At 37.6% G+C, this 129,558-nt stretch overlaps 2 protein-coding genes across 6 annotated transcripts; one reads left to right on the forward strand and one right to left on the reverse strand.

The window, feature by feature from the left end:
- The first annotated feature begins 32,504 nt into the window (after nt 1–32,504).
- On the forward strand, nt 32,505–112,829 carry CLNK (cytokine dependent hematopoietic cell linker). 5 transcript variants are annotated; one of them, XM_067298226.1, is made up of 20 exons: nt 32,689–32,766; nt 49,281–49,330; nt 64,818–64,988; nt 70,989–71,060; nt 72,080–72,129; nt 75,889–75,929; nt 78,570–78,732; nt 80,541–80,623; nt 81,068–81,113; nt 84,169–84,197; nt 84,561–84,580; nt 86,085–86,213; nt 89,799–89,826; nt 93,490–93,508; nt 94,652–94,727; nt 95,840–95,880; nt 99,611–99,744; nt 100,116–100,193; nt 102,708–102,863; nt 108,884–112,829. In XM_067298226.1, the coding sequence occupies exons 3-20, from the start codon at nt 64,915–64,917 to the stop codon at nt 109,028–109,030; spliced, it is 1,386 nt and encodes a 461-aa protein (XP_067154327.1). In that variant the 5' UTR covers nt 32,689–32,766; nt 49,281–49,330; nt 64,818–64,914; the 3' UTR covers nt 109,031–112,829. The 5 variants fall into 5 exon arrangements, with proteins under 5 accessions (XP_013815471.1, XP_067154326.1, XP_067154327.1 ...); XM_013960017.2 differs by lacking the exons at nt 49,281–49,330; nt 64,818–64,988 and adding an exon at nt 32,505–32,522; XM_067298227.1 differs by lacking the exon at nt 64,818–64,988.
- Nucleotides 107,924–121,530, reverse strand: ZNF518B (zinc finger protein 518B). Its single transcript, XM_067298224.1, has 3 exons — nt 121,497–121,530; nt 112,836–116,304; nt 107,924–108,441 (listed from the first exon to the last, which is right to left on the reverse strand). The coding sequence occupies exons 2-3, from the start codon at nt 116,093–116,095 to the stop codon at nt 108,429–108,431; spliced, it is 3,273 nt and encodes a 1,090-aa protein (XP_067154325.1). The 5' UTR covers nt 116,096–116,304; nt 121,497–121,530; the 3' UTR covers nt 107,924–108,428.
- Nucleotides 121,531–129,558: the final 8,028 nt, after the last annotated feature.

Genomic DNA, 129,558 nt, shown 5'->3' on the forward strand with positions numbered 1-129,558 from the left:
ATCACACTATATTGATTATATTCTATAATGGGTGACTAGGGCAATTAACTCCTGATATAGACACCAGGATGAAACTGACTTTCTGACCTAAAGAACTTACTATTTAAAGCCTGAGGTGAGATGCAACAAGTGGCTACTGCAGAACCACAGATACTTGAGACAGATTCTCTCATGCATAGTTCAAAAGACAACAGCTAAATGGACAATAATGACACCAATGCTTGAAGCTATTATTGATACGGAGAGTGACAAGTAAGTATTCATTAAGAATACAAGTCAGTGCAAGTTCTCATGCTATTAGGGGTTTTGTTCTTTTTTTTTTTTAACATCAGACAGGTTGAAAGGAAACCAGACGTGCTGGTTTACACCAATATAAAACTAATGGAAAGCAAATTACAACCAAACCCACCTAAATTGGGAGAGAAAGTCTTTTAAAACTGCCATGTAATTCAAAACAAAATAAAAATACTGAAATTAATAAATATTTACAGAATTCTGTAAAATCTGCTTCTTTTCAACATTAGCTCTAGCCTTTATCTCCTCACAGTTCAGACTCAAATAACGGAGAAGGACATCTCCTTTAAGCCATCTTTGTGATCCAGTGATCCTAACCTGCAGCCTAATTTAAAGAAATTTAAGGACAATATTTCTTTTGTTAGAAATCTGATCTGTGTCCTCTTGCCAGCCACCAGAGAGAATTTCTCCCCCTACAGAATTCTTCCAACTCCCGCAGAAAATCTCCTTCTCTTCTCATTCTGTTTTGGAAGGTTTTAAGCCAACACAGAACTGCTGATGGCTCCCAAAAATGACCCGCAGTCCATCTCGAAACCCGCTGATTTTGTCATATGTCCAAGAAGGTACACAAAAAATTGAAGGCAGGAGAGCAAAAGAGAGATCGTACCACTAACGGTTACTCTTGTTATCAAGACCACTCTACACAGTATTATCTGTAGGACTTTCTGGAAAAAAAAAAAGAATTTTGTTTCATGAAAAGTAATAAGATTGACAGTTGTTCTCACTCTCATCAGAGTAAAACTGAAACTTATTTTTATTTTTCTCATAGAGAAGTTGCTAGAGTCGGTTTCAAATCCCTTCTCCCACCAAGCAGAAGAAACAGCAGCCTTGTCTCATGCATTCCAAGAGAGAACATGAAGAGTCCTCTCCTACCTTTGCATACTGAGTCTGGAAAACCTTTCTGAATTTTGTCATAAAAACTATTACTTTTCTACAAAGCATTTTGCTTTCCACAGGCAAATTCTTCATCATTTTTTCTTTCTGTTTTTATTTTTAACCTACTTTGGTTATTACAGGCTGCCAAAGCAGCCGAGAGAGAGGATGATGTGAGGATGATGCTTGACTCTATAGACGTTGTATTAGTACAGAAATTAAAAAATAAAAAATATAATTTCTTCTAAAGCCACATTAAGAGAGTCAGAGAAGTACCAGCAAGAAACAGGAAGCATAATTTGAGTGCTATATTGCACCTTCAAAATCTATTTGGTAGGCAGAAGAAGAAGAGCCAGCACCATCCTTCCATCCACTCCTCCCACAGCCCCTGTCAGTCAAGGAATAGTATCAAGTAAAGCAGAAAGAAAGAAGAATGAGCAGCCGGGGGCCCTGTGGCTGATGTCATGTCCTGACACAGTATTCATCCACAAAGCACAGTGCTCTAATTTGCATTGTCACTTTCCCCGGCTTTCTTTAAAATAAAATGCAGGAAAATACAAGGCAGAAAAGAAGAAGTATTTAGGAGCAGAAATAATACCTTTAGAGGAACACAGGGTCTCCACTGTAGGAATCAAAATCCTCAGAGCTCAATGAATATACAGATGCAGAGTGTCAAATGAAGAGTCTAAACTGAAGAGAGTGATTAAAAAACAAAAACAAACAAAAGAAACCCCCAGACTGCTGTTAAATCAATTTCTTTTTAAAATATGTTTAAGATTTAATCTCTCTTTCATTGTGGTATGAAAACAAAAATGAAAAATAAAGACATTTGGACAGCAGATTAAAAAAAATCAGTACAATCACTGTTTGAAGGCACAATGACAATTTTACTCTCTTCAGTAAATATATAACTGAGCAGTCATTGACAATAACAAATGCTGTATATTTCTATGAGCACATGCTGTAGTGCAGCTCAATTCTGAAAAGGTCCGTTGAGTAATCAAAGTTTCAGTCACTTCACTCTCATGGCACTAGGACTACATTCAGGACAGTAATAAACAAAATGGAGTGAGAAAACAGAAGAGGACAATAAAAGAATGAAGATAAGCAGAGACCTAGTTATAATGAAGGTCAGAAGGACAACATCGCTACAGCACGGAAACCTGTCGATATCTTTTGTGTCTGATGCAATGGTCAGGTACAAGCCACACAAGTGCCCTATCTGAGAGTGGTCTTGGCATCAAATTCTGTGTAACTGAATCTAGGATGGAACTGTGTCACGAATTTGTAGTTATTCTGTGTTTGCTAATCAACTACTGACAGTAATTTTTTAAAACACATGACAGCTTGCATCTCTAAGTCATGCCAATACGTATTTTTATAGAATCAATATATTATGATATACTATTCACAAACTTTCATTTCAGTGAAGATCAAAATCTCCTTTTCCAAACATGGATCCTTTAGATCTTTCTGAAATACAGGATACTTTTATTTAGACAGCAGTCTCTAGACACCCAAGTTTAAAAGCAGATCTGTATCTCAGTTAGAATATATCTTTCTGGATGACATCGGAAAGCCCTGAAAAACATTCCACTAGCTGACAAGTAGTTAGCCTAATTCAGTAAGCCATGAGTCCCATATGCTGAGCCTTAGGACACCAAAATTGAACATCTGTTCTACTGCATCACATTGAACATTAAGATGATTGTGAAAACTCGACTTCTTCTAAATGGTTCATAGCAAGTGGCAAGCTATTTCAGATAGCTCAGTACACACAAAGACTCCAAAACCTTTAAGCTGTTTCTCAGATTAAGCTGTATTTCATCTCCTTGCTCACTGTTCCCAAATTCATATGTTTCTTTTTCTATTTTTTAATACACTCCTCAAACCCCCCCGTTCTCCTTACCCCATCAACGGTCATCACTGCCATTCAGTTTGGTGATGCTTTCCTTAACTTGTCACAACTTGTACTTTAACAACCAGGCACAGGAACTAATTCCATCATTCCTGTTCATTCTGGATAGTGACCTGTGCTGCAAGTAGTCCATTATTCTCATGGAAACAAGAATATCAATGATTTTTTTCCCCTGTTGTTGATAAGAACAAGGGAAAAAGACACTGACAAATAACTTTTCTCCCAAGCTTATGTGGCACGTAACTCAAACAACAAACAGTTTTTGAAGCTAAAGAAAATAATTCTTCATTAGTGTTTCACTTGACATGTCAAGTTATGTTATGTTTGATTTTTCATCTCCCTTATTTTGAACTATCATCATGTCAAAGATCAAAATTCATGTAATAGATGGAAATACTTTTTTTGTGTGCGTGATCATGCACCTGGGTGGGCTAGGGAATGGTACTTCCTAACACGTCTCACTTTTCACCAGCTTGAATGTCCTCCAAAGCTGTAAGCAAATAGTCTTTGGAGATGAAGGAGTATAACGACTAATGTCAAAGCTGTTCTGCTTTGAAGAGCCAAGAGGGCACTCTAGAGAGCAGAATTCTGGAAACATGTGAACTCCCAAAGTTTCCTCATGTTGGACAAAACTGACATTTTGAAAATATTCAGCCATCAGGTCCAGTAAAAATACTAAGATATCCCTCAAGAACAACTCAGGCTTCAGAGATAGAAGGATTATGAGTCTCTGTTTGGAAGTCTCGTAGCTAGTTTTAGGACTTCACAGACATCAGGGAGCACTCCCCGGTCTATCTGCCCGGTAGTTAGCAAGGTTAGGTTTTGACTTACTAGTAAGGGAATGTATCAAATTCTCATTACATATTAATGCTTCCAAAAGCCTGAACAGTTTCTAAAATTTCAATTTCACTTCAAATATTGTATTCCTTCTCCAACTCATGAACTGCTATTTTGGTATTAGAGACAATATAACAAGTATGAAGTAAGTATCTCTTTTTCTCATAGCATAAGCTCAATTGTTCATGAAAACCCAGAATCTGTGTAAAACTTAACAAAGAAATTACCATAATGATGTAGAATAAAAAGTACACCCCCAAAAAAAACAGAGTCATCCAGTTTTGCTTCAAGTCAGGAGATACAGTTTCAAATTCTTTACAAAGCAGAGGTATCCTGGGTTCTTGGTCTAATGAGGGTACAAAAGCAGTCTAACTCAACCACCCAGAAATGCTGTGAAGGGCACAGACATTGTGGTACTGGGAAATGTGTGAATCCCTAAAATAATCAGTGAGTCCTGTCTATTGGTAATCTGCACCATGCCTTGACTGGCAGCTGTACACAGTCTTCTGTGATACACAGATTGCAATTAAGGACATTATTTGAGCACTTAAGGGACTTTTTTCAAAGTTTCATTTCTGTGGTCCTATTTTCATGCCTTACTCGGAACATGGGTAGATGTAATTTATCAATGTGAATTTCTCAGACTGTACCATAAAAAGTGCATTGATAACAATATTGATGATGAAATCCCTTAAAAATGGAATATAACTGAACAACTGCATTAGAACCTAGTAACAACTTTCTGCACCTTTCAGAAAGGCAAAAGTGGTAGCCAACATCGTGTGTATAACTATTTCTCTTCAATGCACCTAATTCTCAACAGATAAACATGTAAGTTATTGCTCGTATGGTACCATATAGAAACTTTTGTTAGTAAAACAGGTGCATGAAAATACTGTGGGAAAACTCCCAACTGATGTATAGTTCTGATCCTGAAGAGCAAGTAAAGCAATAACAGAGAGATTATAAGGCTAAACCAAGAATTGGGAGGGGGAAGTACCATACAGACACTGGACTGTTTGAACATCTTACCATAGAAATCACAAACCTCTACTGACGGTTGTTTACTTCAGAAAGGACTAGAACAGCCAGTTTAATACAGGACTATTAAATACTTTTGCTGAATACAAATAAATCAGGCACTTGACTTTGTGACATTTGATTTGTATATTTAGAGGATTATGAGCATTATTAACATCCATTCCCTAAATAAAAGATAAATTCACAAAGATTATATGGAATCCTTCTGAAAAAGATTATCAAGGAACAGTAAATATGAAGTATGCAGCTGAGATGCAAAGAAAGACTTAGAACTTCAAGACTACTAGGTGACAAAGACTATTTACTAACAGATAAATACAGAATAATGATGTAACCTTTGCTTGTCTTTCAGGGAAGCATTAATCATATAACATAGGGAAAAGAACTGCAAGGAGTAAGTAAGTTTGTGCATTGCATTCCAGAATGTTCTAGAACAAAGAAACGATACAAAACCTATTGTAAATGAGAAGAAAATCTACAGGAGGATTTTGCATGTCACAGAAGTTCATTTTGTATATTCATATTTGATTCTCTTTCAAATCAGTGAAAGCATTAGTAGAGATAAAAAGTAGAGGAAATCTTGCTAGGACATGCAAAAAGGGGCACATGGGTAAGGAAAAAGGAAACCAAAGAAATCACCTAATTCATGCCTGGTTTGTTTCCTACAAATATAAGGCTGCTTTCACGCAAAGGAAAGCAATGCTTCAGTGCTCAACGTGAGGCAATGCTACAAGAACAGTGGTTGACAGCTAACAAAAACCACAATCTTGGGCACCCTTCTAAAGAAGAGGAAGTCAAAGAAGCAAGCATAATTTGTACATACAACTCTCTGTGGGAATATGCATCAAAGCAAGCTGTGTGGATATATTGGAGTATGTACAAGTATGTACAAAGAGAGAGAAGCTGGAAAGCTGTGCAAACCTTTCCTAACTATTCCTTTTACTGTATCCTCACATAATACTTATTTTCTCATTGTTTTTCTCTGGGTTCCTTCCATGATTGAAATGATCTATATTTTGAATCTACCCATAAGAGCCCTGGCTCTTTTTGGTGACTACATCAGACACTCTTCCACATGCAGGCTAATACAGACTAATTTTGGGAAGCACCTGAGATGCCCTCAAGCCCAGATCCTCTCTCTTTAGCAACACCCCACATGTGTCCAGAAGCTGCCTTCTGGATCACACAGTTCCTCAGTACACCTCCACCTTATTTTGGCATTCATACTCCATCAGGGTGTGCTGCCAGTCATACCCAGATATTTTAGGCACAGGCTGTCCCTGAGGCCACCATTCATTGGAGACAACCTGCCACAAGCCCAGCCATTCCTGAGACTATTTTTTTTAAGAGTAGCATTAATATAGCCTAAAGGTCTCAAACTCTCTCTCTTCTGACTGCATACGTATGTAAGTAAGCATTCAGCAGAATTGTTGAGATCTCAGCCACAATTTCTTTCCAATACCACTTCTCTTACTCTAACACAAACTTCAGAGGCACTGCTATGCTGAACCTTGCACATTTTGCAGTACACGAGGCAAAAGCAATGAAACACATCTTTTTACCTGAGGCAGGTAAAAGCAAAAGCTTAAACTGTCTTCTTTACTATTTTTGATTAATGGATTTCTTTTCCTCCCCACAATTTATGATAGAGTTAATATCATCTTCTTTTTGTGGATGCAGTTCAGCTGTAACAAAAGCTTAACTAAATAGATTGATGTAAATGGTATAAATCAGCCCACTGATTTTTGCATTGATTCTTGCAAAGCTATTAAGGATCAATGCCTTATTTTGAAGAGTCTGCTTTTTCTCTCCCATATGCAACTATGTTAAACTATATCCTTGGTTTCATCTCTGTGCTCCCATTCTTTTCCTGTCATACATTCGCAAGTCTACTCTTTTGATCCTCTCTGCAAAATACAAAAAGCATAATTGTGCTCTCAAGTAGCTCATCCACAAACCACCTCACCCTGATGTTATTACAATTCTCTATCTCATATGTTTGTTTACTTTCTCACTCGAAGGAATTTGAATTTCTCAACCAGACGCACTGGCACAATTATTTTTACCTTATTTTATGCACCCTGCTGGGTATGTCTACAGGCTCACAGTCAAATGTCTGCTTCTTCCGCAGCTGATAATATTCCAAGGCTCTGTGTGACTTATTTACTTGTCTGTGCCAAAGGGGCACAGTGTTCTTTAACTGGCTGTAGCAGAGGGCTGTTGAATTTTTTTTACCATGAGGAAAATTAATGATGGGCAAAAACAAGAATAAATTTGCTTTCACTCAATTAACTCAAAAAAAGTACATTTTCAAAGGAGAGTCCCATTTACTCAAGTCTGGTAGAGTAAGGACATATATCTGCTATCTGTTTGGGCCCTCCTTTTAACTAAAGCATAAATATATGTTCAGTCAGGGCCTGATGTAAATCGCATTAGAATCTCTATTAAAATACCCAGTTTAAAATACCAGGAGATCATGTCACATGTACAGCATTAGTATATAAAACCATGATATAATCTAGGTAAGTGCTTAATCATGCCAGACTTGTAGTCACTCTGTATCCAGTGTGTGTGCTATTGAATCAGACCTTATTATTTTTCAAGCAACCATCTACCCTATGACATAAATAAGACAAAACAAACAGCAATTTTCAGCCTGTGCTCTATTGCACACAGGAGACAGCATGTCTCACTAGACAACAGCAACTAGTTTTAATTCATGCACTTGGGTTTCCCTTCATGATTCAACCTCTGAGTATGTTGGACAAGTCATTTCACTTCCACTTTTCCTTTGAAACAGAACAATAATACTGACCTCCACTACAAATTGCTTTCAGATTTAATGATGGAAGCAATACAGAGAAGAAAGGAATACTCATAATAAGATGATTATCATTTAATTGTTTGCACATCAGTAAAACTAAAATTAAAGGATAATGCAATAAACTTAAGACAGGATAAAAATTCAGCTACTGAAGACTGCTCTGCTGTGCATTTGCTAAACAGTATGCTGACTGTTCCCAACATTCATTCTTCAAGTTACTATTACCTGCGACCTAGAGGTATAGCAATTAGTAACAACTTCACTGATAATAACTTGCTATAGATGACTCAATTATCTCTTCCGTGAAATTTGAGCATTTGTTTTAGTTCATTTGAGTACTTTCAGCATGCTCAAATTTTCCTTTTTTACAAAATGGAATGGCTAATAATTACTTCTGTTAAACTATCAACTGATTAGAAAAACTTCATGTAAAACTTAATGCAATGGAATTTCAGTGTAAGGTTGAGTTGGGACAGCATCCCTCTGAGATGCTTTCCCCTTTGGGGGAAAAATGGAGAAATGACATGCTTCAGCTTTATCCTGAAAATTGAATTTACAAATGTTATGAGGTTGTATTGCAGATTCTTCTGGAGTACTGCTATTAGAGTCTTACTAAACATAATGCCTGGAAAATCCTTTTTTTGGTACCATCCCCTTAACAGGTTGGGTTAATTGAGATAGCAACATTAAAAATGATGTGCACTAAATAGCAGGAAACAGTGTCAGATTCTGCAATTCATACTAGTTTCACAGTAGTTGCATTCATACCATGGTACCAGCATATGTTTTCCCATTTGTTATCCCCCCAAAATAAAAATAAATAAGCAGGCCCTTCACTCACATCCACCTATCCATTGTAAAGCCTTTTTAATGAGAACTATTTCAGGGATAAGCTGTAAGCTAGCTATTCTATTGAAATGTGTACATTTTCTGATTTAGAGAAACATTTTGTGTGCAGTTTCAGGTTTTGTTAATTGCCTTATTAGTCTAATGCTAAAATATGATTAAGTGGTCATGATTATAGTAATTGCATAAAATAAGCAATAGCCATAGCTGTATGTTCATCTTGTTGGTGTTACACCACACAATAAATAGGTACAGCTTGCTAGGAAACAAGTAGAAAGATTTTCTTATATTCTGATCAATGTCTTTTATCCCTGTGGGAGCCCAGAAAAAAAAAAAGTACCAGAGGAAAATCATGTAATTGCTTTTCTCCTATGGCCCTCAAAAGAACCAAGGTACGGATACCAGAGGGCAAACAGTCATCAATCATTTGATAAGAGAAAAACAATCTCAAGAAGGACAAAAGGAATGAAGACTTGATTAACAGGTCAAATTTCAGATTTCTTGCTGAAGTAATTGTTAAATTTCCTCTGTCCTGAGTGATATACTCATTGAATGACACAAATTGTTATATAATAGTTGAAAAACTTTGATAATATTCAATTACGGAAACTTTCTCTTCTTTACGTGACATACAAGTCAAGTATAAGGATGATAAGAATAATATAGGATGCTACAGCAGAATTGATAGATATACTCATTAGATTAGAAACTGAAAAAGTTATCAAAATAAGCAAACAGAAGTAGGCAAGTATCTTCCGCAGATTGCATATCTGACAGTTGATTGCAATATACAAAGTAAAACAAACATCCACAATAGAACAAAGATGGAAAGAGGTAATACGAGGCCATTAATTAATTCTGTAAATATTTATTTGCTCTTTTCTTTCTAACATATTCACCAGTTTTTAAATTTATTGTTACTATTATTGGATAATATTGGTAATGAGCTGTTTACTTTGGTCTGATGTGCAGATATTGCCATCAAGATTTAGCAGCCTTATTAAATATGAATAAATAATATTTTCAATGTCAAAACATCTCCCATACTGAATATTGCTATATTACAATATGTTTTGAAGATGTTTTAAAGCTCTCTATGTATCTACATAAAGTACTATGTTTAAATGGAATGCAGATAAACTCAATAATGAAAATTGCTCATTATTCTGTAACTTCCCAGGTTAGGCCATATGGAAGATAGTCAACTGTCTTCCTTAAGGGAATCTGCATTTCAGAAGCAAGATAAAAACACATTTGAGGGCACAGTCTAATTTAATATACAAAGTTTTTGAAAGCATACTACAGATATTGCTATGCAATCCAGAAACCCCCATGTTAAGCAACCATATATTAAAATTTTGTGTATAAAAATTATGTTTACAAATGAACTTTTAGCTTCCCTGACTCAGATGTGAAGTTCCAGGCAGTGAGAACAGGATCTGTTTGTCCACTGCTCTGTCATTTTCTCTGCAATAGCTAAACCTAAGTTCTTGAAGAAATTCACTGCATTAACAGATCAAATTGTCACTTGTTCACACAGACCTTGATCCTGCAAATATTTAGGGACAGATAAGATTCATTTCCTCACATTTACAAGCAGCCCTACTGGTGTCTGTAAGAATACTAACATAGATAAACTTAAATACAGAATCACAGAACAGTTAGTACGGGAAGGGACCAGCTTGGAAACCATCAGCTCCATAGCTCTCTCAAAGCAGGGTCAAGTAAAGCAGGTTGCCCAGGACCTTGTCCAGTCAGGTTTTGAACATCTCCAAGGATGGAGTCTCCACAACCTCTCTGAGCAACCTCTTCCAGTGGTCAACCACCCTCACAGTAAAAAATTGTACTCAAGCAGAATTTCCTGTGTTTCAGTCTGTGCTCACTGCCTTTTGTCCTGCCACTGGCCACCACTGGGAAGAGTGGCTCCATACTCTCTACACCCTCCCTTCAGATACTTATACGCATTGATAAGATCCCCCCTCAGCCTTCTCTTCTCCGAACTAAACAGTCCCAGCTGTCTCCGCTTCTCCTCGTACAAGAGATGTTCCAGTCCCTTCATCATCTTTGTGGCCCTTCACTGGACTCACTCCACTCCACTAAATCCATGTCTTTCTTGTACTGGGGAACCTAGAACTGGACACAGTACTCCAGACGCATCTCACCAGGGCTGAGTAGAAGGGAAGGATTACCTGCCTCAACCTGCTGGCAATACACTTCCTAATGCAGCCCAGGATATCATTGGCCTTCTTTGCCAAGAGGGTGCATTGCTAGGTCATGGTCAACATCTTGTCCACCAGGACCCCCAGGTCCTTCTCTGTAGAGCTGCTCTTGAACTCTTTGCCCCTCCTCCCCCAGCCTATAACGATGCAAGGTGTTATTCCTCCCTAGCACCTAAATACATAAAGACTTACAAAGCTTGATGCCAAAAATTCCAGTATCACAACCTACAATATTAAGCAGTGGCTCCAGTAAACCTGAACACAGCTCACTGGCCCACAAACCATTTTAGAGATTGGGAAGTTTAGCATGGAGGTGGCAGAGACAGTGCAATGGCCTTTTGATTTCCCAAATGCATGGCAGTGCTCATTACTGATGATTAGAACTCATAGACAGTGATAAGTGAATTTATCAGTGGGCTCTGATGGGCAGGTTGCCTAAATTCTGCAGAGAGGAATTTTTTAAATGGCTAAGCTACTTTTAGCATGATTCTTAAGATTATGCTGAAAATCACCTACACACTTAACATATGAACCTTTAGGAAGGACACACACAGCACGGGAACAATTATTGTTAGAATGCTTATTGGTTTAATATCAGTTTTCCTTTTGTTTGTTCTTCAAGTACACATTAATTTGGGGGAAATAAAGTCTCCAATAACATGATTGAAAACTCTGAGCAAAACAATTATCCATGTAATATTTTCTTAATTAACATTTTCTGTAAAATGTTAGTATATTTTTGTAATTCTACTACAAATAACTCAGCTACAGGAAAAAGCACTAGGCCAAGTTAACTCTACTGTGCAACTCTACTGTTACTTGATGGTATTATTCCCAGGATGCATTTGTCCATTGTTTTGTGCCAAGACAACACATTCGAGTCTCTAAAAAGCTAAATGAGTTTAGGTAAAACCTTTTCATCTCTGAACTGGAACCTCTTCCTACTGTGTTTGAATTAAATGCATTAATGCATCAAGGCCCACAGAACCAACCGTATGTCTATGTCTGAAAACTTCTGTTACAGCCAGTTTAATAGAGTAAAAAATTCTTTGAGTGCGGGTGCCAACTGCAACAGCACTTGACTGTGAAGCAAGGGGTGTAACTTATAAAAAGTTCACTTCCCAATATGAACAAGAGGATTTCACTTCCATCGCCTGTGTGCTTGCAAATGGAGATGGGTGAATCTCCTTGACATTACTAACTTTCTCAGATGATTTCAGATTCAGACAATGTTCCACATCCCTGAAGAATTCAACTGAATTGGAAATAAAGTGCATTGGAAACTTGTCCTAAGGTCAAACAGCTCTGCAAATTACATGTTATGTAATTCAATAATTTCCTTTAACAAGAAAATGAGGTGTAATAAAAAAACATGTTCTACATTTGATGCCATAACCTATGCCTGATTCTCTCTTGATCATCAGGCATGGATAAATCTACACTCACAGTAACAAGTGCTTCCCAGCCAACCAAGGCTGGCAGAATCCAGTCAGCATCCCCAGTCTGACAGCCCAAAAGTACAGTCCAAAACTCTGACCATGAACTGGGATCCTTGCTGAGCTCATGAGACTCTGCAGTACATTCATTTTTGTTACAGGAATCTGTGCCTAGATATTCTAAGACCATAATCACATACATTTGCACACCCTTCCTTGAAGTATCACCTAGTCTTTTATTAGTTACTCTTTGGCCAGCATGGATTTCCAATTAAGCCTTCTTTTAGGCCATTAGAGCAGAAAAACAGGGTGCACAAACTCAGCCATGCTAAGCCTGGCTTAACCAAGGAATATGCTCATTCTTTGCTTTTTAAAACCAACATACATTTGGTGTGATGATCTGTTCCTCTGTTGAGAAAAGCAGCCCTTTATTTCTGCTATGCAGGCAGGCTGACTATTTGCAGTTTTTTTAAGCATGCTGCCACTGCTGAGAAGACAATCCACTGTTATAAGGAGCTGGATCAGCAATTCAGCAGCAGTCAAACCTGATGGTCCTAAACTGCTGTCTGATGCTTTCCCAGTCACAGGCCCTCCAGAATTTATTGCCCATCTTGTCTGGAATACATCAGAATAGATTTGCCTGGATGAGCTTGGGTACACTTTCAGCACTTAACACAGAATGCAGGTCACAGTCTGAAGCAGGTGTATCCCCTGTGTCACCGCCACCTTCTACCTTCTTCAGTTTAGAAATAAAATTGATTTGCTGATTGCTAGCAGTTACTGAGGATACCATGTGATTTTTCTTCAATGTTATTTAATCACTGATGTCCTAGCCAGATTCTAGACAGGTTGTTGTATTCTACTTTCCTCATCCTCCTTGTTATTTTTAAAGTGGATTGGATATTCTTTTTCACTTCCCTTCCTAAAATGATGCGTATTTGTAAACAAGTTTCCATTTTACTACATTAAACTGACTGAAGAAATCCCTCTAGCTCTTTGAACTTCTTGTGATTTTTACAATGAAACTGCTACAGTCAGTGTTGCTGCCTTTACTAATATTCACTGTATCACCAACAATTATAAAAATTCAAAACAGTGTATCACACACTTGCTATGACTAGAAAAATAACTTACTGGTCCAGTTATTTTAAGATCTGCCCCAAATGAAAAAGCATTTAAATTACATAGCAAAGGAATTAGCATGTTGTGATACTAAATAGATAATGTAGTCTTAATCTTACTTAATTCAACACGATATTGATGATTTAGGATAAGGGACATAGTATGATGTAACCTCAGAAAACTGTAATGATTACAATTCAGAATAATCAAAAACAGATAGGAGATTGGAAATAGCCTTGAGATTATCACTCAGAAAGGAAAGGCTTGGCTATTTTTTCTCTTATCACTTATCATAAACAGTAACTACTCTACATTCTCACTACATTCCTCCCTTCATTCCCAACTTGTGACCTCTGTGTTACGGGATTCTGTTTTCAACAAAACACGCTGAACCTAAGCAGTGGATAGATGAAGATTCCTCACGCACCATCAACTGGGATGCTATGAACCAGTCACCAAAAATTTAACAGAGATGCCTGTCCAAGTTCAGTAGCTTCCTCTGCCACCTAGCATGCCCTGGGAGCAAAAGCATTCGATGAGAAGTTCGGAACATATGTGGTTAAAAAAAAAATAATTCTAACACTGACAGATCTCCCCAAACTATTGGATTTTTACCTGAAATAAAGGATAACCAGTGACAGACCATAAACAGTGCTGTTTGCACAGCACTATGGAATCCTACCATAAATGCACCTAAAGCCATCTTTTGAAATGGCTCCCAGTTCCTCAGACCTACAGCTCTCAACAATTCTTGTTTTCCTCTCACAGCTCAGTCTCCTCAAATTCCCACATTACATCCTTCAAAGGTCTCTGCCTTTTCCATGGTTAGTCTTCTAAGGAGAAAGGTCTTCAGTCTGATACAACATTTAACACATGGTCCCTGTTCTAAGGGATGAAGAGCATCCCACAACCTTATCATACTGTTTTAAGGGGCAACACAGAGACCCTCTACATTTGAACTGGCCAGCAGAAGCGTTCTACAAGCTATTTTCTTTGAGAGGCTTAGGAATATCCACAGTTCCTGTACACTCTTTCCATTCTGGAGAAGTCAGCAGGCTTTAATTCCTCAGTCAGTGAATATCATTGTTCAAGTTCTAAGAATAAAATATAATCTAGTGGAAACTTATGATTTATAGATACCTTCAATAAGTGAACATCCTCATGATTTAGAACAGTGTCTGCGAGTCCTTTCTTAAAATGAGATTAAAATGAAGAAATATCTTCCAGCTCCAAGCCTATAATCCCTTTGCTGATGTGACCAATGGGATTCATTGATCTATTAAGCCAACCTTAATTATTACTTCGATTTGACCATATCTTTGATCTATTTGTAATCACTGTAATTGTAAAAACTCAGTAATAAGGTGTTAAGAACAGCAGATCTCTCCCTGGCCTTTACTTTTCATGTGCTGCAATGAAAGCCTGGTTGAAGATACTTCAGACTATCAGCAGTAGATAACATTAGTGACAGAAATCAGGTTCCTCTATTCCAAATACTGATGGCTGCTAGTGGAGCTAAAAAGCTATGCAGCTGTTAGCAGCCTAAGAATTCAGAGCAGCACCACACTAATAGGAATTTGGAGAGAAAGGATAGAAATTTACCTTTGACAATTAGTGTTCCTTTTGAGTAACTGATGACTGACGACTTACGCATGGCTAGTCCCAGACCTCCCATAACAGCATAAATGAGGTCTGCACAGGAATACCTGAAAGTATGATTTTTTAAAGTCCTACTGCAATACTGCATCTATCTGTTCTACCTCACCCTCTTCTCTCTTCAGTTCTCATCTTTGCACTCCTTTTTAAACCAGCTGTTTTTTTCTTTCTTCACACTAAGTCCCTGCCCATATTTCCTAAGAAAACTTTTTTCTAAACTGTAGCAGCTTCTGCCTTGCAGGTTTGCTTAGTTTGGATTATTAACCTTCCCTTAACTGTTTCTGCTTTTCTTTCCCCTTCCTTTGCCTGATTATGTTTTCTTCTCTACCTCTCCCAGAATACCATTCCCTCTGCTATATTAGGTTTTTTCATCTCTTCTTCATCTTCATCCTGCCCCAGTTCTCACCAGCTATTTGGCATTCTTTCTTATTCGGTATTTTATCCACCTTCCTTACCTCTGATTTACATCTGTATCCTTTCCGTTCTTTTAGTAATACCTTTCTGCCTTCCTCCCACCTTATCTCCCCTCTGCTTTCCAGTAATTCATATGAATTCCATTCACTGCTGACAGACTCAACAGATTCTCGACATCTTTGAGACTTCTTGTTCTATCCAAGAGCTAACATAAGCAGAACACCAGGCACCATATGAAGAAGGAACCATACTAATGACTATAATTATATTATTTCCTTATGACATTGCCAAGAGCTATCAACAAATAATTGCTGTGATTCAAATATATCCAGCCATAGCTAAAATAGGAAAATCCTAAAAGATTAGATGGTACCTACAAGGTTTAGTCGGGACTATTTTGTCATTTCATGAGGTCATTTAGAAGATGAGTTTTTATCATATATTTTCACTGATACAACTGCAAGAGTGGATGCAATTATGTCAGTCCAAAGGTTTTAATCTCCATATGGAAAGACGAAAAAACTGTGTTAATTCAGGGCAGTGTTATATTAGATTAACTGTATCCCCCAGGATGTTTTTCAGTGTTATGACTAGAGTTAAAATGTTACAATTTCTGTGTACAGGCAAGACCCTAGATGATTTAGATGATAGCCTGAGCTTGACCATTACAACTGAATACAGTCTTTTAAATGCTGTCATATTTTCCTAATTCATCTTAAGAGGTATGTGGTATATAATTTTCTTTATTGTCGACAAAATGATGAAATTATTCTTCTCTGTGTTTTCAATAGCTTCACTGCTGGCAGCTAATACATTGGTGACAGCGTCTGTTTTTATCTTTAATATTCTAGTAAAAAAAAAAGGTATAATTTTTAGGTCAGGCATTAGAGGGAATATATGACCCTTGTGTACAAGCAGATTGTTTTTCTGCTGTTTGTGGTTGACTTTAAACTTACTTTGCTTTTTGGATTTCTTACTCAGATCACTTTCACCACTGCTACTGTGGCTTCCCAGGTATAATTATGCATGTGTTTGGATATAATTTTTTATTTTATGTGCAGTAAAAGAATTTCAGATATCTTGTTCTAAAACAACATGTCAATACAGAAAAAGAAAAAACTTTTTACATAAAGCAGACATGTTTGTTGTCCATTTCCAGTGGGAGCTCCATGGAAGTCCGGGGGATTGTTTTATCCTCTAAAGTTTATACCTTCAGCTAGAGGCAAGATTTCCTGTCTGATTGGACAAACTAAGGACACAAAGCCAACTCTTATCACAGGCTGAGCTAGAATGATTCACTAACAAGTCTGCTGCTTTGTTTGATGAGAAGGCTGAAGTACCAAGAGATACAACACTTTCCCACACCATTTTTGGTAGACAGCAGAAAATTTCAGAGGCTGAGGCTGTATTATCTGTGATTTTTACTTATGCTTTGCTAAGCTTTTACCTATATAAATTTAACCTTTTTTAAGATTATTTTGGACTTTTAAATGAATTAAGGTTTGATGATAGACCTCAGAAAGACTCTGTAAATAGAGTCAACTGTGAATGTGTTCAGAAATGCTGCTGTGGAGGATGAAGATCTCTTTACATTGACCGGCAGGGTGAAGAGTCACCTCAAAGCTCCTTTACCTGCATGAGCTATTTAACTCAGATACTAATAGAAGCTCCAAAACAAAGGAACTTTCTAGCCCTGTCTCGATGAATACAGAGAAAGACAGCTTCATGGCAGGACTTTTTTTCCAAAGACACTCTGGGAATCACCATAACTTAGCACAAACTCAGCACTAGTTAGTACTTAAATTCACTTGAGCAAGAATAACTCCCATCTTAATGGTATGGGATTCCTAATTCCCAGGAATTTAGCCTTAGCAACAGCAATTTTGCTCAAGAGTCTCACATGTGTTAGTTCCCTGCTCCGGACAGTCATATGGAGTAAGATGGTACAGCCTAGGAACTAATAACAGATGATATGGGGATGATTTTCTGGAAGAGCACAATGCAATGAGAATTTCTGTTGAAGTCACTGAGGAGCAAAAGCACAAATGAGTGAATTCTGCCAGGAGCTTTGCTATTCGGCTGCTATATAATTTTGAAACTACTAAATCAAAATGAGATGACGGGAGTAGGATTGGGCCTGACATCATTTGCTGAAAGAGTAGAAGCAACTTTTCTTGAAGGCATATCAAAACTGTAGAGCTGTACTTGTTGAAACCAAACTTTAAGTGGGATTCATGGGACGAGAGAGAAGAAATAATAATGGAAAGGACAGTTTGCCTCTCAGAGATATATGTGGCTAGGTGAAGAATCACTTAACAGCTTCCTGCCAATCTTGTCATGCTTTCTTTTGTTATAGATGTGTAATACCGTACACTGAATTTGTATGTTACTGCATTTCCTCCCTCCCCACTACCTTGATGCCTCTATTTCAATTTTCAGCTTGCAACAATCCAAGCAGAGAACTTTCACACTGGATCAGATAAAATGTCCTTCCATACTATGTGCTGTCTCTGCCTTTCCCCTGATTTGCAGTACTAACAGAATAGCTTAAACTCTAAACTGTCATGTTGGACATCTTTTCAAAATAATACTTTCTTACAGTGGTGGGTATTCCTTCAGTTTATCAATATGTCCAGCCCGTTAAAAAAAATCACTAGTATCTTGATGTGATTTGAGCCTTACACACATTCTGCAAAGAGGGGCGGGGGGGGGGGGGGGGAGAAAAATTTAATTTTTTTTTTATGAGAATCTTTTGATTTATTTCAGCCTCACTTTGCTCATGCATTGTCCTGTTTGCCTTGTTAGCACAGTATGCCAGATTTAGGAAAGTCCATTAATGCTTCATTGTCATTTTTCTTTAAATATTATTAAAACACTGATATTTAGAAATTCCAATTCAGTTAATGATGAAGGTTTGCTTTTTTTTTTGGGGGGGGGGGAATACAATGCTTAATCAGAAATGTTAAGGTATTAAAGAGTAGCTGAGTGTCAGTTTTTGGATTACTGGTCTTCTTCTGAACTTTTGACATTTGGCATTTTACTTGACTCCCTAAAGAACCTGCTTCCTAAGTGATATTACTGTGAATAACATGACACAAGCTAATCAGCACTAACAGATGAAGTGTTGAGTAAAACATGCTATAGGAGGGAAAAGAAAATTATTAGTGAAAGTAAATAAATGCTGGAAGAATACAGAAGGAGGTTTGCACAGAGAGCCTATATTAAGATGTCTGCACTGATACTAGAGGGAAGGGGGAGGGCGGGGGAGGAAATAGGAGGTAGTAGATGTAGTCACACAGCCTCTTCACCTTCTGTGCTTTCACATAAGATTTTTCTGTCACCAACTCCATAGCCCAAATCAGAGGGCATCGCAGGTAGAGGCTACATAAGAGGTCATAAGAATATATGGATTCCAAATAACTAGAACTCAATACACTTATATAATGGAAGGTATTTGACTGTGGTTTCAGCACACTAGTTGGAATAGCAGCCACAAAAGGAAGCTATATTACAACCAAATGAGCCTTGCTCACGGATGCTGGATTGATGCTGCTAGAGATGCTAACCAGGAAATCCTTCGAGACTTACAAAAAGTAAAAAAACCTTGATTTACTGTAGCCCAGTCCTTACATTACATGTCTAGCTTTTAGAGAGCAAAAGGCAGAGGAAATAAATCCCATTCTCAGCCTAAATTAGCCATCTACCCTCCTCTGTAGTCAATGAAGAGAAATGGAGAATGAAAAAGACAATTTATCTCATCCATCTTAAGACAGAATGAATAGCTCTCTGGAGATAGCTATTTCTCTCCATTGACTACAGAGTGAGCCTAGATGACTACCCTTAGATTAGAGCTGTATCTTTTTGATGGCTGAAATTAAATGAGATGAATCTAGGCCAAAATGACTAGAACTTCTAGAAATCCATTTATTTTTCTTTCATCAGGTTACCTCAACCAGGTTACCTGCAATCACTGGGAACAGTACAGATGAGTACATTTTTTTTTTCTGCTCATTAATTTTAATACAGCATTATGGCAGAAATAGCATTTCTGACTTAGCCTTATATAAATTTCTTCAAAAAGGCCGTATTCTGTTCAAGTCTAATAAATTTCTACTAAACCTTTGACTCCGGTTAATTTTTGAAAGAAATTATTTTAACCCTGCAGCATAAAATACACAGTATTTCAGCTTATTTAAAAAGTCTGAACAGTGATCTGTGAAATGTAAAATCTGTTCATTAGTTCTCTGTCACTTTTCCATTTTGTCTTTTTACTGTTAATAGCTATTTAAAAGACAAATCTATAGGCACTATCATATTGGAGAACTAGCATTAAGTAATTAGTAAAAGTGTTATTTTACTGCAACAGAAAGACTTTCAGCAGCTTGCTTTCCTGCACTGGAATAGCCTTCCTTTAGTTTGCCTAAAGTAATTAGTACATATCCTGCCAGAGCCTATGCTTCTCGCTTCATCATATCAAGATGTAAAACTTCCCCTCTAACATTGCACAGGCTAGATCTTTGGATCCAAAGGCACATGGATAGTAGTATTTGCTCTGCTTACTTATCTCGCTTCTCCTCTCCAGAGCAAACGCAAAGCAGAGGTTAAGAATGAGCTGAGTCTTGGTTCTGCCTTTAGCAGACTGCTCTGCACAACTTAACTGATGCCAGTGGGCGGTAAATAAACACTCCACAGAGCTAGACAGGACTTGGATGAACAGTATTTCAGGAGAATGCCTGTGTAGAAGACCACTTAGAACAGGTAATGGGTGATGAAACTAATATTTTGCTCTGGCCAGTAATCAAAGAGAAACAATCTATCCCTTAGTTGTTAGCAATGAACGTTAAAAAAAAAAAGGTCAATTTTTGCTTCTTCTAATAGTTTTGACTGAATGATAGTGAAAATTATCCCAAGTAAAAGTATTGATTGGATTATGGGTACCATTCTAATTATAGTAACTCAAGAATATTCAGAAGACTTGTTTCTTTATGGCAGTATTTGGAAATTTTAAATTCTTAATGAATGTTAGTACTCCTTGTCCATTTCCAGATTTTTTTCCTTTTTTTTTTTTTAACTGTAAAACATGTTCTGTTCTCAAATTAGGAATTACCAGTAGCCTGTTTCCACTTACAGGAACCACTGTGTCACTTAGGTGGCAGCACAGTGATAATAAATAGAAAAAACAGACAAGTTAAAATAATAGGTATGTCTTCAGACTATTTTTTTTAAAACTACTCTTTGAGAACACAGGAAAAGGTTATTTCTTGGGTGCCTAGTAGTAGTAGTTCATGGTTCTCAGGAATATAATTAGTAGTCAGTAGCTCTTGCAAACCACAGAGAAAGGTTGCGCCTAAGTTACTGCTTGGATGGGATGCTCCCAAAGAAAGCCTTGGCTGTAGACAGCATCATTGATTCACTGACTCATATCAAGTCCTTCATGTTGCTGCTGGGCTAGAGGAGTTCATACAGCATGGAATTGTGTAGTCTGAATGTCACCCTTTCACATAACATAACCATTTCAGAATCTTGTGGCTACTTTTCCTACAGTGGCCTTTTTCATTTAAATTAGCAGCTTGGTGTATCCTAGTTTGCCTGATGACACTCTGACCTTCTTTGCAATTCATTCTTATTTATTCAGGATTATTTTTGTACCTGGTTGGCCGTGAGGGCGGCAGGAGCGGATGGCGGCAGCGGCCCTGCCCAGGAGGTGACCGAGAAGCGGCCACGACGCCTTCTGGCGGGCTCCTAGACTCGCGGGGCCGGGGCGGGCGGGGGAGGCGCGGTCGCCGGCGCCGGGTTCGGCCGCGGCTCCTGGTAGCAACGGAGTTGCTCGGTAGGGGGCACCGCGGCTCGGCCGCCGGCGGCGCAGTGCGGCCAAGGGCCCGGCCGTTGGCGGGGCGGTTCGGACAGGCGCGCGGCCGTTGGCGGGGCGGTTCGAACAGGGGAGGTGCCGTCGTTGACGGGTATAAACGGGCCTGACTATTGCAGGGCAGTTCAAACAAGGTCTTGCCCTTCGGCAGAGCAGTGCAAATAGGGGACCCAGCCGTTGGTGGGGCAGGGTCTCAGGCTGCTGCGTGTTCTGTGGTCAGTGCTTTCAGTATATGCACAGCAGCCCCAGACTTTGCTCCCAGTACACCTGGAGGTGGTTAAATCCTGGAAGAGATGCCCAGAAAGGTTGTGAAATCTTTGTCCTTGTGGCTGTTCAGGACTTGAGCGGACATAGCCCTGAGCAACCTGATCTGATTAGGCCTTTTTGGAGCAGGCGATTGGATTAAGATGACCTCTGGAGGTCCCTTCCAACCTAAGTTATGATTTTACACATTAGGTCATTGAGTGCTGTTAAACAGTTTATGACGCTACTCAGCAGTAAGGCAGAAAAAGTGGAACTACAGTATTAGCTGTTATGATCGTCAGATACCAGTACAGATAAGGTTCATGGCAGGAGATGATGCTCTAGGACGGAGCATAATGATACACAGTTGGAGCACACTTGTAACTAGATGTAAGTCTGAGGGAGCCTAAATCACAGGTTAAGACGCTTGGAAGAGTCTGCTTAAGCTAATACATGAATGTGAACAGCTACAGGTAGCCCAATAGGCTGGAATCATTACATTACTCTTATATTTACAATGCTTTTCAGTACTCAATGACATTTCTACATGAGCAGTGAATTAGACAAGAAAATGTAAAACAGAAGCAAAGCGAATGGGAAAGGCAAAAAGCATGGAAAAGAAAAAGAACAGCAAATACAAAAGACAATACATTTGATACTTTAAAACAGTCATATACTTTGTCATTAGCTTTTGAATATAATATTCAAACTAACCTAATTATTAATAAATATCAGTTGAACTCCTATGCTATAAATATGGATCATTACTTCAACAATTAAATTTGAAAGACAAACTTTATTGAGTTTAAATGGCTTTTTCTTTGAGAATTTGCCAAAAAGAAGAAAGAAGCAGTCTTTGGGTGTAAGGCTTCTGCCTTTCATTGTGTGGGGGATTTTGCTAGAACCTTTCAGAATGGTCATCCTGTTCTTACTGGCCAGCTGACATGTTTGGGGATGTACGTAGCATGTGCATGAACAGTGAGCTGGGAGGCTATTTATACCATGCTTAATTTTCTAATTCAGCCCTGGAAAATTAGGTCAGGCCCCAGAGGTTTTCACTGGGAGCTGTCAGATACAAGTATGTGAGTTGTGTGAGACTGCAGACAAGATTTTTGACTTCCTGTGGGCCACTTCAGTAGCTAAAACATGTTAATAATGGTATCTTAAGTGGTTAACATCTCCCCTGTAAAGCTGGTAAACACTGCATTAAGAATCTCACCAGTTTGTACCCACCTTTCCCATGGTTGTTTGTTTGTTTGTTTGTTTGTTTTCTGATAGAAACAGAGCAAGTGAGCCTAAGTTTTCTGGTCTCACTGCTGGTTCTACAGTAGTGTTAATCTAGGAATCACCCTTCCAGGGCTCAGCTGACATCACTGATGAAACTGGTGCATTTGCACAAGCAAATAGGCTTTGACAAGAAAAAGCTGAATCTGTGATTCTGAAACAAAATCAGCAGTGTTAATTCCAGTTTCGCTGGAGGGAAAAATCAACAAGGATTGTCAAAGTGATAATAATTTACAGTCCCCTTAAAGGAGTGTTGCAGATGAGAAAAATGCCTTACTTTAGTCTGTACTCTGGCTTTATTTAATGAGTGGAATTTTTTCTTTCTTCATAAGGAACTTTAGGACTGAAAAGGCCTTAGCAGTTAGACCTACCATTGTTCTATTGTACTGTATAATTAATGACAACATTTTAAGAAATTAACAGAATACTGCCTGATGAATAAAGTTACTAAATGATTGGCTTGGACTGCCGGCCTCCAGCTCATTTGATCACAGATTTAAAAATGACTTCCATTTAATATGGTCTGGTTTTGGCAATAATAAGGCATTTGAAAAAGCCATTTCTTACTTTTTCCTCATACTTGGAGAAAGAAGGCTCTACATCACTGAACTTTGTTAGGGTTGTGATGGGAGGGTGAAATTTAAAAAATGCAGGGAGATGAATACATACGTGCTTACTATGATTGATTGCATGGGTAGTCCCTTTGCTTTTACAGTGGAAGTACTTGCATTTGTGAGCGTTTCTGTACTTACATTGGTCTTGCAGTTGATAAACTAGGAACTTCTGCTATTATGATGATCATACTAATAATGGTGTTATCTTGTATTTCTGTATTGCTGTGTAGAAATATTATCTCAGAAGTTAGCCTAAAATACCTCTAAGCTCAGAATTCTTAGGCTGTAGCCGTTTGGTAAGTGCAAACACCATTCCAATGAGGATGACAGTCTAGGTACAAATCTAGCAGAACAAATACACATTTTAAGACACTGTTTCAAAGACCACCTGTTGTATTGGTCTAATAAAGTATGTGCTGAAAAGATGCGTTTTTCTAGCTATGCTGACATAAGTCAGCTTTATAACTTGGAAGTAGCATCTAATGGTCCAAGCTTCAAAGCAGTGTAAACAAACTCTGAAAGAACAAGTTGATATAAGAAATATATACAAGAAAGTTATGCTCAATTTCCTGCAATACTTTCATGAAGTGTGTATTCCAGAATATATATATGTATATATGCATATGGACATTCATTTCCTGTCTTTAGCTTAATTTATATGTGAAAACTCTCAGTTCTATGTGTAGATGAATCATAATTCAGAAGATGATACTTCCTTGCAAACTTTGGACCTTGTCCCTTAATGAAGCTTTCCTGCCTGGGCCAGCTTTGGTTGAAACCTGACCGTATACATTTGCATGTATTCACATGAGTATAATGACATATATAATCTTGGAAATCTGTAAAACTTCTATTCCTTGAATGAGAAAAGGCAGGGAGGAGCTTAAAATATTCCTCTTATTCAAGGATAAAGAATATAGAAATAGTTCCAAGCTTCAGTTCTTATTGTGTCCTTCTAGGAGTACAGCTTAAAGCATAGATGTATGTCTGCATACTGTTTGCTATTTTCAGAACACTAGACTACATGTAAAACAAGGGAGCACTTTGTCCAGTTATTTCACTTCATCTGACAGTCTACATAAAATATATAAAGTTTAAATACAAAGATTTAGTGAAGTAAATCCACATGCCTGAAAGACAACTGAATTCTGTCACTGATGTCAAGTAGAACAGTTCCAACACTAGATATATCTGTCAAGCTATCTAACCTGAGCAAAATTTGAAAACAAATAAAGTGAATGATTCAACTCTCTTTGACTTACCAGTTTGGCTGTCCTGCTGCAGCCTACATATATTTGTTTTTCCTCTAAACAGCCAACCCAGAAATATACATAGAAACACATATATCAGAAATAGCCTCATGCAATTTGATTGTTAACACAGGTTTTTCAGTGTGTGAATATCACCCCAGATAATAATTTAAGTACAAGACTTCTGATTGATATGAGCTTTCCAAAACACCTTGTTTGATTGATATAACCTCTGTATTAATGGAGAGTCGGCTACTTACTGCCTTAGGCAGGTTAACTTTTTCTTTACGAAAACCTATGAAATTTAGATACAAAATTGTATACTTTTTCTGTGCTAGCAAGTATTAACATTGATACAGCAGCCCTATTTCATAAGTGAAAACAATACTGTACACAAGGAAGACTTCTATTTTACTTAGAATTTTGAGACAGAAAAAGATTTTTTCTGTTTGAAAGCATTTTTAGAAGGAAAACTCAAACATATCTTGAGCGTTTTTTCATCAATATACAACTTCTAAGCAGGGATAAGCAGTCATGTTCTTCAATGCTGATGTTCCCAGGTTTTTTTTTTTTAAAAAGAGAGAGAGAAAGACTAGTGAATGCCCTTTCATTTTTCTGTTATGACTTTATGGCTCTTTATGATAAAATGCTCACAGCTGGGGACCCATGCACCTCAATTCTGATCAATTAAAAACTGTAGCACTTCTCTAGAATAGAAACCAGCCAGAGTAAACTCACAGGGCAACAAGAAGTGTTCTTAGAATTTAATAAGGTGGGATGCTTCTGAATTCATAATGAGCCAGATGTACTCTCAGGTCATGTCTCTGCTGGAAGATGCTTCAGATTGAGGTCTTCCCATTGATATTAAAGAGCTCAGATTTTTGTGAAATTAAAGAAGTTAAATCAGTTGATCTGGCCACATGATGCTAATTTCCAGTGCCCCTGTGAATTCATAAATTCAGTGTTTTTCATTTTATGTATTAGAGCTGCTGAAGACCTAGCTTATTAATGTGATTCACCTTCTAATTTGCCAAGTTCCTAACAGGAAAAAAAAGCGGGGAGGGGGAGGTAACTGTGTAATCCTAAATCTCTTATGAATAACTCTTAAAACCGAATGGTTTTGTCTCAAGGGAGACATAGCAGTGATAGCTACGTAACCCAGCAAATGTGTCTTCTATTAGCCCTGACTTCAGAATGAGTTTTAACTATTCCTTCAGCACTGTTTGTCAACAATTGGCACAAATTTCACAGATTTCAGTTTGAACCAATTACACTTCATTTGCTTTGTAGTATATGACAGCTTTGTCACCCCTTTACATTTTCTAGAGTTTTGCAGAGTTGTCAGAATGGAAAATTTGAATCTATGTGACCACAAAAATCTAATAATTATTTGATGCCAGTAAATGTCTCTTCTAAATGGCATCTGTTTCCCTTTGAGGTTAAGATGGAAGTATCACTTCCAAGAATACTTTGTTTTAATTTATATTCCCCAGCCTAAAAGTGTAAGGAAAACCTATTATAACATAGAAGTGAATCATGAAATGCTTTTGTACTTATATAGTTTCTTTCATACTTATATAGTCTCTTTCGTATTTATATAGTTAAGTCTGAAAGTTTTGCATGGTGCCCACTGCTGTATTAGCTCAGCCTTGTGTCACTAGAAATGGATTAAATTAGATTAAATCAATAGTCTGCCTTTCATTTTGACATATTGCACTGACAAAACAGAAAACAATGATCTTATGGTTATGCCATTAAAAAGTTAGTTCCATTCTGATGGGTCTGAAATAGTAATTGACTGAGACTTAAGTCTTCTGAATACGTTCAATTCCCCTACCAGTGGAAATTAGGAGTAGAGTACTCTTGCATGGCTAAAAGGCAATTTCAAGTATTTAAAAATTAGAGGATATGAATGAACGAATATTCAGTTGGGATAGCATTTAAATATCCAAGTGCTCCTGACATACATTAAAGACGTGGCTCTTCACAGTTCATTACTTGATTCAACTAAATTACTTATAAAATGTTTTAATTAATTTCCAAAGGTGTTGCCAATGCTATTCCTTATTCCCTGTACAAATATTCATCTACTCTGATTGTTCTTAAATCTCTGAATAAATAGAGATGCCTTTAATCCTACATGAATAACTGAATTTTAGATTCTCTGTTGTGAAGAATGACTCAACATAATGAAATCCTGCTGCTAATTAAAATTAACATATGATTAAAAATAGAAAGAAATGAATACACATTTTAGAAAGTGATGATGTTCCCTCCATAGACATACCTGTCTGAAGATCTACGCATATAGCTGTTCCAGTAGCTTCTCAGAAGTAACTAGCGCCAAGAACTGCAGATAGTGAGACCCCATTTTGTAAATAATGAATGTGATACTATAATTATTTATAGCACCATGACAAAAGCAGCAGTGCAATAACAGTGAGTAATGGAAAGGGAAGAGGATGAAATGAGATATTCAGAGATGCTAGACAGTAACTAAACCCAGAATATCAAAGGTATCAGGTGACTGAGAGTTAATAGCAATTTTTATTGCCCTTTTCTTGTCAGAAAACAATCTTCAGAATTGAAGCTTTTAATGTAATAGCATCAGATTTTTTTTAATTCAATTTTTCATATTAAAAATCAGACTTCAATTTTCCAGCATGCTCTATTGCAACTTTTTCAAAAGGAAAGATTTTGACTTTCTAAGAATCTGATTGGACTTATAGCATGGTTGTAATGTATGTATATATAGCTATATAACTATAATAAAGTACAGATTTACTGTGTGACTCCAGGATACATTGCTTTAGCCTATTATGAGCACAGTTATGTATGTACTTCTGTACATACATCATCATTTCAGAGACTCCTACAAGCATACTGCAGGCAAGAAGCAGTGCTCTGTCCTTTCCTTATCTCCCACCTCTGATTGTCTTGATAGACAGGCTGATACAAACATAGTTAATCCAGGTTTACTATTGATACATAGCTCTTTAAATATCTGCTACTTGCCATTTTGCAGTTTTACCACAAACTGTGTTGGGAACATGCTGTTGCTTATTTGAAAGGAGACCAATGTTTTGTGTTGAAAACTGAGCATGCATTGCTCAATTATTTCATTCAAGCATGCACTAGTCTCCAATCTAGTTTTCATAGCTAGGATGGAACGATTAAGGAATTGTATGGCCAGACATGGCACGGGATCATTAGATCACTAAAAACCTCATCCAGAAAGACTGTCAGAGAGAAAAATCTATTGGAGGATTCATGGAAGAGTTCCTTCCCAATCACCCTTTTAGGATTAGGCATTGTGGAAGGGTATGCTAAGCAATGAACTGAGTCTTACATACGAACCTTTTGTCCTGGACCACTCCTGCAGGACTTTGAGAACTATGCCAGCTGTGGATTTGAGGCATGGATTTATCTGGGAGAGAGTTGAATCTCTGCTCAAAAAAAATGTGACCTGGTGCTATATGATACTCTAATCTTAGGACTGTGCAGCCCCTGTTCTCCCTCTAATTTAGGTCTAACCTGTACCTCCACCTGGATCCAGACCAGTTTGTTTTACAAATCATTAAAATTGGTATTTCCTTTTTTTTTTATAGTGCTCTTTACTACTATGGCAATGTTTATTTTCCACTAACACCTACTTGCTAATGGAAATAATTTAAGCTTCAAGCTTTTTTCCAGTCTGTTCAGCATGTGAAAGCACTGCTAATCGTCAGTTCTCTTAAGATAGGCTTTTAAAATAGAAAATAGCCAACACTGAAGCAATATTTCCACTCAAACAATGGAATGTTTACATCTAAGTCTGCCTTACTTTCTTTACAAGTCCAGACTGTAAGTTATGACAAAATCACTGAAAACGATGTGCAAGGATCAAAGTGTCCTGAAAAGATGGAGTCAAGGATAGGCACTCTGAGAACCTAGTCTTCCAACATTACAGTCAGTGATTAAGTAGCAAATGCAATTTCTGATAAACTGGAATAAACTGCCACTAATCTATTAAGAGGTATGTTTTCTGAAAGACATTGACAGCAGGAATGAATGGCTTCATGCAGGAATTGTGTTGTTAGGATGTAAAAAGGCATACAAAAGCTTTTCTTCCCAGAAATGAAAGCCAAAGTAGAAAACTTTAGAAATTTTATAATCTTCTAATTACTTAGAACAGAAGAGAGTTTTTCCTTCTGGATTTATGGTTTCCAGATGATTCAAGTTTATAGCTGTATAGCTATCAACTCCAGCCTAAATTCTGATTTGACATCAAAAAGAAGAAAAAAGGAAGGAAAAACAATTTGCAAAGGGAGGAAAGGAACAAAATGTTTGTTGGAAATATCTTCAGTACATTTTTAAAGCGATTACTGCTTCTAAATATTGCACTGATCTCCCTGCAAATCTGACTCTTCTCCAGAAGCACTAATATTTCAGACTCACTGATTTAGCCACTGTTTTACCCTGAGCAAATAACTATTTTATGTCTCACTTCAACCAGCTGTAAGACTAGGGGGGATTATTCCTTTGAAAATTATTCCCTTGAAAAAACCCTTATGGCTGTTCAAGCTCAAGCCCTTTCTGTTATGGACTGTATAATTGTTTAATTTGTTAGTTCACAATTACTCCATGTTTACCTACTTCTGATCCTTTATGAAGTTGTAGCTGGGCAGCAGAGAAGAAAGCTGTTTCATTTTCTTTGGGCCAGCTTGAGTGTTTTGAGTCAGGAAAAAACTGAGATGAGGGAGATTACTCCTTCCTCAAGAGCAACTGAGGACTCCCAGCTAGGAGAAGGCAATACTCAGCACTCCAGTGTTTTGAGATCCCATCAGAGTGCTTTATTGCAAAGAAGCACCTGAACATTCCATCAACATTTAGCCAAGCTGGGCATATGGTAACATTAAAAAAAAAAAAAAAAAAAACTAAGTAGTTCATCAGCCTTTTTTGGAGCATTTAGTGCAAGCTCTTTTGGGCTTGAATAGCTAGTTTGGATTCTGACAGCAATAACAGAATTAAGGCTCTTTGATACAATCCCCTTTTTCCTAAACCTATGAGGAAAAAAGAAATGGAGATGGTTTTCTGTCTTATACCTGCAAGGCACTTTTAGCCACCACTGTTCCACAAACTATCTCAAGATCTGTGTTTTTGTAATTGTGTCAGATTTTGACATCTTCAGTTTTTCCTCCATGCTCTGGCTTACTTCTGTCTCTCTCCAAATACCTTCCTGGCTCAAACAGACTCAAGAAAAAGCATTCCCCCTAAATAGCTCCAACTTTTAAGTGATTATACATATTACCTTCATTTCTATTTGGAAAATTTTATCTTGTAAATAAGTTTCTGCAGTCGTAAATGCAGGACAGGGCTATATCCACACATAGCTAAGCTTTTCCCAATTTATACTGATTATGTATCTAATTTATTTCCCATTCTTTAAAACAAGCTATTTTATTCACTTCAAGTTTTCCATTAAGATACAGGATTTTTAAACATCTTTGCCTCAGCATCTTTACTCTTTTGGTAAAATTTTCATGTTTCAAAATTAACTAATATCACAAAACACAACAGACATATTGATTTATCAGAGGTATTTGTTCGCATTGAGAGATACTTATTGCAGTGGTTCTAGCCAGCACAGCCCTCATCCTTCTCTGTCCCACAGCTTCTTTAATTCTTCTTTTGCTAAGTGATGCTTAGGGAAGCTGAAGAGCAAACCTCAGTAGAGACTGGTGACTTTTTTCCTAGGGAATGCAAAGTGTGAGTTTCATCCTTCTGAGACAGAGGAAGGATTTGGATCTCCAATCTTTGTGTTTCCCCACATACTTCATAGCATCATTCTGATTTTTTTTTCTTTAAGCAGCTGACTGAGTCTTGTGAAACTGCTTCCCCCATTTTTAATCTCAAAAGCAGACAGCTTCTCCCTCCAACTGATTGAAAGCGCTACACATTCACTTCATTGATGTATATTACCTTCTAACTTTAATCTAAATGTATATAGTCATACGCATTTGTTCCGGTGTCAATTTTGTTCTTTAGCTTTAATGATTCTTCCCTCCCTCCTATTTTCCCTCTTAGTAGGGAGAATCCGCTTCCAGACTTTGGATAAGCAATGCTCTTCCTGTTTATTTTCATCAAATAGGCATCTTGATCTCCTTCTCTTTACATGTTCAGTTTGAATTTGTCTTCCAGGAACCTCATGTGCATAGCCTTGCCCACGCGCCCACCCCCTCCCCCCAACCCACAGCAATGTTCACTTAAGGGTCTCTGTTTGGAAACTATCTCATGAGAAAATAGAAATTGATCATTAGAATTCTGTTCTTTTCAATTTCAGAGGAAAACTGGACTTGAGATCACTCAAACACCGAGCAACTAAGAATGGCTACACAAGCACACCCACATCCGCCTCACACCAAACTTAAGCAAAGAACTGGCAAGGCTGGGAGGGGGAGTTCTGAAAATTTACACCCTGTGAGCAGTCTGATTTAAAAAAAATACATAGTGAATCTGAGAGTTCTCTAGAACAATAAGATACATATCATCAATTTTTCATAGGAAAGTGAGAATTTTATTCAGTCTTCAAACCATAAGCATGCAAGCTGTTCTAAAGGAACTTTCCAAATTTTTGTTCCAAATAACAAAGGCAAGTAGTCATCTCCTACCAAACTTTTTTATGTTCAGTTTCAGATCTGTGTCCCTGTTTCACAAGTAGCTAGTTATTTGCTTAACATTATCAGTTAAATGTATACTTAACTGTTCTGCTGAATGGGCAGCTATTAGAGCAAATAAATTATTATTATATATCCTATAGACAAGAGGGTAAAATAATACGCCTAAAACTTTCCAGTCATGGTACTGCATCATAGCTTGGAGCCAATGAAATTTTGTGCAAGCACAAAAATGCATCTCTGTTAGAATGGTTTGAGGATTAGGACCACAGACTGAAAGGTTCCAAATCTGTTACAGAATGGGGTTCAGAAGAAGTTAACTTTCCTGTGGTGTTCACACAGGCTGAATGTGCAAACAAAACTTGCTCAGCATGAGCCCCACTCAGGTAAAAATAATAGGAAAGATAAAACTAAATATCTTTGTTTCCTGATATTTACCCTCAAGATACTTCTGTCTCTCATGTTTGCAGGAGATAGGTCACTTCTAACTCTGGCTGAAGGTTTTTCATGGCTTTTAAAACTCTAGCTATTCCGCTTTTACAGCTCTATGCATTTGCTCTGTTTTCTATTACTTACCTCCCTAAATTTAGCTTCCCAACAAGATACAGTTCCAAGCTGAATTACATACAGAAGCCTCAGCCAGAGGAATGCAAGACTCATTTTTGTGACTGGCTTAACAGTGCCTCATTATTTTTTTGACAACTCCTTAGGTACACTTGCTTTGAAAACATTATGAAGGAGGTTGCATTTAAATACGTAGGTGTGACTGCAAATGCAACTTATCCAATTTCAACCATCTCCTACCCCACTGATCCTTGGAACACTAGGTTAATTTGTCTGCATCTTTTTTTCACCCCCCCCCCCCCTTCAAATCTTATCCCTGTCCTTTTCTTTAAAAAAAGACAAACAACCCGTACCAACCTCGGCTGTACTCAGCCCCTATCTCACACCTTATCTTCTCGCCTACTGTAGTGACCTGTCTGGGAGTGTGCAGTGCATAACATCCATAGGTAGCCTCATTGATTTTTGTATCCGGACATCCAGAAGAACATTGCTAAAACGAGGCAATTGAAGAACTGAAAAATTTGGAACAAGCAGTTTTGGATGGGAAAATCACAGACTATTCAAGGTTCTGAGGCTGCCAGAGTGCTGGAGGCAGGGCGGGGGTGGGGGGGTTGATTACTGCCCCTTTAATTCCCGTATCTCCAAGTTAGGACACTTCCCCTTTAACAACCTTGGGCTTGGTTCTCTGCTCAGTCCATTTGAATGCAGCATTTTACTATTTTTTTGCATAGCTGGAAATGGTTGAAGAGGTATGAAGTAGTGGAAAATCAAGCTCCATATCCCAGATGCAAACTAAGAAAATCTAGAAGGTAAAGTTGAAAGAATATGCAAAATCCAGTAGACAATATTTCTGCTGTGAATTTATTTTCTATATTTCTCTGTAATATGACAAACTTGGAGTTTCTTTGTGTGTGTGTTTTGTTTGTTTTTTTTTTTTAACTTTCAGGTTCTCACTATTTCTAGCCTCATGACTGTAAATATGAGTGTCACTAACACCATATTCAACAGGCTTTAAAATAGTGAGTTGTGGCTTTTTTAATAAACTGTGGTTCTTTTTATCTGTTTCCTGATTTTTGAAAATGTAGACTTTATATTTACAAGCTTTCCTCTAAGGGTTAGGAAAGTTTTAAGTGAAAGCTGAATCTCATATAATCATATGACTCTGGGGCTGTGCGCTGTTAGAGGAAAAATAGCATATATTGCAAAACTAACTCATGAGAGTTGGCAGCAGTGAGTGTAATGCTTGTCTTTCAATCATCATAAGAAAATGTTCAGAATCAAATATATAAAATCAGAATGAAATGTGGCAGAAATATTTCTATTAGTCTCAATTGTATAAAAGTCTGTTTGTATGCAACTTATAAGCCAAATCTAAGTTGGCATTGTCCCTGTAAACCAAAATGAGGAAGAACATTGTAGAATAATATGAATAATATTTGTTTAAGAAGTAACAGCTTCTCTGAATCTCAGTAAAAATAATTCTCTTGGAGACAAGATAAACATTACTTCTTATTTTATTTTCCCTATGTCATGTATCTGTAGTGATTATTTAGTAAGCTGTAGAAATGGATTTTTCAAGATGGCAATCTTAACATGTAAAAATGAATAAGAAGTGGGAGGCTTAGCTATGCTTCTTTTCATAATGTAAAATGTAGTCACAGCATAAAACAATAAGCATGAGTCTCAACTTCCAAGAAATTGGGAGAGACACTCTACCTATTTGTCCATAAGATGATGATGATTTTCTTACAGTGCTTGACACAGTGATGTGTTATTGTGGCTTATATTCAGTGATTTCAGCATGCTCTGAGCCAGGTTCTGTGTGAGAATCCCAGCAAAATATCTTACAATATCTGAAATATATGTATCTGTTCCATTAGAAATTCCAGCCACTTATGAATGTAATCATCTGGGTGCCCAGTAGCAATAATCATTGTTTGGGGGGGAAAAAATACTAAAGAAACTGGTATTATCCAAATAGGTCTCCTGCAGCAGCAGTAGTGGAATGAATTATTTACTGAAAGTTTTCCTGTGATTAGCCTTCCTTGAGTAATACTGTTCATTGGTTTAAATCAGAAGTCCTCATTCTGCATACTGCTATTTCTTCAGAGGAATTTTATCTTAGAGCCATCTCTCTTCCAACACACATTCTTTCTTATCAGTATTTCATTCAGTGTACTTTTTGGAATCATTGCACAGCTCTTTGAAGTAACTATCTGCATTTTGTACACTATGTATGCAGTGGTAAAATATACTACCACTGATCATTTTATATTCCTGACACACACACTTACATACACATATTGCCCAAATAGTTGACACAGACATTAGATACCAGGTATCAGACATCAAAGTCCTAGAAAACATGTTCAGTAAGTTTGTCTCTTCAGCAGCCTTATGAAGTTTAGAAACTTTGTTATTTGGGAAGGGCTGGCACTGAGCTTTTTGGTAGAGGATAGTGTTGAATTACATGCAGTCAGCAGGGTGGACCATGTATATGCTGAGAAGCATAAACCAAGATGTGAACTGTGTGGTAACAGCACTGAAGCAGAATCCAAAACCTGTAATAAGCAGCCCTTCATTGTCTTGAGGGACTCAGTAATACTAAACTTAGAGGATGAGGGGGGAAAAAAAAGAAGAAGAAGAACTAAATAAAAATCTAAGACCCCAAATGTTGCATCAGCATAAGACACTGACATACTCTTTTTTGTAGTTTATACTGAAGAACAGGTTATCCTTTTGTTTATTAAATGCTTTTGATCTCATTTAGTATGATGGCAGGCATTTATAGCTTTTCTACTACCATGTCAGAAAAATGACTTTTTTTTGGTATACAGGAGAGATTAATATATACTGGAGATTAAAATAATTTACAGACTCATTTCAACATGCTAAATACATGAAGAAAATTTCAATAAAGCAAATACAAAGCAATAACAAACAAATCACACCTTCAGGCTTGCTTGTAAAATAGTGCATACATTGTATACAGCTCGACCCCTAGAGTGGTATTTCCTCTATATTTTAAAAGAATGTCCCAGAAAACTATAGAAAAATTAGCTTGGAAATGATTGTATGTAACAAAACCTACAATGGAACACTATATAAGACACTCTGCCAACAGTGATTGACTAATCGGAGACTGTCACCAAACAGCTATGGACTAACACCCAGTGTTAGTAAGACCACAGCTAGCAAAGCTGTACTTTTCCTGTTGTCCACAGATGAAGGATGCGAAAATGCAAAGGCAGTTCAAAGGAGAGCCAAAATAATAAACTAGGGGATCAGAAAAATAAGCTGCATGATATGAGACTTAAAGAGCTCAATTTATAAAATAAGTGCTTGATCATGAATACATGAAATAGCTGCTTGACAGTGGGAGGCTTTTGAACCTTGATGACAATGACATAACGAGATCCAATGACTAGAAATGGAAATTAGACAACCCAACTTCCAAGTAGCTGGAATTTCACAAAAGATGAAATTTTATAGAAATGACAGCAATTAAGTACTTCAGCAACTTAGCTTTACTAACACCTTGAGCCTGTAAAGTGAGATTAGATACAATTTTCCAAAATAGAATTAATTTCTCATTTGGAAGAAATTCCTTGGCTTGTGATCATGGTATGAAGCAAAGAGTAAGCTCAGAGAATCTTTCTGGGCTTGGAGTCTGTGGGCTGGATTAATACCAGTCTTCTCTCCTTTTTCTGATCCCAGGAAGAACAAGATTGCATGCAGAGCCCCCAGTGTGGTCAGCAGCTCTGCATTGAGATAGAGATTGCAAATTTCATGCTTTGGGATTATCAAAGTGCCTGTAAAGAACTGAAAAGAACGGTTTTTCCTTGACACATTATTTGTTACCGAGGGAACAATGGTTTGATCTCCTTCAGAAGCAACATGGTTAAGCTACAGGGAAATGGTAAGATTCTGAGAAGGGTGGACCTCCAAGCCTCCCAACTGGTATGACTTGTTCCAGTTCTGATGAATGTTAAATAAATAAATAAATAAATAAATCATTGAATGTGGAGTACGAAAGGAAATTTCCTCTCAAGTCAGAATGTCAGAAACCAGTTTTCACACTTTCTGACTTAAAAAGTCTCATTCTGTTCCCCCTAAGTCCCTGTCATTGCAGAAAACACTAACTTTGATGGCACTTCACTCTCTTACCTGTGGTAAACATTCATTTTCTGAGTACTAAAATATTTTATCATCTCATTTAATAAGCTCTAATATAAACATGATCAAACAAGATATTCTCGTGGACTGACATTTGACCTCATTCATTTCAAACTGTGCGTTTACCATCTGTCCAGTATTCTCTTAAGCAGAAGATGACATACATATATATACTATATATACATATATATGTAGAGATGTACGTATTATATTATTACATATAATGCAATGCAAATATGATAAAGGTGCCTAAATAGAGTGATTTTAGTAACAAAGCCCTCTTTTATTTAAAATGTGACTAGATTTCTGTATGTGCTACTACTAATCCACTTACTATTTTTATGTTCGTATTGTGTTAGCACTTTGAAAGTTAGAATCCAAACAGAAAAAACAGTTGTCTCTTTTTCTATTTCAGCCTGATTTCTAAGGTGGATACTAAGAGAAATTATAGTATTTGGCCCATGTAAATACTGCTTTAAATATAATGTTTTAAGCATTTAAAAATACTTTTCACCATTTTATGAACACATCTAATATTCCAACACACAGACTTTAGAGAAAGGACTTGAGATGGGACACAGAAGTGACCTTTAAGTGACAGATAGTCTTTTTTCCTGTGAAAAATAACCTGCATTTCAAAATTAATGCAAACAAAATAGCTTCACAAATCTGTAGCTGCTTGGATAAACTGAGATGCAAGTTTACTGAGCAGCTTCTAAGGGAACCCTGCCAGTTGCAACTCTGAGAAGTCCCCTCCTTGCAGACTGCTCTAGAGTCCTCCCATAGCTTAAGTCCCAATTTCACAGCAAAGAGTCCAAAAACTCAGAGACGTGATTCATGTTGGCTTTCTCAGAGCTCCTGGGCTCCCTGCTATGAAGGTAAGAGCTGAGCTCTGGCTGTGTTCCTTAGTCAGAAGTCTCCATTTGAATGGTGCTGCCCAGGATTGTGGCCTCTGGAGTCACATCAGGCAGGGTGCCTGAGACCTGGGTCACCACAGCTCCCAGACTGCCTAACTCTGGGAACCTCTCAGGGCAGAGTGGACCCAGTGTTTGCAGAATGTAGTGTTTCTGGCAGATAATTTACCCCTGTACAAGCTGAGGGCTCTCAGGTACTTCACTGAGAATCTGGAAACAGGATGTTGGGAAATGAGGCACCCAAAGATTTCAGATTAAGATCTTATCTTGTATCAGATATCTGATATCTTGTATCTGATATCTTGTATCAGAGCATCCAGTGTGGGGGTCTCTTGAAGAGTTGTAGAACCACCAGGTAGTCCAGGAGAGATTTTGTCAGCCCTTTCTTGAGTTCACTGGTATTTCCTTAAAGATGAGAGGTTTCAAATGAAACATTTAGGGTAATTGTTTTTTTTTTTCCTGAAAAAAGAAGGGGGGCAGAGTTAGAGAAATGTGACTACTTTCATTAACTGAAGTCAGAGTGTGCTGCATTTTGGATGAAAGAGAGTGCTATCGAAGGGTAAGCACTCTGAAAAATTAGATTTTTGTCACCTTAGAGTGGACTCTCAAAATTAATGGAAGGTTTTTACCTGAATCTCTCAGTTCCCGGTCGGTCAAATTTGGATAACATTATGCCATCGCCTTTCAAGGGTGTTGTGAAGATTTATTAGTTAATATTTATGAAGCACTTGGATGCCACAGTGATGATGCCATAGGAGAGTCTGTCAAGACCATCAAGAAAGTAATTAATTGTTCTTTCTTCAAAGCAGGTTTCCAACAACAGGTAGTAAAAAAATGCTTGAGACACAAACTGAACAGTGAAGAAAAAATAAACTGTTGCAATTAGCAAATCCCATTTGCTGTATGCATTTAGCATGGCATCTTGAGCTAAAAAAAAGAGGAGCCTTTTTTCATGTCAATAAGAATTAAGCTGTGTTTAATCTGGAATAAGATTGCCCACACAAATACATTCTGGCATTTCTTAATTTGTGAGTGCTAGCTGTGCAAGCTTCATAAAGTTCTTTAATGCTGAATCCCTGCATAATCTCTCAGAGATTAAAACACATCACTAGATGTGTTTTGATGTATATATTTACCTAAATGAGAATCTAACAGCTAAGATCTTCAGTGAATGTTCATACAACAAGTAGTTTTATTAAACAAAAAGTTATTTCTGATAACCTGTTCCAGGAAACATGACCACCCACAAAAAGCTTTTTAAATTGGAAGAAACACACCTACAAAAAGCATGAGCATGTGTAGTGGTCTTTTTTTTTTTTTAACTACAGTGCGATATATTTAAGAAAAATATGCCATTTCATTTTTACTAACTTGTCCAAAAAATTGGTCTAGACTTATTTGAATTGATTAAATGTATCATCAATAAAACTTCCAAGTATTCTGTCTTGGGTGAAACTCAAGCACAGGATATATTTGTTCTGTTAACAAAAATCTCAAATTAAGGTGCAGTCATACATCACAAAAGCAGGCCTCAGAATTCACTGTCTCACCAATAAATTGTTCTTTGTGAACAGAACATCAGCTAAGTCCCACTTTTGGTGGAAAATGGCTAAATTTGGAATATGTGCAGAAGCCCAGTGAGAGATATGGAATTATTATACTGGAGGAAGACCAGCTTGTCAGCCATTATCTTTCACAATGCAAAAGATGGGTGATCATCTGGTCAACAGCATCTTGCATCCAGCAGTATGGATCTGGCTCCAGACTTGTGCTTTCTGCTGAGCTTTGAGCTTAGCAGCAGCTGAAAGTCTTTGTCACTCAGAGCCTGGACACTGCCTTTTTGAAAGGAAGCAAGTCTAATTAAATAATATTTTAAATTTAAAAATAATTTAAATAATATTATTAAATAAGAAGAACTGTGTGTCTGTACTGGACAATGTTATACCAATGTGTTATCTCAAACACTACAACTATGTCTTCAGTGCTTGATACTGAGGTATACAAGGGACAGGTGGGCTAATGCACAGAGGAAGGCTGTGGACTTTTTTTTTTTTTACTGATTGATAATCCTCCATAGGAAGAGTAACCTCCTATTTCAGAGATGGCATAGGAAGTAAAAATAAAACAAAAAACAAAAAACCAACTTCTCATCTTTGGAACTTGAAGAACAGGTTGGCTTTATTTAAGTAAAAATGCAAAGACAGGCTATGACATTTTACTTTAGTGTCTGGAAAGTGATAGTGACACTGAAATGTAGATGAGTAAAAAGATACAGAAAAAGCAACTGGCCCCAATTGCTCAACTGCTCCTTCATGCCCCACTTAGACATAAGACACTGAGTAAGTTATCTTGTCCTATCAGTTGAACTGGAAGAGACAGAAATAAAGTCATTTTCTTCACTGTTTTAAAGGCACAGCAATCAGTAACACTTCACTGATCCTTTTGGCAGTCCCATATTAACACCAAGGAGCAAGGTGACAGAATGCATCCTGCAGGTTACTACCTATTTACAATACTTGCTGAAATATCTCTGAATTTACTTGAAGCTCACCATTGAACTCCTTTTCCCCAAACTCAAACAAGTTATTCTGTTGCCTAATTACTGCAACCAAGCCAACTACACTATCAGGCTTCAGTAATCTGTCTGGGAGAAGATGGTAATTCCAGCCTATGAAAGGTGAATTAGAGAGATCTTTGTTTCAATTTATACAGACTAATCCAAATACCTCATTTTCCCTAAAGGAACTGATTTCAGCAACCTAAAGATTTCTGAACCCAAGCCCACATTTGACAGCTGTGTTATTTAATAGTGCAAGTGGACTACAAATGACCATGTAAGTTGAAAGGGGCTAAGAACAAATCACTAAGAACAAGTCATTAGTAGCTATGTTTTTGACTAGTGTATTTCCATTACTCTTGACTCATGAATATAAACATCATAGCTATTTTAATAACATACTTTCTAGAGCTAGCTGAATTAGAATAAAATGTCGGTGGAGACTATTTTCTTTGTTCAGCCAGGTCTGATATGTTTTTATTAATCAGTGTAAAAAAAAACCCTTTTATCTGATTAAAGTCAAGCTTTCTGGCAGCACACTGTGAGGATTACAGTCTCTCTTAAAAAAAAACAAATAATAAAGAAAGAAAAAGAAAAAAATCTCGGAGATGAGTAATTGGCTTAATATCAATGAAATCTTGATAAGTTACCAGTCAAAACCTGTATCTTTTTTCAGTAAGTTTTTATATAGCCCAGACAGACATTTTAGTTATATGCAAACACCATGTTTCTAGTCAAAATGGAGCAAAATGTGTAATAATAATAAGGAAAAGCAGGAGACCAAATTTTTCCATATATTTGATGAAAATGTGATATGTGGTCCCGGTCCCAAAATGGCAAAATTTATTTTGCAAACAAAATTATTTTGGTTTGACAATTTAACAAAGTGAAACTTTTCAACATTCAGGGGGATGAGTACAAAGAGATTCATACTGCCCAACTTCTAGACATTTGCATTCTCTCCAGGTCCCTTTACTGGCAAGGGAAAGAGTCAGAGCAATTCAGAGGACAAAAAGATGCTGCTCTGAATCACTAAGAACTCAGTCTCTCTCCATTGACCATACAGTAAGCAGTTTCCTAATTCAGTTGAGCTGGGCACCTGAAGTTTAGACTGCACAAATGAAAACAGTTAAACAGAGATATTAGCTGAAACATAAAACAAAACACTTAACTGCACATCAAAATTTCAGCTTTTTCACTTCACCAGAAGTCATTTGTTTTTTTTAACCTGAACTGATGCAAGTTTTTCCTGTTTTTTTTCATTCTTCATTCAATCTGCCAAAGCAAAACCCATTATTTTTCGAGCTTTATTGACATGATTTCCCTAACCACTATATAAAACTACACTATAATACACTGCATTCTCACCAGTAATTAAGCATCAAAGGATCCCATAATGCCTTCTGGCATTATGATCTTTTAATTTAGTATCTGAGGAAGAATGTTTCTAGAGTAAAAAGTCATGGTCTGACCTCATTTATGTTGATATAGTTGACATACTATTGCAAACTTTGTGAACTTGATTACACATAGGTATTTTAAAAGAGAGGTGGTCTCCAGTCAAAAAATAACAGAGGAACACTGTACACAGAATTTCCCAATCAGATATACTAGCCTCATTTATATTAGCATAACATACAGTTAAACAGTTCATCAGCACTCACACCCAAAAATAATTATGTTGTTAGAAACTGAGTTTTGTGATTCTGGCATTTCATTCTGTGTTGATGGCTACCTGTAGTATTTTGAAATGTGAGTAACTTACCAATGTTGTTATGACTAACAAAAGAATTGACTAAAAAGGAAAAACAAAGGTGCAGAAATGAAAGGGAAATAAAATTGACATCTGAATGCAGGAGTTTTAGTTCTTTATCCAAGAACTGAAGGGAATAATTAGAACCTCTTAAGGATTCAAACTTAACAAACATCCCCCAAAACAGGAAATGCAATGTACAATCCATTCTTCCCTCCCCCTTGCAGAGAATAATGTTCTATGTCTATATTGTTCATTAATGGACATCTCTATAGACCCCATTAAGAGTCAGCTCTTCTGTATGGTAGGCTTACAAGAGCAACTTTACATGGGAAAGAAGAGGACCCTCCTCAGCACAGAAGAGCTTCAGGTCTAAGGATGCCCAGTGTGTGTGTTTGCGTGTTTGTGTGTGTGTGTGTGTGTGTGTGTGTGTGTGTGCGCGCATTAAGCTTGTCCCAAAGGCAGTCTGCAGCTTGTCTACCAAGGCAGTCATGCACATGGAAGCTGGCAGGAGGTGAATTACACTGTTTTCATCTGCCCTGGAATGATGCTCTTTTAGAGACATATATATGTGGCATTGAGTTGCTCCCTGTAAATGAATCGTTCTCTTAGAGCAAACAGTTTGGATATTAAGGTAGTAATGTACAGTTTACTAAAGACAAAGTAATATTGATGTCATTTATAATGTTAAAGGAACTTTTTCTAAATAAAGCAAACTTTGAGGGAATTTAGCAGCTAACCACTTAAGGTGCTGAGCACTTTTCTGAGGAACTGAATTCTTTCAACTTCTCCTAATTGAAATAGGAGCTTAGTGTTTGTAGAATTAAGCCTTTGACAACATCTGTTGCTCAAGGATGATGGTTGCACAAAGAAGTTTTGATATTAGTCTCAGTCTTCACAGCGCCACAACTGTGCAGTGTACCTTGCTGTTCAGTATAAAATAGAAATGTGTGTCACAAAGACTTACGTATGATCTGCAAAGACATTAAAGAAGGCTTGCACCATTGCAGTCAAATAGTGCTTTTTAAAATGGTATCTGTATAAGCTTTCCGAATGTAGTCTGAAAAAAAAATTGGTAAACTACAGAAATATCTAAACTGTTTCAAAATTGCTGATTTTTCTTCACTTTTTCTACAGCTGAATTACTAGCGGAACCCAGTTGGAACTAAGGTTGCAAGTAGGTTTGGGTCAACCAAAATTATTTTTATCGGTGAATAAAGCAAATAATTCTAGGCAAAAGCCCCCCAGTCATAAGTACAGCACAAAAGAGACAATCCTACCAGAAACTGCCTGCCAGCTCCAGAATTTTCTGTTCTGTAAAACAATGAGCAATGGACAGACTTCTGGAACAAAACAAAGTCATGTTAGCATTTCCTCAGCTGGGAGAAACACTGATCTATATGGAAAGCAAGGAGAAGAGAGGATGAAACAGCTGTGAAGGCACTGCTGCAATAAGTGCAGGAAAATACATCCTGCAATGAACAGTATTAAATGGGACAGAGAAACTAGTGCCACTATTGTTCCACCGTTAAATCTCTTCCTAAGAATCCCTCTAATCAGTCTCCCTGAGTAGATAACTAGGACTGTCCAGAGCAGACTAAGAAAAGAAAGATGAAAACTGAATTTTCAGTTTGCTTTACAGGGAGATATTTGTACTCCTTCTCTAAAATGACAATTAAAGATAATGGTGGGACTCCTATAGACTCCAGTTTATGTTAAATCAGGGCTCTGTAGTTTTGGAGTGTTTGATTATAAATTTGTCTGTCTTCCATAACAATGAGTATGTGCTACATTCTAATTATAATTATTTTATTTATACACACAGTACTGTAAATGCTATGGCTTCAAATTTTTTGCATTAAAAATCTTAAATAAAAACCTAACCTGCTCTCCAAATACAGGCAAAATACCCATTGGTTTGTGGGTTGTATGCTGAACTAAGTGAGAATTGGAATAGGCTATTCCATATTTAACTCATTCCTTGCCTGAAGAGCAGATTTTCAGCTAAAATACCCATCTTTTGCATACAATAAGCCCACAGCAAAGCTGCTGTAGAGGGAGTCAGCCTACAATATAAGAATTTGTTTGGGAAATTCCATCACAATGTTTTACTGGCACTGCAGTGTGAGTGCCCCATGTATGCTGATTTCTGGCCCCCCTCAAATGCCCTCATACTCACACTGCACAGCATTCCTCATGGTATACTATGGGCAGATGTTTTCATAATGTGCAGCTTTCCCTCACCATTTTTTACAAAATTTTATTTTTAATGGAAAAAATGTATTTACCAATGTATATACCAAAGTATATCTTTTAGAAATCACATACATTTTTCTAAATACATATAAGTCTTAAAATGTTTTAAAATGTAAGGAAAAATATTCTTCATGGGTTACACAGTAGGCTTACGCATAGGTACAAAAATCTACTGAAATCCCATGAAACTGCAGAGTAAGCTTAAGCACATTGCTTTCAGAATATTCATTTCTTTTGAGAAATAGATAGTAAAAATAGTTAAACATATCTTAAAATAATTTAAGAGTTCTTCAAACAGCTTGAGAAGATGAGAAAATTTAAAATCAAGAGGAATAATTATTTTTCCCTGTTAAAATTAAGCAGCTGCTTGTCAAAAGAAATTTATTTTCCCCATGCTAAGATTTGAAACAGCTATTGACACAGAGATAGAATTGTTAAACACAGCTTAAGGTAAACAAGAGCAAGAGAATATGTGTTCTGTCTTATCTCACTAAGGCAGATTTTTTGAGGCAGAAAGGAAATAATGGGTATTCACTGGTCAAATCTCATAGTGCTGATTGGTGCCTGAGCATGTGGTAGCCATCCACAGGAAACTCATCAAAAAGCAGCAGAAGATTCTTCCACTTGCAGTGTTTCTACTTACGTGCATCACTGACCTTCAGTTAGCTTTGTGAAGCATTTAGAATGGTGCACAGAAATTGCTTCACAGGGGAAACCATCTCAACGATGTGCTAGCTCAGAACCCACACACCTTAAAGGAAAGGATCTGTGAGTTGCCCTTGTTTCTTCCTGTGTTCTTCTGCTTTGAAAAGGGTTTTAACCAAGGGATTGGCTTGTGTTTCACAGTCTGTCTTTGCTCTAACATATTCCTTCTATGACTTAAAACATTAGGATCGCATGGGATGTAGGTCCAAGAAATAGCCTGTCATATCTGATGAGTGCATGGCATACAGCAAAAGCCGTCCAATGCATTTTCAAACTATTTTCATCTCCTTCTCCATTAAGCAAATCAATATAGCCTCTACCAAGCAACTAGACCTTTCTTGATTAATTTTTCTGTATGTTTTTTGCATTGCTAACATGTTTCTGTGTAGACGTAATGTATTAAAACAGAATTTCATTATACAGTTAAACTTAATAAACCAATGCAAATACTTTCCTAAATAAATATCTTTACAGAGAACTTTGATGGCTCCTATTTGAGATATATTTTGTTACTATGAAACTTCTGGGTACATTTCTGGCAAGAGAAGGAATCAGAATAATGTGCTATTAAAATAAATTGAGCAACAGGCTAATTATTGCCAGAAACAAATTAGTGAAACTAGATTGTGTTCATTTCAATCAGATACATAAGTACTTCTGCCTCCTACATGTGGCTGTTTTCTGTTGCTGTGAAGAAGGAATTTGAAAATAATCTTGACAGTGCCATTTGACAACCGCTTTACACTTTCTGGTAAAATAACTGTTCCAGTTTCAAACACTGTTCCCTATTGTGCTCAATACTCTCACTGGCTTAGTACCACAGAGCTTTTCAAAAGGAGATAGAGGAGCAGGACAGTGGCTGAATAAAAATTAAGCTACCTACCATTGTAGCTCTACAGCTGATTGTCTGAATCGGGCATACTGTAGTGTCTACAGCAGCTTTCATCCATTTCCATTAAACTTTATTGTGAGAATAAAGATGGCCAAATGAGCAAGAAGGATAACCAGTATAAGGTCTACCTGGTGTAGTGTTGCAATATCTGATTGAAAATCTGGCTCCTGGTAGACATTTTTAGCTGTTTATAGGAATTGATATAAAAGACGGTGGTAATTATTTACAGAACTGAAAGCCAGATTCTTCAGTCCTTCCTCAAACTTCTTATTGACTCAGTGAGGCCTGATTAAGAATCTGGCTCTCTGTGAGCTGGATTTTAAATCCAGTTTTCAAAGGTGTCTAAAAGATTTAGAAATTTATGTACCATTTTCAGAAGCAAATTTTAGGCTTGCAAACCTATATTTGATTAAAAAAAAAAATGGTTCTGCACCAAAACAAGGTAGGTTTAGTCTGAGGGGGCGGGGGGAAAGGATTAACTTTAAATGTCCTGTGGAACCTGTAGTTTTCTTATTCAAATAACAATGGCATAAAAGCTTGGAGTACTAACTAGTACATTAGTGGACAGTGATCTTACTCATTTCTAAAATGGAACATCTCTGCTTAGCATTTTAAGATACTGGATCATCCCAAGAATACTGCAGGTTTATATGGTTTACTCTGTTCTGCTCTATTTGGATAGATGACTCATGAAATTTCCTGCAGAGGCCTGGAATCTTTTTGACTTGTGCTTCCTTCCTCTGAAGGTAAAAGTCATGGCAAATCTGCTGTATTTTGTGCAACAGAGCTAAAACAAAAGCAAAGGCAGGTGTTTTTTGCGCATTTTCTCCCTCTGACTTTTAATTTGAAATTTCATCCAAGTAGCAATATTTGAAAGTTTTTGACTAGTTCTCATTGTTCTTGGCAAATATGACTACTTGGCTGGCTTTTTAACTATGCTTCAGATGTTGACTAGCTATTTTTTCAGACAGCACATAAAAGCTAACAATGGCATAGTTCTTCCTCATTTTCTAGTTACAACTAATTATGCTTTTTCCTGTTGGCGACTTGGGTTGTTTTTTTTTCTTTGTTTGTTTTTAAGTTAAGTTGAACGAAAGCACCCAGTCCAAGCCTAGCTTAAGGGAGAGTAGGTTTTGTTGATTTTCTTTGACTACTAAGATGCTGCTGCTCTTAGGACAGGGATATATGATGTGGATGTACAGCACTATGCAAAACAATATGTGCCACTTGGCTGAAAGGGTTCTAACAAACTTTTATTAGTATAGTTTATTTATTAGCAAGGGCTTTCCTGCAGTGTGACTTGCTCATCTCTTGTGCAGCCAATTTAGTGTTCTACAGCCGAAATAGGAACAGGATCTGGGATAAAAGTACCTCCCTCCATCTCAGAATGAGGTGAGTTGCATGTGCCCTTACATCAGAGCTCTGGGCAGGAGTTTTAGCCGAGGAGAAACGATGCTTTCTGTGGCTCCTGTGCCATGTGCTGCAAATCTCTGTGTCCCTGTGTTTGACTGACAGAGGGAGAAAGGCAGTGTAAAGTGCATCATGATGCCCCAACATTTTGGTTGCCTGAGAAAGATTTTTGTGGTCCTACTGAAAAGCAGACAAGCAGCTAAGGTCTGCGATTGTCACTTATTCCTCTCTTAATCCATGGAAGCTCTAAATTTTGAATTTGAGTCAAGTTTCCTACTCTAAATGATTCAAAAAGGGGGTTTTTTGATCAGTATCAGACATGTCTGGTAATTTGACTAACTCTATTTTTTCCAATAATTTTGTTTCAAAAGGCCCCCATGCCTACAGTAAAGGTCGTCACCCAGATTCAGTAGGTGTGGACTGCCAAATGAGTGGCTTATCACAAAAGTTGTATGGGGGAAGCTAGCTATTGTTATTTCTCAGCTGGGGATGACTTCTAGCTAGATTTACTTACAAGAAAAAAAGAGGTATTTCTACAAACAATCCATCAGCTGAGTTCTACATAGTATTCTCTGGCATCTTTCTCAGTTGAATCCTGCTAGTGTTTTCAGAATTTTCTCCCTAGTTCATCTTTCATACTTAATGCTGACAATTTCAGTCATTCAATACTCTAAAAGTAGGCCTTCGAAAAATCATACATTTGTTTGATTCTTTAAGTGAGTTGTCCCATTTTGTCATTCCAATAATTTAGACCTTGTACTTTTAAGATTCATTCTACACCAAAAGGGCTAGAAATGTTCCAAAAAAACAGATTATTGTGTAATTCTATGTAATTATTACATTCCTAATAAATCCTTCATTTGCAATATTACAAATTATTGATAACTACTGGAATTATTGTAAGTTTACAATTTGGCTCACGCTATCTGTGTTTGAATATTTTCAGAACAAGATTAACAACCTCAAGGAACACCCTAACAGAGAAAATATAGGCCAAACTTCTCACATTCAGTGTCCAATTTTCAGATAGCTCTAGACAGCTTCCTTCTCGGTATTTAGCTCTTTTCAGACACCTGAAATACAATATCCTATATTTAAGGAGGAAAAATCACTGGTCTTCTTTTGTTCCTCTATAAGAGAATTTGACACTTTGGGGGTAACTTTAAAAAAACAGTCATTTAGACAAAAACACAGTTTGCCACAGGTCTTCCAGAATTTTTATTCTGCCTTAATTTTAAAAGGAACCATTTTTTCCAGTGGTTCCATTTGAACCATTAAGGAATCATTTTTCTTAATCAGATGTAAATCTATTTCTAATCTTGTTGCCTACAGCAAATTGCAAACCATGGTTGGCTATTTGGACTATCTCAAACACATACTTGTGATTTCAGATAAAGAACAACCTTGCCATAGAAATCTACGACGAATTCTGCAAATACTGACTAAAATAATCAGCACAAAAAGACAGCAGGAGCAAATGAACTGAAAAAATAAAACATTTTAGTTCACTGCAGATATCATTCAGCAATAGCTAAAATTGGGATAAGGCATTTTAAACTAAAGCGAATGTGTACACACCCCTGTAAATAGAAAGCTTAAGAATATTTTTGTGTGAATTTAAGGCCAATTTAAAGTGGAAAAGTGAAAAAAGCTGAAGATAGTAGACAGCTCAGAAACAGTTGATACACACGTTTGCAAGGCCCTGCTATTTGACTAGCAGCTACACATTAATAGAGAAAAAAATAAGACTATTTTTTTCTCACTGAAGTTATTAGGCTGAGAGAAAGTAATGGCAGTGAACAGCGATAGAGATACAGTATGTGGAAAGGTTAGAATTCTATTTTTTATGTTCAAATTATGGGACTACTAAGGCTTCTGTTAAGAAATAACAGGTAGAGACAAGCAGTTGGAAATGGAAAATTGAGTCATCAGCATAAGAGACAAAGCAATACGATAGCCGACAACTCTGAAGCAGCTTTTATAATTTTTGAATTTTGCAAGAAAACTGTAAAAGCCATGTTTTTTTGAATTTATATATATACATGTGTGTGTGTGTGTTTGTGTGTGTATACATATATATTTAAGACCTCCATTTCTGGACAAGGAGTTTCACAGACCCATAATGTCTAGATATGGGTTTGATAGATTCTCTTCAAACTGCATGCTCAGTTTATAAAACTTTCATTTCAGTTCACAAATTCCCACATAAATACAGATCTGTATGTGCAAATCCCATCACTGAGTGCACAGATGGTAATGGCAGAACAGCACATGCATAAATGAAAATTTGTTCACGTACAAATGGAGATTTCATTAAGGCCACCTTTGAAAATATGACTGAGCTACGTTGGTCATAATCATCATCATGTCTTGGAACAGACTACTGATGTCAAAAGTGTCAAATTTCTCCTGCCTTAAAAATAGATGGTATCTGAAATTAATTTTTTTCCTGGTTTAGCAAAAAGTTCTTAGCAATACCACCAAGCTACCAGTATGCCAGCTCCAGGTAATTCTTAACTTCTGATTTGAAAGGGAACCCTTGCTTATAAAAAATAAATACATAAAAATAAAAAGTAGAGGATTGGATCCTCAGTCTACAAATATATACATCTAGATTTTGAAGACCCTAGATAATTAATACATTTACTTTCTCTTCACAGACTCATTTGAAGATTTTGCACTTCCTTGATTTAGAAATCATGAGCAGGGAGTAAGTACTGTATTTGGATATTTGCCAACCTCTCTGGCACTCTATACTTAGCTATTATTGCATATGATTATCGATGTTATTTTATGTTCACTCATACTAAAGGTTAGGTGATACTCTCATAATCTTTCCACATCTTCTATAATCTGTTACTGCCTTTGTCCTTTCTGAAACTGTCTTTTCCTGCTTCACCTACTCGTTCTCAAATCTCTAGGAAGATTTCTGAAGGGTGTCCTTAATTCCACTCCTCTTACCTCTGGCCTTCTGTGTGTAAACCTCATCCATCTTTCTAGCAGAGTATTTCAGGGGACTTTAAAGAAAGCTGAATGGCCATTGGCCTGCCACTGTTCATAAGACATTAGTGCCTGAGGAGATGGTTTGCATGGAGGCAATGAAGCCAGGCACAAAGTGCACATACTCAACCTCAAGCAGACATCAGAGAGAAAGGTAAACCTAAGCATCTTCCCAATTTGGGGGAAAACAGCTGCACCACCCTAGAGTTGGTTCCTAGGATCCTCTGGAAGTAGACAGTATGGATCATCAGCAAAGTTTTGGCTTGATTCTGAAGCCAGTTAAAATATACTAAATACATGGCCAGTCATTTATCCGAGGTCATACAGGGTTTCAGCAGTACATCCCAACACAGAATGCAAGCTTACTGAAGCTTACTCCAATGTTCTGCACTGAGAAACAGTACTTCATTTTTTTTCTTTTCAACAGGGATATCTGAAGATTAAGTTTGTTCAGAGCAGTTCTAGAATCATACATTAGTGGATAGCTCTAAGAATATATTTAAAATAACTTGAAGCCAATAGATTTTTCCACTGGTAATAAATGGACTTAAAAATTATTATTGTGTCTCAGTGTCTTATCATCCCTGAAAATATTTCTCTCATGTGAGTATCCAAAAATGAACAACTCATCTGGGACACTGAGCCAATAATTTTTCACTTTACCTGTTTTGTTTCTTAAGTTGCATATTTTTCCAAATTTATATCTGCCTCCTGCAACAAATATTAAGACAGGACTGAGAGGCAAAGATTGAAAGGGCCTTCTGTGTTTGCTGTTGGGATTTCTTCCCAGAGGAAATCTAATTCTCTAATACAGTCATCCATCCTTCTTCTACTGTAGGGCATCTTGCCTCCTACCCACAGTAAGTATCTGAACTTCTCCTCAGGTTGCCTTGCTCACACCAGTGTTACATTGGTGTTGCAATGCTGTACCACTGCAATCTCTCAATCTATCTTCATTTTAGGATGGCTTTACTTTTGGATAGCATCACAAAATCACTATTTTTAGCAATCCCCATCCTCTTCTCTGCTGTAGTGTACAACTAACAGCATATTGACTGCCCGGAAGTGCCATGTGCTACCTCAGGATTCAACAGCACACACAGAAAGGAAGTATTCAGCATTGAAATTTGTTGCCTTCATTTGTTGCAGACCAATTCAGTTATAAGGAACAGAGCAACACAAACAGTGGCAGGAGCCCATTTTTTATTTTAAAACATGTCTTGGATTCTTGGGAGTAATTACTATAACTGACAACTAGGGACAACTCCCAGAATTAGTCTTTTGTTTTAGATCTTTGTGTCCTGGACTAAAAAAAAAAAAAAAGAAAAAGAAAATACTCAATCAATCAGGGCTATCAGCATGAGAAAGTATCCTAAGCCCAAGCTTTCTCACAGCTTTACCTCTCTCCTCATTTATCTTTCACTCGACTGCTTCACTACTCTTCTTGCATTCCATGAGTTTGTCCATGTTTCCTCCAGTGCTCCCACCTGATGGGAACCACCATTCAGGACACTTTTTGTTGCTTTAAGAGCTCCTCTGACTACCAACCTGAAAATGACTTTTTAATGGTTGGAAAACTTTCATGTGTCATAATGTATGAATGGACAAATCTTATACATGTAGCACAAATTCTATTACACTGCAGCACTTTTTTCCTATTCTTTCTCCATTCTCCTAACAGCCCCATGGAAGGAAGGTTATTGCATACCTGTACATACTTTAATGAGCTTGATACTGCCAGAGTCGGGTCTCCGTGTGTATGGATGAAGGAATCCATCCTGTGACCTGTGTAGGAGCTGTTCAGGGGGCAGCAGCAGTTGAGCTTCTATAATTTTGCTTGAAGTTCTGAGTTTGAATCCATAGGAAGTATCCCCTAATCAGTTGTTTCCTTCCAAGGAGAAACCCACATTTTACTTCTCACATCTGTTGGCTTCAGAGTAGAACTGAAATTCACAGGGAACATAAGGGAGGCCATGTAATTTCTTAGTTACAGACTTGCAAAACCCTCTGGTGGAAGTATGTTACAGAGGCTATGACTGAAGTCATATCTTGAAAGCCTTCATTTTCAGCAGCAGCAAAAATGTTTGGTTTTAGCTCTGGCAGTCCTTTGTTCAGGCTCAGGTGCATCAGTCAGGATCACCTCATGACATTTGCACAAAGAACAGGGGACCTGGAGCCTCTGCTTACCACCACAGTAGAAATTATGAGAATCTGTGAAAAACATCTTTTTGGTAGAGGAGCTCAGTCTGTACTTCATTAAACTGGTCTGAGTATGGGCTGCAGTTCAAAAGCCCTCTGAACTTCCTATTAGTGGATTTTATGGCTATAGTATGCTTACTGCTTCCAAAAGCTGATTTTTATAAGAAATTTTGAACTTGCAAACTTGGGTTTGGAATTTTTTTATTGTTGGTTTTAGGCACTCCAGACACCAAGAAAAAGTTACTGCAGAAATACATCCTACAGCCACCAGATCGTGTAAAGAAATAGCTTAAACTTAAGCTAAGCTTAAAGCTTAATACTGATAGTAATGTAACCGCAGCAGCTCACTGCTCAATAAAACTAACGACCTGAGTGTTTATCCAGATGAACAAGCAAAGTTTGCAGCTCTCAATTTAAAATTAGCTTCATTAGATCCACCTGGGCTGAAGTCACTGCAGTAACAAAACTAGAAATACACATTTAAGGTTTATGCAGGTGGGGGAGGGTGGAACTGTGGATGTGTAAAAGCACTAAGATAATAATGTAGCACAAATACATGTTCTGGCAGGTACTTCTCAATTTTTGTCAACTCTTTGCAGTAAATGAGAAGTTGCTGTATAATAGCCAGTATCAGTTCCTTGTGTCTGAAAAATGATACCTACGCTGCACTTGTAGTTTTATTTTATTCTGCTCTGCACTTGTATTTTGTTCAGCTGGGGGAAGGGAAAAGTTTGCAGTCTCAGGCTTAGCTAACGAAAAGACTGCATAAATATTAATTTTCTAAGCTATCACAGAAAACACAGGTTGTAGAAAGTTAGATTTTCTCAGGACACTGGACTTAGGAACAAGAAGAGGCAAGTCTGACCTCAGAATTAAGAACAGCTGCTGATGTCTTGCCAGGACTATTACATATATGTATACTTTGTTATAGCTTTTATATAATCAAATATATAGTTAGTCAGCTCTCCATTCTAGCTTATGTACATTTTTGAGTTTGACTGATCAGTGGTAGCTCCCACACTACGGAAGTCTTTAATTTTGAAGGCGATTTAAAAAAAAAATTAAGATAATGTATGAATGTGGACTATGACATACATAGGTGCTAGTATTTTATAAATACAGAAATTCAATAATCATTGAACAAATTACTTAAGTCCCTGAACCTCCTGGCAGTAAATCACATGCCTGTGAACCTGACCAGTATAATTTTTTTGGAAAAACCTCACATATATAAGGTCACTTAACACTTGTAGCGTCAGAGTTATAGTCAGTAAAAAACACAAAAAAAATAAGTGATACACGTTTTTTTCTCTTATTATAAGGAAGACAAAGCCATTTATTCTAATTTGGAAATCAATAGGAAGTAGATGCCTAAATACCTTTAAATCCATGGGCCTAAAACTACGTAAAGTTCACATTTTCTTTCATCCTGAAGGAAAGACTTTCCCAAAATCTCTAAAAGCCTTGCCACAGTCAGTTCTCTACCACAAAGAGCAAAGGCATAACCCAATTTTCTTGATATTTTTAAACTAAGACTGAAAAGGAAAATAATGTCTAAAATGGTACTGTTTTTGTACAGCATAAAAGAGCATCAAAGAGAACAAACAATCTTTGCGGCTCACTTGTCCACGTTTTGTCACTCTATGGGTGCAGTAAAGAAATGGAGTTAACACAGAGTTTCTGGAACAGTATCCTCGTCCTGTTTTCTATTTTCTGTTTCATTTTCTCATAAAGCTGACCACAGTGAAATAGGCACAAGGAAGTGGACATTCACTAGCATTATCCTCTTCAAGTTCTTATAACAGCGATGTTATATATCACTTTAAAACTATATTTTTTAAGTGAACAAGTTTCCCTCAAGGCTGTAGAGTCCTAAAATCGCCCCTGTTAGATAAAACCGCTACTTTCAGTTTCAGCTTCGGCCTCTGCTGCAGTTTCTCTTTGAAGTGCTCACAGGTAGGGGCAGCTCAACAGAGAAAGCCCTGCTGTTTTAAACCAAGGAGCCTGAACCCAGAGAGCTTATTTGCTTCTTGTTCTGGAAAAACTCCTGCTGAGCAGCAGGCAGAGGTATTCAAATAAGAGGATGATACATACACTCAGAAATGTTTAAACTGATTAAATGACATTTTGCATGGGAAAGAGGCTCAAATTTAAGCTCAGGTCTTTACATCTATCACGTGGCTATAAACAGATTTTAAGCCTATGTTTTAAAGCCGTTGACTTACCTTTGCTATGAGAGTAGATTTTCAACTACACCTGAGCCTGGTATCACCTGCCTTTGAAGTAGACACAAAGATAGCTCTCTGCAATGAGAAGCAAGTCTTTAAGTCAAGTTCCAACTAAGCTACTAGCAAATTTAAAGCCTGTGTTTTAAGATAGCAGGTTTCTTTGCCTGCAGAGAGGAGCTTCAACCCCAGCTGTGAGTGCTTCAAAGGCATAGGTGCCACAGCTGGAACTGAAGCTAGAATTGAGATGCCAGCTTCAATACAAACTAGATTTTAGGATCCAAAGATTTCCATTGTCAGTTATATAAATACACATTTTAATCAATTAGAAGTCATTCATAACATTAATTTGCAATTTTAAGACAAGTTTTAGTGGGAAATACAACTATGCTCTAAAGTGTTATTTAGATGAAGTGGATATTTTAGTACTTGTGAATTATTTACATTTATTGCAGGCCTACTTTCCAAAGGATCACAAGCATACCTCCTGTAGTTTTGTAAGGTACTGAAAGTAAAATTTGTCTTTATTAGCATGTCAGGTAGAACGGTTCCTAAGATCAGTCAAAGCCTCTGAAATATTTATGCAATATACTGAGGATTTATTTCACAACCTACCCAAGTACAGTGTTCACTGTAGAAAGGCCAGTGCTATTTTACAGAGATACACCATTATTCTCCTAATTTTGTTCAGAAGTAACTAAAACACTTCCCGTACACAGTTTGATACATGAAGGGAAAAAATAGAGCAATATCATGGCTTTTGTCACTATGTAAATTGTGGTGAGGAGGGTGAGAAGGAGCTCCTCACCATAGAGACACTGCATTCAAGGGAAGCTCAGTGCTCCCTGAGGAAGATCACAGATTTTATACAACTGTAAAAAAAAAGAAAGGAAAAAAAAGATTAAAATGGTACCTATGATACATTTTTAGATGGTATTTCCTAGATTAATCCATAGACCTATGTCTCATGCCTGGTCCACTGCTATGTAGTTCTGCCATTCTCCTTCTCTTTGTGAATTTGGAGTGTAAAGAGAGCATCTAGACCCAGGCAAATGACACATAAAGGAAAACTCCCTTGCCGGTCCATTGTCTACAGGGGGTATTGAGCCAGCAGGAGGAGTGAAATAATATCTTAAGAACAGGACCTTAGGCTTTTGTTTGGTTGTCTTTTTTGTTTTTCGGTCATGGCTTTTTTCCCTCTGAAATGTAGCTCTACTTTTTAGAGTTTGCCCTTTTATTTTTAATGAAAAGAGTAAGTCAATAATTTACAACCTTGCTGACTAAAAGGACTCTTAAAAAACTTCTCAAGACTTCACTGGTGAAGTAGCTTTATTTTACGTTGTCTTAATTATTTGGCAAATCAAATATTCTAGTTTATTTGCCTTTATTTCCACATTTCATCTTCTTCAGAAACAAAATGATAAAAAAGGACAGAAAGTGGAAAATAGGGTGAAGTCAGGAGGAAAACTAAATTAAACTGGAGACAGCTCCATGCTTCCTAGGACTCATACCCATTTATATATACCCATTACACTTTCCATTTCCTCCCTTCTTCCTCTGGGCAGGAGGAAATACTCCATTTTACTAGCCCTTTATAAGAAACAATATGAAGTTCTGCTGTCTGACTGATCTGGAATTACTGTCAAGCTGCTCTGTGCAACCAGCTTTGAAGAGTGTCTCTTACTCGATAATCGAGCTTACATTTTGTCCACGGTTATGAAACTTTTTCTGTCTTTTTAACAAGGGCAAAACAATCTCTTTGGAGGGATTGTTTGCTTGCTATCTTTCTTACTCTGACTTAGAGAATAATACAGAACTGTGGAGTAAATATAATGCTGTAATTAACTGGAGTGGCTCTGCTGATGTTATTAACCATGAGTGTATAAACTCAAGTGACTTCTAAATAGCCACAAAGCCCCAAGAGTGAACTACAGCTCTGTATTCACTTCATAGCCACCTGTTAAAGGATGTTGAATTTTCCGGTTAATATTGAGAGTTTTAAAGTAAGGCACCGCTATGAGATGTTGGAAAGTGCTTTTCTATATGGTACATGATTGGGGGAGCAAGCAGAAATGATAATACTCATATACTAAAACATTAGTTTTATTTAACTGTGTCACAGCAGATATGCTTGTAATGTTGATTAACCATTTTTTTCATAATGTGATAATTTTTTTTGTTTTAATTCTTTATTTTGAGCATCTTATGTACATCTATGATAACCATAATCTGCATTAGGGAAGAATAGAAAACACAGTTCAAAGCCATTATGCATCTGCCTACTCTGTGGTACAAAGCACAGCTCATGCGTAAGTTGTAATAGCTTTATTAAGGTTAGCATTCTAACAACTGATAGAACATCTGACACTCCTGTGGTTTGGATCTGAACACATTCATGATTCCCTTCTTGACTTCATCTCATCTGCTTTTCTTTATATTCTAAACATTTATATTTCAAAAATTTTACGCTTAAAAGTTGGCCTCTCAATTTACATGGAAGCACTTAAATAAAGGTTTTGATTTTTAAGGTGCTGATGCCAGCTCTGACTGCTGAGAAAGCAAGACAGGTATCCTGGCTGGAAGAGCAAAGCTTTAGCAGGCATCAACCTTTGATCTTTTAGCTTAATTTCCCGATTTTTTTACTGATTCCTTTTTTACAAGAAACATTAATCTATTTCTATTTTTAGAAATGGAAGATATTTCAGTACAAATGATTCAAAACATGAAATTGGTGACAATAGGGAGCTAACCTCTCAAAGGAATCAAAGCAATAAACTATTAGGTCAACCTCAGCATTTTCTTTTATAATTGTACTATGATCATACAGAGAAGTATCCAAGAGTCTCTGGCTAGCCACTATACTTACACAGAAATAACTGAGAGCTGAGATATAGACAGTCAGTAGAAGTGTGAATCCACTGGATAATGGTTGGGGTGTGGAGATAGGATTGTGGATCATTGTTTAAATTTGGATACAACCAGGTCTAGGACTGGAGGTTGAGACTGAAGGAACCAAAGAGTTTGTTTATTACAGAATTCTGCAAGGCAATGAGGGCTAGGTGAAGACTGCTGCTGGTATGAACAAAAGGTTTATGTTTGTTCTGGGCTATGTTAAAATTAGTATTAGGATTGGAGTTAGGATAAAGTTCTCAGATATTAAGAAATGAAAAGGTCACTGTATTGCTGAATGCTAGTGAGACCCACAGGGCCTGGATGGCAGTTCTTGCTAGCAGAGACATATCATATAATGTGACTTTTCAGATGGATATGGTTTGCTGAGGTACAGTTACATGTAGGGCGAAGGTGGGGATTTAGATTAGCAGTAGCTGAACTTAGTACACTGGTGGATTTGACTGGACCTGAAGAGTTCATTTGAGGGCTACCATAGTAGATGTCGGGGAACAGTGAGTGCTCCCTAAGGGGACAAGGAGCTGGGAACTGAGCACGATAACACAGCTGGCAGGGCAGGGGCCTTCCTCTCCAGGGCCCTATCCCACGTACCCGAGTGAGGCAAGCAGGGCAGACCCAAGAATGGCAGCCAGGTTCAGCCAGGAGTCCACATCAGCAGGCAAGTTTGTGGCAATAAGGCAGGGCCAAGATCAAGCTGGGAAATCAGTCTGTGGGTCTGGATCAGCAGGATCCATGGCTTGGCACAGGCATGGCTGTGGCTGAGCTGGAGACCAGCACTCTTACAGCACAGCTCAGGCTGTAATTGTAGCCCAAGAGCTCAGCTAAAATGGAGCCCTGGAGCCCATGGGCAGGGGAGTGTGGGTTAAGGCCCCAGTGGAGGCTGGTCAGGGCCATTAAGGCCTATTAGTGCCCTCAGGGCCCTGACAGTGGGTGATTTGTAGTCAATTCTGGAGTTTGCAGAAATCCCTGAGCTACCTTTATGGTTCAGAATTGGGACTGAGGCTCAAGATATAGATTGAAGAGCTAGCTTCATAGCTGTGTCAGATGAACCCAACAGAATTAGGATGTGTGCTGATGGCATGGTTAGTTCTATGGTAGGTATCACTCAATATAGCTAAAGCTAATTTAGAGCCAGGAGGTAGGTTTAAGTGGAAGCTGAAAGCATGGTTTATTGATGGATCATTCAAGGCCGTATGGCTAGGATAAGTGCTGCTGGCTGAGTGAATGATTCAGGGTTAATTTTAGGATGAGAGTGGATCACCTTGCAGTGTCTGTCTAGAGGGCTAGGACAAATTTTTGCCATCTGGGACCGAAAACCCTGGTATTGGTTGAGCTTACTAAGAAGACCAAATGGCAAAAAATGTGAATGGCTTTCTGGTAGTTTTTCTGGGTGTGAACAGGAATAAGTTGCAGATCACCTGAAAGTGATGATGAGGGGCTTGGCTGAACTTCTTCCTTCAGAAAAATAGGGTTTTTTTAATGTCTGTATTCAATTTATCATGGACAAATACCAAATGCAGATCTTCCTTCTGAAGAGGTTTTAGTTGTGAATGATGCTGTTGAGTGTCAGATCTTACTAGTATATGTTTGAAGCTGAAACCAAAACATCTGAATTTTAGCAATCCCAGTGTTCTGCCGACCTAAATGGAAAATTGGCAAGTTTTCCATAGGATTTTTCTTAGGTCACCACCTTGGAGGCACCATCCCAGTAAATCTGGCCTAGATACAGCACTACTGACCTCACCCTTGAAAGTGATTCTGCTAATAGTATTTTGAAGAACACTGTTAAAGACATGTGGCAAAGCGTGCACTAATACTGTGGCTGTGTGTTAGGCGAAAGTTTCAGGGTCCTGTAGAGTCATAGACTATAGATGAGTCTGCAGTCACAGCAGGGACATTTTGATCAAATGATGTAAAGCCTCCCATTAAAAAAAATCAAGATGTTACTCCTTTCATTCTCACATGTCTTTAAACAAATAAAGTCATATTTTCTCAGGTAGGGAAGGAAGAAGTAGGTCATCAAACTACAACTCAAGAGAACCACGTTTAGTTCTCTGATTTATCATATTCTTTTTATATGAGAATCACAAAGCGATTTAGACTGTCTACTTTTGCAAGTATCTAACCTTTTAGGTAACTATTTTCCCCTATTCTCTAACCTGTAATACTGCCTCTCCTGTGCATGTGCACAGTGGTTGCAGGACCTTGAAGATCCTGCTCCACTAAGAGGTCACTTAGCTCTTAAGTAGTGTGGACTGCATCTGCCTAATCTTGAGACTCATTGTTATTGTTGCTATTATGTTGCTTCATTTTCCCATCTATACACAGGGTGCTAAATCCAGTCTTCCTACAGGGGCATGATGAAAATTGAAGGTGCTCATTTTTTTATCATAATAGACATTATAGAAATATTAAAGACAACTGTATTACAGGATTGCAAAATGCATTATTATAAACCAGTTTTTAGTATGTTAATTCATGTTAGTAAAGTAAAATAATCTCCTCATTTTCCAGCACATGCTCACCTATACCTTTAAACTGCCAAGACTTCCTTTTCCTTTGCTCTGCTACTGAATGCAAAGACCTTCTGCCTTCCAAAAATAACAATGATGTCCTTTACTACAAAGCAGAGATCAGGAACAAAGTGCAAGCCCTGGGCTGAAACCATGCATCAAAAAATGTGGCTCTCTAAATCTACATCTGGTGACATCATCAGAGAAAAGTACAAGACTTTTGCAGCTCTCTATCTCTAACATGGTATTTCTAGAGTTCTAGTGCTGTCAAAAGAAAAAATCTCTCTGGTTATCACTGGCATCTTGACACCAAAAAACATATTACTCATGCACATGAATACAAATGCAAAACTGAGCATCCTGAGAATAGATGTTTTTATTAACTGAACATAATTAATTTGAGAAATGTACACACAAGCTGAGCAGGGTATGGAGTATGCAGAATAGTTTTGTAGTGATGACCATGACAGACAAGGATAAATGCTACTTTTCTTTTGGTTTTCCTGTTCCTCTTTCTCTATGTTCTGTTCCATATTCCACTGGGGGAAAAATACCAAAAATGGTTGTTTCGCACTTACAGATGCTACTGGGTGAAACTTTAAGTAGCTGGCAGCACTAGCAGATATCCAGCTATGATTTCTGAAGAGTTTATATGCTCCAAAGTGGGGTACAATTGTACAAGGATGGTCAAAAGCAAGAACGGGGATAACCTGGGATTAGTCAGGAACAGAAAGATTACAGTATAGAACTGGTCGAGAACATGAGTTCTTACATCAGGTTGAATAATAGAGAGAGAAAGAAGCTGTTAAGTGGAGTTTTTTTTAATTTTTGGAGGTGCTTAGCTACAGCTAGAGAAAAGCCAATCATTTCAAAAATGAATGCCTATGGTGAGTCAACAGCAGGCTAATTCAAATGCCTAATTCATATTTCAAGATCCCAGTCTGAGTGGTTTAAATGTTTAAATAAGTAAATATAACCTATTCAGCAAAGCCCCATCTCTTTGTCCCAAACTAGCATTTCTTACATTTTTTTTTTACTTTTCAGTGTGAGTGGTACAGCTTGCTAAATCAGGACACCAAAATATTCCGTGAAATTTACAGATAAGTAATCACAGAATCACAGAATCACAGAATGGTTGAGGTTGGAAGGGACCTCTGGAGATCATCTAGTCCAACCCCCCTGCTCAAGCAGGGTCACCTAGAGCACATTGCACAGGATCACGTCCAGGCGGGTTTTGAATATCTCCAGAGAAGGAGACTCCACAACCTCTCTGGGCAACCTGTGCCAGTGCTCTGTCACCCTCACAGTGAAAAAGTTTTTCCTCATGTTCAGACGGAACTGTCTGTGTTTCAGTTTGTGCCCGTTGCCTCGCGTCCTGTCACTGGGCACCACTGAAAAGAGTCTGGCTCCATCCTCTCGACACCCTCCCTTCAGATACTTGTACACATTGATAAGATCCCCTCTCAGTCTTCTCTTCTCCAGGCTAAACAGGCCCAGCTCTCTCAGCCTGTCCTCACAAGAGAGATGCTCCAGTCCCCTAATCATCTTTGTAGCCCTTCGCTGGACTTGCTCCAGTAGTGCCACATCCCTCTTGTACTGGGGAGCCCAGACCTGGACACAGTACTCCAGATGTGGCCTCACCAGGGCTGAGTAGAGGGGGAGAATCACCTCCCTCGACCTGCTGGCAACACTCTTCCTGATGCACCCCAGGATGCCACTGGCCTTCTTGGCCACAAGGGCACATTGCTGCCTCATGCTTAACTTGGTGTCCACCAGCACTCCCAGGTCCTTCTCTGCAGAGCTGCTCTCCAGCAGGTCAACCCCCAACCTGTACTGGTGCGTGGGGTTATTCCTCCCCAGGTGCAGGACCCTGCACTTGCCTTTGTTGAACTTCATGAAGTTCCTCTCCGCCCACCTCTCCAGCCTGTCCAAGTCTCTCTGAATGGCAGCACAACCCTCTCGTGTGTCAGCCACTCCTCCCAGTTCTGTATCGTCAGCAAACTTGCTGAGGGTGCACTCTGTCCCTTCATCCAGGTCATTGATGAAGAAGTTGAACAAGACTGGACCCAGCACTGACCCCTGGGGGACACCGCTAGCTACAGGCCTCCAACTAGACTCTGCACCGCTGATCACAACCCTCTGAGCTCTGCCATTCAGCCAGTCCTCAATCCACCTCACTGTCCACTCATCTAGCCCACACTTCCTGAGCTTGTCTGTGAGGATGTTATGGGAGACAGTGTCAAAAGCCTTGCTGAAGTCAAGGTAGACAACATCCACTGCTCTCCCCTCATCTACCCAGCCAGTCATTCCAGCATAGAAGGCTATCAGATTGGTTAGGCATGATTTCCCCTTGGTGAAGCCATGCTGACTACTCCCGATCACCTTCTTGTCCTCCACATGCTTGGAGATGGCCTCCAGGATGCTCCATCACCTTTCCAGGGATGCAGGTGAGGCTGACTGGCCTGTAGTTCCCTGGGTCCTCCTTCTTGCCCTTTTTGAAGACTGCGGTGACATTGGCTTTCTTCCAGTCCTCAGGCACCTCTCCTGTTCTCCATGACCTTTCAAAGATGATGGAGAGTGGCTTAGCAATAACGTCCGCCAGCTCCCTCAGCACTCGTGGGTGCATCCCATCAGGGCCCATGGATTTGTGGGTGTCAAGTCTGCTTAAATGATCTCTAACCCGATCCTCCTCCACCAAGGGAAAGTCCTCCTCTCTCCAGACTTTCTCTCTTGTCTCCAGGGTCTGGGGTTCCTGAGGGCTGGCCTGAGCAGTAAAGACTGAAGCAAAGAAGGCATTCAGTAACTCTGCCTTCTCTGCATCCTTCGTCACCAGGGCACCCACCCCATTGAGCAAAGGGCCCACATTTTCCCTAGTCTTCCTCTTGCTACTGATGCATTTGAAGAAGCCCTTCTTGCTGTCCTTGACATCTCTAGCCAGATTTAATTCCAAACGGGCCTTAGCCTTCCTCGTCACATCCCTGCATACTCTGACAATGTTTCTATAATCCTCCCAAGTGGCCTGTCCCCCTCTCCACTTTCTGTATACTTCCTTCTTCTGCTTGAGTTTTGCCAGGAGCTCCTTGCTCATCCATGCAGGTCTCCTACCTCCTTTGCTTGACTTCCTAATAGATACTGTTCTCCAGTCAGATCCCTGCAGTAACCACTGTCTTACTATTTGCTATCCTCCATGAACAACTTTGTGTTTAGGAACTGCTGATGGCTGTTTTTCTACCAAAACACAAACAGCTAAATTAAAAAAAAAATCAATTTTTTTTGTTATTTGGTCATGATTCAAAAAATGCCAACAATAAGCATATGACCAAAGGAATTGTCTGTGAAAATACTTGCTTGCTTTCATTTTTACTTAAATGAATGACTCCTATACTTACCTCTAGTAAGGCATGAAAACTCCTCCTGTGAGAATACTTGGAGCAGTCATTTTCAGCCACCTATAAACTGGAGTTAATTGGCTACCTGTAACTGCTCTCTAGTGTTGTCTAGTTCACAGATACTAAGGGTGAGGATATAGTTTTACAATACGGTAGCTGTAAACTGAAGGTTGAGTGCTTCAGTATATGCTGTTCTTCTCTCTAGATAAATATTTCTGTCCTACCATGGGCAGAATAATTTTTTTTTTCTTCCTGGACATTAAGAGCCATATTGTAGGTTAGACTCAATATCCATGATGAAGAGAACAAACACTTGCCTTATTATATTCCTATGCAGATTACTCCACCTTGACTCAGATATAGAGTGAATAATTAGAAGCTGCTTACCTATTAGCTTCTGCCTGACAGCAGATGGGCAAGGAAAGACAAAAATGGCATGTTCATTTAGTTTTATCTTATTACTTGCTTGCTGTGTGCATTTAGGTCTGCTCAGAATGGTTTATGATTTGCTATTATAAAGAGGCAACAAACCATCAGTACTATGGGAAAAAGGGAATTTTGATTCAGAGACCTACCTCTGAGTCAAATGTTTCCTGAGGCAGCAGGTCCTGGTCTATGCCTTGCCTATGGCAAAGGCTGTGGGGAAGATTGCCGCAATCCCGTATATGCTAGGAAGAGCTATGTGTGTAATGATAAGACCACTGACTTGCTCAGTGCCTCTCTAGAGTCTGTGGCAAGTAGCTTTAGCCAACATTACATGCACTGAGATAAAGTATCATCTGCCTGGCTTCTTGTCTGCTCCCAGGATATTGTTTATCCTTGGAGAAGGAAGGAGATAAACCTTCTGCTCTTCTGACCACTGAGAATGGACTATCTAGATGTTATTTAGGCAAATGGAAAACTAGAAGGCTTTGGTTTCCCTTATCACACCAAGTAGTCCCCAAAAGGCCTGGTAGATTTTAACCGAAAAATTTCACTAGTGACAGAATTAAGAAGTTAATTATTTTTCCTCAGACTTCCTCAGGTGAATAGGGATTTATACTCTTCATTACAAGATACAAGGACAGATATAAGCAAAGTATTCTAATATACACACTTAAACAGCCAGTAAAAATAACTTGTTATGCACAGAACAAGTCTGCAAGCTATACTGTTTATGAGAGAGAGGCACAAGAGAAATTAAGTTAAAATATACTTCTGAAAATTCTGAAAGACATTTATTGCAGGCAGTATTATCTTTCAATGGGATGTTTTCAGATTTTCCATGTCCTCAGAGAGAGTCTGTGTAATCAGGATCTTCATGAAGAAATAAAACACATTCATATCCCATTCATATCTTTGCTTGTGATTCCAGAAGAAACCGTCTATCATTTAGATGTGAAAAATCCCAAGGGGCTGTACAGAAACTAAGAAATGTGGAAATAAAAATAGTAGCAGTGATGCACTCTACAAAGTGTCAATATCATCCCAGGGCCAAATTCAGATGAGGTATTGGAATTGAATGACTCCATTTCTATGGCCAGAAAACACAACGCTTGAATAGCATCTTTTTATTACTATTATGTTACTATAAACCATTTTACATGCATTAAGGACTCCCCACACTCAACCCCACTCACATTAGTATTCAACTACTTGGATTGAAAAACATGGTAACTCTATCTGCATGATAGACATGGTTCATTTGTGCTTTTCCTGATCTTCCCATAGAATACACGATTTCAGGTGAGTTTTTCTAAACTCACTGAGAGACCGTTTTTATTCACACTTAATAAGCATTTCTATTTCAATCCACTGTTTGCCTAATCTGCCTGTTCTATGCTGTGCCATGACAAAGCTGCTATTGCAGATAAGAAAGTGATTGGCATAAATGTGCACAGTAATATGAACAGTAACCACAGGTATCAAAAGTCTCCCACTAGCATTTTTCCAAGTGTCACATGTCTCTGGTTATCTTTCAGGTACCCAAGGCCCATGACTCTCCAGACAGCATGTGTTCAGCCAGCAAGTCAGTGCTTCAAAATTTATTAGCAGTTCAAACTACATGAATCTGACCAAATGCATACTGGTTACTGTACACTCCTTAGCGTTTGGATTGAAAGGTGGCAGAACTGGTTGCCATCTTTAAACAAGTATGTATTAAAATATTAATGAAGCTGCTTCATACCGCCTTGTGCAACGTATACTTTTAAGGAGACATACAGGAAGGGTAAGACAAGAAGGAGGCAGGCCCACAGTTCATACTCCTTTATTTGGAGGCAAAATTTAGATACCATACCTCCCCAAAAAAGCTTTGCAATGCATTTCAGATTATATTGCACCATTTGGCTTGAAGTGTCCCAAAATACTCTCTTGCTGATTGAATTTGTTTTGTCTGATCTGATAGAAGAGTTCTGGGAGGGAAAATGTGCCAAACGCCAAATCTTTTCCAGGCAGTTCTCTGCCCAGCGTGGTACTAGGTACAACAACAAAAAAATGAATCTCAGTTTAGCAACAGTAATTTATTAAAAGGGCCAGTCCCTGTGAGTGTGTGCAGTTAAGGCTGAGTAAAATAGTTCCTTCTCCTTAAAGATCACAGATGCTTGATTTGAAACGCGCCTTAGTATAGTGCCATACTTTTCTTCAGCTACATTGGGTTATTATTTTTTCTCTTTTTAATCTCTTTCATCCAGTGCAAAAATCACCTGGCTAGGATTCATTACAGTAATTTCAAACCAGAAGATGAGGCTGTAATACAAATAAAAGTGCATTCTGTGTATCTTAATTGTCAATCTGAATACCTGTGTCATCCCAGAAGTAGGGAAGTGGGATTCATAACACTTGCACCAGGAGACCTTTTTCCCTAATAAAGCCAGTTTTAATACCTTATAGTGTTCTGTATCTTGAGTTTCAAAGAGCTGGCATTTTGTAGATTTGTAATGCAGTTTGGCACTAAGAAAATGTATCTATTTGACATGTCTAAAATCTGCATTTAAACAATGGGATAATTAATGTTCATTATATTTGTGTTTTTGTGGGGTTATTTGAACTGATATTATGGCATTTGGATGGTGTGTTTATATCATTTTAAAGGTTGCCAGGGAAGCATTGAACACTCTTTTTCGAAAAATATATTTCAAATGAATTGTGCCAGTCACAATTTTTAAATAGTTTTGCAAATGATCAGTTACATAATTATGCTAAGAGAGTATAGCCATTAATATTTATTATTATGTTCCTAACATTCATTTTAGCTAAAAACCAAAACAAGTCTACACCTAGATGACACACTTGGAGGACCACAGCTGAAGTAGTTTAAATACATTAATCATTTGAGTATCTGTTTTATGGAGTTTCTTTCTAATGCCACAGCACTGAATACAATGTTGCATTTCATGTATTTTCCATGGATAATCTTTTTACTGATCCATAGAAGATGACTTTTATAAATTAAAAGCAAAGATAAGTTCCATTTTAGTACACTATCTGCGACAGATTTCAAAAAAAAAGGGCTAGGCCTTTGCCTGGGATGATGCTTATATGCCTGTGGTCAAAACTATTATGATCCTGAAAACCCTGGGAGAGTTTAAAGGTCAAGTGACTCTTCCCTCTCTTCCTTTGGCTTTGCCTGCCTTTTGTTGATGTATTACAAATTATCATCTCAAATACATAGAAAGGCATCTTTGTGCCTGCCAAAACCACCTCAAAAAGGCTGAACTGCTGAGCATGTACCACAGGCCAAGTCTGGATACAGAAACTCTGTGTCAGCCTGTTAGAGGCCCTGAACAGCCCTGCTGTGATATGCAATCTCCATGCATACCTCCCATCCATCAATGGGACTGGTCCCAAAATTACCAGCTCTTACTGCCCTGTGAGAGGTATGGTGGGAGTGGTGAACCTCTCCTACTGCCCTTGTACACATAGTTACAGCATTCGGGAAATGGAAGATTTGGGCTCACATCCTCAAGGGATCAAAACTCCCATGTTGGAAAGCACCCAAAGAACTAGGATTATAAGGTGTTTTGTCAAGAAGCACTCATCACCTGTCCCACCACTAGGCGGAAAAAACATGACTCATTTGTCATGCACAGGAAAGCAGGCCCTAAGTGAACAGTCAAGAGGTTAGTGCGCTCAGCTAAGAGGGAACACCATGCCAGGGTTCCTGTACTTGTATTTTCTTTTCAGTGGAGAGCAAATAAAAGTAGAACACACTGTGGCCTAATGGTGCAAACTGATGTGCTGAGCAACATACACCCTCTAATTGTTAGGTTCTTTCATACAAAAGATGGTGGATAGCTAGCCTTCACTTGTCTTTGGAAGAAAGCGTCTGCCATATGTTCCTGACTGCATACTGTGAGTACACAGATGCACTTCCTCTGCAGCTTGAACAATCACTGAGAGGCTGATTTCAGATACCTGCTCTTCCCTATCAGCTAGCCCAAGGGAGCTCCTTGTTCAGCAAGCTCAATATTTGGAACCCTACTTTGAGATGACTAACTCTACAGACACTAGACACTGCAAAAGAAGTTCAGTCCAAGTTATGCTGAAGACCTATATCCCTCTAGAGCAGCAGCTGGAGGCCAGGCAGGATGTACTCAGGCACCCAAGATGGCAAAGTGCATCTATATTCAAGCAATTTAGAAATCCAAGTTTATCTTAAACAGTGAGATAGCCCAGTCAAGCTTGGTGTATGGTCTCTTACCTGCCTGTGTCACCTCCAAAAGTGAACTCTGCTATGCACTCCATTAGCATCTTTCGACAATGTTACCTGTTGTTAAATTTAAATAATACTTCTGTCCTACTGATTTCAGTTTTACTTAATCAGGGCCACGATAGATGTGGCTAAGTCTCCTCAGAACCAAAAGCCTAGTACTAAGTAGCAGTGTCTGTAGAGAGAGGTGTTACCAAAAAAGGAAATGAACAATATGATGCACTGCCAAACCACTGTCTAACAGAATGACCTTGTGCTTGCAAAGTCCCCCAAAATCTAATCACACTGCCACATGCAGTGAACATAACACATTTAGTCACAATTCAGGAAACAAGCTGTTTATTTATGGAGTGCATCCCTTAATAATCACCCTGGTAAACATTTACTGAGAAAATAACTTTAAGCCATGGATTGGGATAATCCTAGTGATAAATAGTAGGATCCTCTGGCTGTATTAAGTATCCTGTAAAATATAATACTAAGCTCTTTCAACAGTAATAATGATACAAAGGCTGTTTTCTCTCTCCATGGACCTGATTGATAATACCTAAAATTTTCTAATTAGGGACTGTCCCCCTTCAAATCTCTTCTCTTAGCACAAAGAAAGCATACTTCACATTTTAGTCCTTTCTTCATAGCAAAACTTTTTTTTCATTTTTCAGCTTATTGTCCCCCATTTGTTGGTTGCATCTATCTCTTTTCTCTTTTTTTATGCATTCTTTGGACTGGGACTGATTTTATGTTTTTTTTTGAATTATCTAGCACAGTGAGGATCTAGTCTATATTTCTGCAAAACCAAATAAATATTCAAGTAACTGCAAAAATAAGTAACTGCAAAAACAAATAACCACAATAATGTTTAACCAATAGGGAATTGCTTCTGAATACTTTGGGCCAATTGATGTCATTTACAATCTCTCATGAAGGAGATTTCGACACGTGTGACAGGGTCTTTAGAAAGTAGTAATCTACTAAACAAAGCATCAAGCAACATTGAACTACTTCATGTAAAGTGTTGCAGTTAGAGGAGAGCTATTTAATATGATACTACTTTCATTGTTATTTCACTGTTGAGACAGAGGGAAAGAGAAAGGGAATGAGGAGCAGAAAACAGGACCTTTCTCTTTTTTAACAGCTATACTTCAGCTGTTGGTTATGGCCATATTCTGATCCTTTTATTCCTGACAAGTAAAATTTACCCTATCAGTGATCCCCTTAAAGGCTGTGAAGTAAACAAACTTTCAAGTGAAGTGTCTTAAAATATGCCTATTGATTAATGACTCTTAAAATGGTTCATGACTCTTGAAAATTTTAAGATTTTGGAACAGAAATTTTTATATGTCCCTTTCATCATCAGTTAATCATCATTTGTTACAACAGAACCATCAAGATGAATTCAGTTGACATTAAGGTAAATGTCATCTGTATTTCAGTAAGTGTTCCATTACAATTTGTCTGCAGTTAAATATTAGTCAATGGTAACTTAAAATGAATGCTACCCTAAATTTCCTCCTCAGTATATTTTCTAGTCATACATAATGTAACTTGAGTCTTGAGCTGAGTAGGCATTGCTGCTCTCTCTGTGTCATTGAACTGCTCTGTCACAGACACAGATTTTTTTACATCAAAATTGGAATGAATAACGCAGATGACAAGTTAGAAAACATCATTACCAATTAAATGAAATTCCACATACCCCTCAAGTTAAAAGAGGTGAAAGGGTCTTACATTGCATAGAAAGACCTGCCCTTTTGCAAAAGGAGGGAGCAATATGGCTGTAGTGTAGACCAGAGAATGAAGAAAATCCTGTGAAGGAAAAATTCTTTGGCACATAGTTAGGCATGGGGACTTAACAAATGGTATAGCTACATTTTAAAACAAAAGTGGTGAAAAGGACTTTTTGTAATCTTCTTAGGCAAAGTAGGGATTCTGTCAATGTAGATCACCCCAAAAGTGCAGAATGGCCTTACAGTCAGAAAAGTTTCTGTCAAAGCCTGTTCTTCGGAGCCATTAATGCTACTAGCTACCACTAGGATGTATGCAGTTCTGAAGAACTTACAGATGTAGCCAGCAAAAGAAGCACTGGACCTCAGCACTGGATCTCACATGCAGACAAAAAACATATTAAACAGACTAGAACTATTTGCTGCAGGCAAGTGAGAATTTGCAGAAGGTCCTTTTCAGATGCATGTTGGGAATTTAGTCATACAGAAGAGTGGGGGAGGAATACAGTAAATTCAAACACACAAAAATTACGTTCATTGTATATATGATATGCAATAGGCTTTTGCGTTTGTAATACTTCTTTAGGGGGAACTGGACTGAGTTTTGCAAAGAATGGAATTATTCTCTAAGAAAAAAAGGTTATATGTGAATGATAAATAGTATAGAGACAGTTATCTCTTTGTATTTCTGGTATTCCAAAGAGAGAACTTCAGCAGTATAGATTTAATCATTTATACTTCTGGTGGCTAGGGGAATACCGCAAAGGTTTTAAAGGTCTTGACTCGCAACCTGAGAAATATGCTAAACCAAAATTCTGTACAGTTGCAGCAACTGTTCAAAATATCTCTGGTGCTAACTCCACAGCTGCAAGTCTTCTTGTCCTCTAAAATTTGCATCTTCACATTTTTGACCGTTAGTATTTGCACACTGACAATTAGAAAAATCCATTATCAATGTGCACATTCAAATATTGATTAAAGGATTTTTTTTTTTCTAAAGAGGATTTGGGACATGTTTATAAAAAAAAATCAAAATTGATTTGGCAACATTGATTATAGGATCTATGAATTTAGAGCGAGTTAGGCAGGACTAAGCCCAAGTGAAACTGCTCAACAGAACATGGCCATCTTTACAATCTCTAGGAATTACTTGGTGAGATAATCCTAAGTCTTTTGCTGCAGACAAACACTGAAGTCTCTGGTGGTCAAAGGTTAAGAGGTGGAATTTGCTCAGTGTTTCTTTAAATGAGTTAGAGATCAGTATTCTTTTACATGAGTGAATTAAGGAGATCCGTTTCGAACTGAGGCCTAAGAGCAACTAGAAGTAGAAGGCCAAGAGAACAGATCCCTGTTGGTCTGATACGTACATTGTTGCTGTTTTGCAAGTGTTTTACTAGTAGTAGAGATCTTGGATAGGTGCCTGTGGGTTTTAATTCCATTCAGTTATACAAGAGTTTAGTAAGCACCATGCTCCAAGAAAATAAAACACTGGATGTAGGAATTCAGTTTCTAACCTTTCTCTCTGCAGGAAACTGTTTTGTTTCAAATAGTTAAAAACAAGAAAATCAGCATACTATACAGAAGTTAGAAAGTTTTGAGGTAGAGAAGAAGGAAGTAATTTGCATATATGTGTTTCCCAGAATTCATATTGCTCCCACTCAAATTTCTTTTCCACTTATTGCTGCTTGCTAACAATAAACTTCGTTCAATTTTATCAGCGTTAACAGGAAAACAATAGTAGAGCGCCTAAAAGAGTCAAACAGCAGGAAGATAACTTTGCCAAAAAATAGGTAAGTAAATAAATTCCTTTTTAAAGCATTGATAAGTAACTTCAAAAAATTTTTTATTATGGATGTGTCTGTGCTCTAAGCAGTGCGCAATGAAAGACTAGATGACTCTCGTGTGGTTTAGAGACTGCTCACTGAACAGGAAACCACGAGCTTCACTCTTTGTTCAAAAGTTGGTACTAACCTAAATAATTTTATAATTCTAAGAACGAGGCATTTGAAGTCCAAAGATTTGACCTGATACTTTACAGACTTTGCATTTTCTGAGGGTAGATTCTCCGATGCTAGGTAAAATAAACGTGCATAAATGTAGTACTAATGCAGTCCCTGACTGCATCTTTGTTGAAAATTATTTCTTGTTGTTGTTTCTGAATAGTAAGTATGTGTTCACTTGCTACAGTGAGCCATATGTGTTGCTGGACAGGCTGATAAAGATCTAAGGTCCAGGGGGTAAAGAGGGTGATGGTGAGAGAACCATCATGCAGGACATCACGCAGGTCAAGACCTGTTTGTGTGCCTCTTCCACACTCGTATATCAGCATCCAACTGGCCTGTATTTTGTATGGCTCAGTAATAACAGGAGGAAAGAATACCACCTTCGGGCTTGAGGGAAACCATGATACCTATAAGGGTTGGTGGAGTGGGAAGGGAGCAGTGCACAGTGGCACAGCTGCATACTAAAAGGAGCTTTAGCTCTTACCTCCCTAAGCAAATTCATCCCTGCAACATTTTATCAAATATGCTAAAGCATCGATAAGGCTGTTACAATATTTACCTGTAAAGTTTATTTAATACATATTTGCAAAATCAGTAGACCCAAACTGTACCAAATTTTGGGCAGAAAGTGAATAAAATCATAAGGTTCAACCCAAAATTGTCAGATTACCATGTCTGACATTATTTTCAAATTTAAACTATTACCCTTGCAGCTTTCCCTCATTTTAGTCTCTTGGAAAAGTTTCATAGAACAATGGCAATTTCTAATATTTACATGTATTTTTTTTTCTTTTTTATGTATTTAGATCTTGCCCAAATATATGTGCAGCAATGAATCTGGAATTAAATCCAAAAGGTAAAAATCTTTCTGTACTAAAATATGAAGCATTATAATATGTCTTTTTACCATACTTATTACTCAGCATCTGTGATAGTTTGTAATATTTAAGGAATGAAGAATCAGAATATTCCAAGATTATAAAAATTAAAATGAATTATAAGAAAAAAGGAAAACTAACTTCTTGGATACCCACTAATAAAGAAAGCAAAAATCTGTTTACTTCCAGAGTGCCCAAACAATTTTTGACTTCACGATGTTATACACTACAAAAAACCATCAATAAATCATCCCCTTGCTGGAGATGGAAAGCATTACATTTTGAATAAATTGGCTGATCACATCTAGAAAACAATTGAGGGAGCTTTCCATTTCCCTATGCTTCCACACAAAGGACTCCCCACTTTTAAAACATTTTGTTTGTAGTTCCAAAACCATAGGACAATAACATATGATCTCTAACTCTGATTCCACAACAGATTATGGTTAGTATTAGGCATGTGTTTAAATCCCACTGGTTTAATAAGTAAAACACTGCTCTTATTCAAGTCAGTGGAAATTGATATTGTATTCCACAACTTTTAACTGAATTAAAAGAGATATTTAATGCAAAGCATATAAAAATACTTAACTAAATAGGGGTACTACTAGCCAGATAAGCCTGTTTGATATACCATATGTTTATTGTGCTATGTGAAGTTTGCTTAAATGTATTCAATATCAGGATAATACAGAAGAAATAAATTTAGGGCTGAAAACATCCAGTTCTGCTAAAATAAAACCCAACAGTTATCTTACTGCAAATCTTTTATTGTCTATAGATAAGGAGCCATATCACAAAAGCTTACCACAACTGATATTTATTCACATAACTTTTTCAAAGTCTCTGAAGAGAAGCCTGCCTAGTCTTTTGCTTGACCCTGGAATTAAACCTATATAATTTATGAAGGTTCTACTTATCCTACTTATCCCTCTAGAGGCCAGAGGGAAATGCCAATATACTTAACAAGACAGGCTTTTTAGACAGTACTTTTGGACCAAATAGGAAAAAATGATTGAAAATTTCTGTGCAGATTCTTCCTTGCAACATTTCCAGCCTCTTTTCTTTTTTTTTTTTTCTCTTATCAAACGGGTTTGGAGACACCCTGCAAGTAGAACAAGGTTTATTAAAACATAACCGACAACACTTTATCACCGTCTGTAACTGTCTGGAACACCACAAATAGTGACTAAAAAAACCACAGCACGTTCATAGGCTCACTGAAGTCTATGGGAACAGATTTAGCTTCTGCCTTCTCATTTAAATAAGGGATGTGTTTCTGACATTAGGTTTTCATGCCCTTTTGCACAGAATCGTTTTAGGTCATTATGAAAGACAAGCAAGGTTGCCACAAAATGCACACACTTTTATTCCATTGTAGATTAAAGAAAAATTCATTACTTTCCCGTTGTCCTTTGACATCAGGCATTCTCTGTCAACTGACAGAAAACACACCCACACATATGTCATAAAAATATAACACCTTATTATTGTTATAACTGATATACTACAACACTTAATTTCACAGAGGATGTAGCAAGGCAATAAGAAATTTTAAGACTGAATAAGATATGATCAGTCTCTATAGCTTGAGGAAACTCTGATTCCTGCCAGCTGTAAATCTTTAGCTTGTGGTGAAAAAAAGTCATGATAGATGATCCAACTGATTGTAAACTACTTGGCACAAAGAATCTGTCCTGTTTTATCCCTGTGCAACAACAACCACAAAGGAAGACAGGAAATTGAGAGTTCCAGGGCAATATAAATAGTAAATAGCAGAAATGATCTCCCCTCAAGTGGTGAGTCTCTTCAACAGTCTTCCACCACCCAGATGGTTCTCAGCACTTTTCATTCTGAAGGCCCAACATATATTGCATAGCTAACAGAAACAAATATTCATCTTTGCTACCAAAATGTCATCCTTTAATAACAGGAGGAGCAGTTTCTGTCTGCTTTGCACTCCTCAGCTAGAAGAAAACAAGTATTTGGGAATTTACCTCATATAAAGGAATTGCCTGCAGGATAGTCTCAACTCCACTTCTCTCTTCACTCATTGTGTAAAGAACGTGTTCTCAACAGCAAGGGAGAGGAAGGGCTGCAGTGCCTCCAAACTCTGGTCATCCCTGAATAACAGAGTAGAGTATAGAGTAACCTGGACATAAAATTATATATTGATATCGGATATCAATAAATCATCCCAAAGGCTTGTGTCAAACAGTCCACTTTTAGCATTAAGCTATGAAATGTATGGCTAATAGAGCTGTTGTTTACCACTGATACATATTTCCTGTTGTGGAGTATGGAGTAACCCATTTTTTATTAACAGACGTAAAAAGGCTACAACTTAAAGACACTGTCTGCATTTTCTCATCATTATATTGATACTATCTAATTACACTCTCATCTGCATCAGTTTTCCTCTTTAATGCCATTGATTTAACTGGGTTTACTTGTGATCTGCACCAGCATAACTAAACAGAAAATCAGACAGCTAGTTTGCATGAATAATTCTCCCCCGTGTGAATAACTTTCTGAGTAGAAATAACAGTACTACATGTACAATATAAATGAACATTCAATGCCATCTGCTGGGCCGTACAAAACTCTGCAATGCCAGGATCATGCACTACTGAGAACTTAACAATAGTGACAAATTTAAGTCAAGAGTACTTTCTTTGAAAACACAGCTCAAAGGGAGGGTCATGGGGTGCCTGTCATTCACATACTAACACAGGGTAGAACACCTGTGCATGTAGTGGGTCTGGTTTCAGCTCCCTCCTCAGCACAAAAGGGTTTCTGTCCACAGTTCTCCCTTCCCTGTGAGAATTACAGCATGCTGTAATTATATGCTTATAGGCTAGGCTTCGCAGAAGCCTGGTTGTGAAATCAGGCTATTATGTAGCCATGGATGCAAGATAAAGGCTTGCATCCATGGCTACATAGACATGGATGGCTAAAGACAGGCTAAGCAAGGATTGTTACAACAGTCCAGACAAAAGTACTTACTGGGGAAGGACACAATCACTGGATTAAATGTGTAAATCAGATTAAGGGCAGAATTTGTGACTCTGTTCTCAAGTCAGTGTGCTCTCTCGTTCACCAGATCTTTGGCCCTGTAACTCATGCTTTCTTAGCTATACCATGATACAACTGCCATTGGCAGCCACCAGCTAGAATAGCTTATAGCCTGGTATAATTGGAATATTCTTGGTTTTGGGAAATACAGATTTGGAGCTTCTTAAACTGAAACCATGACTCCCATTTCCTGGGCAAGTGCTCCAAGTACTATGCTGTAACAGAAAAGACATCAGCATAACTCCTCTTCCAGTTCAGTCTTGAAATCAGAAAGTCAGATGGTATCCTACTGCTAAAGGAACAATATATGTTTCTATTCTTAAGAGGGATTTTCAGGCCAAGATTCACAAGCTCACATGGATAAACATTTACAATTCTGAGCTAGGCAGCTAAACTCGGAAGAGAGATAGGAGTTCAAACACATCCTTCTCTGAGTATTTTCGGTGGACTGTGGCTGTCAATCCCATTTCCAGATAGCTACTTCCTTGTGCATTGTATAGGTAACATTCATCAATGGATTTGCCTCATCTCCTTTGTTTCAATTCCTTATCTGTAAAATACTGTGCAGTTCACTGATTTCTATTCCTTTATATAAACTATTAGTTATTGTATCGTTTTCTACAGAATGACATCTGCTGTCATTTTTCCTTCATTTTATATAGAAAACAAGAGAAGAAATATTCCTGCTAGTACATATAGTTTTGTAAGTATCATACTGTTTTCCTAAAATTTTACTTTTCTTTCATTTCACATGTGTGTTAATATCATCTCAGCTATAATGCTGGTAACAGAAAATGTAAATCTCACAGTTTGTTAATGTAAAATAGAGCATGAGAATTTTTTAAGTATATATAAGAACTTTTACTTTGTTTTAGTGGGAGCTAGATTAGGGAAGTGATCCACACACTAGCTAATTATCCATTTATGGTCCAAATCTAAAGTACCCCCTTATCACAAGATCAGTGTGAAATTAAGAGGAGTCAAGGTGAACAAGTAAATAAGTCATAAATCTGGAGGTTTAATATGTACACAATGTTAATGAAAGCTGAAAAAGTAACAGTAAACTTTTCAACAACTTCTCATTTGTATCTGAAAGCTGATTTTGAGTGTCAGCTATCAAGAGATACAAGAAAAGACTCTACAAATGCATTACAAGTCAGAGAATGATGAAAATAAAGTGCAGGTCTGTTGCTTAACTGAAGCTGAACAAATAAAGGATGACTGAAGAAGGTTGATAGAATCAATGCTTTGGCTGCATCAGGTTTCATAGGAAGTTTAATTGCGATCAGATGCTATATGCAATTAATATCAACTAGAAGGCAGTAATAGCACAGACCAGGGAAGGGAAAGAAGAATTGAGAGAATGTTTATTTATTCTAAAGCACTTAAGGAGGTAGTTGAAGTAATTTCTGAGCTATTAATTGATTATCTTTGGGAACTCTCCAAGGAGTCATGAGTTCCTAACAAAAAATGGAGAAGGGCAAAGGTGACCTCAGTTTCTTACAAGAAGGAAAGCAGACCCTAAAGGTACACTGGATACATGGCGAGCCTATTAAAGAAAGTCAATTTGAAAGGATTTTTTGGAATAATAACTCTGATTAAGAAAAAAAATGTTATCCTGAACATGAAGAACAGCTTATCAAACCAACATAATTTCTTTCTTGGTAGAAATATTGGCATAGTGGAGAGAAGGAAAACAGTAGATGTGATATATCTTGATTTTTTTAGGTTTTTGACATTTCCCAGAAGACAGTCTCATAAGCAACTATGGAAACCTGGTCTAGATAAAATTGTGCAAAGTGTTTGCACAACTGATTGAAAACATATCCACACTCAGTCCGGTTAACAACAATTTGCTACCAAACTGGAATGAGATCTCCAGCAGAATACCCTGCAAATCCAAGTATCCTGCAGTGGTCTGTCTAGGGTATGGTGCTATTTTTATATAATGTGTGCTGCTACAAAACGGCAAACCTCACCCTGTCAAGAACACTGTCAAGAACTGTCAAGAACACTGTATGTAACCCCTGGAGGTTAAGATTCGGTGCTGGGAAGATTTCACTGAAATTTTCTATCCGCTTTAAGGTTTGATGTTTTAATAAAGATGTGTACAAACAGGAGAGAATACAGAGGAGAGAAACACTGAGAATAAGAGGTTCAAAATCCTTTGCAGAGGCTGACAAGTCAGAAAAGCTTTAAAGAATTGTTCCTATTTAGCCAAGGAGTGAGAAGGCTACAAGGAAATATAATTACAGGAATTAAACATAGTAAACACTGAAATGAAGTGGTAATCAATTGTTTTTAGTGCCCTTGGATGGTAATACAAATTGGTTTAATTTGTAGCACTTAAAGAAAAACAAAAGCATTAACTGAAAAGGTAGTTAACTCATGGAAGAAGACACCTTGGGAAGCTATTGATTTCCTGCTACTAGTGAATTCAAGAACAGATTAAAACAAAAACCAGAGAAGATCCAGATATGCTGAGTGAGATTGAGTCGATGGATGCACCTATACTGTCTCTGGTAGCAAAATGCTACTTACAAAGATTGCTGGAGTATCCTCAGTTGGGTTCACGTCCTAGTAATTTCAGCTCGGTGCTGTTCACGCACGTGTCCTCCCAAAGGAAGCCAGCAGGTGTGTTCCAGCATATAAACAGGGAGTCTGAAAGGTGGAGCAGGACTCCAGAAAAAATCTGTAACAAACAGTACAATGGGGTAGACACATCCAGAGACATCTTGAGTCACTCAGCGCCATCTGGAGTCACTCTCAGCACTGTGTTGTGTGAATGTTACTGTTCAATATATACTTGCTCTCTTGCTCACTTGGATTGCAAATTTGCTAGCAAACCACTCAGGATGCAAATTCTAAAGATTAATTCACAAAAACAGTGTATGTTTTTATTTTAAAACATGACATGCATGATGAGCTGGTTATTATTTATATATATATATATATATATATATACACACTCTTGCAAGCAGCATATGTAAACAGTCAGTACAATACAAGTACCACATAGATGATATTGTAATGAATGGCATAGTTTGAAATGTCTGTACTGATGAAAAAATTAAACACACTGGATTGTATTTTGAAGAGTGGTGACAGGCCAGATTCACAGAGAGACCTAATCCGTCTCCCAAATGGCTATTTTATGAATCCAAGTCTAAAATTTAGATCCTCAAAACACTTGCTCACCTACTTTCCAACCTCTCAATCTCCATCAGAAAATTTCCTGTGCACCAAAATGTCTGGTTCTGGTTATTAACTATTTCCAAATCTGAAATTAATCTTGGACTTAAATTTATTTGTATTATCTGTGTATCTCTTTTCTTCTATCCAGAGCAAAGATTTGTCAAGAAAGGGCAGCGATGAGTTAAAATCTTCCTCCAAAATATCTCAGGAGGAGGAAGGGGATTATGAGACTGTAAGTAGTTCCACTCTGGAGGCTATTCATGCTCTGAGAATTCTTCCTGCCAAACCTCTACAAGAATCTGAATATGCAGGTAACTTTTTATGTCTGCTAAAAGTGAGCCAAATTCAGATATAAATTGGGACAGTACAGATTTGGTGTTTTCAGTCTGGATATTTTTCAAAATAAAATAGTTCAACTGAAAAATAAAACACTGGCAGGAAAGAGAGGAGCCTTGTCTGCATCTTCCTGTTCAGTTTACCTCTTTCTCCATTAGATTATGTTAACTTAATGCTCCCATGCTGCTTTTCTTAATTTTAGTATCACCTAAAATAAGAAGAAGAAATTCTGTGATCCCATTCCACGTGGAATCTGCAAAGAACTGACTGGTCAAATTCACAGCTAATTCAGTAAAGCCAACTGCTAATTAGGCCAAGAAACTTTTAAGAAGGAAAACATGAAAAAAGATACATGAAACTTTCCTTCACATGAAAATTTGCAGATGAATAAATGTAACATTCATTTTAAAGGCATTTGCTGCCTCTTTCAATATCAGTAATAAGCAATTATTTCAAGTGTATTTCTCAGGCATTCTTAACCTGATGAGGTAGCTGCATTAGTCAAGCTTTAGTTTACTAAAGCCATTCTAAGCCACATTTAATCTCCAAACACAGAAAGTCAATTAATATCCAATTTAGGGAGTGAAATATCATCTTAGCTATCATAGTAAGAGGCCATTATAAACACTTTATGGAGATTTTAAATCATTCAGAAATTGGCCAGCCGGATGGGGAGGGCAGAATCTGAGAAAAGGAGGAATGGAAAAATGTAAGCCAAAAATATCTGAAAGTATAGGATCAATATGTATGTGAAAGATTTGGTCCTGTTCACATCAAAGCCAAGCAAAGATTTTTCTATTGATTTTAGTGAAAGTTAGTTTGATGCCTAAACAAATGGATGGCTTTTTACGTCTGTAAATTTATCAGTGTGTGAGTAGATCACAGTCTGAACAGATACAGTCTGAACATCCAAATATTCTAATTTATGTTCCAAAGACTCATTTGTGTATTTTATTTGGAAATCTGAAGTAACTTTCAAGTACTCTCTTCATCTTGGTTAGCAATGGAGACTTTCAGTCAGCAGTTGGCATCTTTTGGGTTTTTTTATGCAAGATTGTCCTGAAGTATAGCTTGTATTAAAAAGACGTCATTTTTGTTTTATGGTCCCAGAGAAAAAACATTAAACAAAAAGCTGCTCTTTACCTATATGTTACGCCCATAACTGTAATGTGGCAGGGATACAACAGTGAGGAAAGGTCTGAAAGTATATTACAGAAGGCAAAATACAGTGGTAACACCTTATTTTGCCATCTTTCCTAGAACAATAAAAATGCCCTTAAGATATAAAGTTAATTAATTACTTTAGAACACATGCTAGCATGCAAGGATATTTGTCAATCTGTGCATTTCTTTTAGATGGTCATGGGTGCAGTCTTTATTAAAAGTTAATGTAAAAATTTAAAACACTTTCTAGAGAATAAAGAAAAAAAAAAAGAACACACAAGAATGCAAACAGCACTGCCAAGAACAAAGATTCAAGTAAAAAACATTCACTAATTTATTCACAGATGAAGCAAACATCTGCCTTAACTGGTAACAGCTTATGAAGGCTGTTTTTCTTACCCACAGTGAGGAGGTTAACCATAAAGCTTTATTCCCAGGGTCATGCTTATGTCCTCAATACAGTTACTAAAATAACAAGAAAGAAATTCTGTGAAGAAAAAATGAAAATGCTGTAAAAATCTCAGTACCTGACCTGAAAAACACACTTTAAACATTAAAACCTCATATTTTGAAACATATCACTGAATTACTAAAGTTTGGGTTTTTTCCTCTTTTGCAGACACACGTTGTTTAAAGTCTTTAGGTACCACTTCCCATATGACTAACCAGCACACATCTTCTAAGCCTCCTCAATACCTGACTGTAAGTAAATATCTTAAACTCAGTTCACAAATATATTTCCTCTTTTCTATGATATTGCTTAAAGTTAAGTGCAGCCTAGTTAAAATCTTAGCCAAATAACATTTATTTTTTACAAGTTCACAACAGTTGCATCATGTTCCTTTTTCACTTTGCAACAAATATTGCTGTTGCTGTCCTTGTAACTTATGGGAACCATATCAACCGTATCTGTCTATATATATCTGAATACAGATATATCATACCTGTATTTATGGGAGACAATCAGCCCCACAACTGTGCTTAGTGCCTAACCTAACTGCTTTCACTTATTAACTGCATAAGATCAAGACTGGATCTACAAAGGAAGCATTTGGAGGCATCTCAATCAAGAACAACATGGTTTCTGTTAGCTATAGTTTCATGTATGATGACTAACATCGCGTCTTTATTTTATTTTATTAACAGAAACACATGTCTGTTCTAGAGGGGAGGAGTGTGCCAAATGTTAAAGGTATAATAAAATATAACTGTTTTTGCTATCAGAAATAGAAAATATTGCTTCCTTATTTAGTTTTGTACATATGTAAGTAGACATTACAAATGATGAAAAAGGTGTACTTTTCAGAACAGCAGCCACTTTCAAAAATAATCATAGGGAGAAATTTAGAATACTGTTTCAACTACCTAGCACTGAAGAAATTACTTACAAATGGAGATACATTTTATCCCACGAGCCTCAGTTCCTCAGGGGAAAAAGCCATTCTATCCAAAAATCAGATTGTACTTTTTCTCCACAATTATAAAGACGTAAGAGTTTAAAAAAAGCACCTACATTATAATAAGCCTATTTCCTGAGCTCAGTTATTATACTATATTCACTTTAACTTTCTCAGAAGTGAAACCCATGCACTTGTGAAATAACCTGTATCTCCTAAACAGTTTCAACTAAAAGCTGTTAGATTCCTGCTGTTCTTTGGCCTTTTGTATGATTGCTTAGACAAGGAAATACATTCTACAGCATAATCTAATAACCGTTTTAGTAGCAGTATCATCTAGAATAATAGCTATTAAGGATTTACCTCCTATACTAAGGCTGGCAGTGTTCTCTAAGAATATGCAAAATCTATTTTATCACGTAGCATACATTCATTTCTCCATTGCTTTGCCGTTAACTGTAAATTAGTTTCAAAATTCTATAATTTTGAGGCACAAATGCATGGTTTTTGTTTGTTCTGTTTTGTTTTTTATGGTGAAATCCTAGAGAGATGATGATGCATATTCTAATTCTTCAAGCATTTAATGAAATGTCCAACTACTAAATCTTTTAATTTGTAATTTTACTCAATTATAAGTTTATTTTAAAAGGATGTTTCTATTTTTTTATATATATTTGATATACTTTAGAGGTAGCAATACCTTATGCAGTGAACTACTGAAGGATTAAATATCTGATTCACCTTGAAAGGGATTTTTCTCTTATTATTTTCAAATCTCTCAACCATATGCCCAAATATAGTCAAAAAGAATGAAATAATTGCCAAATCAGGAAAATATGATCACTTTGTATATTCAGACAATAGTGTTATATTTGACAAGGTAGAAATATAATGCAAAGAATTCAATACAAAGCAGAATTTATTTTTCCCCTTTTAGTTCATGCTGTAATACAAAGCATAGAGTCAAAAAAATTCCTACAGATTTTGGGCAAGTAAGCAGTATATACATAAAGTTTGCAAAAATGAAAGGTTACACTGAATCCTGTGAGCAAATATTGATATAGCTTGTACAAAAGCCAAATCAGGATAAATTCTTAGTAAACCAGCTTCAAAATCAACAGAAATCAGTAGCAATGCTCCCACTGACAGTTAGCCAGTTTAGATATAATCTCAAATTCCACAATGATTTAGTAGATTGGATTTACACGTTTATCTACTTCCCCAGGATATGTGCTGAAATTAAGAAAGACAAAGATGGTGCAGGCAGGCAAATTAAATTCTGCAAGTTTGAGAATGTATCTTATATCTATTTTTCAGTCCTTTATGCTTATACAGGAATCTTTTTTTTTATTTTTAGTTAATAACTATGCTGTTATTAAATGTATCTTAACATTTATTCTTGCGCACAGTGCTGTTAAGTGGCTTTGCCACAAGATGGCATAAACAGAACAGAAGATTTTTTCATCGGTTATTTTCTAGAATTGTTAATTATTTAATGTACAATTATTTTAATTCAGAGCAATCTGTTATGGTTTACTTGAAACAGAATTGAAAATCTATTTTTTCTCTTTTTGCATTAGCTAGGATGTCAATATGTAGAATTTTGAAAATATTTTCAAAATAAAAACTAATTCAACTAGAGTAATTTTTTTTTTTATTTCTAAGATGTCCTATGTTCATTTAAATAATCAGTCATACTGTGGTAAATTTGTATAGAAAATAACATTTTTTTTTATTGCTTTTCAAGATTTTAATAGATTTCTATACAAAAATCAAATTAATTAGCCAAACAAAATGAGTCCCAAACAGCTTGATAAACATACATATAAAATCTCTGAGCTAACTTTAAATTTACAAAGTATCTGAAAAAATATCACTATCAAACATTTTATTCTAAAAGCCAGGGGTCAATCAAAGTTCACTCTCTTTTACGAAGTATCACAAAAATTTTTTGATTTGCTTTATTTTGCATTTCCAGCTAAAATAACCAAAAATGCTTGTTTTTCCTGCTTTAACTTTAGCTATTCCCTAGTTAGCCCTCTTATGAAATGAATGTTTGTGAGTGACAGTAAAAAGAATTACTTGGCTGTAAGATAAGTTTCTCAACATTTCTATGATCACCATAATTATCTGAGTATACTTAGTTTTATATTTTATATGGAGAGAAGCACAAATGGTTCAGAATGAGGTATAAATTGCATCTGCATCCATCTGTGAATCCATCCCAAAAAAAGGCTAAAGTACAGAAAAAAAGGCTAAAGTACAGAAAGAACAAAATCCACTCCACTTGCATTAAGCTTCATTCAGAGCCTGCTGGCATCATGTGCAGAACAGCTAACAGAGAAAATTCACAGTCAGTTTCTGGCTTCAGTGACCTCAGTCTGTGGTCCAGGCTGTGGCTTGACTTCATTCACACAAATAACAATCCTTCACTGAATCTCAGAAGTTTCCAGGCCTTGCATCTAGGTTCACAGAAATTAGAAAGTACCCTGCTTCCCATTAATTAACAGGAAAAAAATATGTAAATACAGACGTGTTAGTAAGGTGAATGCTATGGGGCCAGCAATATGACTATCAGTTCCTTGGAGCAAAGAGTTCTGTAGGTGGAGCAGGGTGTATGTGGGAGGATGGGGTAGACTGCAGAGATATACATCAGTGCTGTGTCTGGACGGTGAGCACTTCTCACTGTCTTTCACACAGTGGAGTAGCTTATCACTTCACAGATTTATCTACAGGCACTCCAGTCCATGAGGCCTGCTGATAATAAATGCCAAAATAAAACTGCTTCCTTTATTTGTGAATTATATGGACATCACTCTATTATTACTAATTATTACTAATTATCTTTAGGACAAAGAATGAACATAAATGAATGTCAGGTAAGCAGAATCTCTCATCAATTACAATTTTTTGCAGATAATTTTGCCATTGAATATGTGGGACTTGATTTTTAAAAGCATGCTCCAATTTTGCTAGCACTAACTTGTGCTCCCCAAGAGTAAGAGCACACTATTATCTGCAGTTCTACATTATTTCACTTATTTGCATTCATGGCTTATGTAGCAGTCTTTTAAAAGTCAGTGTCTTAAAAATGCAATATTAAAGTATTTGTTATGTGTAGAATAAAAAGAACCCCTTTGACTGTTGACACAGGTATGTCTGCTTAATCTAAAGTTTTGTCTTTTCTTGTACTAAAACAAGGAGAAAAAAGCTTACACATATTTTTGTTTCCTCTCTTCTAGAATCCTATGCCTCTCCCACGGTAAGATCACTTAAGAGATAGCTTACATGCATTTCCTGAAAAGCATGCTCAAAGAATGCTAATGAAGTCTCACACCTATCTGCATCATTCATGTTAAAAAGATGACTGGAAGTGAGCAGACATCATTTTTCTACCTGGTTCTATTTGGACTGTTTTAGCTTCTGAAATGCAAGTAGGGAGAACAAAAAAAAGATGAGCCATAAGTCTTCATAACTAAATCTCAGGCATGCATAGTTGAAATCCACTTGACTGAGAGTAAGACCAAGTAAAACGTCTAGAAGCCTTGAATCTGATTCAATCCAGACTTAAATTAGCAGGAAAAACTTCTGTTGATTCGTATTGGTGTCTAAGGCTCTGTTCACCCTGATAATATTGTCTTCATTGCCTCTGAAATCTTTTTTGCCTTTTTTTTTTTACCAGAAATATAAATTATGTCCATAGAAATCAATTGGAATTTCGCCACTTACCCCAAAAGAAGATAGGCCAAGCTCTATTCCATGAATATGTATGCATATATTTTTCTACGATATGCCCAGAAACAAAAATTAATCTCTTCTTGATCTTTTCAACCTCAAACAATAACAATTGCTACAATTAAGACTTACTTTCAGAAGGTAGTCCATAACTACCAAGCTTATTTCTTAATGCCTATTGAGTGCCATGGAAACTGTAAACAGTTTTAAAATATGATCAGCATTACAGATTATTCCTTAAGTTAAAATATGAAATAAAACAGTAAAAAGAGAAAAGATGCAGCTTTACAGATTCAAAATTGTAAAAGTACACAAATATGAACATTCTTATTTAATTATTCTACAATGTTTCACTATTTGTATTATGGTAGCTGCAATAGATTTTAATTTTCTCACCTGACTTAATTTTGGTCTATACCATACAAACACACAAGACTCCGCCACCAAGGAACTCATTGCTGTTGGCTGTGCATACTGGCAGTGCAGAACAGGTGCACCTCCAGTTTTACTCATTCAAGCAGATCTCCATGCTACAAGCAGCTACACAGCTTCTACTTTAGAGCTGGTCTGTGCCTGGCTGGTTTCAGAGCATGGGCAGGGTGAGCCCACATCTCCCAGAAAATGCTGGGTACCTGTAAGTTATGAATTTTCTGGGATAAAGAGTATCTTTTCCTAGGTGTGTTTGAATTGCAGTGCATTCCCTAGCTGGGCCTTATATACAGCCGTATCCACCCACAAATACTGACACTGAAGAGCTGTCTTTGGTACATAACTTTGAAGTCTATGAAAACAGTGTTATGTGGCACATAACAGTACAGTAATGTCTTGCAAATGTAGAGTATTATCCAAAACTGTCATTAATTTTGAAAGATCTGAATAAGGTCCTGGACCTGAGCTAAGGTCAGCATGAATATATTGAAACGCTCTTGGAAAATTCCAGTATTTTACTTTTTGAGCCTGCACTTACAGCACAGTCCTTGTGCCTCCTTTATATCCTAATAGTTCTTCAAATTCTTCTTTTACTTTGTTAGGCCTCTAAAGACACTGCCAAAGCAATATCAGCCACTTCCTCCAGAACCGAAGATAAGCAGCCAGCTCTCTCACACAAGGAAAACGTTCAGCCAAGCTCATACCTTTCCAATATCAGCAAAAATCACAAGGTAATACTACCTTCTATTTCAAACACTGGAGTTTCTTTACACTAATTTCCTGAGAATCAAAACACTCTCCTTGGTAAAACCATGAGACTGTACCTTCATCACATCCCTGCTTTTACTGAAGAATAAAAATGTTGATTCTTTAGACAGCTGTGAATAATCAAGAGTAGTGGTATTTAGCGTAATCTGACACTAAACTTTATAAAGAAAAAACTGCCAAAATAATGGTAAAGTGAAGGAGTGGAAAAGTAGGTGGAATTCTTATGAACATGTTGTGTAAGTTTTGTCCTGCTTTTTCTCACTAACATTTAGAGGTTTTGCAACCACTTCTGAGTAAAAACAATTGCACTTGCTTAGCCCAGTTGGTGAACCAAGTGACCAAAAAACACACTGAACGTTCCAGAAACATACAGAAAAACAGTCCATATCCCAAGAACATTATATTCAGGAAAAGAGATGACTAATCTGTAGCCAGAAATCTTGCTCCAGCCCATGAGACCAACTGATCCAGATCATGAGTCACTTCTTGCCCTTTCTTTACATGCTCCCTCTCTCCTTACTGGACACACATAGAGAGCAGGTCACAGGCTGCAGGAAATGTCTAGGGAGGTCACTTCTTGCTGTCCTTTACGCCAGAACCCCACAGCTCTTCTTCTGTCATACGACGTACATGTTCACTCACCATCTTAACATGAGAGCATGTATGAGTGCTGAGTCATGTACCAGGGACCACTTGTGTCCAGCCACATGATCGAACATGAGTATGTTATGAGAAGGCTTGCTTCTTGTCACATGTGTCTAGTCACATGATCATGTATGCACACTTCTCACCGTAATGTAACCAGATACATAAGCGCTCCTGCTGTGTGACTAAAGTGCACATCCATAAATGGGGAAGGCAGCAGACACATATTGGAAAATCAGGGCTGATACACATCCAGGGGCCACAGAGTATAATGTTCAAATGCCTCTCTATGGAAAGTTATTGCAGCCAGAAGTTTGGGCACAACTGATCTATGTCCATTCTGCCCATCCTTTTACAAGTAGTTCCAATTTCAGTTAGTCAAGATGGAATTTTTTCATTTCACAAAGGTCACTACAGTCCAAATCCTACAGTCCAAATCCCACAGAAAAAAAAGAAAAAGAAAAAGCTTACAAATCAATGAAGTAATTTTCTGCTTAAAGTTAAGTATTTACTTAAGGAGCCTGCTGTAAGCACGATTTTTTTTTCTGAATGGTGCTTAAATTCTTTCATGGATTAGGTTTCAAAAGCTGTTGGATATTAAGACATTTTATTAATATGAAGTAGCTTCATATTCAGATGCGTGACCTGACCTATAGCTGAAAGTTCCAAATCCCATGACTGATTCTTCAGTCATGCAGTTGCTACAACATCCTTCCCCTTGGTAGGGCAGCATATAAATTGAAAGCTCTGTGAGAACTATTATGAGCTGTGTTTGCCAGTAGTCATCAGTATGCAAAGCACTTGGATTTGAAAAGTCCTATTATAAAGCCAAATTCTGTAATATAAATACATGACATTTCATATTCTAGAAGTAAAAGAAGGCAGCAAAAATCATCATTACCAAACTTCACTTCACATTGCAGTTATAGATACCAACATATTTCTAGTAGGGTTTTTTTTAATTATAAGGTTTTTTTAATCACATGAGTAAGAGAGGAGTGGCACAGACTAAGACCACATATGATCTGGGAAGGCACTTCACAGATTTCCCACACAAGCCTAAACAGGCATTTCACCTAAAATATCTGTCACCTGTCTTCAGTCCAGTCCCAGGATTGTATGGCAATACAGCCATTATCAGCTAGACTGTAAGTAAAGTTGTCCAACTGCAGACTTGATTTAGGACTGTAAGATTCATTTTTCCAACAAGATTTGGAAGACTTAGAAAATTGCACACATCATTATTTTTACATTCTGTAAATAGCCTCATAAAAAAATAGGCCTGTGTAGGATCACAGAATGTATCTTAGAAGCTTCGGTGAGATGCAAGCTTTTACATGCCTATGGTATTTAGGGTATATCAATGGCAAAGCCCTTCATGGTAGAATCTAGTTCTGCAAGTACACCTTTATTATCTCTTACCTGTACCATGCACCCAGTATCTTGAATGTAGACTTTCTCATGTCAGATAATGACCTTAGAGCTAACAAATTGCACAAGCTAACACAAAGACAGCCATCTAAATGCCAAACAATTCCTGTCATTTCTTTTACACTTGCAGGAACTTTCCTCTAACAGGTCGTTCAAAAATTTCTTGCCTCTTAACCATTAGATGCTCTCTCCATGCTTATGTTTTCAACAGAGGAGCACGGAAGAGTCTCCTTTTCACTGAATAGGTGCTGAAAAATAGGTCCCAGGGTTTCCTGTACAGTGTCTTCCTTTTGCCTTCTCTTTGATTTAACAAAATAACTCACTGTCTTATTTTTTTAATCCAGGTGGTAAGCTAAAAAGGGACGGGACTCCGGAGCCTTAGAAAAACTTAATAGCTGCTTATCCACACCTTATGTGTGTATAACTTCTAAAACTTGGTCTTAATCTCTTGTATAATGAGATTCAAGCTGCTAAAAAGCACTTTTCAAAATTACATCTTTAAACTATCAAACACCATTATCATACGTCAAAGCTACACTAAGGTTTTCCTGTGAAAAAGGTACAGAAATAAATCCTATTGCTGACCTTCATCAGACTACTGAATTAATCTGTAAGATTTACATAAGAAGAGTCAGGGTCCTGGTACCCTCCTGGTGATAGGTGACTGGCTGATACTCAGGTGGTGCAGACACCAAAATTAGAACTATTTAATGACAGCTTGCACAAGTCAAGGGTTTACTTTGATGACAGAATAGGCTAACCTGTGAATTCTTGTATAAATCCTTTGGAACAGGCTAGGAAAAAGGAGTTCTGGTTCTCAGAGAACAGAACTATTTTTTGAAATATTTTCTGATGATCTTTCTTAGGAAAAGATGTGCCTGTCGATCAGGCATATCATGAGAAGGCATAAACAAACCCTAAATACCTACTTGAATCAGGACCCTGATGAGCATTCTCTATTTCTCTTTACCTGTTTGTATCTTGAGTTCCTCTTCTGCATCTCCTTTCTTCTATGCTTTTCATTCTGCCACTGTGAATGTCTCATTTTTGAATACACTGAACATTTTTGAATGACATTGAACTCTTCAATCTTCAAGGAACTTAACTCCATTTATAGCTGATATTAAATTTGTGATAAGACTTTGTGGCATGAGATGAAAGTATTGAAGACAGCTCATAATCACTCAGATCTCCTCTCCCCTCCTCCCAGAATAAATCCTTAATAAGGACTTTTCTGATTTACCATAATGAATTCAGTGGATGCTATTCCTTTTTATGGAAGTCCATAACCTTTTCTTGCAAATAATTTATGTAAAAAATAACCACCTTCTGAATTTATATACCAGTAATAAAATTCTTCTTTTGCCAAGGGCTGTTAATTTTGCAGTGATAATATAATCAAAGTATTTATGTACTTACAGCTTTTCTTTTATTTTATGATAATGAAATGTTTATAATTCTTTCTTTTCTAGACATCTATCTGTTAAGGAACTCAATGAAGTAAGTAATAATCTTTCCATATAATATTATCACAAAAAGCATGCACAAATTATGTGATGGCACAGCATCTAATGTAATGGCATTTCAGTCCATGACTTGGCCTGTTAGGTAAAAATATTATAATAATCACATTATATTTGGGCAGAAATATATCTTTAATGCATGTAGTATTTTCAAAACCACTACTCTGTGAATGACAGATTAGTTCCTGAAGTTGCTTACAGCAATAAAAATATACACACAGTGAAAAGCTCCCTTCCCAAGTATCTAGATGAAAGCATATCTCTTAACTGCAAAGTGCTGCTGATGTCTATGAAAGATTAACAGCAGGGAGGAACATTCTATTTCAGAGAAATATAGATTCCAGATGTATTTTGGAAAACAGAAAACTGAAATGATAGGATCAGTAGAACTTAAAAGTATTACACTGATGTAAATACAAGGGTACCTCAAACAAAGGTGACCCTTTTCAAGAAGAGGAAATAAAAACTGTCAAGTTTTATATGCAGAACTAACCTTATGTATTACCCTCCACGAGCCACTTCTCCCTCTCTTCCCCCACAGGTATGGCTCCCCCTAGCCTTTCCTAGGGCTTGGCAGACCACCTCCCTTACAAACCTTACAAAATCTGTCACTCAGACAAATGGCTGCTTTGCCTGCAAAATAGCTCTGGCAGTCCCTGACAAAGCCACAGCAACGTTCCTCAGTCTTCTGTGTGATCCTGTAGCTTCCCCCATTCAGACTATTCACAGCCCTCCAAAGAAAGGCAGAGGGCCTCAGCCACAGCGAAGCCCAGCACTCACCTCCCTCTGAACCCCCACACAGCATAACATCCCCCCCCCGCCCCCGTACGGCACAACACACCTGCCCTATGCCAAAGCTCACATTCACACTCCACTATGTCCTCAAACACTTCCTCCTCCTGAACCATGGACAGCCCAGTAAGCCTCTGTGTGTCCCCCAGTTCATGTCCTACCAACCCCATCCTCCAGCTAACAGTCCACCTTCCTCGTGGCCAGTTTGCAAAGCTCACTGCTCTGCATCAAGTACAGCTTTAGGCACAAGGCAACTTTTAGCACTGCCTGGTGTGCTCTCAACTTAAATGCGGTTGAAGCAGCAGCTCTGAGGTCCCGTGTCTGACAGAGAGGCCAAAAAAGCTCTTCCCTCTCTCCCTCCCGTACCTCCAAGCTGACTCTTCTCCTCAGGGCTTCTTCTCCCAGCATAGCTGCCTCTGTGAGGCCCAGCCACTCTGCAGCAGTTCCAGACCCATAGGCCTAAATAAAACATAAAGCAATATGGCATAGAGCAAGTTTTTTTTTTTCTTTTTCAGATCCCAGTTTCTGTAAAAAAAGGGTTTTTAAAAGTGCCTTCACCTTCTGTTCAGGCCAATGAATTAAAGCAGAGGAAATGGGTTTAGCAAAAACTTGATAGAAAATAATGACAAGCAAAAACTTCTTAAGTGGTTTTCTATAGGAAACCAGTCCATAAGATGTATTAAGAGATATATTCCCTTCAATAATGCTGAATGTTAAAGGATGTTTGCAAAATTCAGAAATAGGTTATAATTTATAGCATTTTGCATTTCTTACTGAACTTTTTATTACACTACCATATTTCTATAGTACTTTTTCATCTCATTACAAGAGAACAGAGGAAAGAAAACAGTCTACACTATTATAAAATCCAGCCTCCTCCTATCACAAAAACTGTGTCATAAATCCATATACTGATCTAGCCCTAACTTCAAAATCCTTTGAATTTTTGTTCTTTACAGTTCTGAGTGGGAGACTGTCCCAGAATCTTACTCTTCCCATGGTTAGAAACTGTTTTATTTTGCAAGATTTTTACAATACAGGCTTTGATTGCAATATTGTAATAAGCACTTAATGCTTGGTACACAAAAAGCTTTGTCTTGTCCTAGATGCTGGCTCGTTACAGAAACCAAATATGAAAACACCCCCAAGAACAACAAATATCTTACATCTGTAATTAATATTTCTGACTTGGCACTGTACAGCTGCCCAAATACTGCAGCTCATAATAAGCTCATAGCTTGGCAGACATTTTAAGGAGGAATATTGTACATCTCATAACATGAAAAAGATAAAATTTAATTTGGATCACTTCACATTCATACAGCTCCCAAGGCATAAGGATCACACCTGAAGAAGTGTGATCTTGTCAAGTTTGCAGACACCAAACTGCGGGTCAATATGCTTGAGAGCTGGACTGCCATTCACAGGGACCCAGACAGGCTAGTGGAAAGGGAGAAAAGGAACCTCATGAAATGCAACACAGACAAATGCAAAACCCTGCATCTGGGATGGACTAACCCCCTGCAACACTGACAGACTTGGTAGCAGCTATGCTGGAAAGGACCTGGGGACGGTAGGCTAAACATAAGCCATCAGTGTGCCCTGGTAACTAGAAGGCTAACAGCATACAGAGCTGTATCAACAGAAGCAGAGCCAAGAGATCAAGGGAAGGAATTATTCCCCTTTGCTCATTAGACAACATCTGAAATATTGTACAAGGCTGGTGTAGATAGACAGAGTGGGTCAGCAGAGGACTGGAACACCCACCCTGTGAAATGAGCCTAGGGGAGCTGGACCTAGTAGCAGCCTTCCAACACTTAGTTACAGATTACCCAGAAGGCAGACCCAGGCACTTTACAGAGTGCACAGTGGAAGTAAAAGACAATGATCACAAATTGAAACTGGGGAGGTTTCAACCAGATAGAGGAAAAAAAAATCAGTAGGAGGGTAAGTGCTGGAACAGGTTGTCCAGAGAGGCTATGAAATTTGTGGTGCTGGAGGTTTGCAAGACCTAACTGGATGATAATCTGAGCCCTGGTCTGATCTCATGGCTCACCCTGCTTTGAGCAGGAGTGTACTAGATATCTGCAAAGGTCCCTTCCAACATGAATGATGCTATAAATTTCTAATTAATGGGAAAATATTTTGGGGGCAATAACTCTTAAGGAAGACTCAAGTAGCAACATCTACAAAGAGTGGAAAATTCTTTTCTTTAATATTTCTGTATTATACTCTTGTGTATCAGAAATATCAAAATAATTGAAATCATATTACAATCAAAATAATTACTATTCCTGTGTGAATCAAATACAGAAATACAGTGAAAGTTTATGAGTCAAACACTAGTCCCTAGACACTTATCTATCATTTATTTGTTTGTAATATAATATGCTGCATTAACACTGTCCACACAGTGATTTTGAATGAAATATCTACCAAAACAAGAAAAATTACTGTACTATCAGTTAAGGAGCCTGAAAATAAATGACTGATTTTAATCTGTTGATGGTATGTCTCTGATTTAATACAAGATCAACAAAGGAAACACCTTGCTATAAGTTAAACTAATATACAATAGTGATCGTGAAATGGTGTTTTAGTGAGTGCATCGTTGAGACAAACTGTATGTTCAGTTATACCCCTAAAAATTCAAGTCTCCTTGTTGCCAGTGAATTGAGATCAGAATTCAGCCTGAGTTTCTGACAAAGTGATTAAGATATTTAGGTATTCATAGTGGTATGTCTGTAAATTGTTTTAAAATCAAAAGATGTTTGGGTCTCTTGTTGTAAATTCAAGTTGGTGATCAAAAAATGTATCTGTTTGTCATCTATTTTATCATTTTATACAGGCATCCGGAATAGAACAAGGTTAGTACATAATAATATGATATAAATTTGCTGTCTTTCCTTCATATAAGAACACACCAGCTGAAGCAATCAGTATAGGAACCTGATATCTGTGCTGCCATGTAGCATCAGACAGTCTGGCCCTGTATTCAGACTAGTAAGAGACATCCCTCAGGTATACCTCTGCTGAGAACAGATTTAGAGTGCCCTCAACAGTTGTGGAAGACATACTGGGAAAAGGAATTTAATGTGGCATTAATTACACCTATTTGAGCAACCAGGGCATCACATTTGTTCTGAGCATATCAAAATCCTTGGGTCCTGGTGAAAACATGACTGTTGGAACCTGAAAAAATTGAGGGAAGAACATTCTGAACTGTGAAGCCTGTGGATTAATTCGATCTGCGCAGAGATCATCTCTCTTCTCTCCCTCTTGCCTCCAGTAATTTGAAGTTGGGAATTTTGAAATAAATATTTGTAAAAGTTTTAGGTTTTTAAAGATGCAAATGGGCCCAAATCAGTTTTTAAAAAACGTGTTTGAAAAACATGTCAATTCTTCAGACTTACTGACTTCGTTCAGCTTTTAAAAACTGGCTTGAGCCACTCACTGTGTAAGTGTGCCCTGCTTCTTAAGGTCCATAAAAAAATATTACTCTGAAATATTCCGAGAATAGATACAGGAGAAAAAAATTTTATGCAGTTTATATCTGCATATCAATAAGTTCATAGTTTTCTCTGGCAGTTCCTTTTGAGGCATAAGGCACAGTTGCCTGATCTTTAACTAGAAAGAGTATCAGCTGCATTAATACACTCACTGCCTACTTATATCTCCCTACAGAAAGGATTTATGAATCCTCCATACACTTCTAGTAGAGCATTCTGCATTATTTACCTATATGCTAATTCATATTTGCCATCAACAAAGCTTGTAATATTCAGTGTCACATGCAACATTCAATACTAGTATAAATGTTTCCCATTGAAATCATTAGTTTAATTCTTAAAGTCAGACTGATTGTAGCCTTTAAGCTTTTACTACTGAACTGCTTTCCATCATATATGAACTTAAATTAATTTAATTCATGGTAGTTGTTAGATACTGTCAAAGTTGCACATGACAGGAAATAATACTTTTTTTATTATTATTATTATTATTATAAACAGTGGCAGATTTGGGGAAGAAACTTGAATTAAATTTCCAAGCAGAACAGTATAAACCAAAATATCATCCTGAAGACAGGTAGGAATATAAGAATTTCATGAATATGTACTGGATGCTTCAAAACCTAACCATTCTGCACCTAGAAAACTGATCTTCACTATGCAATAAAAGCAAGATGATACCACTCTCTGATGCCACATAGTGAAACATTATGTTTTATTCTGAAGCATGGGAATAACTGTCTTTCAGAATTGCCTTCAAGCTATTGTAATTGCACATGCAATTTTTGTCGTTAATAATATACTACTGTACTATATTTTTCCCTCAATTTCCATGATAGGATGTTAAATATACTATATAAAGAAGCCATGTCATCCCCAACCTCAGCATTTCCCCTCCCACATATATTTTTTTTATACATAAAGAAAACAGGTGGCCTTCTGAAGGCCAGTTATTCCTCTGTAGGAGTCTGCCAGTTTCTCCTAATTTTCTGCTTTTCCAACCTATGCAAATCTTTCTTTTTCAAAGGTATTTTTAAATCTAAATCTATCACACCTCTGCTCTTCTTAAGCACTTAATAAAAAATAAAAGATAGTATAGGATAACTTGAAGTGGTTTAGTATCTTTCCTAGACAAATACAGCTGAGTGAGAAAACAGAACCTCTTGCCTAACCTTATTTACAATGCTGGAGTTTCTCGGAGATAAAATTTTTGCATATACTAAATTTAGTAGTATTTGTGACTTGTTTCTTGTTGTGTGGTAGCAGTGCACTTCCTAATGAAAGGGTTCTAGCTGATATTTTCAGTACAATCAGCTGAGTACTCAGCAGTGGTCTAGAAAATCACAAATGACAGGGAACAATTGTTCACTGTCTCTTTCTATAGAAAAACTGGTAACATCAGGGGAAATTAGTGGGGGATAGGTTCAAAACAGACAAAGTATGAAACTCTTGTTGTAGAGAGTAAAAATTTAGAGAATTTCAAGAAGTGGCTAGGCAGGTTAATGGAAGAGAAATCCATCAAAAGCTATTAAATACAAAACCACCACCTGAAACCCAGGAAGGCCCTAAGCTGCAATTTGCTGAAGGATGGAAGGATACTCTGGGGAATATATGCACTGCCCTGCCTCTGCACTGCCCACTACAAGAAACATTTGTCTGACATTACTTTCATTTATTGCTTTCTCCTAGTCTTCCATGTACACGGGGTTCTAAAAATGTTTGCAGCTCAGGTAAGAACCACAGATTGCTTTGAAACCTAAAACAGGAATGGATGAATGCTAGTTACAGTTACATGTGCAAAACTGTGACATAATAAGAAACAAATCTGTGTTTGTGTGTGTGTGTATGTCTGCACTGGGTATTTTCGATGCAGGGAGTTAGTGTAGAGGGAGCTAAACCAGACAAAAAACAAAACATGACACAGACAATAGTCATGAAGAAGCAACAGGAAAGTTACGTGCTTGGTTATACACCTGTGACTGGTTCAATCTAAGAAAAATTCATTCTCCCCATGGCGAACCTAGAATCAGTGTTAAACCATTACAGAACACCATACCCAGAAAACTAAGCCGATTTGGACAAACCAAGGAAGAACAATAGGGAGAGGAAGAGATGGAAAATTGTTTAGGTATACAAAGAAACACTTACAGAGAAAGAGCATGCTGTGAGCAGAACAGTCTGCTTTTCCAGGCAAAGATAGAATTAGCTGGGCTAAGCGGAAGTTACAGATGCTCAAGACATTATATAGGCTCCACTATTGCTTTAATACCTTTGTGTAAAGGAATAAATTGGGCTCTTCCGCAAAGAAATTGCAGATTCCTAGAGGGAAGACTTTGTAGGTGTCATATTCAGACAAGTCTGTCAACTTATTATGGCTGGAAATAGTACATTCACTGGACTGCATGATTTTACCTAAGGGAATGTACTGGAAGCCAACATTAACCTCTGTGGGCGCCCTGCCAAAAACAGGTCCATGGTATGGCTTGCCCAGTAACCATGGCAACATCACTGTTCATTTTCCTTCTATTTTTCTGAGAATCCTAGAACTCAATGCAACATAAAGGAGTAATTTCACTAGTATCTTATGCATAGAGATTCCTCTCTAACCCAGATGATGATACTTCTGCAAACATTTAAAAATTGTGTTAGCTTTTTGCTGTCATTTTATCACGTATCATCCACCCACCTCTCTTCCTAATCTCTTCTAGAAAAACATGGCCTGTTTTTTATTTAACCCCAAATTTCTATTTGGTTTATCCCTACTTATTCAATAAACTTACAACTACTTTAAAAAGCATTTCCATAAATCCAAGAGAGAGGTAAAAGACACCATCTGCTTATGGGTTTTTGAAAAGCAAAATCCCTTTATCACCCATACTAAATGACAAAAATTGTGTAAGCAAAAGAAAATATCTGTCATTCTACTGTGTAAGCATGATTTCTTTTTGCATAAATATATACTAAGGAGAAAAGATACTATAAGGAAAATTATTTCTTTAATATATTTGTCTTTCATAAACAGACTAATTTATGAAGAACAAACTCCATCTTCAGGATGGATGCATTATAAATGCATGACATTGCAACATGACCTTGGTCTTTTGGGGTTTTTTTGAACTTCATTAAAAGCACACCAGTCAAGTAAGTTTGTGCTATCACACCACAACAATTGGCAAATTAAGCAAAATGTAAGGCTAGCTACACCACAAAACTCATGTGGGTTATATAACCAGGTATTTTGAAAATCCCATTAGACTTTTTACATACCTAAATAAGCTTAAACATCTGTTCTTAAGTGATTTACTAACTTGTCCAGTAGACTTTTGAATATTTCCAAGGATGGATCAACGTCTCTGGGCAACTTGTTCCAATATTTTAACCACCCTCATGGTGAAAAACAAAAAAACAACAAGCAAAAAAAAAACCCTACTCAGAATTTTCCTGTATTACAACTAGTGTCCATTACTTCTTATCCTCTTCCTGTGCACCTCTGGGAAGAGTCTGGCTCCAGCTTTTCTACACCCTCCCACTAGGTAGTTGCAGACAGCAATAAGCTCTCTCTTCAGCCTTCTCTTCTTAAGGCTATACAACCACAGCTCCTTCAACCTCTCCTTCTTCATCATGTGCTCCCCCACCCCCTGACTTTCCTGGTGGCACTCCACTGAATTCATTCCAGGATGTCAATGTCTTTCTAGTTAGTACTGGGGAGCCCAAAATGACGCTTTCAATTACCTAATTTGCTTAAGAACTAGATCAAAGTTTATCAATAAAAAGAAAAGTCCATGTTTGGATTAAAATAAAACTTTTGAGAAGAAATCTCAATTTTGTTAAATTTATACAAATAACATTTTATGTAAATAACTTCTACATATGGCTGTCTTTCTCTCCGTTTGGTATTTTTAGCTTTTATTGTTGAAAACTAATGATTTTCTTGTGCAAAAATTTAAAACATTCTTTTTCAATTTCTTGGTGAGCATTGCAAGAGAATTTTCTACTTCTTGTCCTGCAGTTTAAGACTTAGCAGAAAAATTTCTACTGAATATAGATTGATTGCCCATTGAAGACAGCTGCTTTTCTACTGACATCAGTGGGCATTGTTTACTGCCTTAAAAATAAATGTAATGCTGTCAGAAACCAGAACATGGCACACACATGCATGAAACAATGAAACACAATGAAAACTATTCATCTGTAAAAGAACCATCTTCCTCGTTGAATTCCTTTAATATTCTATTATACACTGTGTATAGGCAGAAAAGTAATAAACTGATAGAACATGAACCATAGATAAAACATAATGAAATATAGTTTCAGCAAACACTGCTGTCTCTTGTCACAGTCACCAGCAAGAAAGATGGAAAGGACTGATAATTACATATTCACTCATTCACTTCTGTAACACTCACAAGGTCCGTTCTCCCCAAAACATTGCACAAAACAAAATCCAATCTGTTGTATAGCAGGATACATTTTTTATTCTTCCTCAAGTAACCATTTTTTCCATATCATGTACATGTAAACTGCTTTTCAAATACACAACTAGAAATATTCCATCGCTTTTCCTCGGGCTGCAGTTCCACTGCAGCCTAACCTTACCCAGTTAGCACGCCTTCCCCTGTTACCCTACGCTGCATGTTCCTGCCCCGGCCCTTGTGCTCACACGGCTCTCCTGTGACATGGCATGCTGATTCCAGCTGTTAAATGTTCAGTGTTAAATATACAGAATGCTAATCACTTTTGCTTCAAGAGGACAGTTTTCAGCTATCTAGGCTCCCTCAGTCAGCTCTCTCTAATCTCACCAGTAAGGAGGGCGTAGGAACATGCAGCCTAGGAACACCATCTTCATAACACAAGAGGAAGCAGACTCACTTCTCTGCATTCAAAAAACAGGTCCTGGTCCAAAATTTATTAATTTAAACTTCTGTCTGCTCTGCAACTTGTTTATCAGGATAGCAGAACTTCTGAATCCTTTCAGACTCCTACAGCTCGGTAGAAACATCTGACAGTGGGATAGTAAGTGGCTATAATATACTTTGATCAAACACTACTACAAGGGTTCAAAAGGTGAAAGTAGAACAGAATGAACTGTTACACTTGTAGAATACAAATGTCCCTATATATTTATTAAATATTTTATTTAGCATTAAATATTTAATTACTAATTTCTGTTTAACATTTAATTACGTTTATGTGCCCATGAACCTAGCAGAGTGACATCAATTAAAAAAAAATCTGAAAAATCTCTTTGGGCTTGAATCTGAAATTACTGATGCTGTATTAGTACAAGACCAATTGGAATTGATAATTCCAAATTTTAAAGGTTAATATCACAAAAGTGTATTTCCAAGCTGTAAATGGTACTCCAATACATACTGAGTAAAAAGTGATATGGTAAAATGAAGCTATAATTTAAACTTAAACCATGTGATTTTTTTTTTCCTTCTGAATTTACTTTTACAGGGTCCATGTTAAATGTAGAGAGTTTGTCAGTTAAGAGGTCACCATCTCCTACACAGCTCCTATCATATGAAAATAAATCAAAACATTCCTTTGTAAAACGGGAAATGGAATCTCTTACCCAGCCCATTGAAAAGGTAAAGAATGCTTCATTTAGTAAAGAGACAGTTTCTTAGAAAACAGGATTATCACTGTACAACGTACACACACAAGAACTGCTGTTTACTGAATATACTTCTCTATGAACTTAAGTGGTCTGATAGCTGTGTGTTTTCAGCACCCCTGAAGAGTCCAATATGAGTTTATGATACTACGGATAACAAATTTGATGCCTAATTTGAAACAGATTTTCTAAAATAATTTCTTGATACAGATGCATCACAATTGTTTTGATAAACTGTGATAAACTTGTTTTAAATGCAGTTAGATACAATAATTTTTCATTGGCTTTTGCTTCTGCCAGTTGTGGTTAATTTCTACATACTAATTATGATATCTTAAAATTAAGGATTTAAACAAATATGACTGGTACATTGGAGAATATGATCGCCATGAAGCAGAGGAGGCATTGTTACAGGAAAACACTGTAAGTACAATTTATCTTGAAACCAGTGGTGTAGACTTGTGGAGAAAACATTTGTAAACTAACTACGATAGTTTACAAGTGCTTTGTAACCTAATCATACAATCCATAACAACTTAAATTTGATACAAAAATATATAAAGAGTTTAAAATGTTGCTCTTTATGTTTTTATTGCATTTTGCTAAACATGTATACATTAAAATGTTTAATTTTGACACTATCAAACATATATATTATCACCAAGTATTTTACTGATTGACTCTTCAGAGATTATTAATGGGATTAGGAGCAGCAGCATATTTCAGTATTTTGAACTTTTTCTTTTTTTCTTTTTTTTTTAAATAAACTGATAGGCATAGGAGCACTTTTGCAGTCATTATTATGTTTAAGTTCTTTGCAAGGTGAGATCTAAAAGAAGTGGGCTGAACAGAAGGAGCAGCATGATCCATGGGAGCTGAAAGAACAGAGCAGAGTGACCCGGACAACATAGAACAGTAGAGGTTGAGAACATTGGTTTATGAGCTATAGAAAGGATACTTTCATTGTCCCACTCTAGGCAAAGTGGGTGGGATAAAAAATACTGCTCGATTACTGGTTTAAAAAACGATATATGGTATGGTCAACAAAAGGTATAAAATCTTCCTAATCTGTAATTTATTCAGAGATTGAAATCATGTCTGCAGGGCTGAAATATGAGAGTCCCATTCAGACCTGTCAACCTCCAGCATCCAAAATTATGAAGGCTGTATTTTTTCTTTTTATTATTATTATTGACTACTTTTTTTCCCACCTCTTGTTGAGTCTTTTAAGGACACTTGTCCAACTTTCATCTTCAGTAAGGAGGGCTAAACATTTCCTTAAGAAAAAAAACAAATTTTGAGAAACTCACAATAGCATTAGGAGTTTTCCACTGAGCACATTGTGGATTAGAATAAATACAGTGACTGGTTTTTTTCAGGGTAATTTTACCACAGAACCTCTCAGCAGCACTCTCAGAAGAGAAAGCGTATTCATCGAAAAAGCTATGAGAATAATGACCAGTTTGCTATAAAGGGTTAATCCCCAGCAGAGCACTTCAAATAGCTGCTGCCCTGCAGGACACTGTGCAGTGCTGCACTTCCTGTTAACTGCCAGAGGTTCTGTGGCAGGCGCACACGAGAACCAGCTGTAGAGAGATTCTGAGGACACTGAGACTAAATTACAATAGCATCAAGTTATTCCAATATTGTTAACTTTCCCAAAATCTGTGGGTTTCAGCTGGGTTTCCAGTCACATACGCTCAGAAAGGATTTTACAATGTTTCTTTAGACTACTTCTATGCATAATATTTTTAAATAAAGTACTGGATGCCATGGCAAATGGGAGAGAAGCCAGTTTCTCAATGGGCTCAACTATTCCTTAAGGAAAGAAATTCCATTTAGAGCGATGGCTTGAGGCTACCCATCAGCTGTAAATTTTATTGCACTACCCTGAACTGGCCACTCTGAGAAGACTTTAGAAAACAAAGAATACAGCCACTCTGTGTTTGTACAGCAAAGTAGCATCAGAGAAAAGCAACTAATAAAAGTGTGCTATTTGTCATAGCCAAGTGTGAGAGTTACCTCATGAAAACAAGGTTCTCCGATACCGTAGCCTGGTTCACAGCTCTTTGTACCTAGAAGGGCTATCAGCAAGAACAGTGATACAGGGGGTATGTTTTGGACTTAATTTTATTCATAGCATCTTCGAGGAACAGCATAGTGATTTTCAGCTATCCAAAATTCAAACACATTTCTTGATGAAGAAATCAAGAGATGATATTAATTAACTGCATATCCTTTTAAAAAAGTAACATAATTCAGGACTCCTGGTGCAGTTAAGAATTCTGGTCTGCAATTCCTACAGTCCCTATTACAGTGACATTAACTTGTCATTATTCAGAAAGAATCTAAAAACTTAGAGGTTCTTAGTTTCATTGATCTACATTTTCTTCTTTCATTCTTTCAAAGAATTGTTCTAAATTTATGAACACAAAATAAAATAGCTTTTTTTAAAGAAAACATGGATTATAGTCTCCCTACCCTTAATGGAATTACTATCACTCCCTTCCTGCCTACTGTCAACCATTAACTTCCCTCTTTTCCCTGATTTGACTTTCAATACCCGTGTTAATTTTAAAATCATTTTCTAGCATGGAATTTCAATACAGATTTCAGACTAATATTGTACAATATAGTAGTAGTGATCTAGCTATGATTTTTCACTAGTGTCAGTCAAAGTCTGTTGATTATATATGACTCATTACAGAAATTAGCTATTTTAATACAAGCGGTTTCACTATGCTTAAAAAAACACTTTGCTAAACTGCCTACAAATAAATTCCATTTAAGAAGTAGATTTTGTTGCAGCTGTGTAATACAGCACTGTTATAATAATTCTGCAAGATGTATCCCCAAACTATAGTTATGGGCAATGTATGAAAATGCTTTTCATTAGGATTTACTCTTATAACAACTATTATAATCTGTGTCATACAGGATGAGACATTCTTGGTCAGAGACTGTTCAAAGAAATCAAATGCTGAACCATATGTTTTGGTTGTCTATTATGGAAAAAAGGTATACAACATTAAAGTACGTTTTCTGGAAGACAGCCAACAGTATGCACTGGGAACAGGGCTCAGAGGAGATGACGTAAGTAAAATACCATCTAATGTTATAGTCTATTGGTTGTGTGTTGCACTTAACAGCTCTTCATACTAAAGGCAATTAGTTATAAACTCCCCCACACAGAAAAGTTGCTTTATGCTTCATTAAAGTTTGTTTTACAGTCCTCTCATTTCGAGTATGTTTTAAGCAATTTCAAGATAATTTAAATCACATTCTGATGTAAATCAATGTGAAAATTTCCTAAGAATGGATAATTCTGTCTAAATACTTCTGCCTACTCTGACTCTAGGTAACACCAGCAAAGCAAAGGGGAAGAGTCCTTCCTTTCAAGATATACATCTTTATACATACAACAACACATTTTGTAGTTTTTTACAATAATATATAAGCAATGTTTTAAAACACATGCAGCTCTATACATCTGACCAGCATGCCCTGTTGCTATTACTGCTGTATAATCATCCAGTTTCTCATATTGTCTCTCTCTCAAATAGCAAAAGGGAAATCAGCATCTTTAAAAAGAAATGAGGAAATACAACAAAAGTTGTCATGGATATTCAGAAGCAATGAAAGAATTATTTCTTTCTCTTCAATCAGTCTTTGAAATATAATAAAGTTAAATTAGAAAATCCCCTTAGATTAGCAATATGCTCCTTTACGTAATTAAATTTGATTACATTCATCATAAGAGTCTAATTGCTATTCTAATTATATGGTTAAGTAACAAATACTATATCTGCATGTCTTCCCCACATGAAGAAAAAAATATTTCAGAACTGAAACAGTTATCTCCATAAAGATACAATACTTGCAAAAAAAATTAAAGAAACTTACAGAAGTCCTAGCTGAGCATCAGATCATGCATAAGGGAGGACCAGACTTTGCAGCAGGAAAAGGAGAACAAGAAACTATTATGCAGATTATTAAATACGCAATCAATAGACAGATAGCCAAATAAAGTGAAATGGCAAAGCCACTGCAGCTGTCTTCAATTATGTCCTTTTTATGAGTGATAGTACTTTTAAAACTTATCTTTTCTATAGCTAGACTTGAAAAACTCAACTCAAAACTCATTCTAGCTAACTTGATGAATTTGCCAGGACCATGACTAAATTTGGACTCTCTTAGAAATTGCGGCATAGGATTCATGAGCTTTCAGAGATGAGACACAAATTTTACTGGCAAATTGTTCTTCAGGAACATTGGTTTAATAATGAGGAAAAAGACCTCTTTGTTCGAGCACGATAAAACAGTTTGGGAAGCAGAAAGGTAGAACAAATTAAGAACAACACTGCATATATCATCGTGGCATTGCTGCTGAGGACTATCAGTCCTCTGTAAAACACTGTCTCTGAACTGAACCTCCTAGATAAATTCTTGGAGTTTTAGTATGTCCCTAACAGAATGCAAGTTTAGTTTTCCATAACTGTTAGGTTGTTTAGTCTTCCTATAATGGCCCAAATCAGAAAGTCTCAGATTAGAAGAGATGACTGATTTAAAAAAATGGAATGACACAAATACAGTATACTACAAAATAATGCAGTATGTGTATTACACACTACTACAAATTAATGACATAAAGCCAAAGTCTTAACATTTTAGCAGATCTGACAATTAAGGCAACTTAGAAAGAAAAAAAGTGACCTGAACACAATATGAAAACAATTTTAAGGGTGAACAAACAACTTTTACAGAACCAGAAGGAAGGAGAACATGATTCCTCCTGTCTCAGGAAATATCAAAAAATCATGACTTTCTGGTTGGTTTCAACTTGTTCACAGAAAGCAAACGTCTTAAGCAGAGGTTCTGGAATGACACTACTCAGATTAGAACGTTACATTCCAGAATAAGGATTTCAAGCATCTAGTAAATTACCAATAGTATATCTAAGACTTGGCTCTAACAGACAAGTCTGTAATCGTGACATGCATCTTAAACCTTTTTTTAATATTGAGTGAATAATTTTTTTCTTTTATTTAGAAATCTTCCATAGATCAACTACAACAGAAAAATTACAGAATTGTTTTGCTAGATAATCAGTTATGTGTAGCACTGGGGAGCCACAGAGATGACAGCCCCCCATTTCTCTGCATTATTTTCAGCAGATGTGAAAATAAAATGAACACACTGAAGTAGGCAAGAAGTGCAAAAGTAATAATGAACGATCAGTGGCACCAACCCTGTTCAGCAGAGCTACTTTCATCTCAGATCACCTGAAAGGATTTACCAAACTGTTCTTTCTTGAAAATTAAAATCTCAGCTTCTGCACCTCTCCTAAGATTCTTGTCTCAAGGGGGTTAAAACAATTTGTCAGGCTGTGTCAGCAATCAAAGTGCAGCCTATAATTTTCCAATATCTATTAAATGCTTTTCAGAATGCTCTGCATTGTCCCTTTGCTCTGTAGGGAACCCCTCTGTTGTACTACATTTTGCAGTATACAATGCAGACCAGATGCTTTATCAAAATCAGGTGACTATCTCTTCTTTACCTGGTAAGAGAAAGAAAAAAACCCACCAAAAGTGCAGACCTATTGCACAGTATCTATATATTGGCATTTTCTCTCCCATTTTATTCACAGGTTCAGTATTTCTGATTTTCTGCAATGTATTTTCACTTTTGGATTAGTCTATTTCCATCCCTTAAAAGCTTTTTATTTTCTTACACGTTTAACAAAATTCTTCAAAGTTTTTCCTATCCTATTACAACTCTTGATTTTCCAGGTACAGATTATGCAGTGCTAACACTTTATACCACGAATGTAGCTTTTCTATTAACAATTTTTTGAAAATTTAATTCAACTTTCATACAGGGCATCATTAGCTCTTGTGTAACCTTACAAAGATATTTCATCATCAGACTTTTGATTATCTTAGAAAATTGTTACTTCTGTGTCAGAGTGACAGTGATCAACAGCAAGTAACTGAAATCCCATGCACATAAATTAGTACTAAACTTGAATATAATGCATACAAGCAAAGGAGAATAAAACAATTTTAACTCTGTTAGTATACCTAAATCTTTTGCTAGCAGTTAAGCCACAGATGTTCACATCTACATATACATTTCATGTATTTTGTTGATCCAACTAGGGGCCAAATCACACAAAGCAATAATGGCCAGGTCCCCAAATGGGACATATGTGAAATTTAGGCATTTACATTCAAAATTGCTGTCATGAACACCCTCTGTTTGGCTGTTGCCTTCCGCCACTGCAATCACTTTTCAATATTAAAGATCCACAGACACCTGTATCTCTTCTTTTCATATATACAGCTGTTTTGACAGCTCAAAATGACTCAAAACCTTGCTTACATTCAAAGCTAATCATGACACAAAAATTAAACACTGTTCTTGTTAACTCTTTGCAAAACTAAATCTGTCACGCACAAAACACATTGTTTTACCACGCCTGCAGCTTCAGGCTCAACTCAAAATGCAGTGACAACTGCTTTATTTTCTAAAACCAAAGGCAGGAGTAGGCTGTGCTTCAGCTCACAGCCTGTTTTACAGAATAACTTAGACTATGGACAGATGTGTATCTCTGGATCTAGCTGTGCTGGCCACAGATGTTTTCTCAGTCATCACCACTCCCTGTCACTGTTTGCAGCTACTTGTCATTTTCAAACTATCACTCATGCAGCTCACATCATTTCAGCTTGATTCATTTCAAGGGGAGTCAAATGGATTAGCTCAAACTACCTTCAGCAGCCATTAAGCTTTAGAGTAGATGAGCAATCACTCACACAACTGCTTTCACTGACAGCGCTGTGTCAAAAGTAACCTGCAACAAAATGGGAATAGCAAACACCTGTAGGAGGATGGTAACACCTTCAACCAAGAGATACTTTTAAGGTAAACACTTTGTCCGTGGCTTGAATGACACTTTAAATTCAGGATGTGAGATGCTTAGTCCAGAGTCCTATCACCACCTCTAAGCAATTCAACACTACACCTTCCATCTTCTTGGAAGTATTGACTGGCTAACTAACAACTGCTCTTAAGTGGGCTTTTGAAGCTCTTCTGCTTTTCAGGAAAACAAAACATTGAGAGACCTAGTTGGACAAAGGATGAGCCAAAAGGCAGCACAATTACAGTATTCACATGGGCACAGCTGAGTATCAGGCTTCAGTCCCTGCATCAGGGTCTGTTTTCTTTAAAATGACAGTTATATAAAATGAATGAATGACCCTTGAGAGCCTATACTTATCTCCTCTGAATAGCCTAGAGACCAGCAGGTAGGACACCCCTAAGATAGCAAAGATCTGTTTGAATCTCTTCAGACAGTCAAGGGAGAAGCACAATTCTGAAAGACTTCATTTTCTTCATCTTTGTGACTTTATGCCTAACAGAAAGCATGGGGTTCCATTAAAAGGCCCAAGAACATAAAATTTAGGACTGTCAGTGCTCGTCATTATGATGCCTAAGTCAATTTTATGGTCTAGCAGCCGTGAAGAGACTCAGGACTTAATATTTTAAATCTCATTAACTCAAACGAGAATGAAGGATGAAAGAAATCAGGAAAAAAGACAGAAGTGTAACAGCTGAGAGGCATTCTTCCCCCATTACAAAAGAGCTACAGCTTAGAGGTACGGTGATGCATAATGTGACATTTGCCAAGTGAAGCTAAACAAGGTCCAAAGGAGATTAAACAATTAGCATAGCATTTCAACAAACAAGAATCAGACAACAGGAAAAGAAGCAGACCTGCTAAAGAACAAGTTTAGGATTAAAAAAAAAAAAAAGGGAAAGATTACTTTGGTACGGCATGAAACACAAACTACAGTTTTGCCTAGATTTCCAGTAACAATAGCAATCTTGAACATGAGGCAAAGACAGCAAAGTTGAGCAAACATATACAAGGAAATATTATGAAAGCAAAACCTTAAAAAATTACTACACTTGCTTTGCACTCAAATAACTTTGATGCTAAGATAATAAAGGAGCAGCTGCACCAGAGCACAGATTTTATCTGAAAGATTCTCTTGTTATAAATTGAGTATGGATCAGGTGGAAATGACAGATGATCATGAGATGCCCTCACCATATGCCCATGGATAAAGTAAATGTAATATAATAAACAATGTATTTCTTTTAGATATAGGTGAATATTAATGCCACAGTAAACTTTCATTACTGTGTACAATTCTAGTGTTTTAATAACAATGAATCCAAAGAAGAGCTGAGGAGAAATAGTAGTGTGATGACAGAAATGAATCACAAAATTAGAAGTTAGCTTGTTTAGTCTAGAAAAGTGAAGGCTTAGAAGTTCTACACACAAGGCCAACCACAGGGAAAAGAACTACTTAAACTGAAGGCAAGTGATAGACAGTGATTACTAATGCATTGACTGGAGAGTAGAGGATTGGTAACCATCAGAATGGCAGAATTTAAGAGACTCCCAGGAGGACAGGTGAGGATAAATACCTTGATAATTTTAAGTTGCAGCTTGATCAGTTCAGGAACCTCGATCCAGATCTTTGTCATTATAGGAACAGGATTAAAGAATGCCATTGGTTTGATCAACAGAGAACACCACAAAAACCCTGCTGAGACCCTTTCAGTCCCATTCTTCAAAGAGCTTTTACTTTCTCAGTAAACTGAACTGGAAAATAAAAGGTACATTTAAAAGAGGGTAACTAGCAATGTAAAGCACTGTGCACTACATAAGTATGATTTGTAACAGGGTAAAAGTTAATAATGATTTACAGTTACTTCATCATTTCAAAGTCTATCATGCAGGTGCGATCACAAACTTTTACAGGTGATATTGCATTCCTGGGATTTAGAAATAGTTCCTTTTTGTCCCAAGCAGGAAGCTGCTTTCTCCTAAAGACGACAGTTCTTCAGAGGCTCAAAGGAAATATAAGCGGATTAGACTCTGGTGCTCTTCCTTTTATGATAGCTTCCATTTAATCTTATCATTCTATGCAAAATATTGTCTATTTCTAATATTGTCAATAGAAAGTCTTTTAATGTTAGAAGAGACAAAGACTTCCAGCATTTCAATTTTCAGTCACTGATTAAAATTCTACTTTTTTCCCCAGAAATTTAATTCCGTGAAAGAAATCATTGACTTCTACAAATATATTCCCATCACACTTATTGATGGAAAGGACAAATCAGGAATCCAGAGAGAACAGTGCTACCTTACATATCCATTCAAGTTGCGCAAAAGATGCTTTCTGCCTTGATATCACCAATTTGTTTGTATAAACGTAAATAGAACACTTATTTAAATGTGGCAGAAGTCAGGTTAGACTTTGGGTCATGAACTCCCAAGGAATATTATGAAGCAGTCTAAATCTTCCACTAAAAAAGTTTTCGCAAACTAGGACTATAGGTCTACTTTTTTTTTTTTTGATTCTTAAATTGTTTTATGTAATACATGTAAGTGAATTAAAAGGATGTACTACAGGTAAAGTATATGTCATATTAATTCACATGGAAATGTTAAAAGAAGGTGACCTGTGATATCTTGACAACAATTGAACAAACTGCTTGTCTTGCACAGTACCTGCTAATAAAAGATGAAAACCAAATTCTTGCTTAGCAAAAAGTCACTGAAGCTAAGGTTGTAGCAAAGCCTAATAAACCATATTATATCCATATCAAAAATATTCTTGCTGTTAAAAATAGTCATGACATTCTGTTTATCTGAGGGTTCGCTGTATTACTACTTCATTCATTGTGCATATGTATCTGTGGGTGTACATTAAAAAGCCCTGCTCAGTAGCCACTGAAATCAGTAGGTGTCAGTTGATACTCATAGGTACCGGACCAGATACTAAGGCTAGCTTTAATGAAATAAATCCTGTTACTTGACATGAGTAAGACTTATTCTTTAGCTCAAGTGAGAGATACTTGTATTCATGTCTGAGCTTTCAAACACTTACACAGTAAGACCATTTAGGCAAACAGTCCCTTTGAATTGCCTGTGCAAATCCAGAGATAAAAAACCATCATTGGGAACAGCAGAAATGTTTAAACTCAACAAAAAAGATTTTCCAATCTATACCAAAGGAGATGAGAAGAAGGTGATATTTTTCCAGAGCAATGTATAATACTATGTTCATATAATCAGAGTTTTGGAAGACTTAACTAAATTCAGTTGGAATATGAAAAGCAAACATGAGTACTTTTCTATGAAGCATCAATATTCTTCCTTTCTAAGCATGCTCAAAGCTTGACTAGTTAATTGGAAAACACGAGAAAGCAACCTAAGTTGCTTTATCCTTACAGAACGGGAACAAGAGGAATAAAAATATTCAAGCCCCAAAACATGACATTCCAATCCAAATTATGATGTAGTACACAACGGCACAGACTAGTTCTAAAAAATATAGCGGTTGGTTGTTGAATTACTTGAAACCTTTTTACTTCTCTAAGCTGCATCACAATGCAAAAAAGAACATTCATTATAATTATGTATCTGAAACCACTGAGACTACTGAACTTCCTGAAGGAAATTATTCTGACATGACATTACCTAGAAATTAGAACCAAAATTAACAAAACAGAAACTGCTAGGTAGTTTGGCAGAATTCATCAAAAGGATAAGAGGCATGAAATAATCTGCTTTAAGAGTTTTGTGACCACCATACAATTTAATTTATGAAAGGTTATCATATTTAAAAAAAGACATATTTTCCAAACTAAACACATGAAAAAATAACACAGTTTAACAATTTAGATAACAGACTGTGTCACATAAAAAGCTTTTGTAGATGTCTACTAAAGCAAAGACAAAAACATTACTAGTATGTTTAAAACATCTACAGTTTCTAATGCTGAGCAACACAAAAAAAACCCCACAATACAGCTTTTGTTAGGAATATTCTAATTTTGCTAGTGACAACTCTTAAAAGAGAATTCAAAAACATTTATTTAGTAGCTTCTACAGAAACAAAATTAATTCAAACAGTAACCTGGACTGAAGGAGTTTAAACAATGGAGAAATTTAACCATGTTTCTTCTTATGTTAACAATTTCAATATTACATGTGATATATATGCCAGGATTTTAAAATGAAAGTATTTTCACAATCAAAAATGCAAATAGTACTGTTAGGTTTGGCATCAAAGTACATGAAGTGAAAAAACCCTCTAGTGTACCCATCTAAAAAAATATAATCCCGTTTGAATACAAAATGAGAACTGTCATTTCTTTATTACTGACAAAACAGATAAAAGGAAATTTGTTCTGTGGAATAGGTTAGCCTATGGCACAAATGATACAAAAACTTTCAATGTGTACACAATGATATGTAAGATCTGACTTCTGAAAGCACCAAGTATCTGAAGGATTTTAACACTGTATTGCAAAATGGTTGGAAAGCAATGTTCTAAATGTTTTTTGTAAAATAAACCTCAATCAGAAGATGTACTTTATAGTTCTAAAATATTTACATTTCAATACAGATACCGTACATACTTTATCAAAAGCAATGTATAATCTGCCAGAGCATATAAAAAAAAAATATTCCCAGCCTAGTTAATTGTTTACAAAAATGCATCAACAGTGAAAAGAAGTTAGGAACTACCAGTTCTTCCAAATAGTAGCCCCAGTTCAAACATATAATACATATCCAGCATAAGAGTCAGTACTGACTTTTTAATCTGTAAAAATGTAAGAAGTGATTTTAATTGCAAATATGTGCTTAATTCAGTATAGTTCATTCTATATAATTTTAGAATAGAATGATTTAGAATTAACAAGATGAAGAAAACATCCATTGCTCACGTACAGAAACATTAGACTTCAGTATCATCCATCCTCCTTCCTTACTAAAAACTTGAAATTTGGCCCGGATTTAGAAAAGTATTTAAGCAACTGAGTAATCTGCTTACACTGCACTCATCAGCAGATACATACTGTATGTACATATGTAACTAAACACATGCTTGTATGAATTGAGGGCTACCTAAAATATATTCTAACAACATCCAAGTCCTTAATCTTTAGAAGGATGAAAGACTGCACTGAAAATCTGGTTCAACACTGTCAACATAAAAGCTGTGTAACATGGTTTTTCATCTTGACAGGTCTTCATCTTCAGCAAGTTCTCCCTGTGAATAAGCATGAACTCACTGACTAGAGAGCTAACCAAACGCCCCATTCTGCAAATGTGTTTCTATCAGGCTACACACACACATGGTGGTAGGGGGTTATACATTTGGCTCTTCACTCCCTGGACTTCAGAACAGTCTGTTGGGACCACACAGAGAAAAACTTCTCTCTCCTAACAGCCTAAGTTTGATGACACCTAGGGCTTTGCCTGCTCAGAACAAAGGTAGCACAAAAAGCCAGCAAGGTGCCTGTCTCTCTCTCACATTTATGCAATACAGGCCAGGTAAAGCCTAGATACTACACAGACTTAAGCTTTGCAGTGCCATCTGATGTAGTGGGAGCAACTGATCTTACAGATTCTTCATTTACATCCCCGTATACCAATAAAGTCAGCAGAGGTGCTTCCCACTAAAACAGGGTACTTTCATTTCAGTTTACTTTTTCTGCATGGCACTTTGTCACTAAAGCTATGATGTATGCTTACTGCCCACAGAGGATCAAAGGTGCTTTTTAGTACATGTATGCCTGATCTCTGAAACACTATGTTGTGATTAAAAAAAAAAAAAGTTAAATTTACACATAACTTGTAGTCTAAGATTTTAATCCATACCAAACTAGCACAAACCAGTTACAGCACAGTATCCTAGCACAGAGAATGGCAACTAGAAAGATGTTTGCATAGCAAATCATTTTCAGATTTCTCTTAGGGAACAGATGAAGTCGTCCTCCAATACATAATTCAATTATGAGAGTGCAAAGTAGTGCTTAGCCCTCACTATTGGCTTCTCGTTATCTCTGTAACTCTGTTCTCATTTCCCACTTTGCTAACAATACAAACCTTTTGGCAAAATAAAGGAGTTATTTCTATCTTCCCTTCCAAGCAAATTAGTGTCACTCATTAAAAATAAGACAAATAAACTAATCTCTCACTTGATGTTTTGTGTTGGAAGAGAAAGAACATCCCAACCCTTGGTTGCCTCTATCAAGTGTCTCTGTCCATGACTTATCCATTCTTCCTGGTCCATATATACCCTTCCACAAAACCAGCACTTAAACATACACTGAAGCGTTTCAGCTGGTGAAGCTTCCACCACCTGGTAGTTGTTTTTATGCGTCTTTTTTAGTTTCATTTTTAACATACTCTGTTTTTTGGCTTGGTTTCCTGTCTCAACATTCTGAAGAGTGAGACGCTTTCGATAACGTTTCACACCAAGACAACTACTTGTCCTTTCTGAGAGAACTACTTTCAGGACGTGACCTTTATACTTGTTGATAGTCTTCATGACATTAATTATCTCCGGTGAGTCAACATCAGGATGGTTTAATACCACAACTGGCTGGTTACGACGAGGGCATTTTATCAACTGATTCATTCTCAAAGGGACAAGCCTAAGACGCCTTGCTGTCAACAGATAGGCCATGTCAGAACCAGAACTGGTTTCTGATTGAGTCCTTGTTTTCCTCTTAGGAAGTTCCCTGAAGCTTGCTTGTTTTCCTTTATTTTTGGGTCCCTGTTGACTCTTTGAATGGAGTTTGCTTTGCTTACTCACATCACTGCTTTTTTGATGCAATACCCCACTTTGTTTACTATTATTTTTCACGCTTGCCTCTCGCTTTGGTCTTTGTCTGAGTGATACACTTCGGGATGAAGCATTCAGTTCACTCTGATTAGATAAACATGGCAAATTACTGCCAAGTTTCTCAGAAAAGCTGACAGGAACCGGACGAGGCAGAAGCATTTCATTGCAATATGTAGAAGGAGCTGATGCTTCACTCCTATTTTCTATTCCTTTTGTGTTTTGACTGCTAGTAGCATTCAGCACTCTCAGCACTGTCCCTTTGGGAATAAACACCGGAGAAGCAACATGGGAGTTTTTAGTCACCCTGCTTTTAGATGTTTTTGTGACTGTAAGAAGTTGTTCTTCATTGTGTTCTTCGCTACTAATCACACTGTTCCCACCATGCAGCTGAGGCGAAGATGCAGATTGTTCCAACACAGTGGCAGGGACAATTCTCTCACAGCTTGCTGAATTTTCCTGAGGCAAAAGCACCTTTTTACTAGAGACTGGACATCTCAAAGGCATAGATTTCATGTTAGACTCAGCAGCAGACATCAACTGTGCAATCTTTCTACAGAGCAACGTTGCTGACTTTTTACTGCATGTTGTATCATCCCATCTAATGCCTTCTGGAACATTTTCAGCACCAGAGCTAAGAGAAAATACAGATGAAATGACAGGTCCCTCAAAAGGGTTGCCTTTATTTTCCATTTTCTGTAATTCTAATGATTCTAGGAGAAGATTGTTCTTTTGATTTATGGTATCAACTCTCTTTAGTTTGCTTAAGCTAGCATTTGTGTCCTCCAAAGGTGGAGTTTTAGTGACGTGAAACTTTCTTCCTGCTTCAGAAGATTTAACAGATTTGTTATCAAAACCCTTACTAGCTAAATATATACTTGGAGAGTTGACTAGCGGACTCTTACATTCATTGTCTTCACTCTTTAAGGGCAATGTATCCTTTTCTTTAAGAATTGCAAAAGAAGAGGAATTTTTGCCTTCCTGAGCAGCCTTTACTGAAACATTCTTGGAACTTTTATCTTCAGAAGCAGTGGCATGTTTGGGAGGGGATATATCCAGACTTTCTTCATAACAATACAAATCATAATGAAAATTATTTTTTCCATCTGTTTCCCTCCTTAAAGATTTAGGATCACTTACTTTTTCAGTACTAGAAGTCACTAGAGACTGAGAACAAAGTTCTATAACACCTGAATGGACATCAACACCTTTCACCAAATGAAAACATAATTTTGATGCATCTTCCTTCTGTACAGATACAGAGTTACAGTCTGAGGGTTGACAGTTAGAAGAACAAAGACATTCAGAATTCTTACCATATATACTATCTGATGTAAGCTGGTTACTAACACTGGATAATTTGTCTACATTCACTTCCATGGTTAGTAACTCATTTTGAAACACAGAAGATGCTTTTTTTCCTTCTGCAGATCGTTCTACACCTTGATTCTCAGGTTCTTCTTCATCACAGTTCACAGGTTTGTAAGTTGCTTCTTTCATAGGAATTAATTTAAGAACCAGCTGTTGTGCTCCATTCACTATTTTAATCTCTACTATTTGAGCTAAACAGTTAGAGGGAACTACAAGTTCAGATGGTGCAATTACTGTTAAAGGCATCCCAGGTTGCAAAGGTTCTGTTTTTGGAGAATACACCTCAACTTCCACACTTTGATTCTCACATAGGCTTATTTCAGATGGCTCCAATACTGTTTTATCCTGGATTGATGCTGTGTTTATGCTACATTCTATATCACGAGACAGACAGACTATTTTAGTCACTTTATCTGGAATCTCACAAACCATATTTGAAGATGAATTTGAAAGTTCATTTCGAAACGGAATTTTTTTATCATATTTCTGCTTTTCAAATAAAGTGCTTTGATTTGGCAAGCAAGACTTCTTTTGCTTATGGTTTATGATAGTATTTGTTAGCCGTTTTGTGGGTGTTTCATGTACTCTTCTTGTATGTTTTACTATATAATCATGTCTAACAGCACCATATTCACAGTATTCACACTGATAAGGAAAAGTTCCAGTGTGTTTCACCAAGTGTCTCTGGAATTCTCCTTTGGTGTAGGATACGTAACTGCAGTGGGAACAAATAAATTTAATTTCTTCATGTTGACCTATATGCTTTTTATACTGCAAAGGATCCTTTGTTGAAAATCTACATTTATCACAGTAATATTTACCTGGCAGAAAGTTTTTTACTTTAAAAGTTTTCTGATTTTTACTTGGGGATGTTTTTTCATGTTTTTCAAAGTCTACAGCACTGGCACCCTCAGGAACAAAATGGAGAGCTGGTGGTGTAATACGACTGCATTTCTTGCAGATGAAAGTTTTGTCTTCAGTCCACCCAAGTTTCTTATGCTCTTCTATATCCTGCATTGAAATTTTCTGAACACTTCTGCATTTTATACAGCTTATCAGTGACAGCTTATTATTCTCAGCCTCAGTCCCTTGGTAACAGCAATTCTGGTCATCATCCCCTTTTGATGGATTTGTTTTATCCTCAGAAGACTGCTTTGGGGATGTACTTAAGGAATTATTTTTATCATTAAGTTGGCCAGGGTACAATTTTGGTAACATTTCCCTCATTTTCTTCAACTGCATTTCAGAAGATGTGACTCTGCACCAGTATACTCAAAGCACAGCAGCAACAGGCAGAATGTTTTCTTGGTATTAGTCTTGTGTATGCTGCTTATCAGTCAATCATCCAGGTCACCAGTCTGCAAAATACGCACTTCAGAAGAAAGACTGCTCAAAGAACTGCATCCATACTATATTCCGAGTCCTTAACTTTATTCAATCAACTTGCAGCACTAAAGAAATAAAAAGCAGAAGATTAAGTCAGTTATGGTTTACTAATCAACGTACTAGTGAACTACAGCTGAACTACAGTGTGCAAATCTACCATTAATATTGATTGTATTGTGCATATACAACCATTAATTCTAAGCAAAACATACTCAATCAGTTAAAGAATCCTTTAATGTTTGCTCATATTCAAAATGGTCTTAAATTCATAAAAGGATCTAATATCTGTCAAAATCTAGACTGTTTATGCCATTTCTTCCCTCTGTTTTCAAAAATTTTACTTTCAAAAAAATGTATTTAAGCTTAACAAGAAAGATAACAGAACTGAACACTAAAATATGATTTCAGTTCATACATAGTCCCTGACTCAGGAAAAGATATTATTAGGCACTACAGGGGTCACTCATTTGTGAATCTCAGAAAAAAAGGAAAGAGACTGCAAGGCTCGCTAGAAACACAGAACTATGAGTTTGTTTTTAAATATCAGGAATTTCAAGGCAACTTAAGAATCCTTAAGTACAGATGGAAGTTCTTTTTTAATCAGTACCAACATTTCCAATCCAAGAGTCTTGAATGCTAATTCATAACAAGAGGCGATTTCTACTTCACATGTTCTCAAAATAATGAAGTCAAAATAATCTGCAGTTGCAGAAAATAATTACTTTCACTTCTCTTAATACCACAGTGTAATCATTGCTGCATATGTGGACAAGCATATAAATAATTCACTCCCTCCTGATAATACAAAGTGTGTAAAGCAAGCAAAATAAACAATGCAATGGAAAGCAGAGGGAAAACAGTAGTACCAGTGTAAAACCACCATCACATCAACCTGTGCAGAGTATTTGGCCCCACCGGTTCCACAACTCTGTCTCTTTTCTATACTTAACATGGACAAGAGCTTGGCTTTAAAAGCTTTTGCCAAGACTACAAGACCACAGATATTTGGAAAATAAATGAATAAAAATTACCCTTTTTACTTACAAGTAAAAAATAAATGTCAGTCATATGATGTCCAAAGCTAAAAGCAATGAGTAAAATCTATTCAACATCTTTCTTATTTCAACGTTCTTCCTTACAGAGATAGTGCTGCACAGACATGCATTCATGTATAGACCCTCAGGTATTTCTAGATTCCATTACATTTCAATATATCCTACAAAAGATAGTCACTTCTGCTTCTGAAATCTAATTCTTCTCCATGTTTATCTACAGAGAGTAGGGTTTGATTTGTGGCTCCAAAAGCACAGTGCTTGTATTACCTACTAACATCCTATTACAATAATCCTACTTGAATGAGATTTTTTTTACACCATGGTACGCCTTCGCAATGGCTTGACCCTTGATAAGTCAGCATCTGACCAGAAAGCTTTCCTTGCATGGGCCTATGCTCCATCTGCTAGTGTGCCTGACTACTGCAGTGCACTGTCCTAGAAAAAGGGCTTTGCAAAGAGCAAGTATATTGATATTTGTCAACCTCAAACATCAATAAGTTATAAAATTGGTTAGGGACAAGATAATTGGCTTTTTAGTCTCAGTAGATGGATGCTGCATACATGTAAAACTCATTAGCAGGTAATTCTTAGGACTAGTAACCTCATCTCATCGTGATGCGGACAACTGTAGCTACATCCATATCTGAAAAAAAAAAAAAAAAATTCAATGGCAGTCTCCCAGGAAGTCAAAGGAGGAAACATACGTGTAAAAAGAACTGAACAACGAGTCAATGCTAAAATGACACTCATGTTGTCTCTCCACCTATTTCTTTCACCAATTGCTCCTGAATGCTGAATACCTAATAAGAAAAGTTTTGATGCAAACAGTTCTACTTTGTCATTATTCTGGAGAAAACAAGCCCAGAAATACATTGTAATTTCATCCTTATGCTTTCAGAAAATTTGATTTGTTTTTCTGGTTATTTCAGAATAATGAGACTGTCAATGCACACAGAGAGGTGGCACAATCCAGCATCCATTCACTCCATACCGACACAATGAGTTGGGGGAAGGGGAAGAGGGAAAGATGGGGCAAACTCCCCTGAAGAATTGTTGTGATAATTTAAAGAGCTGGCAGAGACATGCTTTGGAAGGTTCAATTAAAAGAAACATACTGGCATTTTGCAAAACACAGTCAACTCCAGAGCGCCAGTAATGGGAAGAGAATGAAGACTGGAGTAAAAGATAATAATAAAAGTGTTAAAATCATTTCCAGTCGCTATCTTTACAAAAATGGATTCAGAAATATAACAAGGTAGCTGAAATAGAAGAAATCGAAAAAATTTAGTGGTCCTAGTTTTGAGAAAAAGTAGAAGGAGAAACTCGCTGAGGCACATGAAGAAAGAACAGTAGAGATAAGACAAGCCAAATATTCTTATTCGTTCCTTCTGCCAGACATGTAGTATTCAGTGGCATTAAATGTAGGGTATTTAATAAAAGGAACTATTCCCACCTTTCATACAATACTAAGTGTATCTTGGGCCTTGCTGTTTAAGACATTGAGATCAAGAGATCTGCAATCAAAAGATATTCCAAACACTGGATATAGTATTTATATAAAGGTTAGAACAAACAAAAACTAGGAAGAAACATCCTCATTCCAAATTCATCCACTACACGTTTTTTCTGCACTGCACTAGATTTCAAACCCCTGGTGCTTCCACTGTCAGAAACAGAAATTGCCAGCATCTTCCCATCACTCTGTATTACTGAATTTCCCATTTACTTCAAACACATTCAAACTTTGTTCATCATTCTAAAGAAAAATATTTTCAGTGTTTCAGTTCCCTTTTTCACTTCAATATATAAACTGCTATCAATGAAGTGGATGTGACAAACAGCATGCATTTATCATATGTGATCAAATAAATAAGATTTTACTTCAGCAAAGTGCAACACCTCTCATACACTAAGTTCACAGACTGCATCCAACAATCGAAGTCTGCTTTGGTATTGCAAAGCCAATATTAGTCATTTCCTAAGAGAAGGAAGGTTTTAAAAAGAATCAGAAGACACCGTACTTCACTGTATCAGGGAGATACACACAGTGTAAGTTTTATTTGAGTTTCTGAAAAAAATTAATGTACATTTAAATCGTTTGTACTTTACAACTACATACTATACATATACTACCAATTTAACACTGACTGACTGTGTCTCTGTTAAGCAGAGTTAACTGTACTACTGACCCAGCTAAGCAGTCACAATTATTATTCGCTAACTTTAGACCAAATGCCTGGGAGAGATCCAAAGTGCTTCTCTCAAGCATAACATATTGTATGAATTAAAAGAATTGATTTTGTATTAAAAACAAACCATTCAAATATTCCAAAGGAGTTTTTTTCCACAATTATTTCTTCTTAAATAGACATTTTATTTCACAATGACAACTAAGCACCCAGTCACAATACTTTCTGTATCTGAAATTCACATAAAGTTTGTCCCTCAAAAATAAATCAGAATTGTCAATGTGGAGGATTAAGAAGAGCAAAGACCATGCACCAGTTTTTTTTTTTTTTAAAGCTGACTTTTATTATAAAATACACAGTTATTTCAGTTATAGAAAAAAATCTTAATTACACTCAAAATTTTTACTAATCATGGTATAAAGTTACGCAAAATATTGATTAAAACTATCTCACTTTTTCTAATGCACAGGTGAAAAACTGTCCAAAGGAAATAAGACAGATGTACATTAACTGTATCATGCAGTACTCTCCTGAAATGAAGGTCTACTTCTGAGTGGCCCTAAGGCTGAGGCCTACATTTATTTGTATGTTAAATATACAATATTCTGACATGTAATTCAAGCAGCATATTGCTCAGTAATCTTGTTGCAATGAACCGAACAAGACATCTTAAAATAACTACTGTCTCAAAGAAGTATTTTAGACAGTGCCCAAAGCTTATACAGTTGTTTATGATTAAACATATAATCGCTAACTTTTAAATTTATCCTGCACATTCCTCCATTTGACAGAATTTACAACCATTTTAAAAGTCTCTCTATACATCCAAAGCATACTGACTAGCATTTACTATTATATTATTCTAAGCTTTAAGCCTTGTAAGCAATAAAGTAAGAAAGCATGGCACTAAAGAAAAGGGGAGAAGAGTCCCATTAAAAGTACATATTCCTCCGTGCCCAGTTCTCAAAACACTCATATACATGCTAAAGTTTATTCCGACAGATTTAATTCCTGCCAAAATTACCCACATATATAAGTATCTGCAAGAATAGGGCCTTGACTGTAATCTTTTACTGTAATAACAGCGCAGAAGAGAATATAAGGAAAAGCCTCTGTAATATCATTAAATAGTCTTCTTAATAATAAAGCAAACATTTGTTATTAAAAAAAAACATTTTTTACTAAAGATATATATCAGGACACTTAGCCCACATCTGCAGTAACACAGGATTATTTCTTTAGAAGAATTCTAAGTCGTTTCATAAGTCTTAATTACCTTAAGTGTTCAATCTAGTAATACTTTATGGTAGCTTCCCTTGAACCAGAATTTAATTCTGGATTTAATTAAAATAAACTTATGTCCCAATACAGTAGCGGGGCAGAATTTGTAGAACAGCGTGACCTTATGTCGAAATACAAAACCCTTAGGTACTACACGCAACGCGTCCTGTTGGGCTCAGCGTTACAATTGCTCCCGAAGAAGCGACGCTTCGGGCCGTAACGGCCCAGGCGGCAACCGCGGGGACTGAGCCGCAGCCCCGCGAGGCCCCGAGCCCCCCACGGCGCCCACGGGCGCCCGCCCGCACCAAACCCCGCTCTGGCCTCCCCGCCCGCCGCCGCGCCGCGCCGCTGCCCGGGCGAGGGGGCCCCGCGCCGCGGCCCCCGCCGGGCCGGGCCGGGCCGGGCCGAGCCGCCCGTCCCTCGCAGCGCGCCGCCCTGCAGCGCCCGCGCCGGCCCGCAGGGGGCAGCACCGCCGCCGCCGCGACCCCCGCGGGCCGGGCCGGGCCGGGGCGGCGGCGGCAGCCCCGGCGCTGCGACGGCTCCCGGGGCCGGACGCGCTACCTGGCTCCGGGGACAAGGGGGGCGGGAGGCCCCCGCCGCCGGGGCTCCGCCGCGCCCCTCGTCTCCGCGCCCCCGCGGCGCCCCGGCCCCGCGCTCCGCGGCGCGGGGCTCCCGCCCCCGCCCACGCTCCCCCAGGCCGGCGGCGGGGCCGCGCCGCCCGGAGGTACTTACCGCAGCGAGGGCGCCACCGCGCCCCCCGCCGCCGCCCCGGCGCGGCACGGCCCAGCCCGGCGCGGCTCTGCCGCCCTCCGCGCAGCGCGGCAGCGGGCGGCGGAACTGACCTCAGCGGCCGCCGGGCGCCGCGCCGCCCCATTGGCCAGCGCCGCCGCCGCCGCTCCCGCCGGCGGCGCCGGGTAGAGCTCTACAGCGGCGCCCTGGGCGCGGCGGCGGCGGCGCAGGCGCGCTGCGCTCCGCGGCGGCGCGGCCCGAGGCGGCGCGGCCCGAGGCGGCGGGAGCGGCGCGGCGCGGCCCGCGGGTGCCCCGGGGTGCTGCGCTCCCCCGCCCGGGCCGCGCCGCGGCAGGGAGCGCGGGGCCGGGGCGCCGCCCGCCGCCGCCGCGCGACGGCGGAGCCGGAGGAGCCGGAGGTCGCGGCCCCCGCTCGGCGGCCGGCGCTGCTCCTGCCGCCGCCCGATTTACTGCATTCCGGCAAAACAAAGACCGAAGCGTGGCCTGCGCCTTGCAGTCTGTCACTGCGTTCCCCTCGGCACCGCTGCTCGTTATTAATATATGGCATTGGGGTAAATTTCGCTGGGATTGCTCAGTTAACTGAGCTGCTCAGTACAGGTCCAGTAGCATGATGATGCTTATTTTCGCATGTTTCCAATAAAATTGTTTAAATTATCTTTAATAAATTTCAAGAAAAAATAAAGGTTTTTAAACTTCTAGCTTCTTGCCTTCTAAAAATCATTGACACCTCACTACTAACTACTCCGCTTAAAGAGGAAACCATATTTAATGTGCCTCCAAAGTCTTTCTCCAGACAGAGTCTTTAAAGAGGAGTTTTTCAGTGCATGACTTCAAAGTTGCATTCAGTTTTTCTGCTTGTTCTTGTAGCATGCGATCTGCATGATAAAAGGAACTGAATTACATCTTCCAGCTAATTCTGTATGGGTATGGTTGGAAATAAAGGGCTTGACCTACCTTTAGTATTGTCTAGACATGCACAAGGATCTCCCGGGGTCCCAGGCTCTGGGGTGGGCTCTTCAGCTTATAAAGCAGGAAAAGGAGGAAAGCTGTTGGACAGGGAACTTTGCAGGGAAAAAAGAAACCTCTCTCAGCTCTGAATTTATTAGTTCCAAAATGAGATGGTGCCCTTAGAGTCTGACTGTTACCATCTTTTGATCAGCAGAGTAAGAAAATATTGCTAATGGTGAAGATTATTAATCATTTCAAAAGTATGTGGAGAAAGTAATCTGGTTGATAGAGTCTGCTGGGATTTCTAGAAGACTTTTGACAAAGGCTTTTAAAGAAACTAAGTAGTAATGGCATAAGAACAAATGTTTTGGAATGAATAAATAATTGGTGAAATGATGGAACACAGATGGGAATAGATGTGTGGTACTTGCTGTACAGTGCAGGTGCAGTCAAATTGGGATCTGTGCTTAGGCCTGTTCAACCTGCTCACAAGTGACTTGGAAAAGGAGCTGGGCACTGACGTGACAGTCTTCTGATGGTACTGCATTAATCAAGGAATTAAGGACAAAAGCCAACCGAAGAACTACAGAAGGACTTTTGAGACTGAGTAATTAAGCAATAAAATATCAGATTAAATTCTGGATAGATAAAAGTGACGCACATGAGAAAAGAACATCCTAAATTCAAAAGAAAATGATGGGATCCAAACTGACTTACTGCATGGGAGAAATATCTTGGAATTGCAATACACATTTCTGTGAAAAGGTCACTTTGGTGCTTAGTAGAGTTCAGAAAAGCAAGCTGTATGCTGAGATTTGAAAGGGAACAGAAAGCAAAACATCATTATCCCATGGCATGAATTCATGGCTTGCCCACATCTTAAAAGCTATGTGTGGTTCTAGGTTCCCTCAACAGGAAGGACAGAATAGGTTCAGTGAAAGGTTAAAAAGATGATGAACGGGGCAGAGTAACTTCCATGTAAGGAATAGCTAAGTAAGCTTCAGTCTGAAAAACAAAAGGTGGTTATTGATCTACTAGAGGGCTAACAATCATGAGTGGTACAGAAAAAGTGAAATGCAGTACAAGAATACGGCAGCATCAAACAAAGCTAGTATGAACTAGGTTCACAATAACAGAAGGAGAGATGTTCTTCAAGCAGGGGATGGTATGCACGTGGAACTCGTTACTAAAGGGTGTTATCTGAAGATGCTGAAAGTTACATTTCTTAAAGGAGAGAAGAGAAATCCAATGAGGAATACTAAATACACAGAAACCACCTGTGGCCTTAAGGGGGAAACAGACGGAGGCTGGAAGGTACAAGGGAGAAATATCATGTATTTCATGTCCTTATTCCTCCATAGGTATCTACTGTGTTCAGTGTTCATTGACAGGTTATGGGGCCGGATAAACCTTTGGGCTGACACAGTGTATTCAGTGAAATAGTTAACCTCATAATTTAAGAGTAGTGATGGGGAATTGTCCCTGTGGATCCCATGAAAGTCATGAGGGACAATTTATACTTACAGACTTGTGTCAGCTGCTCTGCAAAGATAAATTCATAGGTAATGCTTAGTGGGTAGTTTTCTTCATAACCAGAAAGATTAGATACATTCCTAAAATAAAAGATGATATTCTGGAACACAAGCAGTAACTCAAGAAATTTTGCTAGTCAAAACATTTTTTTTTCAGCTCACCTATCTACATTTAAATTGTTCGGATTGCAATGAACATATTCCCTGTTGGAAAAATGGAATCATTTATCTGATACACAACACTGATTAAACAGTTTCACCATTCTTAGATATGTGTATTTAACTTCCTGTGAAGTTAGCAAGACAATTGTCTGTAACAAACGCAGGATAGATTAGTCAGTATTTAAATAAGGCCAAACTAAAGAATGTCACCCAGAATAGCCATTGTAATGGAAAACTTGAGAGTCAATTCACATCTTCCTCTGTGCTTTCCAGCTACAGTAAATTCAGTCCCTTCCCCTGCCTTTTCTAACACTGTGTTCAAAGCTGCTCGTTTCCTTTCATTCATCATGTGAATTCTGTTTTCACCGAAATGAGGCAAACCTCCTCGGATTCTAGCTTCCCTTTCGCATTTGCTCGCCAGTCCTCAACTTGTTTAGGCTACCAGCGAGACGGCAATTCCGCTGCAGTTATCGCCTGATCGCTCCCTTTGCATCTGCCATCGGCCATTCTGCCGGTGGGACCTCTGGTTTCCCAGCGCTTGTCAAGTCTTTTGTTCCTTCCCTATTTATCCGTCGTCTCACCGGCCACACAGTTAGTACCAGCATTAGCGAGGCTCTTGTATTCATCTGTGCTGAGGACTCTAAAGTGAACGGGGCATTACTTAAGTAGGAGACGGTGGTGACAGCGGTACTAACTAGCAAACAGAAGCAGCCTCCAAGCAAAAAGCCTGTTTTACTTGACAACGAGCCCTAGTTTCTACAACGAAGAGAAGATGCCCAGCACGTGGGACAGTATCTCGTGCTCCTTTGCACCACTGCTACCCACTGTGCTGTCCACGGGTCCTGTCGTGCCATGTGGGATACCCAGTCACCAGGAATCCACCAGCGGCTCCTCTGCTGCTCCCTGCCCTGCTATATCGCTTCCACCCGCTAACAAGATTATCGTGCATGAAATGCTGATCATGGCTTACACGGAGAGAGGGAGTTACCGCTGTAGAGCTACTGCAAACCTGTGAAACAGCTGTGTTTGGAGAAACACCAGGAGGAAAGAGGGAGAGTAAAAGGGCTACGAGATTCAACGGGTGCTTTAGGAGGTTTTCCCAGAACAGCTTTGCTTTGCGCATTACCTTCGGGGGGCTTGTGAATCTGGTAAGAAAGAATTGTACTGGAAAACCTGAGACATCCAGCAGTGATTACGGAACTTGGGAAGGAAGAAGGACACTTTCTGGAGATATATAGAATTTCTCTCAGAGCTGTAGCAGTACTCTCACATGGCAGCTTCTCTTATGGTAACCAAGGCGGGTGGATGTGGCTACACTTCGTAGCCTGCGAGGCTGCACTGGCACAGGCTGCTGAACCCTGGGAAGCAGGGGAGGAGTCTGTATGTTCCCTGAATGTCCTTTGTACATCGTGCTTATTTTAGGAGTGGAGGATTTACTTGTAACAGAGGAACATTTTGGCTTGCAGGGGGGAAATATACTGCTTTGTAACTGTTCAGTGCACTTGGGAGGGGGGCGGAGGGGCAACAAACCCCAGTAACGAATCTTCGTTCTCCTAAATGTACAAACATGAAATATATATATTGACAACCCTGAGGATTTAAAATAGCAACAAAAGACATTTCAGCTCAGACAGTTTCCCAGCCCCTCATAATGCACAGCTGGATACAGAGGCGGAAGGGCCCCGGTTAGTTGTGCCTTTGCATTTCTGCAGCTGCTGTTTATGCTGTACGATACATCCCTGAGCCAAGCGGCTAAACAAAGCATGTACCTTACAGGAAGGTACAGATAGATCACCGAGTCTTCTGTTACTTACCAGAATGCTCCATGCTGCTATTTTGTTTGATTGGAGGGCATAAGTATTATTAAGAAGTGTCGAGAGGGCAATTTTACGTTATGATGTTGGAGCAATTTCTGTATCTGTATTTTGAAAGGTGTTATGTCCCTATAGGGTGCTCAGATTTTGCCGTACCACTACGTACAACTACCGGTTATCTATTGCTCTCTAGTGCTCAACATGCAACCCTACTCCTATACCCTGTAAAGCTTACCTCCATGTTTTCTTGCCAGAATGTGTTACTATAACATTACAAACCAGTCTGCAGAAATTCACCTTGGAAGAAAAAATACAAGTCTTTTGCATTTTTATTTGCACTGGCATTTCTGGTATTTCTACCCACATCCCTATGTCTCTGTGACCTCTCCAAACTCGTAGGATCCCTTTTCTTCACGTGTACCCAAACAGACACAAAGCCTTGCTCCCCTCTGTTCCTGAGCGAGGTGTCAGCACAGCATTCTGCCTCTTGCCAAGCAAAACATGTTTTGGTGGGCTTGCAGCAAGCTAGGCAGAACAGCTCTTGGTTGGGTTAATTAGTTCTCCCTCCTTCAGCAAGCTATCAATTTTTACAGTGTTATAGAGAGCTCATTCCCATCTAGACCTCTAGTCATGTATCAGATTTGTTTAAATTGGGAAACAGATTAAAAAGTTATGGCAGTGAGTGGGGGGGGGGGGCGGTGAAGACTATGGAACAGACTGCATGGTAACATAAGTCTTGTTCACTTGGGAAATCAAGTTAACAGTTAAACTACAGATCAAAGTTAACACAACGAAGAGACGAGCCAGCTATGAGTACAGTCAAGGTAGAAATTAGAAAGAGGTTCTGAACTACGGGATGAGGGAGGTTCTGGAACAACTTTTCAAAAAACGTACTGTAAGCAAACAGGTAGTTTTGGGTGACCTTGACTGACTTTTGTGAAGCACTATGTGCAACGATTAGAGCTCCTTCTAGAGCTGCGTTCCCCTTACATGCCTGAGCGGAGGAAAGCTGCTGCGGTAAGGACCCAGGGTGGCCACTCGCAGCCGGCTCCTCTCCAGCGGAGGCCAGCAGCAGACCGCAGGGGGGATACCACAGCAAAGCTAGCAGTCAGGGGTGACGATCCCAGTGCACCTCGAGACTTCTCTAAGGGGAGCAGGGAGGAAATACAAAGTAAGCACAAGCAAAAATAGAAAGTAGATCAACTAGATTAAAAAAATACACATAATTACAAGTGCCCAGTTCTCTCTTACCACTTACCTTTGTGGCTTGTAACTATTCCTTAAAAATATTCGAAAATATATAAGATAGAATAACTTTCTTGCAACAATCAGTCAAAGCAACAAAATGTGTTCATCGTGAAGATGCATCCCATGAACTGATGCAATGAGACAGTAATCTGAAATACATTCTTACATTTTACATGGCAATTAGCAAAATATACTTTATCCAGCTATCGTTAGAATATCTTAATACTCTTCTCAAGCTTTTTCTGTAAAGTTTGCAGGTTCGGTAGAAAATCAAGGCTACAGTATCTTTTCAGTGATATGAATACTCCGCTAGAAATTTGTTTCACTCCCAAATATCTACATGCAGTAACATTATACATTTCTACTGTACATTGGTATAATCTGGTAAAAATAAGCTTTGCAATAATCCTCTTCTAACATCTCATTAACATCCAGTGCTTTCCTAGGAAACCACTCCTCTCAACATTGTCTCCTCACACTTAATTCATCTGTTCTGAATTCTCTAGGGTGCTCACACAAGGAACAATATATATGTGTGGGAAATACAGGAGAGGCTTATCCCACGGTAATGAGCAAACAGGTGGTAAAATCTTCGAGTGGGTGCCCATATTTATCCTAGCCTACTACCATATGAAAATAACGCTTATCTTACCCTTAGTAGTTAGTGTTAGCTGCTCTGTGATAAGAAAAAAATATTTATTTTTCCTCAGAAATACACTGTTTTCTTACTTTTGCTAAAGCAAAAGTAGTTTTGCCCAACACTAGGAGGGCCTTCATTCCCTGGTTTACCAAAATTTCAAAGGTTTCTTAGACCTCTCTTTAAGTAATGTAACTGTTATAACAGCTCTCTTTCACATAACCAGCCGTTCTGTAAAACATGACCTAAGCTCCTGTTTTCTCATTACTGTCATGTCATCCACGAGGAAATTGCAAACAGGTGGAAGAGCATCCTTGTTAAATCTATACATATTCAACCTCTTTTAAAGCTATACAGGCCTTAAAGTGAGTTTCCTTTATTTAAAAGATTTTTTTCCTTCTGACTTTTTATAAAAGTATCCTAGCTTCATATTAAAGAAAATATTCAAGAGTACATGTATATCCACAAAGAAACTACTTAATGTGTGCTTTTTCCTTTAGGATAAATGAAGAAGGACAAAAGAAGAGTTTATTTTTTTCTATAGCCCAGAAATTCAGATCATCATTATTGGTTGTGTTTTATTTTTATATCCATAGGTTTTAATTCTCAAATAGAGGGCAATATTGTTAGGCTTTCTCAAAGCTCTAGAATGTGTAGATAGTTGTTTCAGTCAAGCCTAAGAACTCTGCTTTTTTTTTTTTTTTCCTACAGTTTAACATCCTAAACCAGTGTAGCCACTGCTCTGTAAGCACAGACCTCTGACTATGGCATGAGACAGGGCTTTGTTTTGTGATATACAAGTCTTTCCATACAACACTGAAACATGATGTGGTATCAAAACTGCCTTATTCTACGTATCGTCTCAAAAATCACACTTAAGAGGTATCTTTTCATTTCTCTAGCTTAGAAAGGGCTGAGGAGCTGAAAGTTTATGCAGGCTCTGGCTCAAGAATTTCCTGAACTACAGATGGCTGGATTTATTTCAGACATCTGACAGCTAAGGGTACCAAAGAGAGAAGCCCGTAATTTTTAGAACAGTCTTCCAGCAAGTCTACTATTGTAGAACTTATTCCCCATATATCATTTGATCTAGAAGAGCCTGAATTTTAAAAAATGCTTGCAGAATCACAGATTTTCCATACTTGAGATCCACGGGGTTTTAAAGTCTTCTGCTGCTATGGCAACATTAGCAATAAATGCATCTTTAAAACTCCTTTGATGAGTCACAAGTAGCTATCAAACTCTGTAATGAACTACAATTTCCAATCAAAGAAACTCACTGCTTGCTTTACAGCAATCATTCGTTCTCTAGTATCTTAATATTAAGGAAGAAAAAAAATACTGTTTCAGATTTATACAGTCAAAAAAATAAATCCTGCCAAAGTCCTTGATCTTCAGATGTAGTCCAAAACCTAATGAGAGAAAACATTGCACCAAATTACCAAACAAGTCCAAAATAAGCCTAAAAGAATCTTGGATATTCATAAATCCAAAAAACAATTTGTTAAGCACTGAATACAACATACTAAATGCTTAAAAATACTGGGTTACCACCTCTATTGTTTATCAGAAATTAGATCTGACAAGTACTACCACACTTGCTCCCTCTGCACTGCAATTGTAGATATTTTATTTTAAGCACAGCGAGATGATAATTTGCTTTATTTATATGAGGTTACAAAATAACCCTTTATAGTATAACCACT

Source organism: Apteryx mantelli, chromosome 5 (genome assembly GCF_036417845.1).
Source record: "Apteryx mantelli isolate bAptMan1 chromosome 5, bAptMan1.hap1, whole genome shotgun sequence".
Classification (NCBI taxonomy): domain Eukaryota; kingdom Metazoa; phylum Chordata; class Aves; order Apterygiformes; family Apterygidae; genus Apteryx; species Apteryx mantelli.

Bases quoted from the DNA above. Each gene is read 5' to 3' on its own strand.
- ZNF518B (XM_067298224.1), bottom strand. From the start codon at position 116,095: ATGCAGTTGAAGAAAATGAGGGAAATGTTACCAAAATTGTACCCTGGC.
- CLNK (XM_067298225.1), top strand. From the start codon at position 32,660: ATGCAGCATTTTACTATTTTTTTGCATAGCTGGAAATGGTTGAAGAGG. The intron at 95,881-99,610 runs GTAAGAACCACA...TTACTTTTACAG, and splicing joins TAAAAATGTTTGCAGCTCAG to GGTCCATGTTAAATGTAGAG. The intron at 102,864-108,883 runs GTAAGTAAAATA...TTTTTTCCCCAG, and splicing joins CAGGGCTCAGAGGAGATGAC to AAATTTAATTCCGTGAAAGA.